The 144,179-nt window shown below is 38.9% G+C and overlaps 9 protein-coding genes across 10 annotated transcripts; 4 read left to right on the top strand and 5 right to left on the bottom strand.

Annotated features, from left to right (window-relative positions):
* Positions 1 to 16,166: 16,166 nt before the first annotated feature.
* Positions 16,167 to 24,191, bottom strand: snap47 (synaptosome associated protein 47). The gene is made up of 5 exons (XM_083928851.1): positions 23,962 to 24,191; positions 23,316 to 23,837; positions 22,625 to 23,127; positions 22,225 to 22,349; positions 16,167 to 18,668 (listed from the first exon to the last, which is right to left on the bottom strand). The coding sequence occupies exons 2-5, from the start codon at positions 23,810 to 23,812 to the stop codon at positions 18,522 to 18,524; spliced, it is 1,272 nt and encodes a 423-aa protein (XP_083784977.1). The 5' UTR covers positions 23,813 to 23,837; positions 23,962 to 24,191; the 3' UTR covers positions 16,167 to 18,521.
* Positions 24,192 to 24,283: 92 nt separating this feature from the next.
* On the top strand, positions 24,284 to 26,794 carry jmjd4 (jumonji domain containing 4). 2 transcript variants are annotated; one of them, XM_083929168.1, is made up of 6 exons: positions 24,284 to 24,886; positions 25,207 to 25,372; positions 25,477 to 25,602; positions 25,720 to 25,951; positions 26,058 to 26,204; positions 26,311 to 26,794. In XM_083929168.1, exons 1-6 carry the CDS (start codon positions 24,634 to 24,636, stop codon positions 26,644 to 26,646), a joined length of 1,260 nt encoding a protein of 419 aa, XP_083785294.1. In that variant the 5' UTR covers positions 24,284 to 24,633; the 3' UTR covers positions 26,647 to 26,794. The 2 variants fall into 2 exon arrangements, with proteins under 2 accessions (XP_083785294.1, XP_083785293.1); XM_083929167.1 differs by having other exon boundaries at positions 25,684 to 25,951.
* A 166-nt stretch (positions 26,795 to 26,960) lies between these two features.
* Positions 26,961 to 31,342, bottom strand: iba57 (iron-sulfur cluster assembly factor IBA57). Its single transcript, XM_083929175.1, has 3 exons — positions 30,969 to 31,342; positions 27,692 to 28,041; positions 26,961 to 27,561 (listed from the first exon to the last, which is right to left on the bottom strand). The coding sequence occupies exons 1-3, from the start codon at positions 31,289 to 31,291 to the stop codon at positions 27,170 to 27,172; spliced, it is 1,065 nt and encodes a 354-aa protein (XP_083785301.1). The 5' UTR covers positions 31,292 to 31,342; the 3' UTR covers positions 26,961 to 27,169.
* A 3,565-nt stretch (positions 31,343 to 34,907) lies between these two features.
* On the bottom strand, positions 34,908 to 36,164 carry gjc2 (gap junction protein gamma 2; the record flags this gene model as incomplete). The annotated part of the gene is made up of 1 exon (XM_083927895.1): positions 34,908 to 36,164. The coding sequence occupies one exon, from the start codon at positions 36,162 to 36,164 to the stop codon at positions 34,908 to 34,910; it is 1,257 nt and encodes a 418-aa protein (XP_083784021.1).
* Positions 36,165 to 50,629: 14,465 nt separating this feature from the next.
* Positions 50,630 to 52,889, bottom strand: LOC310957535 (5-beta-cholestane-3-alpha,7-alpha-diol 12-alpha-hydroxylase-like). Its single transcript, XM_083928137.1, has one exon. The coding sequence runs from the start codon at positions 52,872 to 52,874 to the stop codon at positions 51,339 to 51,341; it is 1,536 nt and encodes a 511-aa protein (XP_083784263.1). The 5' UTR covers positions 52,875 to 52,889; the 3' UTR covers positions 50,630 to 51,338.
* A 5,134-nt stretch (positions 52,890 to 58,023) lies between these two features.
* On the top strand, positions 58,024 to 60,660 carry higd1a (HIG1 hypoxia inducible domain family, member 1A). The gene is made up of 4 exons (XM_083927798.1): positions 58,024 to 58,108; positions 58,626 to 58,700; positions 59,583 to 59,717; positions 59,878 to 60,660. Exons 2-4 carry the CDS (start codon positions 58,631 to 58,633, stop codon positions 59,946 to 59,948), a joined length of 276 nt encoding a protein of 91 aa, XP_083783924.1. The 5' UTR covers positions 58,024 to 58,108; positions 58,626 to 58,630; the 3' UTR covers positions 59,949 to 60,660.
* Positions 60,661 to 64,128: 3,468 nt separating this feature from the next.
* Positions 64,129 to 69,097, top strand: ccdc13 (coiled-coil domain containing 13; the record flags this gene model as incomplete). The annotated part of the gene is made up of 13 exons (XM_083928611.1): positions 64,129 to 64,313; positions 64,514 to 64,662; positions 64,744 to 64,886; positions 65,011 to 65,094; positions 65,201 to 65,317; positions 65,415 to 65,519; positions 65,788 to 65,958; positions 66,034 to 66,210; positions 66,771 to 66,962; positions 67,048 to 67,151; positions 67,381 to 67,443; positions 67,561 to 67,686; positions 68,989 to 69,097. 13 exons carry the CDS (start codon positions 64,129 to 64,131, stop codon positions 69,095 to 69,097), a joined length of 1,725 nt encoding a protein of 574 aa, XP_083784737.1.
* Positions 69,098 to 78,600: 9,503 nt separating this feature from the next.
* On the top strand, positions 78,601 to 90,346 carry tmie (transmembrane inner ear; the record flags this gene model as incomplete). Its single annotated transcript, XM_083928124.1, has 4 exons — positions 78,601 to 78,711; positions 81,904 to 82,021; positions 82,381 to 82,530; positions 90,042 to 90,346. 4 exons carry the CDS (start codon positions 78,601 to 78,603, stop codon positions 90,344 to 90,346), a joined length of 684 nt encoding a protein of 227 aa, XP_083784250.1.
* A 216-nt stretch (positions 90,347 to 90,562) lies between these two features.
* Positions 90,563 to 141,884, bottom strand: pth1r (parathyroid hormone 1 receptor). Its single transcript, XM_083928495.1, has 13 exons — positions 141,061 to 141,884; positions 115,852 to 115,954; positions 109,337 to 109,447; positions 108,961 to 109,082; positions 103,990 to 104,084; positions 101,803 to 101,989; positions 100,158 to 100,311; positions 99,698 to 99,758; positions 97,833 to 97,899; positions 97,608 to 97,702; positions 97,068 to 97,209; positions 96,005 to 96,046; positions 90,563 to 95,917 (listed from the first exon to the last, which is right to left on the bottom strand). Exons 1-13 carry the CDS (start codon positions 141,127 to 141,129, stop codon positions 95,555 to 95,557), a joined length of 1,611 nt encoding a protein of 536 aa, XP_083784621.1. The 5' UTR covers positions 141,130 to 141,884; the 3' UTR covers positions 90,563 to 95,554.
* Positions 141,885 to 144,179: the final 2,295 nt, after the last annotated feature.

Below are 144,179 nucleotides of genomic sequence, written 5' to 3'. Positions count from 1 at the left end.
CTTTGGCAAAGGTTGTGGACATTGTTTACTGTTGTTATTCAAGGTCAAAAACACCCAGCTATAAGCATCCGGTTTCTATATCTGAGTGTCTCTCAACAAGCACAGCACATGCCTTCACCCCTGACCGACTTCTCGGTTTTTACTCCAGCCACCCATTAGGGCACCCATCTGCTTCATTATCTTTATTAATGATGTTCCTTCCCTCTCTGTCACATCAAAGGTTTTCACTTATGGTTCTGGTGATACTGTGGGTCATTAGGACAACTCAAAGTGTGGGATCCCATCTGGAGTGTCTCACACAAAGGACTGTAAGGCCATAGGGGCTGCTGAGGCTCCAGCAAACTTTCAACAGTTGTCTCAACCAGGTCCCCGTGTTGTGGAATATAAGTCTCTTAGTGAGACAGAAAGTCTGTGGGTTCTAATTCTCCAAACGGGTGGCTCACAGGAAAAAGTGCTCATATTATTTGGAAAAGCCTTGAAGGGGAAAATTAATGAATATTAAGAGTGGATGTAGGGGACAAAGGCCAGTGTAGAGATTCATTACAATGGAATGAGCTTCTCATCTCAGCAGAGGAAGAATTCCCGAAGCATGATAAAATTGTACATGTCCTTCCAGTTTTGAATCATTTAGACATATCAAATAGCAAATTGTTGAAAAAAGGGGAATAAAAAACCCAGTTGTTTCTGATTAGCATAAATAAATGAGAAGTAAATGTTAGCATTAGGAGCCTTGACAGTGATGGAGGGCTGCAAAATTTCCATTTGCACTCACGCACAATAATGTCATCGCTGCAAGGGAATTTCGGCCCCCCTGCAAATTAACAATCCCAGAAAGCTTTGCAGAGCAGGTTCAAGCACCTGACGTCACGTGCTGGGGTGGGAGTATAGGGTCTTTAATTTAGAGTGGCAAGGGTGTGGTGCTCTGAGCTCGGGGACCATTAAACTGTCACCACTCTATTTCTGTGGCAGGACTACAGAGGGATTTCTCTCGTCCCCTGCAGCACTGGTAATGATGAGATTTGAGGTTAGTCAGCCACTTTGCTGTGTGTTTAATCAAAACTCAAGATTGCATTCGCAGCTACTGTTGAGCTGCAGCAAGTATGTGCATGCGGAGCTGGTGCGAGCAAATGTTGCTCATATGTATCCTTGTGTGCCGGATGAGGTCAAAGAGGGCAAAAGCATGGCGCATACAGTAACCTAACAGAGCAGCAAAAGTTGTGTGTGTAAATCAACAACTCTTTAATAAAGCAGAATTATAGTCCTTCACAAAGAACAATTGAAACTGATTAAATATAATTGGCAAGTATGTCTACACCATAACACAGGCATCTGTATTTCGCAGTTCGCTGATCGGTTACTATAGTAGCAAATGTTTTTGTGGTAATCACTGACAACTCACAGTTTACAGCTTATTTATATCAAGGGTCTCACTACAAAATGCAGTTTTGCCCTTATTGCCATCTTATTTTAAAAGCGACGTGTTGTTAAATAACCTTTCATTTTGTCACATGGAAGGAAATATCAGTTTCATTATGAAACAATTTCCATGCTATGTTTTTATGAGAGAAATCCTTGAGGTGGGTGGGGATCAAAGATAATTGAGTCAACTATGAAAAAAATATGTAGCTGTAACTTTTGGGAATGCATCACCCCTCAGGCAGTGAAGTCTGAGTACAGGATGACGCTCTTAATCATTCTCAATTTACGGGAAGTCAATTTGGAAACGGAGATTATAAAACAGTCCTGACCTTAAACACGTGGCCTTTACCCCGTGTGCCTGCTACTGCCCTGAACAGGAAGATACAGTAGCACCACCTTGTGTTGTGGCACAGTCAAAGGTTAAAAGGTCCCCAAAAATAATTTTTTAAAAATCGTTAGCAAAATTTCAACAGGGAAAATAATAGTCACTACAGTTTGGGACATAAAAGACCGACATCAAAACATCAAAGAACAAAAAGACTGCAAATGCATCACATTCTCACTTATGAATACATTTCAGCACAAGGCAACTTTTGCTCTTTTCACACAGTCCATGACGAAACTGGGCGGTATGAGGGCATCCCCTTGGCCTTTACGTCTTACGCACAGAGAAAAGTAGAATGGCTTGTGTTGGCTATTCCTCTAGCCAAATGCAGCCAGACACTGAGTTGTTCTGGCATAATTAGAACCTGCTGCAGATGTCTGAAGTATTACCTCACTGCAAAGAACACGGCTTCCCCAGCTAACAGCCCCAGCTGGCTGGATCTGGATTCTGTTCCACTACTGATCAATGGGGAGCTCCCTGCACTTACAGCCACCCACTGGTGCTGTATATTGTCCGAATCGAACAGGAGGAGGGGTGCTGGGGGGTAAGATCTGCTCCTCCATAGACTCCTTTGCTGAGTGGAAGCCAGTATTCCCTGTATGATACTAGCTGTTGCATTTATAAGCGCCTCGCACTGATGGTCATCCAAATGAGATGGTTTCCTCAACACAAACATTATTTGACGGGAAGATCGTGCGCTCCTCCTTGTTGGTGGACGTTTCTCTACTGTCCCAGGGTTAAAAATGTGCGTGTGCAGACACCGGGGGAGCCAGTAAAGTGAGTGCATGCTCCGTAGTATGAGAAATGAAAACTGTATTTTTCCACTGCCATTCAGTAAGTACAGAACACATTAATAAATGAATTATTACAGCACTTATATCATATAAGGCCTTGTGCTATCATTGCACAGGCACTATAATTTCTATGCGCACTTCCCTAGTGGCAAAGTATAAGCAGAGTCTCAAAGTATAAGCATATGAGGGACAGCCTGGGGACAAGGCTGTCTCCAAGGTCTCCTAACTGCCTGAATCTAAACTTAAGGTCATTCCTCTGCTGCTCGACCAATTACCCGTGCACGCAGCTCTGCGGAGTCTCAGCCAGACGCTCTGGCTGAATTGTTCCAGGACATCCTCCTGTGGGTTTACATTGGAAATATGGGCTGCCATCGACTGACCTTTTTTCATCAACTAACCAATACACAGAGGACCTGGGGGATAGGTTTTGTACATGCCAGTTGCAGTAAGTGTCTGGTAAATATAGATTTGCATTGGGGTGAAAATGATCTGTTAATTTCTTTTCTTTTCTGTCCTTTCTAATCACTAAAGGGGCATTCAGCGACACATCATGTCAAATACACATTTTAATAATTTTCGTATCTCAAAGGAAATGTGTAATTGCTCCCTGATATTTTCTCAGGGATGTGAATGCTTTTAGTTTCCGAGACATCGTGTCATTGACATCAGGCACATATTTGCAGACGCCGTTTGGTGGGATGTGCATGTCATGACTTGTCTGTATGTGTGTTCCATAACCTCTGGTCCCTGCAGAGAATCTCATTACAAGGAAAATGGTGGTGATTGTTTTTTTGTGATGAGAGGAGGATTCTAGATATGTCAAAGCTCAGATGAACACCGTGTCGGAAAGTTTGCGGAAAGGAAAGTAATATTAATGGCCAGACATAACCAAAAAGACTGCTGTGGTAATAGTGACGTCAATCCAGCTCAGTAATCAAAAGGTGTGTTTCTGAATTGTCAAATACATGGTCAGACCTCTTATCTGTTAGGTAAATGGAACTAATCTGTCATGTTAGCATGTGAAAAAACTTTGAATAACTTAACATGGAAAGTGAGCAGTGTTGGAGACATCCATGCTGTATAAAGTGGTGAACATCAATCACAACAAGACCTGAAACCTCTTCGTTTAAAACTCACATGCATCCGTTGGTTCTTGAAATTCTGAAAACTACTATAATCCATATTCTTATCAGAAAATAAATCAATGGATTATGTGTAATGTGAAAGCGATCACTCGGAGTGACAAATCTACACTTATTACTCATCTCTGCAGACCTCTACAAATCGTTTCAGCATCTTTAAAACATATTGTTTTGGTTTCATGGCCTGTAAATGTATCATTAGTATTTTTAAGCATAAAAGCTCTAAAAGCCTACTCTGTACTACCTGCGTAGCACCAAATGGCTGACAGACAAAGTTAGCCACTAGCTAACAAGCTAAAGAAGTCAAAGAGACATTTGCCTCAAGAGATGGTGGAGACGCCCCAGATAGTTTGCCACACAGAACCATCTGAGGAGCCGTAATTGGAAGATGTTTGAAAAAAGGCAGGTGATTGGATGAACCATCTGTCTATCGAACTCTTGACAAAGTCAGTTGTGAGAAGAGTGGAAACATCTTATCCATCATGAAAAACCTTTGGTGCTGTTCTTTGCTCTTTTTTCAGAGCAGCTCCCAGTAGCTCTTCAGGATCCTGACTGGCAAGGCAGCTCGGACACTAACACATTACAGTACTTGAAGCCTGTTGACATGGATTTGTGCGAATTTGTGATCCTGTGATTCGCAAGTGATCAGAAACAAAACAGACCAAAATGGAGCTGAAAGTGACAATTTGTCGTAGGCGTGTTTACAGCTTGGTGTGCTCTTGCAAGCTGCTAAAATCAATCAATAAGTACATATTTGCACAGCACCTACTTTGTTAAAGATCAACATACAATTGGTATCTATTTTCTAGCTATTATTCCTCTTTCTGCACAAGTTTGAACCAGCAATCTCTTGTATTCTCCGCTGTACTAAAGCATTCAGTGAAATATTCGACAATCAGTTTTTAATAAAAAAATAAATAAAGTAATCATACATACTGTGTGGTATGTTTATGTGTAAGAGCGAGTTCACTGCAGCACACAAAAAGTTAATTTTATCCTCTTTTCATTTTAAAAACGAACATGCTCAGTTCCTATTGAAAGCCCCCAGACAGAGCATGTCCGTTTTGATTTATGGAGAGGAAATAGTTGCGTTCTCCTTGCGGGTGGGCCTGTAAAACCCATGTCCCCCCCTCACGCTGGTGTGGCGGCCTTGTGTAAGCTGCAGCGTAAGCCCAAATCACAAGAGGTCACCATCTCCAATAGTCAGTTGCAAGTCTTAAATTACAACTTGGTCACTTTAGAGAAATATTCCCAGATGTAGTTTTAGCTTGAGAGAAGATACTTGATCAACCAAAACACTCTACGGAGGAAGGGTTGCTCCTTAAGAGCACAGAATGAAGTGAATCCCTCGATCATTGAGAAGGAAGAGAAACTGGCAATGAGTGGAGCAGGAAAAACTATCTGAAGAGTAAATCTGATGCATAGCAGTTACTTTAAATGATGTGCAAGACAATAAGTGCAGAGTACTCACTTGTTATGAGGGAGTAATGTGTTAACTGACATATGAGGGTAATAATAAAACCAGACATTGTGTCATAGTTGAGCACTCATTTACTGCTTCTTTGGTTCTCACTACCTTTTCAATGGACTGTAACAAAGCAGGATGTGTCCCATGAATTCATATAATCGATGATGGTTATTACCTCCCCAAAGACCTCAAGGAGAATGTATCAAGAGCAGGTGTGCACATATAAAAACCATAACAAAATCACAACATATGACTTTGCAAAATGAAGAGATTAAACAAATGGTAATAATACTGCGCACTGGGCAAATAAAACTAAAACAATAATTCAAGAGGGTTAATAGGGGTCTATAGCCATGAAAAGAAATATTATCGCTAAGCGTTCCAAAACCGTTCAGATGTCGTGCGAGTCTACAACAAAGGAAGTAATTTTCTTGAGGATGGTCAGGTCCAATTCACTGCTTACGCAAAACTGTGACATCTTTGTTGGCCCGCTTGTTGAGGAGACATGATGTAATTGCGATTAGGTGGTTGGTTTTGGTATCGCCTCAGCATGATGTTCTCATGTCGTCATTGAGTGATGTGTTCCTGTGCTCCGAGGATTGTATACCCCGATGGCCCTAGCTACTTCATAACTTTATGAAATGATTTAACGAACACAAAATTTACTTTTGGTCCTCTCTCTGAGGTCCGTCATTTCCTATCTGGAAAATAAATTGTCAGCACCAAAGTTAAGAAACTTGACAACAATGGGTGTGAGCAAGGAAGTGACCCAAAACTCTGGTCTTTCGCTTAAGAATGAATTAAAGCACAGTGCATGCAATTCATTTTCTTCTGTAATACAATGTGAGCAAAGTGGATGTTTAAACTGAATTTTTTTGTGTTAATATGATAATCTAATATTTCTGGTTTGATTCAAGATTTAAGATGGTTTATTTGTCATATGCACAACAATTAAGTAGGCAGTCGTTGGCAATAGAATTGAGTCCCAGGCTCCTTCAACAATGCAATATAAAAAGAAAAAGTATAAGGGATATAAAAGTAAAGAGAGACCTGAATAAACGTTTACCACTTTTTTAAATGACAGTAATGAAATTATAAATTCAGTAATGCCATGAATAGACCTGTGCAACCACATTATGTTATATTTCAACAGACTCATATTTTCAAGACAAGAAATGTCTGATATTAAATTCTTAAATTGTCTGAACGCTAATGGCTTGGAAATCAGAAAGATTGTAACATACAGTACTTTTACTTAAAGTAAAGTTTTTTCTAGCGGCATCTTTGGCGGTAAGATGTAATTGCTGGCGAGCCTGTTCTTTTGGATGCTCTTTATCTTGTCATGTTCATGGTTACTATGTGTGTTGGAATTTTTTTTTTTTTGTACACATGTTCCTATTACACACCCCTTCCTACAAGTCTGACTCAAGAGTGGGAAGTTCACGATTTCCGATTACAGGAGAACGCAGCATAACATTAGTGACGATCTAGGCCAACAAATCAACCGCTGTCAGCAGCTGCATGGTAGCTTATTTAGCCCATAAATGTCGCCACATATATTGGACAGATATTGGAATACTCAGCAAAAAGGCACGTATAAGCTTATTATTGGATCATATGAGCAATCACCATTGTTTTAACTCTTTGATCGATAGTCACTTAAAAAACAATTGAGTACATCTTTAATGATCCATCTGAAATCAGGATCAGGATTATTTCATGTTTTTTTGTGTGTGTCAAAATTTAGTTTACTAGGCTGATTATGGCTACCATTTTATTATAATAATCCCCTTGACAGATTATGTAACGGGTCATACATACATAGCCGTGTGGAGTGGTCAAACCTAATGTGGTTATACAATTGGCTTATTCTGAACCAAAGTACCTTACTGCATAATGGAAGTCCTTAACATAATGTTTACTCCCAAATGTACACTTTAAACCAATATTTATAATCAAAGAGTTGGATGAATGCCTTTTATGTATAAATGACAAAACTAATGCTGTCAATATCAGAACACTCATGTCAAGTCACTTAGCAGCCAGTTTACCACATGAACATGTCAGCCAGCTGTGGTATTAAAAGGGAAACTCATCATCTGTGTTCTTGTTTGCGGATGAAAGCAATATTTAATGATTTACCCCTCTAATTTGGAGATTAAAGCCCACCACTAATGACAGAACACCGCAGAAACTTATAGATCTCCCTCAGGTTTTGAAAACCACAGAGGAAGAGAGGAGGGCAGGGAGTGACGCACTTTTATATATTTATATATATATATATAAATATATATATATATATATATATACACAGTGGTTTCACCTCTCTCACCAGAACCGAAAGAATGTCTTGATATATCCACCCCACACACACAGAAACATAGCACCAACTTGAAAACTGGAAATGAATGTGCAGCCATCCTTGTAAATATAATGCTTATTAAATTACCTTTTTAATTAACCCCATTACTATCCAACGGCAGGCTGTCTTTCAGAGGCTGTAGTGGGCTCTATATTAAGTTGGAGTGAAGATGCTGGTATAATATGAAGCTAGACGACCTAAGTAAAAAAACACTAATCCTAAGTAACGCACAAACTGGCACGGCCATTTTCAAAGGGACCCCTTGACCTCTGACCTCAAGATACCTGAAAGAAATGGGTTCTATGGGTACTCATGAGTCTCGCCTTTACAGACATGCCCACTTTGAAATACTCAATTTAGAATGCCCCAAACATGGGATTATCACAATGTCTCTGCAATCTGGGGTCCATAAACAGTCACATTGGGTATGACTGGAAAGCTTATGATGTTAGTCCCCACAGAAGCCATTTCATTGTAATAAGAGCATGTTTTAAAACTTAAGTTCACTGTATAAAATGAGCTGTTGTGAACTTTAACATAAAAAGCCGCAGAAAACTTTATAACCATAAACTAGAGACTTAGGGCATTCAGTGGATGGATGGCTTTCTTTCAAAGTTTCAAAAGGTTTTGTTACCAAATCACAGGATGGGTTTTCTATGGTGTTCCCCAAGGTCCTAATGTCGCTAATTTGGAGGGCTTTCTAAAAAAAACTGCATGTGTACAGATTTGATGTTTGCTCTATAGGCTCTGACCCTGTCACTCCCTGCAAGCAAAATGCAACATCAGCATGACAGACATGACAATAATAACTTCACTAACTAACTTCACTAACTTCCAACAACAAACACTAAAAAAAAAGAGCCAAGACATCGACTCAAGCACATCTGAACAAGCACAAACTACTGCAGTGATTTTCATCCTTTGAGTAGAGTCGGACAGGACTGTCATGATCCAAAGCGGTCACAGCACAAACTCTGGCTTCAAGCTTGAGGCGGACTGTGAGCTGACGAAGAAACGATCAGTCTTCAAAGGCTGGCAGCACCAGGAGCAGCGGGGAACATAGTGCAAACAAGATTTCCTTCACAAAGCCTGAAGCAACGCAATAATCGACTGTTAGCCGGCTGCAGCAAGAAGTCCACTTTATTGTGAAGGGCGTCTTGGATTTAGTCACGTATATAATGTGAGTGTGGTAGTGCAAGACTTCACTCCATTAGCACAATGACATAATACAGGATGTGTCAATGAGGTTGATGCATGCTGCAAAAACAATGATGTAATACATGTTAACACTCAATTCTGACAGGGGATGGTCTAATCATGTACATGACATGACTATTAATTATTACCACCAGTGTAACACCTCCGATGTGATCTTTTACATTCACTAAGATCTGAAGTGTGTGGAATCAAAGAGTGTGGTATCAAAGTTTGTTATTCTTGTTTTCGATGGTAAGTGAATGGTTGAATGGTTTGTAAATGGTCATGATGACTGACAAATTATCCTGCACTATGAAGTGCAAAGCCTGAAAACTCAACCACTGTGTGACCGTATTGTTCCAGACATTCTTACACATCAGATCCAGTCTGGAATTGTTTTTGGGATAAAGTCGGGCTCCTTCTCACAAGAAAAGAACGCAAATATTCAATGTTTCTGACTCTCAAAACATTGGTCTACCACAGGTGCAAGTTTTCCATACCAATTAGCAAGTGCTCCACCCACAAATTTTCCATCAAAATAAACTGGGAGCACATAAAAAATTCACATTAAAATGGGAGTGATTGTCTTTGATATTCAATGCTTTAATTGAAACCAGGCAGCAGAATTACTGAGCCCTGTTTTGACGGCTCCATGGTTTCCATCAGTAAAAAGGGGATTCCTGAGTGATATCCTGAGGAACACTAGATTTCCTTTTAGAGGAAAACCAAACATGGTAACACGTCATTGTTTTGCGTTGGCTTCATGGTCAATCGGCATCGCAGTTTTTTTCTATACCTGTAATGGACACTGGGTCAAAGGTTCACACTCCTTCTGTCTGCCACTCACACATTTTGCACATAAGTTCAGTAACCACCTCACATATGGCAGGGCTGGGTAAACATCTGGTAATCTTTGTTTCTGCTTCTCAATAGCTCACCAGGCTATGGTCTCTCTGTGTGTACTCAATCTTCTCCAATTACATAGTTGCTGGCTGCTCCCCTGAGGTTACGTGGACAAACCGTTTGGGATTGCGGAAGGAGTTTCCACAAAATAGGTGTTGTCCAAAAATTCCTTGCAGTTATGGAAATAAACCCACAAAAAGAGAAAGCGATATAGAGACTCAGAAAAAGTCGAGAGCATGAGCTTATGGGCATGTCTTTGGGTTCATTTTTTTCTTTTGTTTTTAACTTTTCATCTCCAAAATCTGCGTTGAAGTGAAGGAATTTAAAAGGAAAAATCTTTCAACAGACATTCAAGTAAAAACAGACAAAGATTTGAAAGGTTTGTTTTTAGTTGCCCCAAAGAAGATGTGTTTGAATTGCTGGACTGAGAGCATTACAGAAGTTTCATTTTATTTCAAAATTAAACCCATTCTTAGACTAAAGATGGTTACAATTATTCTTTCCGTTTGTGGTTGTATTGACTTCAAAAGTCCCAGCCCATGGTATTCGGCTGGCGGCTTCCTTTTGGAAGTTCTTTAAAGGACACGTCATGATAGTTCCAACCTGAACTTGATGGTCCACACCCTCATAACATGGCATGCCTTTACCCAATTTGTCAAATATGCTCTTTGCCTTATGTTGATGCAAAGATATAACCAGCGTTGTCCATTCATTCATTTGCATTCATACACGGGTGCATCTGGACAATGATTTCACAGGTCCCACTGTCAAGGCTGCTCTTACCATGCTGGCTGGGAGCCAGACTAGACTGCTGGCCCAGGCTCCTTTTCCCAAGTTCCACCCAGACGCTGCGTGCGCCGTCATCCTGCTGAAATGTAAACCCCAAATTCAGCTGTGTTTGTTATGGTTGCGCCGGCTCTCGGTGAACACACAACGCTGTCAAAACGTAGCTATAACAGCGGGGCGATATTTCAACAACAATCTATTTGGTCAGCTGCAATTACATCACTAGGTGGTCAAACACTTTAGGTTGCTGGAATGATAATTAGGATTATTTCACAGGGCAGTCTTAGCAAGGGTCCTAGACGCTGCTCTTATTTCCTAACATACCTCGACATTTAATACAGAAGTTTAAGTCAAGTGCTTTTAAGTATGTTTTCACAGTGTCTGAACTTGACCCGCACTGGCCTGTGTTCATAGGAGCACCATCATTACTGTTTTTTTTTTTCTGGGGATGCTCTATTTGACAGCAGGGCTTGCTATACCCTGTTGTCTCTTTGAACGGTCCCGCTTCAGTGTAAACAATAGTTTAGACTGATCACTAGTGTTGCCCTTGAGATCACTGGCCTGCTGCGCTAATTGCTATTTACTTTCAACGGAAAATAAGTAACCAGGAAAGTCTATTTTTATCCTGAAATGACCCCAGTGTCAACCCTGCCCAGGCGAGGGGGGTGGACACATCCTTAACTTTAATCAAACCGCCAGCCCTGCAGGCTGCACGCTGGTGCAACAACCTTCGCGTGATTGAAGTTTTTTTTTCCTGTGCTCTTGTCAGCTCATGTGACACAAAGTCTCTATAACATTAGTAGATTCCAAGAGGATTTAATGTTCAAATATAAATCCATAGTCTGCCCGCGACTAGCTCGGGGTCTATGCAGTGTGGCATCAGTCGGGTGGGTAATTTATTGTGGAAGCCAAGTGTTTCCATTTGCAGTAAGAGCCACTAAAAACAGACTCGCTGAAGTTTTCTGGGGGGCCTGCTTGTAAAAGTACTGATGCAGCGTGAGCTGGCTCATGGCCTGACAACCTGTTTGGGGAGTTGTATAGATGGGGTTTTAATGAATACATAATCCAGTCATTACAAAAAGGACTACTCACACGCCAAAGTTGCAACTTTGGACTGTTTTGTTCTATTTCATCTTGTGCAGAGAAGTGGGATGCATTTTTAAAAGAGGTTTCCCTAAGAAAAGGAACAAGACCTGCAAAGATGACCTGTCTGTTGATATATATATATGATATATATATATATGTATGTATGTATGTATGTATGTATGTCAAAACAGCCATATATATATATATATATATATATATATACATACATACATGGCTGGGAGCCAAACGAAATGCAAGTTAAACTCACTGATGCCTAGTGAGATACTATAATACTGTCCTCACAAAGTGCATTGATATTTTGTAGTTTAAAAAATTAAACTCACCACCAGCAACTCACTTATGCCCTCTACTGAATCCACACACATAAATCATTTTGTTAAAATAATATTTTTTTATGGGATACTTTATCACCTCATAGGCAGCAGGATGATTAAGTTAACCCTGTGTGTTGTTGGGTGTGGGTGATGGGGTGTCTTTAAGTCCTTTCCACACCCTTACAGTACAATGTTTCACACAAAAGGCGAGCACTTCTGCAAAGTTCAGGTAGGTTGTAATATGGGATTTCACCTGGAGTTGATTTGAGACTGATACTACTGTCTAAAACCACAGCCAAGTTTGGTTTGGCTCCCTAGCTGTTAACTCTGTCGCGCAGAAATGAGAAAAGTTTGTGAAACAAAAGCCAGAAAACCAAAGTGCGCCTCAAAGACCAAGGAAAACATAACAATAAGTGCAAGAGCACATGATATCATCGTGCTGCTCAGCATCTGGGAAAGTACCATATTAATAGCCATGCTGACCACATTTATGGTTTGACTAACCCCCCCCAAAAAAGGTCCAAATCCAAACAATGTGCAAAGAATGTATGTTCACATAAAATGGAGTCAAATGTATATCCATGAGGCCTGTAGAGTAATGTTTGTGTAAAACAGAAGAGAAAATGTGCATGGTGATAGACAGAGACGCGATGATGATGTGGACGTCGAGTGTCATATCGCTTTCTGTTGTAGACTATACATACACACCCCCTGGAAGGTCTCAAGCACCGTCCTTCCAGGAGCGTTTTCTCCCAGTTCTGACATTAACCAACAGGCCTTATTTCCTGAAACCAGAAACTCCCTCAGCAAAAGGAAACCCAGCAACACCTGCACTAGCGAGAGGCTGGCCAGGACGTGAGTCAAATATCAGGCCATTAGACTGAGACATAGTCTAATAGTGTACTGGATGTGACAGTTCTCTAGCATTTTGTTAATATATTCTAGGTCTGCTCAACATCAACGATTACTCATACATTTCTAAGTGGAATTCATAACAAATACTATGCATTGCTAAAACAAATTATCTAAATGAAAGCATAAGACTCAAAATTATTTATCTAGGTATTTCAACGTTGCCAAATAAAATTTAAAAAAAAGGAGTGAAGGGCTGTAAATTTACAAATATGATGCAAAGAGACACTGAAAAACATATTCCTGTGGATGACGACGCCAGTCTATTTGTACTGCAGTCACATGGCTCCATATTTTGGAGCTCACTGCAACCCACATGTGCCCTCTTAGCCCACAAACTCGGGCTACTTTTTTCCCAGCAAGAGTTGATTGATTGGCCATCAATGGAGACATGCTCCTCGAACGAGAGCGCTCGCCACAGAACTATCGAGTAAACAGACTTGGAAGTCAAGGCCAACAAAATCCCTCGTGTCTCCATACCATCCGCTAGGAAGGCAAAGCCGGATCTCATGTATCTGTGGTCAGACAAGACCGCCACCACTTCCTCGTATTGCAAGGCTGCTTCAAAACCACGCCAGTGTGTGCTCTATTTCCCCAACCTTTTTTTTCTTTTTTTAAAGGTTTGGAATTCACATAACCATGTGGTGTGCTTCTGGAGTTTGGGACTACCAGAATCTCACTGTTTATCACTCAAATCAACAAAAATAAACAGTCAAAGGGGGAAAACATTTTCAACTGTGCTGGAAGAACTTTTCTTAATGTCATAACTAGGCATCCCGTTAGTGTTACCATGTGCTTGCGCTTTCAGTCTCACATCTTTCATGGTGGGCTTTTGTTTAATAGAAGTGATAAGTTCATGCTAACTGGTACCAGACTGTTGAGTGAGGCTGTCAGTCTTCTTTCAAGCCCCTTTGCGTAAGGCGTCTTCCTGATTCATAATTGAGTGTTCAGCCACTTGCCAAATCAAATGTAGTCCGCTGTTGACATGAAGTAACCCCCCTTTTGGTCCAACAGGGGTGGTCAGCTGATGCCAACAGTCTTGGTGCCAACAGGATGTTATAATAGTGTATTAAGTGACTTCCACACAACAGCATGCACAGCTGCTGAAACATTAATTAACATCCGTTTCCAGTTTTGCTATCGTCTGTCGCAATTTGTCACATGGGAGCCAACTACGAGGGGCGTTGCCTGTTGTGACTCCTTTGTTAAGGAATAAAGCCTGGTTAGAATTCAGGAGGCACATTTCACAGGCACGCTTTTCATCCAAAAAAACTAAATCTAATTTGCTTTCCAGATAATAAATTATGTTGTTTCTTTGCCTTTAATGGTCATTTTGTGCCAGGATACTTGACTCAAATGTTCTCCTTATTTCTGTCAATTGGTCGTTCAAAACCCATCAGCCTGTAAAAATATTTCCGAGGCACTCATCTTGAACTGGTGTTAAAAAGGTGATAAAACTTCTTACATTGTTCGCAAGAGCGGAACATACTCAGCTAGTGAGATCCTTGCAGTGCAGTCAGACTCCTTCACTTTTCATGAGTAATCCCCATCCATCATTTACACTCAATATCCTATAATGACTAAGCAAAAACAATAATTTAGACATTTTTCCTATTTAAAAAAACCAACCCCATTACATTTAAGTATTCAGACCCTTAACTCAGTGCTTTGTTGAAGCGCCTTTGGCAGCCATTACAGCCTCAAGGCTCTGAGGTTATAACTTGTGACGCAATAAGCTTTGCACACATAGATTTGGGGATTTCCTGCTATTCTCCGCAGATCCTCGCAAGCTCTGTCAGGTTGAATGAGGACCGGTGGTGGACAGCAATTTTCAGAGATGTTCGTCTGGTTTTTAATAGGGCTCTGGCTGGGCCACTAAACTACATCCGTAGAGTTGTGCCTAAGCCAGTCCTGCAAACCAGTCTGAGGTCCTATACCCTCTGGACCAGGTTTTTCATTAAAGATATCTCTGTACTTTGATTAGTTTAGTTTTCCCCTCAACCCCGACCAGTCCCAGTCCTTAGTGTGTGTTTTTGCAAACTGCAAGCGGGCCTTCATGTGTCTTTCACTGAAAAGAGGCTTTCATCTGGTGAGTCTCTGGAGTGATCTCTGGGACTCTTACCAAGGCCCTTCTCCTTTGATTGCTCAGTTCGACTGGTCAGCTCTAGGAAGAGTCCTGATTGTTTCAAATGTCTTCCATTTAAAGCTATAATCTGTTAGATTTGATCTAGTTTACTGTCTGTTAAGTTACTATCTATCAGGTCTGGTCTGGTAAGAACTTTGAGCTGTGAGACCTTATATAGACAGGTATGGGCCTTTCTAAATCATGTCCAATCAATTGAATTTGCCACAGCTGACTTCATTTAGAATCATCCCAGAGATGATCAAGAGAAACGGGAGACACGTGTCATAACAAAGAGTCTGACTACTACTGTGATTTACAGTGTTTCAGGGGTGTTTTTAAATGTTTAATAATAATTCCAAAATCCTGTTTGCTTTGTCATCATGGGGTATTGAGTGTAGATTGATGATGGGAAAGAAATATTGAAATGATTTTAGCATAAGGCGGCAATAAGGCAATCAAGAGGTGAAAAAGGTGAAAAGGTCTGAATACTTTGTGCATGCCCTGTTTTATGTTTTATGACGACGATTTATCGTCGGAAACATGTTGGCAACAGTTAAAACTGAGGGTGAAATCAGCACGTATTTTACAATGTCTTGTAGAAGAAAGATTGTTAAGCATTGTTTCCTTTAGTTCTTAATTATGGAAACACTTTATAAGGTTGCTGCCAATGATTTACTCAAAACTGTTTACTGCTTAGCCCTTAGGTTTAGGAGATAAATATTCTCCTTACAATAGTTTACATATTATAGCGGAGTGGTTACAAACTGGACTTTTTTTTTAAATGTCATTAATTTTAAGACCCAATTAATTTGTTAAATATTCACTGTTATTTTAGCTCAGTTTGTCTCTCCACCAACTCCTGAGTGAAATATCTGTTTTTTTAGCCGGTAAATGCTCCTCTATGTTCACCAACTAGTCACTAACTTTGCCTGTATGCCGTTTGCTGAGCAGGTTGCATAGAGAAGCATTTTTTTTCCAAAAACCTGCTGCAGCATAAAAGGCTCATGAAAGTGCTGTGTGAACCAAAACAATGGGCTCAAAGAAGGTAAAAATGTCGTGCAGACCTGAAGGGAACTGTAGAATAAAATGTGAGTTCCTCATGACGGCCAACACATTTCTAATGCACATGACCCATTGTTCGTAGAAAAACATCAGTTTAAACCAACAGAAGAAAGACTAAACTACTGATTTTATTTTATTTGAGTCTTCATTTTATTGCAAATGCTATTCTGTTAGACTTTCAATGGTGACGACTTCCTAGCTAAATTCAGGAAAAGTAATTCAGTCCGATACGATGCTAGTTGTGTTGCTTCATTTATGAATTTGTTTGCTATAGGAGAGAGGCAGATACTTTTCTCATTTATATTTAAAGTTAATTGTTAAGTTGTGTCTGGTGTCAGGATTCATTTGGTATCATTAGCAAAAATAAGTTTCCATACAGCACTGAAATAAATCATTATTTCAAAAACATGGTACATATATTTCACGTTCAACTCTCATAATCACAAGTTGACAGTGATAACAGACAACAATGAAACCACAGAATCACAGTACACGTGTCAGTCATTTACAGATTCAGACTTAGAATAGTATTAATATTTAGCAAGACATATACAGTAGATGTGGACCTTGATGTTGAGTATTTTGTGTATAATATTTAAAAACAGAGGAACGGTTTTCAGTTCTTTTTTCAAGAGTCCCAGAACATGGTTGCATATTTACAGTCTTCACCTATTTATTGGTAATAATGGGACATTTTCACTCAATATAATAAAATATTGCAGCAATATTGAGACATGCAACATTAAGCCCCAAGTAAACCGTGTCCAGTGGGATTAGAGACATGATAGGACCTGAGAAAGACAAGTCATTAGGACAAATTGTTAAAAAAAAAGGATGAATGGAAAGAACATCATCAGAAATACAGATACTACCTTGATGACAATGGAAAACTTTATCTGCCAGTCTGTCATTTGCTAATCATTTTATTGGGAGACCCAGCTTACGTCAACTTCACTCGATTCTGTTATTTCACTACATTGCAATGACAACAACATGCTGTTTGTCATAAATCATTTTGTACGGAGATGATAAATAGGCTAGTTATTTTCAGATGTCCACTTTGCCCTTCACTGTCTTCATCCTTCAACCGCATCTCCTTTTGAGGTAAACATTTTTTTTTACCCGCATTACAAATGGCCAGAGTTTCAGACACGTGGTTAACATTGTGAATTTGTGAATTGACAATGACAATTCACAAAAAAACTACTTTGTTAGGTTTAGGAACAGATCATGGTTTGCGTTAAATAAGTTAAATTAGTGTGTGCGTTTATATAAATAACGTTACGTACGCAAGTTAAAATTAGTCATTGTTGACTAAGGATTCAAGCTATTGCCCCAAATCCGACTCAGGTGCCACAACCGTTCTGTAAGTCACTAGCGCACCGGTGAGGATGTGATTCCTCACCAGCTTTCCCCCAACAACATAGCCATAAGGGTTCAATAGGCTGAACCTCATGCTGGGTGCCCATTTTGGTTATCCTGGCCAAGACTTCCTGTTCCAAGTGGCAGTCATTGTTTTTTACGGTTCGATTAGAAACCTGTGATGTCGAGAATGGAGCCGGAGTGTAGAGAAAGCTTCTCTATGAACAGATATCTGCATATGAATGCGGATAAATAACAAATAACTAATGAAAAAATCATCGTCACACAATTGCTTGTGGGTTCTGTGACGGCCAATGTGGCACCTCTTTTGTTTTTCACACGGACTGTTTATCTGCGTGCTATGAAAGCCTGCTCAATATTGATTGATTGGTACGGTAAATACTACTCGAACTACAATAAAAAAAATCAGACCGCTTCCACCACCCAAATCTTGCCCTGCTGACTACAGACTCTATATTCCTATGCAGAATCTGTTTATAGAGATTAGCTATATGGCAACTCCAAAAATTAAGAAATTTGAAACGTGTTTTGAAAATGACAGTTGTGCAGCCGATAGCTTCCAAGCCAAATGTAATGCTAACAATACTAGCTACAGCTGCTAAGTGGTGCATGACGCACATTCAGAAGACTCCTTCATACAGTCACGTTTGAATTGTTTCAAATAAAATAATTCAGTAAAAAGCTAAAGACAAATTTATTTTTGCACAAAGTGCAGAGCCATAATCTCACTCCTCGGATGTAGACTATTTGGATGAAGCCATTGTTCACCTTTTTCAGCTGGCATTTTCTTCCCCTTCAGCTATATATTGATGCATCCGTGTCTTAACGCTGCCCAAGAACTTTTTTCCCTATACAGGAATGTTAACTTGGTCGGACAGACTTTTCTCCAGCACTGATACTGTGCTGTGGAGGTTCAGGGAGTATGGTGGACATCTTTAGTGTTAAGCAAACATTGCTGCACTTCTCAGAAATCACAGACACTTGAACCCATGTAATGTACTGTATGTGATTATATGCAACATAAATCCTATGAAGTATTTTGAGTATATGTATGTTCCTACTGCTGTATTCCACATTTTTCACATTGCACCAATCATGTGAGGACAATGAGGAAGCTTACTGCGCATTTCTCACATGGTGACCGCGTGTGTCTGTGTAAGAGCTATAGCAGTCGTTTCATGCGGCAGGTGTGCTTCTCTATGTGCATGGTGGATCGGTCAGTGGAGCTGGTCAGGTCATCAAGAACATCATCCTGCCGTTCCAGCTCTGTCTCTGCCTCCAAGGCCAGGTTCTTTAGCTGCATCAGCATCTGTGACACGCACGCACGCGCACACACATGCGCGCACACACACACACACGCACACACGCACACGTTATTAATTACACACCAGCCCCCAGTGAGCGTGGACAACTGAGTAAGACGCAAGACACAAATAAAAGAAGATTAAATACTGGAAACCTGGAGAAAATTGGTGAGCAGTTGCAGGGTGGAACATGTGGACCATATGTGGAGAGGTGTAAAGATAGGGTCAGTGAGTTAGTAAGCGAGTGTGTTTGTGAAGTAGATGAGAGTGAAATTTGGATTCAGTTAATTCCATTATTTTATTCAACTATTGGGGAAAAAAAACAAAAAAACAATGATCTGCTGATTAAAGGAATACTTCACCCTCATAACGACCATTTCCATATCAATTACTCACCAAGTGTTGCCTTGACTTCTTGAAGGAAACTTTCTTTTTGTTCCATGCCACCACAGTGAACAGAGAATTCAAAAACAAAATAAAACCTTGATTCAATGAAGTGATAGGAGGCCACATTCAACAACAGCAAAATTATACCAAAACATCCATTTACAAACTTGTGAAGTATAATCCAAGTCTCATGTATCTAGTCGCATTCTCAGTATTTCCCAAACACATGCGTTTTCACTAAAACTTTGCTACTTACAATAATTAAAATCTCCCGCTGCCTATGCAAGCTTCTCAGTAGCGTAAGTGCCGTAGAACATAGTAAGGTAGCAACAACTCGTGTTTGGGAAGTACTGAATGACACTTGGATGATACTGCAATACTGAGTGTGATTAAACTGATGTTTTGATATAATTCTGCTGTTAAACATGGACCCCTTTTTCTTCAATGCCTAAATACTTTTCTCCGTTTTTGGATTCCTCGTTCACCGTGGAGGCATGCGACAAAAACGTTTTCTTCACAAATTCACGACACTCCGTGAGTTACTGATATATTTTGAGGGTGAAGTATTTCTTTGACCACAGATGAGAGACACTTTACAATTCAACGCCAACCATGATGCAAAACTTACGTGGCTGATAATAATGATAATATTTTCTATATTGTAGTAAATGAAGTTTGAGATGATATTCAGAGAGCAGTCTTGGCTTATCTCCTGGGATCACTGATATCATACAGTACTGTTTGTTTTCAGCTCTCAGTGGTTTGATGAATACTGTGACTACATTTCCATGGTCCAACAACTGTGTATGTTATGGTTGATGGAACAACTTAAATATAAAGTGATGTGCCAAGCAAAACCTAATAAACACTACTCCAAACCCTACCACCATGGTTTCTAAACCAATATTATGTTATGCTACACATGCTCTCACACACCCACCGACGTTATGTCAGTTTTTCGCTGGCCGGTACACACGGACATTGCAACTGAGCGCAGAAACAAGTTCCAGACAGCAGTTTGAAAAACAGATAGTATGTCAATACACACCGAGGAACGACTGTCTACGCTCACTCAGGTCTGTGACTTCACTGTTTCAACAGGGAGTACATGACTGAATCCCACCTTGCAGTTAACATTCTCATGAGTTTTGGTGTGTCATAGAAAAACACAGAAAATGAATATTTTTAGCTGCTGCTTATACAATGGCTAGAAGACTTAAGTCATGTAGAAAGCCCTAAAATTAAACATTTAGGCTAGAACTGATAGAAAAACATATGAGCTAAAATGCTACCTTTGTGCATGAGCGGGATCATTTCAGAACTGTGAATTAATAGATACAATAAAAACACAGTACATTAAAATGAGGGAGCCAGTTTGTGCTGTTAGCAAGGTAGGAATTTCCAACCTCAAACAATAATACTGGTATAAAATGCTGAGACAAAGGGGAATATTTGCTAAAGCACTTACAGGACTGTGGGACATCTGACTGAGTGACCCTCTGTACAAGTTGCCCCAGTGTAGATTCTAATCTTGACATGAATTACATTAAGAGTAGGGTGTGTACAGAAGCATAACATTAAGTCCAAATTGGCAGCCTTTGAAGTTTGAACCATTATCAGCTGTAGACAATATGCCATTTATTAACACAATAGACAAGCCAACCTGTATGACTGTCATTGCTACAATAAATGAGTTTTAAAAATGATTATATAGACAAAGACAACAGTGAAACATTGTAAATTGTTATTATGTACAATAATTAACTAAATGGTAGGTTTAAAGTGTTGCCTTGTTAGAGATAAGATCTATGCAGTGGGTCAACAAAATAATGTAATATCAAATAAGGATGTTAAGTGAATAAATCACAATGGAAAAAGTGGGTCATATAAGACTGAAAGGAAATGTCCAGTACATGTCAGCCCCAATATTCTATGTCAATTGTGACTGCTATTTCTCTTTTGTCAGGGAATTAGCAAATCTAGTATTTATTTGTTTTGTCTGCTCTACTTGACAAATTAAGTAATTTACCAATTTTAAATCAATGTGCCTGTACAGTGCGCAAAAAGTCTCATGTTGCTTACATAATTGATATATTAAGTTGCTGATGGGTGAATAAATAATAAATACTGCATACCGACTGATGAGTTGGCTTGGTCAATATATATATATATATATATATATATATATATATACACATATATATATATACACATATATATATCCAGTATATATCAGCTGTTATTAGTTTATTTCCTATATATTGGTTACTGCACACATGTTGGCCAATAAGCAACAATAAATGGTATAACAGAAACGGCAAGTTAACTTTGAAGCTTAGAATACTTTGTCAACCACAGAGCACTGACAAGTTTATTTTCTTAACTGTAAATTGGTACATATTTTGATCACCACTCTTTAAAAAACTAATTTGAGGAATTCCTATCAACAATGTTTTTTACGTTATGAGTTTATGTAAAAACAAAGAAAAAGGAGATCGGCAAATACATCAATATCAGATATTTGATAACTTTCAAATATGTATCTTTATTGGCCTAAGAATCATGCTAACTATTGGGCCATGGTTTTGCTACTTCTGTGTTGGAGGTGTCTACATTATTTCATACATCAAGTAAGCTTTAATATTATCTTGGCACAGGTAGTAGACCCTTGGTGTCAGCTCATGAAGTTTACATTAATTCATCTAAATACCCTAAGTGATGTGTTAGAAGAATGATGTAACAAATGAAAGTAGTAGTTGAATATCTTATTCTAAGCTACGTGGAATAGTGTGTCACACAAAAAAAAATGGTTTGAATCATAGGTCTGAATTTGCGTCACTGTGTAGGTCTTGCCACCACAGACCAGTTCTGTAACATTTCTCAGTGTTGTGAGGTTCTGAATGGAAAGATATTGTCTGACCAAATGACTGAACAGGATTCTTTGCTTCTCTTAAAACAAGGATGGAACTGGGTTTGCGGTCTCACTGAATAACTTTTTAATCATACAGGATATAAAAATAAAAATCATTATACTGAATTGTAGGTTGGAAACTATGAAAATAAATGTCACTAAAAGCATAGGGCTGTTTACTATAATACATATAAATATACAAATGTGAAAAATCTAAATGTCACAATAATGCAAGTCATACTGTATATTCACACAGGTCTCACCTGTTTGAGTTCCTGGGCCTCAGCCTGACTGACAGATGGCTGGAGGACATTCACCTGCAACTGGGAAAGCTCTCCTGCTGGGACCTCCAGTGGGAGCTCTGTCTCTTGGCACCTCTGCAGCAAACCTGACTCCGTGGGATGGTGAAAAAGTGCAGAGTGCATACAGTATGTTGTTTATGAGGAAACCAGACAGTAAACTCAAAGTAACTGAGGCAATCAGGATGGAGTGACTCATCAAAACACATTTCTGTCCATGGATGAAATGTTTTTACATGTGGCTACACACCTATAAATATACAGAAGTGGAAACATAGACCTTTACTGCCACTTAGTGGCCAATTTCATACTAGACACAGAAACAGGGAAATAGCTTTTTTTTAATATATTACCCATGCTTTACCTTCATTCCAGTTTGGCACCTCTGTGTCACACGGAGATGTAGCTGGAGTTGCTTTGAAAGCAGTGTATTCACGAGTGAACTCCACTTTCTTTTTGTACTGAATCTCTAACACTGACAGAGCCTCTGGCATTTTGGCAGACAGGAACCTGTAGCATATATCAGGCTTCCCAATAAATCGCTGTCTAACAGTGATCTCATACGGACTGTGCACCCTGACTTCGTCCACTTCATTTCGTTCGAAGCGGTGTAGGAGTTGGCAGTTTGTGTCTCGCACCTCCAGTGAGGAAACCAGCACCAACAAGCATCCTGGTTTTAAATCAGAGTCCCTGCCTTTGGTCACTACAGCTGGGATGCTTGTGATCACCTTATTTCTACCGGACCCTCTGCCAGCTGCAGAAGCAGCTGCAGCTCTTGCAGCATCCTCAGCCTTAGCTTCCTGCTGAGTTTTCCAGGGGAGTTTACCAAAAGGCCACCAGGAGGGAGACTCCAGCTCTGACAAAAGTCTGCAAGTAAAAAGGGAAAGGAAGAATTAATAAGAATCTATGACTTGTTTCACTATTATATTAGGCCTGTTTTTGTATGGCAACTACTTAGTTATAGCAGTCAACAGCATAAGAATACAAGACGAAAAAGACTTCCAAATACAATAAGGGCATAATATCATTGAGTCAGGAAATATTAAGATAATCACTTATCAGCCACGCCCAGATCAGAGTCAATCTTCTCCAATCCCTGCATCATATTGTCAAACTGCTCTCCTTGGTGACTAAGGACGATGCCGGTGTCCTCCAGTCTTCTCTGGGCCCCTGCCACCAGGTTGATCAGCTCTCTGCCTTTAGAGGGTTGACGTTCGCCCCCTTGGGCCTCTGAGCTGGGGGACAGAAGGCGTTCTCTCCAGAAATGCTCCAACACATTATAAACCACTACCCTGTTGGGCTTTAGGGAGCCAAACCAGTGTTTCACGTTGCCCTCTTCAAGCACTGTGAGAGTGCTGAAGATGAAACTGGACGATTCCATCTTGATCTCCATGATCCTGGAGAGGCGGAAGCCGGCAAGACTCTCCTTACTCTGGTTAGAGACAAAGCGCACCATGGTCCTGGTAAGGGAGAGGGTGCCATTTTCCCACCTCTTCTCACTGTTGATGTAATAGGAGCCGGGCCAGCTGTGGATAGGAACGTCTCGGCTCATTTTGGAAGGAGATACACTGATTCACCTAGAAGGACATCTGAGCTTTAATATTACATAATCATCATACACATATGCACTGTTGCAGTTGCAGTTAATAACATCATAATGACATTTTACGAGTGATGTCTCCGTCCTGATAGTGAACGTACTTTCTTCACTGTAATAAGGGATCCAAGCAGCAAATGAGCTCAGCTGAGGCGTTCACCCCTGGCAGCTTCAGCTTTCTAGCCAACTAACCGCATTACGAGTGCGTCATTATAACGTTATAAACCCTCTTGGCATGCATCACTTCCTCTTGGTTCAATCATATTCGTCCCACACCACATTTATCGACATCATTACCTTGTTGAGCTGCTGAGCACTACGTTACCCTATACTCTTCTCAGTATTCATGATGTTTATTACGGAAGTGACGTCGCACAGGAGTGCGACCGTATTTACTGTCCGACTCGAATAAACTGCTGTCACAAGTCTGTCGCGACAACGTTTTGGAAAAAAATATTAATGCTAGCTAGAAGGACGGGTTTTGTATCAGCTAATATGATTTTAAATACATTGCAACGGTAATATAAACAGTAGTGGAAATGAATACAAAGCGACGGTATTGTATTTGCGTCGTGCAGGAACCATAACCTAAATAATACGTAAAGGAATACGTCTTTAGCATAATGTTAACGTTAGCTCTCTAGCCTAACCTAGCCTAGATTTGACAGCAAACGTAATGTCGAAGCAAACGACTCTCTAGCTTTTCCTTTTACCGTTTCTTGGTGTCCAAACAGTGCCAGCGTGCTAACTGGCTACCTGACGTCTTGTTTACCATTATGGACAGGGAGGCGTACCGTAACTGCTGCAGCCTCGTCAAAATACCAAGACAGTCTTATGAACAGTTTTGGTCTTCGCATTTTCTCGACTACATCGACAGGGAGCTCAGCTATTCTAAGTTTTTCAAGAAATACTTGCTTCCCAATCACCCGTGCATGTTTTCAAGAAGGTTCACAGAGGAATGGAAGTGTAGAAAACAGTGGGTGTCTGAGGAGGGGAAGCCTAATTTCCAGAAACTGCTCCAAGAGTTTGGTAAATGAATCAATTTATTACTGTTTATCTGTTTACTATCACTGTATATCCTACAGTGATGGTGCAATTAATCCCTCAGTGCAGTGTTCCTCTTAAACATGCTCTATTTTATTCCCTTTTTTATTTTTTTATACTTATATTTCATATTTACTTTAGTTATTTTGTGTTCTTTTCTCTCTGTTTTAACTTGGCATCTCAGATTTATTATACTTTTATACTTGTTTGTTGTGACAAATAAAGTTTATATCTATCAATCATAATGCAGTTGCTGCAATGACTGTTGACATGTACTGTATGCTAATCTATTTGTTTGTTCGCAGATGAGACCCCTGTCCCTGTTGCAAATTGCAATGCAAAGGAGTACAATGCAAATCCTAAACAAGTTATGCCTTTTAAAGAATTTATACACTACTGGAAGGAATACATCCAGAATGGCCACTCATCACCTAAAGGATGTCTCTATCTTAAAGACTGGCACATGTCAAGGTATCTACTAATATGGATTGAACGAAACCTTTTTTATAAAGCACAGAGTACAATATGTTAAATATGTAGGTGCCCATGATTAATTTAATATTATTGTTCTACAGGGACTTTCCAGAGCATAATGTTTACACCACACCAGTCTTCTTTTCTTCTGACTGGCTTAATGAATACTGGGATACACTTGAAGTGGATGACTACCGGTTTGTCTACATGGGACCTAAAGGCTCATGGTATGAAACATTTAACATTGTTATTTTCATTGTCAACACATAAATGACATCTATCAATCAGATGCACTTTCTTGTCAATAGGACCCCGTTCCACGCCGATGTGTTCCGCTCCTACAGTTGGTCTGCCAACATCTGTGGCAGGAAGAAATGGCTCCTTTATCCCCCAGGTCAGGAGGAGTTTTTACGAGACACTCACGGCAACCTCCCTTATGATGTAACATCATCTGAGCTTCGAGACAGAGGCCTTTATCCTCATTCTGAAGAAGCCTGTCAACCTCTTGAAATTATTCAAGAGGCAGGTGAAATCATTTTTGTGCCAAGTGGCTGGCACCATCAAGTTTATAATCTGGTAAGAGCTGCAAAGGCAACACAATCTAGGCGGTTAATTGGGGTAAAGATATTAACCAAATAACATCTCTTACATTATGGTCTTTTATCCAATGTTTGTATTACAGGAGGACACCATCTCTATTAATCATAACTGGTTGAATGGCTGCAACATAGACATTATGTGGCAGTTCCTTCAGAATGAGCTATCGTCTGTTCAAAAAGAAATAGATGAGTGGAGAAACACGATGGACTCATGGCATCAGCACTGCCAGGTACTTCAGAGACAAGATTGTTCAGGCTATTTGCTTTCTAGAAACATGTTGCTGCATAAATGTTTGTTATATTAACTTTAAGTGATTGATGTTGGTTATTTTTCAGGTCATTATGAAGGCCTGCTCTGGTATTAACTTTGCAGAATTTGCTTCGTTCCTGAAAATCATTGCCGACAACAGAATGGCTTTCCTGAATGCTTGTCCCCCGGGGGATTCCTCCGATTACCCACGCCATCTCTCAGAGACCCTCGCCACACTTGGACCTTACCATGCTGCTTTTGACCTACAAAGAGTGGCTCACATAATTGAATGCCTACTCTGCAATGAAGACTTTAAGAGGCTCGATCATTCAACTTCAACTTTGCAGCCAGAAACCATGTTACAGCAAATTCGGGACACCATACAATCCACAAGAGGGCAGCATCTCCTTTATCAGGAATAAAATTTGGTGTCTCAACAATATTATCGCCTGGAAATGGCTTGAATGAAAAGTGCCAATTTGTACAGTGCGAAAAAGATGATGATTAAGGTGTTACTACAACTTTGCTTTGAGATGAATTACAATGTCAAAGGTGAATGTTAGGAATAAGTTTTACACTGAAAGAATAAAAATGGATAAATAAATAAAAAATATACACTAACAGTATTTGTATTGCTTTTTTGCACATTTATTCAACAACCACTAAATCCATATCACTGGTGGTATATCTGTTGTATATTGCTACAACAGATCAGTTAAATAGCAAAATTCTGTGGTAAATAATACTTTACAATTCAGGAAAACTATACTTGACACTCTACAAGTATATTTTATTGCAAATAAAACAAAAACACTCGCAAATATGGATATGTGCCACAACACTGTTAAGCAATGCCAGGGTAACATACTGTACTTCAGGGTTCTGTGTATGAGTCTGTCAGATGTGATGTATGTCACATTTGAGGGAACTAAATTATCCTCCTCTTCAGTTGATTTTCGCGTCTTTAGGCCACCAGTCTGGCACAGAGGCCTCAAGTGTCACTACGGTGTCATCAGAAGATTGGAGTGTCAACGCCTCTTTGGCATGAGCCATGCGGATAAGGCTTAGACCTAGCTCTCCAACCCCTGCTCTGTGCTTCCCAGCTGGCTTCCCCGACTGCGTTTGCAGCACATCTCCTTGCTCAAGGTCTTGGACTGGAGCTGACAAGCGTACTGGCATCAGGCGTTTCCGAACCACCCCTGTGTGATGAGTCCTGGCTGTGAGCTCCTGGCCAATGTAACAGCCCTTGCTAAAGCTGATACCCTGCATGTAGACAAGATTTGACTCTAGTGGAAGTGCCACCCCAGGGGGAAGGTCCTTCACCCCCTCGGGAAGACCTAGAAACAATGACAGAAAAGGATACAAACAAAAAGTGTTGAGAGCACATTTGCAAACAAATCCTTACACCTCATCCTGTTTCTGTTTTAATACAAACTGCAAGGGCTCTAACTTACTAACTGGCCTTACCTATTGCATAGCGATGTCTGTGATATTCCTCCGTGTCACCTTTCTGACATGATGCAATGATATCCAGGGGGTCAGCTAGACTGTCCAACACCAATCTCCAGCCCATTTCCTGAGTTCGCGGATCAGTCTCCCATACCAAAGCTTTGTCTGGGGAGGTGAGCTCAGGTTTACTGGCCTCTTGATCTGCATTCTTTTGCTTGGAAAGCACTGCCCACACAGAGAGCTCTGGACAAGGGTTTATGTTGACTTTTCTGCGAAGCTTGTATACCTTCAGATGTTTCAAGATTGAGTCCATAATTGTGCTGTCACACTCCAGGAAAACACCTTGTCCTGCATCAGCTTCTTTCAGACTGAAGGGAAATACAGCAAGTTTAGTACCTCGTTGAAAAAAAACATAAAAACTACACAATCAGTTAATTACAGCATACTCTTATGATGAACAAATGTTTTTTTCCTAATCTGCCTGATTTACCTGATTTAATGATTTTGTTTTTTTTCAGAGAGACTTTTAAGAAGCACCAAAAGATGTGCATATCAACATGTAGTCTTGCGAAATCTGACATCTGTCACTTTTTTTAACAAAGGTCAACAATATTTGCTACAAATCTATCAAAGTTTTACAAACTGGATAACATAAATAAACTGAATTCACAAATCTATAGCTGGATTAGAGGTCAGGCTTACCAGGCACATCACACATTTGGCATCAGTCGCATACTGGTATCTACTAAGTTGCTACTAGGCTTGTCTCCATATTTCTCCAAACCCACAATTCAATTGGACTTTAAGGTCACGGACCGTTAAATAAAATGTTCGATTTTAACCTTTTTTTTTAAGCACAGACAGCTATGAGATTGTCAAGACTATCAGGTCTTGATTGTCGAAGATCAACAGATCACTGATGTTATTTACATATTCACATTTTTCTTTAAAAATGGTATCAAATGTGATACAACCTCCATTTTGTTTGCGCTGCACGAAGGCCATATGGTCAAATATTAATCATTTATTTAAATCGCAGATCGTGATTTCGATTATTTTACTTTTGATTGATAATTGAAATTGAAAGCTCATTTCCACTGATTTTTTATTTATAATTGAAATTGAGACACCCCTTGTTGCTAACTTGCCACTATAAACTACTACCTATTGCAATTGTTAAACAAACTTCACTGTCAACTACAATTTGTAGACATGTCCGCCAAAATGTTCACCAGGCATTTCCTGACAGGTTGGGTTAAAATATGTCATGTTCTGTGTATTGCCATCTATCCATCAAAATTGAGTTTCACTGAATTACTTAAGTCAATTATGCCTTTTCTGTCATATCACAGATGCTCACAACAACAACCCTCTTATGCTGAAGCTATTAGTACACTTAGAGCCACCCAACAGATATGTTAGGATGCTCTTTGTGGACGTCAACCCCGCATTTATTACGGTAATTCCCTCCAAACTGGTTGACAAGCTGAACACTCAAGGCCTAGGTTCTGTGCTGTGCTCATGGATTTTGAACGTTCTCACAGACAGACCACAACAGGTGAGAACAGGCAACTGCACCTCCTCCACACTCATCTTGAACACAGGATCCCTGCAGGGTTGCGTGCTGTTGTCCTTTTTACATTATTCACCCATGACTGCACCATCATCCACAATTCAAATTATACTACAGTGGTAGAACCAATCTCAGACAATGACAAAACAGCGTACAGGCATGAGGTAAAAATATCTGAATGAGTGGTGTGGGGACAACAACCCGGTCCTTAAACTGTAATTCCGGCGTAAAATCATCCCATGGTCTTTTTCGGCACAAATAAGCCATCAAGGAAGTTTATTTCTTGTATAAACTATTAACAGAGATATCCCAGAGAGTCGCTAACAGTCGCTAACAGCCGGACGTGGCTAACACTGATTAGCTCAGGGCATTACGGTAAAGGCATTGAAAGGGTTTTTTTAACCACTTATACTGCTCAAAATAACACAAAACCTCCGCAGTAGCATGATTAGAGTCCCTACACATGTAACAAAGCACCAACAATGTAGTTAGCAAACGGGGAGTTTATAAAAGCGCTTTGAAAAACTTACCAACTGGCCCTGGTACCAGCTCCTCTTGTAGTAATGTCCATTCAAGTGTATTATCAAATGCAATCCAAAAGGAAGGAGCCAATTGAAGATTTATTCCAGCAAAACATGTAAACGTTGTGGTTTGTGGTAGTTTGGTGAAATATAAATTGATAATAGATGTAAAAGGTTTGGAAAAGTCCCAGACAGCAACTTTCCCTGCAGCACCGCAATATCACGATGGCTTATTTGATGAATGTAATAGCTGAACAAGACCATGGGATGATTTTGCGCCGTAATTACACTTTTACACCTTTAAGACAAAATAGGTGATTATTGACTTCAGGAGGACAAAAAAAATGTAACACGTCTATGGAACACCTCATGCTGATGCTCAAATTTCAGAGGTTGGTCATTAAGAGCATCCAACCGCATAACTGTGTGGTATGACAGCTGCACAACAGGCCTTACCTATCCCTGTCCCTATCCTTATCCTTATCAGATACCTCTGTGACACATGTTTATACTTATGTCAAGTAGAATAATTGTGGAATTCATGAATGAATTGATTACTCTAAGAATTGCCCTTAGGTGTGAATGGTTGTCTGTCTCTATGTGCCCTGCGATAGACTGGCGTCCTGTCCAGGGTGTACCCCGCCTCACGCCCGATGTCAGCTGGGATCGGCTTCAGCCCCCCCGCGACCCCAACCCCGGGAAAAGCAGTTGAAGATGAATAAATGACTGTAAGAAGACAGTTCATGACAATATGAAGGACGGTCCTGTTAAAGGAACTGTATAAAATAAAACAATCTGATAATGCCTGGAGAAACAATGGTTGAGATTAAAGAGTATGATACAAACAATAGGAAATACAGTTGAATGAGTACTAGCCCAGACTGAGCTACAGTAATATGTTATAGTGGCATCCTCAGACTTCTTCAGAATATTAAAAAAGAATCAAGACAAAACAGGGTTTTTTTTGTTTTAGGTCCCTATTTTGAAAAGTGAAGGTCTTTTTCCATTTCACTGAGTTTCACTGATTGAAGTACTTTAATAATCAAGCTACTAGCTTACTACACCCCAGTACTGGCTTCATTCCAGCCCTTAGATCTGCTTCTAGGCTAGTACCAACGCCAGTAACTGCATTTAAAGATAAGTAGCAACACCCTCGTGTTTACAGGAAACATGTATAAGTGTTTGATGAAGTATACTGTACCTGTACAACATGATGTCGTAGAGTGTTCTTCCTTGTACATTTAGCATGTGTGAGTACATAGCTGTGAGTCCAGGCACCTTGAGGAGCCCCATGTCATTGGTTATAATGCCCTGAAGAAACGGGCTCGTCTCTTGTCCCTGAATTTTAAGTAAGCTCCTGTGAGGTAGGTGATAGCAGACAAACTGTCCGCGGACGTCTCCCTGGACGGTCGACTGGCTGTACGGTTTGACACGGATACCGGAGAGAGATGTCAGGCACAAATACCGACCTGTGTATCTTCTAGTGGACGTGAACGCTCCCCTGGCGAAACACAAAACCCCCATGTTGTTCACTGTCACAGGAGTGTATCACGTTTTTAAAATGAAGTGTCTAGTCCACCGAGAAACAACAGCGGACGGCTACATAACACACCAGTGCATCACAGTCGACTCCATTTTGAATCCCACAATGCATTGCTCGACAATAACAGAAGACATCTGCGCCGTGATCTGCTCGCCTGTAAACTGCTATATCATACATTTCTGTAACTATTTGCGATAAGTGCCCTGAGTAAAAGTGGTGTGAATGCTCAATGGTTGTCATGGGGACGGAGGAGTTGCTGCTCAGTAACTTTTTACAAGTGTTTAAAGGTTTAATATGGAGACGGAGCACAACAGCGTCATCTAGTGCCTCAAGATCGTAGTCACAACAACAAAAAATACTTCCAGCAGTTAGGTTGCCAGGTTAGTTGAGTAGCCTGAATACAGGTTAATGACTAAATTTGATTCATTTTACAACAGTATTTAACGTTAGCCAGTCTTCAACTGAAAGTCTTTCTTTGAGTGGTGTGTAATCGATTAGCTAGCTAGCTCTCAACTCAAAATGATTCCTTGTTTCTGAAGCCGAACAACAGACAACCCTGGCAACCCGCAATGCAGGCCGCTATTGGCTGTTAGGCTACAATGTAAACAGACTGTGACAGAAAGTCATTGTCAAACCCGTCAAATTTTTTAAAGAAATATTAATTGAGAATAAATATATTTTTTTAAGGAAAAGCAGCTGGGAGGAGGCCTCGGGGAAGACCCAGGACTAGGTGGAGAGATTATATCTCCACACTGGCCTGGGAACGCCTCGGGATCCCCCAGTCAGAGCTGGTTAATGTGGCCCGGGAAAGGGAAGTTTGGGGTCCACTGATAAAGCTGCTGCCCCCGCGACCTGACCCCGGATAAGCGGATGAAGATGAGATGATGAGATGAGATGAAAACTTTCATTCTGTAGCCCTCAAAACGCCCCGTGGAAACGAACCAGACTTTAGCCGCCAAACGTGCTTGGGCACGGTACGGATGGACAGTGTGAGTGCGCCCTAAGAGAACTGGATACAGCGTTTGAGGCAGAGCCCCTTTAATTCCTGTTAAAGCTGCTCAGTGTTACATGAAGCCAAAAGAGATCAACTACCGCGTCTAAAAATAATACTACTACTAGTATGCCACTACTTCCACCATTCTTCCACACTGTTGGGCCCATAAAGCAGGCACACAAGAGACTACTCCAAGCAGAGCACTCTGGCTAACTTGAATGGGAATTGATGATCATGTGGCTCTTGTTATCAGACCAAGGAATCCAATTCTGATATTAACACAAGTCATTTTGCGGTGGTTGTGACACTAGAAAAAATGTATCCACGGATTACAGATCTCTCTTTTGACCAAGTCAATGGGAAAACGTTTTTTGATAGCATTATGTGTCACACAAAAGTTGTAATTCCACTGTTTGGCGACTATTGTCAAATTAGCTATATTTCTTGGGGGCCTAGCTTTCGAGCAGCCAGTGGATATGTATACGGGCCAAGACTTACTCTTTCGTCATTGTTTATGGTCTGATTAGCAACTTGAGATGTGATAATGGAGTTCGAGTAGAGAGACGGTGTCTCTATAAACAGATATCTGCATATGAATGCAGATTAAATAATAAGAAAAAGCTAATGAAAAGCTAAATCATCCTCAGACAATAGCCTGTTGGTTCTGTGACTGCATGATGGCCAATGCACTCCACCTCATTTGCTGTCCACCTGTACTGTTAACCTGTATACAACCAAAGCCTGCTCAAACTTTGGAATAATATTGGTTAATACTATTCTTAATGCTTCCGCTACCCAAATCTGGCCCCACTACAGATTCTGCCTTCACATGCAGAATCTATTTATAGAGCTTACTACAATGTAGGTAAGGTTTCCTTGTTCTAGTGGCAATCCACACCTGATACTACTTAAGAATGGGTGTTTGTCTCCATAAGTCAATCTTTTTAAACATACAAGCATTGTTTAATAATAAATGTATGTTGTTTTTAAAAAAAAAAGTTTTTTATTGCTGCAGGTAATTCTGGAAACTAGCTGCTTTTCCCTTTTTATGGTATTTTCCGATGTTTAAGATGGTAAAATGCTGTGTGATTTTGTAGGTTGTAAAATTATATGCTCCTCCTGCACCAACGCTCTATAAGCACCATTCTTACAGTTTATGGCTGCATACAAACTTCTTCTTAGAGTATACTTAACACAAATTTGCTTTGGCCAGCAACAGGGTGATCTCAACATGAAATAAAACCATTCTGTGTAAATTAGTCAGTTGTAATCTTAACTACAATAGACTTTGATTGGATTTGTTTTCTTGTTACAACAAATGAGACTCTCTTGCTATAATAACATACTTGGTAACAATAAAACTTTATTGCAAGCTTCTAACAGAGCGGCAGATGTGCAGTACAAAGCAAGACATTAGAGGTTTCAAAGAAGTTTATTTCTCCATGAATAAAATATGAGAACAGTCTTTAAAAGTTTGAGGCACTTTGAAATATGACAACAGTGAAGGCAGGATTAAATATTACTCAGAAACCAATTTTAGAAACATAGCCTACTGCTTCAATGACTGAAACAGTCATCTTCAGGACCTAACATGCCTAAACATAAGATAAATGAGGAGCTAATTGAATAGCTAAGGATGGGGTTTCTACTGTAGCCTACGTGTATACTGAATGTTCCCAGTTGTAAAGCATGCATCATCTGCTTCATATCGCAGAAAATCAGTATTTAGTTTAGAAAATAATCAGATTTTCTATTCACTTACCTCTCCCCCTTTAAATATGACACTGCAAGGCTTTGAAAATATAGATAAAGGCTTTGCACGCAATGACTGACGGTCATCACACTGAGCAGATGTTTACCAGAAGAGCCTACAGTGACAAAGCCCTGTTTCATTATCTTTATCAAAATATTTTACATTTAATCTGCTTCCAGCAACACCAACAACATACTACATCCAAAAATACTTCCCCAAATATCAAACATGTAGCTCTCCAACAATAATCGTCGTTCTTCAGAAATGAGTCATGTGCATTTGTACAGCGTTTCTCACTGTGTTTTCCAATTTGGATCGAGGGTACACACATTTCTTCAGATTAATCCAGTTCAGCAGCAGTCAAGGGCATCAGATAAATAGCTCAAAGCAGTGTTTATACTTTGACATTTTAGCTGGAGTTAGAGATGTTTGACTAAGTAAGCACATATTAACCATGTCCAGAAGCTATGGCAAGCACACACTAACACACTAGAGTAACAAAGACTTGTGATACTGTTTTTTGATATTTTTTTCACATGGGTTTTCTTTTAAATTTCAAAAAAACTGTGTATTCTACTCTTTCAGCAAGAGTGATTGAAATTCTCAATTGTTATTGTCCAAAGTTGCCTCTCTCTCTCTCTCTCTCTCTCTCTCTCTCTCTCTCACACACACACACACACACACACACACACACTCTCTCTCTCTCACACACACACACACACACACACACACACACACACACACACACACACACACACACACACACACATAGACATCCTCCAGCTGAGTCACATTGCAGTCCTGGAGTCCTAAAAGTTTTTAGTGTTAATTTACCTAATTAGATTTATTTCTAGATCCAAACGGAGGTCTTTCCATTTTTTACAATGGTTGCACCCTTCTCTGTGGCTGACTTCGGCCTCGCTCCTTGTTTCTCCTGGACCATATTCACTCGATTTTGTTCTGCCATAGTGCCCCCAGATACAGGGCTGCTGGTTCTGGAGGTTTGCTGGTTGTTTTTGGTTTGATATGTTTGAAAGGCCATATCGAGCTGTTCCTGGGCAACTCGTAGGTGCCGGTGTAGACTTGCCAAATCAGAAGGGATGTTCTCATCTGGGCTGGTGCACTGCTGCTCCTGGGCCACATTTGCCATGTTCTGCTCGTGGGTGATCAGGCTGTTGGGGATCCTGCTAGGTTTATCTGTCTTCATTACAAGGTTGTACCCCGGCGGGGAGGCTGGGATGTTTCGTGAAAATGGGTAGCCGTAGGACGTCCGACGGCCCCGGTTCCTCTTCATGCGAAGGGTGTCCCGAAAAGTGCCAATTCCCAAGTGAAGCATTTCACACACATTTAGCACTAGACAAAGACAGCTTACCACATACATGATGAGGAGGAAGATTGTTTTCTCTGTGGGCCTGGAGATGAAACAGTCCACTCTGTGTGGACAGGGGATCCTGTTGCATACATATGAAGGACTTACTTTAAAACCATAGAGGGCATACTGTCCTGCAAGGAAAGCAATTTCAAAAATAGCCCGTGACATGAGCTGAAGAACATAGATTCTCATCAGGCCCTCTTGCATAATTCTTCGACGGCCATCGTGTTTCGGTGGGTCTTTGCTAGTGCTGCTCAATGGTTCAGGCTTGGCCTCCTGCACCTCCAGTGTATCCTCGTAGATCATGGGCTCAGCATCATCATCTTCATCCTCCTCTAACACATCCTCCAGATGGTGGCTTTCTCTCCATCTCGATTGAGGGGGAGGCTTTTTACGCAACCTGTGGTGCTTCCTGCGATCCAACTCTGTAGTTCGGGCTATCTTGTGGATGGCGTAACCCATGTACATGATAGAAGGAGTTGAGATCATGATGATCTGGAAGACCCAGAAGCGGACGTGCGAGAGAGGGGCAAAGGCATCGTAGCATACGTTGTCACAACCTGGCTGCTTGGTGTTGCAGATGAACTTGGTCTGCTCGTCCGAGTAGATGGACTCGCCTCCAACCGCTGTGAGGACAATGCGGAAGATGATAAGCACGGTAAGCCACACTTTCCCCACAAAAGTGGAGTGGTTGTGGATCTCTTCCAGGAGACGAGTGAGAAAGCTCCAGCTCATGTTGCTCTAACAAGCTTTTCAACTAGAATCTGTAAAGAGAGAATAAAGAATTTATTAAAATCTAAGTAGGGACCTATTAAAGAGACAAGTTGAACTTGAGAGCTCGCAAGCTAATGTTTAAGTAAACTGTATATCTGGATGAGGAATATCTTTTTATTATGTTGTAAGTGTACTTCTTACACTTACACAAGCAAATCCAGAGGCTACAACCAACAGTTATTTTATTAATTAATCTGCAGATTATTTTCTCGGCAATAAAATGTCCCAGAGCCCAATCTTCAAATGTCTTACTGTATTTGACCGCTACTCCCAAATATATTCAGTTTACTATGGCAGAAGACTAATAAAACGAGCAAATAAACCCATTTGAAAAGATGGAACTTTATAATTCTTGTCATTTTTAAATGATTAATCATTTCGGCTATAATCCAGTGTGGACCTACACAAGAAAATGTAACTGTAGTCATCTGCGCAGTCAGATGTAGAGGATGCATTCATGTTTAATTGCTTGCATAGCCAAACACAAGACAATAGCTTGTTTTGATCCATGTCAGCGTGTAGGATGATGTCATCTAGACACACATCATTCAGTATTTCTAATATCCCATTCAGATTTAAATAGTTTATGAAAGGGTTGAAATGGTTGACCTAGCATAGAGAAGATTAAAAAAAACCCACACACACCGAAAAAAAACCCACACACGTCAATTACAACAACCATTTAGATCCAGCTGTGACCAGAGAACATTTTGAACACTACAAGAGAGTGAAACTATCAGAGCTCTAAATATAAGAAAAGACCTATTTTGGTACAAGAGTGCGCTCCACTAAGAGAGACACTTCAGAAATGTACTGTACTGTGCGTTTTAACCCATCATGCCAAGGGACACGCACAGAATAACAGATGACATGAAAACTCACAGTGTCATACTCTTGACTCTGTGAGGTGAATAAAGCTGTGATGAGGAGACAGCATAGCGCTTCTGTCCCCTTCATTCATGGGGCAGAGCTGTGGAGTTCTTGTTGATCTCATGAGCGCGGCACTGCGTTCCATGGCGTGGGATGTGCCATCTCCCCTGCCATCTGAGCGAACAGGAGAGGCTTGTTGCTCTGCCACGAGGCCTCCCCTCCAGATCCAGCACTGCTGACGCTGGGGAGGGGTACAGCCACACGGAGACAGATGGCACCTATGGTGGTCTGCCCCAGGATGGCATGACAGGAGGGCCGCCACACTGAGGGTTGTTAAGTTTGAACGAATCTGTTGTGTATTGTAGCATCACCATCATACCCTAACGTTGAAATGATTTTGAGCTATCCGCCTGCTGTTTTTGTGTTTTACAGCTTATTATGTTGATTATTTGCTGCCTTTTCTGTATTTAATTTTCAGTGCTGTTGCCATTTTAATGAGGTCTCCCCTGAAAAGAGATTTCTTATCAAAGTGGGACTTGTTTTTATACGTTTGTGGTTGTAGACATTATACATTTATAATATTTTTATTTAGGGAAAAACATAATTTTAGGATTTTAATGTTTCAGAAATACATCTCATCATATAATATTGGCTACAGGGGTATTGTAGTAATAGGAACTATTATAATTGAATATGTAAATTCCCTCATGATATTTAAATTCCACAAAATACAGCCACTTTTTAAATAAAGTTGTAATAAGGTTTAATAAATTAGATAGTTAAGAACATACTGTATGTCTAAGACATATTAGGTATTTCATCATAAATGCTGATGCAGGCCCAGTATATTTTACATAATTAAACATGCAATGTATTTTCTTGGGCGAATAGTTTTTTTAGTTCAATTACTTTGTCTTTATAGTAGAATTTTCATGTTTAAAAGACTACTGCCATGGCATGAAATGATCTTTTAGCAGTATGAATTCAGACACAAGACCTCACAAACAGTCCACAATTTCACCGTTGTAAATTGTGTATTTACAATATGACGATTGTGATAATTGCACAGAAACTCTTATACTGTTTCTCTAGGGGTGGAAACAAAAACTGAAATAACCCACCTGGAAAAGTTGAACATGCATTTCCCATCCTGAAGGTCTCCCGTGCCCTCTCTAGATATCCCCTGCACAGTCTGAACCATGGAATACCACCTCCATCCTAATGTCCTAGCCTTCTCCGTCTTATTGATAACTTCCAGAATAGCGAAAACGAAAAAAAAAAAGAGAATGCCGGAACTCATCTAGAGTAGACTTCCTATTTATTCCCTTTTCCCACTCTGTGAAGAAGTGAGGTCTCGCCGCTGTGAATGCCTCACATTCTGGCTTGTGTCTGGTTTCTATTACACCAGCCTTCTGCCCAAGAAGGAAGTATAAAAAACAGAGAGGAAGAAAAAAAAATCCTCCTCTGGCAAGTGACCCTCATCCAAGGGTTCAGACTTGAGGATATCGCACTGCAGATTGAAATGAACACCCAGCTGAGGGAGCGTGTTAATCGCAACACAGTCAACCTCCCTCCTAATGCTCATGTACAACATTTGTAACACAGATGATGGAAGGTCTCTCTCTCTCTTGCTCTCTCTCTCTCTCTCTCCCTCTGTTTTCTCTTACTTTGTCCCTTTCTCTCTTTACATCCCCATCCATCTATGTGTCTCGGCCTCTTGTCTACATGCCCTCCAACCGTTTATACAGCAACAGCTCACTCTGAGAAAAGGGGTGATGTATAGAATCGTGGCACACTTCACACATTTGTAAAAATGCAAAAGGTCATTTAGAACATCCACACCTCTTCCTCTCTCTCTTTCCTCACGCAAACATATCAACCACACCTCAATATATATGTGTGTATATGTATGTTATCTGTCAATTACATAACAGTTTACAGTGGGTGACAGTTATGAAAGAACAACTTCGGGGAGAAAAAGACAGGGACTTTGAGGACAGAAGTGTCAAAAAGACAAAAGCCACCTTGCCTCAGTGCAGATCCGCTAGAATGTAACCAGCAGGTACGCTCAGTCATATCAAGTGTCATAATATTTAGATCCTCCGTCCAGGCAGATGGCCAAATAACTGAGCAGTGGACAGGTCGCATACTGCACTCCTGCTACACGTCTCTTCCGACTTGATGTTTACACTTTCAAGCTTTCACTTCAGCCTATGGAGCGCAGTAGCACACATTGTTACTTGAGGCATGAAATGGACTTTTTCACACGACGTCGAGAGCGGCTGTATGTGTACAGAAGTCTCTCTCTCACACAAACTTCCTTACATTTTTTAAAGTCTGAAAAAAACACTACAAAGTACAGATGAGGAGGTGATTCATGCAGGATTAAAATTAGAAAGGAATTTCTTCATTTCTTTTTATTGTATGTGCCAGAACTTGCTGTGAAGTATGGGAAGGGATCTCAAGTTAACTACTTTTAATAGAGGACAGATAAATGGCTTAGTGTCTGGCTTGCATTGATGAAAAGTGTCTGGTCAGTGTCAAAATGACCATATTATTATAATGTTACTTTAACACAGCCCTCAATAACCCTTAATTATTACCTGTATACAGCTATAAAACCAAGAATAACGTTCAACAACATCACTAAGAGCACCATCAATCAGATCACACTTTCATCTCAGTTTTTAAAGTTGATCTATTAGGCTTTCTCTTATTTTCTGTCATATATATATTGTTCTAATGTCGGATGATCATGCTAAACATACCCAAAGTTTCAAATAATGAGGTAAATATGTGTTTGGGTAACCAGTCTAACCCCCCATGAGCCGATCTGCTCAGGATTGAGACTGCGGTCAACGCCTCCTTTCAGACAGCTTTTTCTACTTTTTCGGCAGTCTGCATCAAGCCTTTGCTGATTTTCAAATAAGGTCATCTATTCCAGGAAATGCACACCCAAGAAGTACAGCGAAACCAAGCTCCGGTAGAACGAGCTGCTGTTTACTACGTGTAGCTACATGTGGTGGACATAGCTGTAATATTCATCGCTTGTGTTTTTCATTGTGCCATTATTTCGTATCACAATCCTGCTGCTTTATTCCTCCACATTCCACTGCCAATGACATGTAGCTACATGCTAATGGCAGACAAAGCTGTAATATTGGTCGTTTGCGTTGTTCATTGCTCCCTTATTTCGAATCACACTCCTGCTGGAAAATGTCAGATTGCGTAGTGTTTGGTTTAGAAAGGCTTTATTTGTGACTTTTGACGGTAGAAAATTCCACTGAACACTCAGTTGCAGTCAGTCCTCTGCAGTAGTAAGGCAAGGGAAAAGTGGAGCAGAGACCAGGAAATGCTGACCAATCAGAGCAGACTGGGCTTTTCGAGAAGGGGGCATAAAAGAGACAGGCTCTGCAACAGAGCATCTCAGACAGAGGGTGCAACCATGAACGTTATGAGAAAAATAAAGTGCTTTTTGAACATTAAAGCATGTAAACATGTTCTAGCAGAAACACAAAACATATTTATAAACCTAAAAAAGAGTATAATAGGTCCCCTTTAAATGATGATGAAAAATTCTTAATTTCCTATGTCTTAATATATTGTAAGGATATTAGACTGTCTTTAGTTAGACAGCAACTGCGGAGATATGCCAAGAATCAGATCATACAAGCACATGAGAAGTCTTTGCATTTGGATGTCATTCTGTTTGAGTAGTTTGTGTCTCTCTCTGCTCTCTGCGCTCTGCTCTCTGCTCTGAGAGACAGCCATCTGGGCCTCCAGGACCCATCCTCCTAAGGCCTCACCTTCAGGGCTCCCCTCTCCATCTGAGTGAAGAAATGTGGTGGAGTTAGCACCCAGGGTGCAGCACTGAAGATAAAAAGACAGGGGGATGCTGCTGGAGTGACTCGAGCATTTGGGGTTTAGACATGTGCTATCCCTAAGGGACAGATAAGCACGTGTTTTGAAGTTGCAGTGCATTCCTCACTATCCTAAATCTGCCCCAACCAAAAGAAACAGATGGTCCAGTGGAGACAGTTGTTAAGTGAACATTCAACTAAAAGTCAATTAGAGTTTATGTTAGTAAACCTTCTCACACTCACTGAGGTTCCACTATGCTCTACTCTAATTAATACTTATATACTGGTCATAGGCTATGTCTTTTAGAGTGTGTTTTATTAATTCATTTCTGTTTAATATGTATTAGGTTAGTTATATTTAGTGATAGATCTAGGGTGGACATGGATTACCATTAATAATTAACTAAACACTGGGCAGTTAATTTCACTGTTCTTTGATGATAGAGCAGCATTTTGGCAAAAAGGGAATTGCCCTTTTTCAAAAATGAATTAGTCTTTGAAACTGCATTAAAACATTTTTAATTGCTCACAGTTACAGTCAAACCAATGACTGTCTGGTTTGAATGTGTTGTCCCTGTGTCCTCGAACAATTCAGGCTGTTCTAGCTTTGGGAAACTGTGGTTCATGTTGATAAATATTGATTGGACCGCCCAGAGCCAGGACAAATATTACAGTATTCCCCTGTAAGACATTGTTTGACATTGCTGTTGTCACAAGGACTGGCATCATGTGACAGCCAAATGAGAATGTTTAATATTCATTAAGAGCCGGTTATATTTAGTCTAAAATGTAAAATAGAGCAGTTTTTTTTCAGCTGTGGTAGCATCTGCGAGATGTGGACAACTTTCGAAAAAATCTAACATGACAGCTGACACAGAGACAAACTTATCTTTAAGACAATATGGATTGAAATAATCATAAAGCAAAATTGCTGTGGCCCCCTTGCTGTATGAATCATTTTTATTTCATTTTTAAAAGAAAGTATACTTTTAATCACAAACACATTCAAACGGAGTGATTTTGTTATTCCCAGACAGTTTCTCCTTTAAGAGGTCACTGGGAGCTGTGAGGGTTTGCAGTTTAGCCGAGTGTTGAAGTGATGCAACACAGAGGAGTTGAACATCTCGACAACTCTCCTTGGCCGCAGCCAATGTCATCACAAGAGTTTCATCCACATGTATTTACTGAACAAAGTTGATGCGAGCAGACTGGGGGCTGTGGGGGTCTGCGTTTATGTAACAGATCAAGCTCTACCATGTGACTTAGGTGCCCCCACCCTCCCACCCCCAGAGAAAAGAGTGACACAAGACACCAGAGCAAAAACATGCAACTTGGTGCTTAGACTCCTCCTCTCTCCCATCTCTCCTGCTGTTATCATTAAACTGCTCTTACCAGGCTGTGGGGGGCTGTCCTGTGGGCAGCCTGAGAGTGGTGGCAGTCCCATCTCATTTGTTCATTTTTCTCCCAGTTTCTCAGCCGAGCCTATCCTACCCCCGGGGTGAGCGCGTCCCGTGCCAGTTTTACTAAGGCTGGACTCCACTGAAGCGACGGAGTTGAAAAGCCTTAAGGTGGATGCCAACAACTTCCCTCAGTCAGGGCTCTGCGTCTCCCACATGAGCAAAGCAACTGAACTCAACAATTGAAAAATAGCCTGTACACTACTGTACAGACAAAACTTATTTGGTTAATACTTTTGATTCTGTAAAGAGAAAAAAAAAAACATATATTCACCATAACAGGTGAATCCCTAATTTTCATTCCATACTATACATCTAGACTCACTTAAAATGCAAACTGGAGAAAATTAGGATGTATAGCAATATTTTGATAGCCTTAAAAGTAGATTAGGTTCCATTGGAATAGGCCTGTTTCCTGTCCCGGAAGATTACATTTATATCACTGCCCTGAAATGCCTCAATCATTCCAGTCGTTAATAAATACTCATTCTAAATGTAGATGCTTTACGTGAGTTATCAGGCTGACCTATAGACTTGACATCAAGAGCTCAAAATCGTTTATTCATATTTATATGTTTACGAGAAGGAAGTAATAAAGCATTTAATCAGTGTTCAGTTCCCATCAGTGTGCCAGTTATGATGGACAGTAAGCCATCATGTTTGGTTATCTTGCTGGCAAACTATCAGCATAGTTGAAGAAAAGTGATTAAATGGAGGCAATGACGGAATGAAAATACTTTTGTGATAATGTTTGGGAAAAAATACAGTAGGTTTACATACCCTACGATAGATCATGAGCATATCACTTATATAGGTTAGCTTGACAGGCCTCAGACCATAGGGAACTCTAACATTACTAACAGAAAAAAAAATGAAAACAAGGCTATTGATAATGTGTATAGTTAATAATCTATATTTAAAACCAGGGTCATACATTTGACAATACAGCATATATTATAATTGAACACTCAAGTGAATCAATAAAATAGTATTCAGTCCACAAGATGTTTGTATTTCTTATTAAGTCTTCCATTAGGGCCGTAAAATCCAACACTACCCATCCAAATAAACAAAATAACAGCGCTTTTGCTTGCAGATCTGGGGGGCCTTAATCCTTGACATTATCTTGTCTTAACTGGCTATGTCATGGGCTGATCTGGGGCAAGCCCAAAGGAGCAGCAGACCTAGTCAGGGTCATTTGGACTACCAGAGATATGTTTATTGCAACTCCTTCCTTCCAGATGCCTTAGTGCCATTGCTCTTCTCCAACCCAGTGAACTCCTGGAAGCAACGCTGCAGGATTACACTGATAACAGCCATACACCCTCTCTCTTTGGCGCACAATTACGCAACAAAAGCTCATAAGCTCCGATCGGAAACAGTTTATGTTCTGTATGACGTTATAACTTAAAAGCTCAGCTATTAAGTCAGTGATAAGTAGAGGCAATCTGCCGAGCAAAAGGCACTGGCAATCAGATTGGGCAAAATATTAACTTTCAAGGTTAAAGATGTGCAGAGTATTTTCTGCATTTCATTATATAGAAAAAGAATATTAATATTGCTATTGAATACAATTTATCAGTATAGTTAAATGTATGTTTTCTTTGAGTGTTGCCATCCAGACAAGCATATTATGTAGCGTATGTACCTTTCTATACTTTTGTCATTGGATTCTTTTATCCACTAGATGGCAATCATGTAATCAATTAACCCAGACTCCAGGAGAATATTCACGTCTGGGAAATGTGTGTCTCTGCAAGTCACGCTCTGATGTCAATGACCTGACTACACTGTTCAAGCAATAACCCAGTTAATAGGTGGAGCATTAGGTGGAAATCAAACATGTATAATGACTACACAAACATCACAGCTGAATATTTTACAGACTTTAAAGTTGAGTTACAATATTTTGAGGCATTTAATGGATCTTATTATGATAGCTGAGTATTGTAAAAAAAAATACCACCAACAACAGTTCCCATGGAGGCTACATCAAAACAGGAAGAAGGGCTGTTATATGTACTGTAGTCTCATTGTTTCAGGCTTTGGTAGGGCTTTCCTGTTAATCTGCTCACATGTCTGTATCACTGAAATAGGTTATTTTTTCCTTTTTTGATTTGGAGAACCTCCTACTTAATGTTTTATTTTTTTATTTTATTTTTAAAAACAGTATTATCCAAATTTACAGGTCAAGAAGTAATAACTTGCTTTAGTGTTTAATGGTTAACTAGAACCTCTACATCAATTTGAGCTTCATTAGCTCGAATCATTCATCATTTTTTTCATGAGACAACAGATAATAAAGTCAGCTGGATTTTCTAAAAACACAGAACACCATGCGAGGAAACAACACAATGTCAGATAATGGCATCAAAACTAAACCTTTCAGCATGTTGTTAAGTCCCTCTTGGGGTCTCTTTACCCCCCCCCCCCCCTCCTTTATTAGATTAAATAGAAAATACTTAGATCAGGTTTAGCCAAAAATGTAGCAAGTGCACCTACTTATTTTCAGCCACTTCAAGTTGTATGAACTTCTATTTCTCCAGTTGAATTGAAATTATGCTAAAAAAAGCCTTTGTTCACACATATAAAGACAACAACAGTGTACTATGAGCGGCATAATCCACAGCACCACAGTGCAAAAAAGAATAATAAAGGCTCTACCTACCATCCTGGGCGGGCATCCAGAGGCATCGTTTCACTGCCGTCTCAGAAGCAGGATGAGAGAGACAATGGGTCATTTTTCCTCAAAACCCCTCACCACCAAGTACAGGCACGACACTCAGGAGACCAGCATCCTGCCAAAGGCTCCATTGTTCCCCAGCCCGTCCGCCTCCATTGCCATGACCACTGACTGTTTATTTAATTCAGGATGACTCCTATAGCCCATTCATTCACCCAGAAATTAACAGTGACGTAGCTCTGGACCTCCAAAACCCTGCTTTTCTCAATTAAGCTGTGTGCCCGCATGACTAGTGAGATTACTACCAAGTTCAACACTGGCTATCCCCATTAATTCCAATGGAATTCTTTTAGGGGTTTAGCCAACCTTCAGTGCCTTTCTGGGTGGTCTACACATTTTATTACTACTATCACTTCTACTTAAACCTTTCTTGTGTCGAAGAAGATTTGAATGGGTTGTCTTTGCCATTTTCAAAGGTTATTTTCAAGGCCAAGAAAAAGACTTTTCCTCAGCTGGTTTCAGAGGTCTGTTTGCTTTATTGTCAAGTGACATAAATATGGCATGACAACTCCTTTTCCTGATGCGCCATGGCATGCCAAAAACATAAAAACATGATGACTTTCTTCTCTTTTTTTGGCATTATGTTTGACCTCTTGTCTGCTTTCTGGATCAGAAATATAGTGCTGTTGAAGTTGATCTTACATATAGTGAAAGTACAGCTTACTGTGTAAAACAATAACAAGCAAGGAGTCGTAGCAAATGTTTGAACAGGTTTCACCATCATCCTGACAGGAGTACTGTGTCTATTGGAAAATAAAATTTCTCATATCCAACACGATACATATTAATATCATCATGTGTGACTCACATTTCGACATGGACAGTAATGTGTTAGAAACAGCAATACTACTTGCCCAATTTGGACAATGAGCTCCAGTGTTTACTGTCCCAAACATGGCTTTCTACAGGCAAAGTCTGCAACTTTACAAGGTCGAACATGCCCTTGTTTACATGTATAATGTGTATGAAGTTGTCGAAGTGGACAAACAGTTACATTTAGAAAACAAAAGGTGACGGTCAGGTTTAGGCATCAAAACTACCGTTAAGTGACTGATCAAGTTTAGGTCAGGATTAGAAAAAAAGGTTGCTGTTTGGCTTAGTACTTCTGGGACACAAACAACACTGGAGCATGAACTCTGGTCCTCCAGGTGAATGTACTGTGTTTTATTTCCAAGAATTGAGTTTAAATGAGTTTGAAACAACATTGTATTGCCACCACAAGGTTCAATTAATTAGTTTAACACTTCAGTTCATGACCAAATAACTGCAAAACTAGTGAAAATGGATATAGCGGACACATTTTAAAGAGCGTGACTCTGCGACTGACTGGCTTTAAAAACCACCCGCCATTAAACTCTGCAACAGAAATGCTGGAAGCGATGGTGGATGATACGCTGATGCAAAGTTGTACTGAATCTGATGAACATGTTAGCATGCAAACATTAGCATTTAGTTCCAAGCAGAATAGCTCAAAATAGGCTACATTGTCACAGGGCGGGCAGTAGACTTTTAGTCTTACTAACAAACACTTGCCCATGTCCTTTGTTAAGAAACACACTATATTTGTCAATGCCGTGTGTCCAAGGCCACCAGCAGAATGGCAATCTGCTCAAATTAAATTATCTAAACCGATCTGTTTGGATGTGTTGTTAATAAAACATGATAGTTGCTCTGAAATCCTAAAGTCATCTATTGCAAATCAATAACCAACTTCAAAGATAATAATCGGAAATGGCATTTCAGATAAAACCATGCAAATCATTTCTGCATGTAGATGTACTTAATTAATGAGTAACATTTCCAAGTATAGTGCCAGCTTTATCTTTGAAGAGGCGTGGTGTTATGGAGCAATATCCAACTTACCTGGCAGAGATCCACATGCTCTGTCCAAACCAATTTGGAATTAGACTTACCCACGGAAATACTGTTCGAAACATGATATTAAAATCATTTAATCATTAGGTAAGGGCAACATGATCAGTGAAATATTTGTTCATTTTAAAATGGCCTTTGAGAAAACCTGCTGTGATTCATTAAAAATGTTTCACGGTGCATAAACACCAATGACAAGTGAAAAGGTGCTTCTGACTTTTTTGTCCCACTGTTCTTGAAAATGAAAGTGAAAATATATGAGATACACATTTTAAAATAACTTTATCCAATACAAGTCCGCAAACATAAAGCCCTCAAACATGACAATAGGGGTAAAAGGGAAAGGTAGTTGATTACCAAAGGTAGGCTTATCACTAGGTTTTTGGTTTTCCCAGTCACTTATTGTTTTGATATAAACAAAACACCTTAGAATCTTAATGTTTGAGTTCAGTGGACAATTCAGGGGTGAAGATGCAACATTGTTGCATTTTTTCATTTATTTGGTTTTCTTTCACTCTGCACTTTTTCTTTAACCGGACCAAACATGACACTGTTGATAAGGCTGCGTACGTTCCGTAATCTAGCAACATGCTTGTTAGCTAAAAAGGTGAAAAATGGCGACATTTATTATTATGATTTTTCTTAAATGTAGCAGTGGCGCCTCCGTTGTTTAGTGTATAGTGTTGGGCATGAAGAAGAATACACACACCTTCTTCTCACACACGCTCTTCACCACGAGTGATGGCTCCATTTACTTTTTTTTTGTCTTTTTGCAAAGTGTTGGTGTGAACCCAGGCCTCTGTTCTTGTTTGTATACTTATGAGAGATAGTGCCGTGAAGACCTGGTTTAGTATATTTATTATAATAAGAGTGCCGTGCAGATATCTCACATGTTGCTAGTCGAGCCATTTAGCTAACCGAAGCTATCAACATGCTGGTCATTACCCTCTGTTCTTTGGTTCACTGTCTATATTTGGTCCGATTTGCTTTCACACCTCAAACGAACTGCACCAGGATTTACTTGCAAGCACCAGAGTTAGTTTGAGCTTTCACACTGAAATCAACCTGACTTTCCATGGAAAACGAACTAGGATTCGTTTAAAGCAAACAGGTCAGGTGTGAAAGTGACCTAATATTGGTCAGCTGCTCAATAGGATGGGGCTAAACAAAGCAACCAATTTGATTGCTTTTTAAAAGTTTCTTCCATGTTTTCACATGAAGGAGATGATGTAGGAGTACAACATATGCCACGCATTAGTACCAGATGTGTGCACAAGTTTTCCGTGTGTGTGGGCCGGCCACTCACCCACCCATAACAATAAACAGTACTAAATGTATCAAAGCAGCAGTTTTGAGGGTGTTCACTCTTTCAGTTATACCGATCAGATTTGGTCACAACCTCTGTTAACCATCTGTCGTTTGATTCCACCTAACAAGTATAAAGTAAACAAAGAGACAATTGACAAGTGTGTACTAAAAGGTGCTTCTAATATTTTGTCCCATTATTCCAAATGTAGGTGATAGGTTTTTGGTTTTCCTAGTCACTTATTTTTGGGCTAGATGAAGCAACCCATTGTATTGTTTTTGTCAAGTTTCCTCCATGTTTTATCTGTTTTTGGAAATGACGCAGAAGCACAGCATATGGCACGTATTAGTGCCTGAGATGTGTACAAGTTTTCTGTGTGTACAGGCATGTCACTCACCCACCCATAGCAATAAACAATCGTGAAAGTATCAAGTTTTGCGATCTTCGCTGTCACATGCTGGGGCAGTGGGCTGAAGGTCGCAGACACCAACAGACTGAACAAACTAATCAGGAGGGCCGGTAATGTCGCGGGGGAGGAGCTGGACACCCTGAAGACCGTGGCAGAGAGGTGGATACTCTGGTCTATCCTGGACAATGTCTCCCACCCTCTCTACGACACAGTGGCCCATCAGAGGAGCACCTTCAGCAGAAGACTCCTCACACCCAGATGCACCATAGAGCACCACAGGAAATCTTTCCTGCCTGTGGTCATCAAATTATACAATGCATCCCTTGGAGTTTGTCACGTCCTCTCTGTGATTTAAACTTAAATATAGACAATCTGTTCTATTGCACATTAGTCTGTTATTTATTAGTCTGTTATTTATTAGTCTATTTTTATTTATTAGTGAGTTTTTTATAATATATGTTTTTGTCTGTATAATATATGTTGTTTGTTCACTGGACTTTAGTATAATTTCCCCCTGGGATTATTAAAGTATTTCTGATTTTGATTCTGATTTTAAGTTGGTTGTGAAAGTAATTCATGAGTTTGAATGAGAAGATATGACCTCAGTACATTTATCTATACCGAAATCATTATGTATTGCACTTATTTGAATCATGTAAAGGCTATACTGATTCAATATGTTACAGACTTCCTTGTGCATGCATGATTCTGTATTTCAAAGAGAATTGTAATTTTTGAACCTATTTTCATGTTCAATTAATTTTACCTTCCATCTATGTAAGAGCAAGTGAATAGATATTAGAGCCAGATTCATTTTAAATACAATGCCCATCACTGTCAAACTCCACAAAATTACACATTCTAAGTTTCAAAGGTAGTATTTACTTCAGGCTTAGCACATTTCTTTTATTTCTAGCCAATCATCAAACGTTTAAAGATTGAAAGTCTTTATAATTGACAGCTGCTAAATATAAGCAGGGGAAAGAAAACACCCCATTTCTGTAGAATGTCTTTTTAAAGTTTCCTCCATGTTTGAACAGATGCTGGAGATGACGCACATGGCATGCAGTACCAATTATTTAATTGTATTAATCGTTCATCCAATCTCTTTTATGTAAACAAGTGAATGGAAATTAAACCCCATAATACACAGACGTCACAGACAACACTTTCCACAGAGATTGTTTTAGTAAACCCTTAGTGTGACTATTTCCCAAAAATGTCAGCTCTTTTTTCTTAAGTGTTTTGTTGGTTCTCAAAGTGATTTTAAAGCATGCACTGTGTTCACAATCATTCTCAACTGATAGTTGAGCATATGTTGTAGCTATTTTTCCATATAACCACATAATGTAGTTTCATAAAGTCAATATGAAAATCGGTGTGTGACCCTGAATCATATTTTGAATTGCAAATAGCATTTCTTGTTAAAATTGACAGAGAACCTGCAATATTACATAATAAAAAATTCGCTCTTTTGAGAGAAATCTATCTATTTATAGAATTATTACTCTATAGGTTAACATTATATTTGTATCCTTTCTGTGATAGTGTATCTGGGATGCAGTAATCACCACAACACCCCATGTCTTCCACAACAAGTTGAAGAAATGTGCACTGTTTTAAGAATATTGGGTAACAATATAGCATCTGAGATCTTTATAACCAACCATATCTATATCACACTTGCAATAAAAGAAAGGTATTTAGGTCATCAGGTTAAATAACTGACACATATAAAGAGTAATCATGTTATTTTATTTATTCTGGAGGTGTGAATTCCAAGATAAAAGCTGTTAGTATGATGATAGGATGATAGGATAATCAAATAATGATACCTAACAATCTTGAGCTTTTTTTTTTTATTATAAACAAAAGTAAATGTAACAAGTACTGTCAACTAATCTTCGACTTTGTCTTGCTTAACGTAAGACATTGACATTCACACGACATCCCCTGCTGGAAATTATATCCTTCTGAAAAACAGCTGTGTAAGGAAGCAGTCCCAATATTCGGTTAAAAAATTGTTTAGACAAAGATTACTGAATTAGTGTAACTGGATTTAACTTCTCTCTGATTTATGATTTACAAGCAATACAGGCACAAAGTTACATTCATGATAAACTGTTAAAAACATAAAATATAGTAGTATATATAGTAGTGCATTTGTGTATACTACACTTGGTGGGAATGGACCAGAGTTCTTATTTAGAATATAGCTAATAATATAATTATACCCTAAAATGTTAAAACACATTAAGTTTTGAAGCTCCATGCATAATGCGCTTATTAAGTCATTGGCATAATAATAAAAAATAAAAAAACAATACTTCATTGTGGAATCTCATAACTGTCCATGTACAGAGATGATCAACATCAGAGAACATTTTATTTGAAAAATCGAAATGACTGATTGGTTTAAAGGTGCTCTACTCAACATACATCCCAGTAAGTGAAATAACGTTTTTTTCACGGTCGCTTGTAACATATCACAACAAACAACAGAAGAAGGATTACAACACACACAGGGAGAGTGACTTCATTCTCTACTTAGTTCGCCATTACTCCACCATACATTTACCATTGCTTTATTAATGCTCTGAGCATCGAGTGCAGCCCCTTTAATATCTGAGCCTGTATCGAAACTGAACGTCACTGACAGGTTGCATCGATCCAAAGCCCCATCGCCTGAAATCAATTTCAGGTATCTTCTCATCAGGATTCTTCAGCTCAAACTCAAAATAAACCAACATGAGGAAAACAAACTGTTTCAGCTCATTGGTGGCAAAGAACCGCCCAGGGCACATGGAGACCCCGGCACCCCAGGGCATGTTATAATACTTCACCTTCTTCCCTGCTTTGTAAAAATCAGTTTTCTTGCTTCCGTCTGGATTTAGAAAGCGGTCAAATTTGAATGAATTTGGGTCGGGGTGGATTTCTGGGTCAATCTGAACGGCAATGTAAGGAAATGTTGCCATTCTGTCGCCCTTGCGGATGACGTATTCGCGCCCATCAGCCATCTTGAGGTTCATATCTTGAAGCACTGCCCTGGTGAGAAGGGGCGCAGCAGTGAGTCGGAGGGTTTCTTCTACAGCACTGTCCAGGATCGGTGTTTTCATCAGCATTTCACGGGTCAGGTTGATTAAAGGGCCGCCACGTTGGACTTCTTGCCCGAATTCCTTTAGAACCTTGTCTACCTCATTCTTCACTGCTGTCATGGCTTCTGGGTGTTTCATGAGGAAGAGGAGCAGCCAAAATGAAGAAGGCCCTGTGTTACCCTGAGAAGCCCAAAGAAGCACAAAATTGTACCTAGTTATCATTGACTCGTCCAAACCCATCTCCTCTTTGGTCTGCTGCATGTCCCACACCCAGCCACTGATGTTGTCCTTGGACTTCAGCTTCTCCACTGACAGAGTTTCCCAGAAGTATCCCATCAGCCTGTCCGCTTTTAACTTTTCCCTTGGGGGCAGGACCCCGTAAGCCAGGTTGGGAAACAGTTGGTCATATTGACGAAACTTGTGAAATAAGGCTTCTGATTCAGCTCTGTCTTTCGCTTTGGCTTTCTCCTCACCTCCTTCTGACTTGTGTGGCACATTGCCATACAGAGCTAAGTAGCCAGCCCTAAAAACAATATTGTAGCAATACATAAACAGTCCATCATCCATCCAGGTTCTTTGGTCTGCAGCTGAGCCGATATTGTGCAACATCAGGTTCTGCAAATTACTCATCATGGCTTGTGTCATTACCTCCAGACCATCTCCCTTAAGGTGCTTGTTGCTGGATAAGTGGAGAATGTGGTGATCATTCTCTATGGCTGTGTAACCGAAAACTCTGCGCACCAAATGTTGAGCAAACTTGCTGAAGTCCAGTTTTTCTCGACTCTCCTTGACAAGTGACCCAAACGAGAAAGGATCCTGAAGGAACGTAATATAAAACCCTCCAAGCTGTATTGTAAACACATCACCGTGCTTCTGCTTCATCCTCTCTAGGAACTTTGCTGTGTTCCTGCGAAACTCTAAGACATGACCAAGCCAGGGGAGGAGCCCCTTGTCCAAAGGGGGTTCTCCTGTTCGCCGTTGTCGAAACACCCCGAGAAGGTACAGCCCCCCAATGAGAGCGGCAAGAAAGCCAAGAAAGACAGGCAGCAGCAGACCCATGACCGATTTCTCTGACAGCCACACAGTGATATGGAGATAAGGTCCACATCCTGCGTGATATACAGACCTTTGCTCCTCCCTTTAGTTGTGGGAAGAGTTTCAACATTCCTGAAACTGCTAAGTCAATATGTTTCCATTTAAGCAGGAAACAGTGAAACAGTTAAAGAGAAGAGAAGAAACATGAGACATCGCTTTTACTGTGTAACAGAAACCAACCAGGCGAATAGTTTTCTGAAATAAAACAATTAAATCAGGAATTTTACAAACATGTACACAAAACAGATCATATAATAACAATAATAATAATGTTTACACAATAAAGAAAAGTAAAGATAAACTTGTTTTTCAAAAAAAAAGTACACCCATGGCCGTACGCGCTATTGCGGTTATTTTTCCCCGAGGTATGTAAGAAAAGTTCTGAAAGGGTATCTGATCGTCTAAAAATAACTTTCCTCAATTTGTCAAAGATATGGTATAACCGCCGAGATGACCGACTCTCATCCGATCGCATTCAATCTGTACATTCTGATGTCATGTGGCAAAAGGTTATATGGTAAGATGAGACCAAAATTGAACTTTTGGGCTGAACTCTAAGTGCTATGTTTGGAAAAAACCAAACATAGCATACCACCCAAATCACACCATACCTACAGTGAAGCATGGAGGTGGCTGCATTATGTTGTGGGCTTGATCTCTTCAGCGGGGACTGGGCAATCGGTCAGGATTGAAGAGAAAATGGATGCTGCCAAGAACACCCAAATTCTTGAGGAAAACCTGCAGCCCTTTGCTAGACACTTGAAAATGGGGCAGGTGGTTCACCTTCCAGCATGACAACGACCCAAAACACACCGCCATAAAAACAACACAGTGGCTAAAGGACAGGAAGGTGAATGTCCTAGAGTGGCCTAGTCATAGCCCTGACCGCAGCTTTTGGACCTTGGTATTTTTAAAAACCCTGCCTTAATGGCCTTGAGAACACAGGGCAAACTGAACAAGCTATAAATCTTACAGTTCTGCTGCTTACAGTGCATGGAGTCAGAACAGAAAAGAACAGAAATGCCCAGGGTGTGTTTAACTTTGTCTGTAGAGTGGAACATCATGCAAAACAAACTCAATGTGACATCTGACTAACAAATAAGTCTTTAATTTCTTCACTTTACTTTTTTGTGCATAGAGCTGGAAAGTGCTGTGCTACATTATGTTCATTTATTTATTTTTTGAAACCTCAATATTCTCAATTTTCGAATGAATTCCCATATCTAACGGAACAATTTTAGTCTGTTTGTTTTTTTAAATGATTGAATTGTCACAAACACCCGTTGCATGTTATAGATGTCAGAGTAATGTTGGAGGCACTGCCTACAATCTGTTGGAGGGGTAGTGGCAGATAACACCAAAAGTGATTGATTGTGAGTATAACCTTGCCCCTGATAATTGTTGTGATCATTGCGTTAATCACTTATATATTATAATTGCTGGATAAATCTTAGTATACAAGATCAAGAAAAATACAGCATATTGTAAAGGCACATTATGTCATAATTAGGAGGTTGGTTATAATACGTACAAAATCTAGGGTATCCCCGATGAGACCTTGAAACTTCTAGTGAAACTTGACAGATAACAAATTCATGCACAGTTGTGAAACAGAAGCTACTAAAGATAACACTTGCCATATCTGATTACAGGGTTTACACAAGTCACAGAAATACAAGTAAAGTTTTAACAAGATAACAGCCTTTTTTTTGCTTTATTCTGCCTTTCTCCACATTAACCTTTCATTTCCTTCAAGAGTTGACGTTTTACAAGCGAAAGTACACAAAAAATGAAACAAACTATTTGGATTGAATAAGGAACAACGAATATGAAAAAGTACTTAGAGAGTAGAGCAATATTTGTATCGATCTTTTGAAAAGTACAAAAAGATGCAAAATATTTTCACAAAATGTAGTTGAACATAGATGTCAACAGGGCCACATTAAGGTGGTCATGGGCCCCTAGGCTACTCTTTGTGTGGGGCCCCCTTAAGACCCTTTTAAAACCCTTTCCAGACATTTTAAGACCTCATCACCACATCAAGTTATAAACGGAAACATCAATGACACACTTTAACTTACATTTACTACATACTGGTGATAAGGGACCCTTGTTTAGGGACCACCGTCAGTCGGTGGGTCAGTGCGCTAATGGTTGTTCTTTTCAGATAACGTCAAATCCACCAGGATCACATAAAAAAACTACACAAAATCCCACTACACACCCACTCAATGATTACATTTCTGCAAACTTTAGTGTACAACCTCCTTGGAAAAATAGAGCTATTAATGCTACAAAATGTCATAGCTCACAAAATGGGGTTTAAGGCTTTTTTATTAATTATTATTATTAATTATTAATTATTAATTATTGCTCAATTGATTAATCAACGTTTTAATACTTTTGAAGACCCTGCAGACACCCTGGTTAATCCAAGTCCAAATGTCAAGAGTCTGATTTCCAAAATATGCCCTGTGTGGCTTCTAGACTACATAAATGAACATGTAGCACCATCTGCTGGACTGTTTATCTTATTGAAAAGAGATATAGAAAAGGGTAAAAAGCAGCAGCTGCAGGTTGTTCACTGTCCATGTTTGAAACCTAGCTTTGTTCATTCAAGATATATTTAATTGTGGTTTGTACTGAGTTAAACTGATCCAATGCTTTGGCTAAAGGTGTAGATTTACATTATGATTCATGAGAAGAAGATAGTTATATTGAATGTAAACAGGCCTATTTTTATAGGCTACACTGTGGGCTACACAAAATGATTCAAACTCTAAAAATATTCTACAATTTTTCTTGGTCTACCACATTTTATAGAGGCCCATTAATTACTTATCTCAAAATGTGTATTTATTTCACTATTTGTGGATTAATTAGAGCTTTACTTGTGTCAGCCGATTCAAGACATCTTGTCAGAGCTTTCTTACAGCCATGACACATTTGTTTTACCATCCTCCAGTAGTCCTTTACCGTGTGAATGTTGTCCCACTCTGTCAATCACGTCACTCAACACAATCTAAGGCGATCTAAGGTGATATGCATTTGTATGTATTTATAACCTTTAATTAACAGTTTAGCTCACACAAAAAAAATGGGGTAAATCAGCACAAACAGAATTTTCAAACAAGCGAGAGCTGCAACCTAAGCGAAACAGACTGCTGATACAGGACAGAATAGATCATAATTCTTATTACTTCTTGTGATATTGTTTTCTTCTTGTAAACATAGAGGAATTATTGGGTAAAGATGTTAAATGGGACTTGAAAGAATATTCTTTCCTTGAGCCCCAAAAAGACTAGTGATGGCTCTGACAGTAAACTTATTCTGACAGACGTCACAAACAGGAGATTTGGTCAGGGCCAACCAGGCTGAGCTGGAACTCCCCCGAGTGTGTGTTCAGACTCAGCTTCACTGGAGTTTGAACTGCACAGGAAATGAGCAATGCCCATTTTTTATTTATGCAGGAACAGTTTACTAAAGGTTATGTTATATTACTTTTAAAATATCCCATTGTTTGTGTTCCTGGGAACTGCACAAATGGGGGGTTACGTTATAACCTGTAAAAGACTAAAATTTAATTTTAATCTATGAATGAAAAGCTTGAATGAAGCAGAAAGTACAGTATGAGGCATGGCAAATAGGCTCAACATTATACAATATAGAAATTAATATGGAATGGAAATAAATATGAAATGCATATATTCAGTTCTGTTCTTAGGAGGTTATCTGGAAGACGGTTGTCTGCAGCACTCCTCCCTGTATCCGTCCACTTTGATCTATGGTGCACATCAGGGACTTTATGACCCATTATTGCAAAAAGAAAAAGCCACAGACACATTAGGGCTTCAAAGACGGCTTTCATCTTTTTATTCTCAAGAAGGAACCAACTGGAAAAGCTCTGGCAAAAACATGGCATGTTGCTATTGTTAGGATACAAAAGATGAATTCAGCTTTAGATTTATAAAATCTTTACATTAGTTTAATGATGGTCACATTGGTTTCAGTTGACCCTGTCACCCCAGAATTACAATTGTTTCCAAGAAGTACAACTACATTAATTAGCTTAGCGAATGATCACTTAGGTTGTTTTTACTATTTCAAGACAGATTTAGTTGTTAGATTTATGAAAGAAACATTTCTCCGTTAAAATTACAAGATTTTGGAAGATGCTCCAAATGCTCACGTTTCGACCGTATACCACACACACAAACACACACAGACCACAATTTAACAACTAGATGTATTCATTGTTATTAACATTACAATAATTATAATAATACACATACTTTACTAATATGACTACAAACGTAGACTTGTTTAAAAGTGCGTTATCCACCTAAATGTGGGCCATAAACTCGGATTATTATTAAGTAACCTTTCGTAATAGTTTATTGTAACAATGTTATGGACCGGGTAACGCAGCACGTTGCAGAAACGTGCAGCAACGAGCTATCAAGTCATGAGTCCGCAGTTACATCAGTCCAGAGAGCAATATGTGAAGCAAGAGGACTCACTTCCACCAACTTCCCCCTTCGTTCAAATAGGCTAGTGGTAAGGCAGTTAAGGTGAGACGGATGAACCCGTGCGGTGGCCTATTACAGGGACATATTCGGTTGATCACAATGACTATTCAAGATCGACTAGATTGTGATCTTCGCAGTTGAATTTATAGTTTGATCAGCTGACAGTGTGAAAGTGTTTTTGTGTTATTTCATAATAGACGACACGCCTATTGGGTCTAGCCGTATCATCTCACACTCGTTTCGTCTTTGATTTTGCAATGTGTTTTACAACTGATGCTGCGTTCACACAAATCGGATTTACCAGTACTATTGATCTGTTGCACTGTAACCTGAGTGAAATCCAGCGAATGTGTTGTGCTGTCAGAGGGAACATTATGTCGTGTCATGTTCAGACAACTTGAATAATGCACAGCCCTACATAGAAATATTAAACTTTATTTACAACTTGAAAACATTTCCAAGGCGCAATCTATCTCTACCATTTCCTCATTCGACGTGAATATAACACTCGTGATAACCTTCTGACGTCAGACCTGCGTGCGATGGGAGTTACATCACGGTTGCCGGCACACTACTTCCGCCATAGTTACATTACGTGCTCAAAGACTCCTAGGACATCTTTGGATAGTTTTTGTAGGCGATTCCAATAGCGACACACTTCTCAAACAGGTAAGACTACTTCAGCCTACTTTGGCGCAGTGGAGGTTTGCTCTGACGTTAAAACTGCAGTCCTTGCTATCGATGATGTTATGTTATTATCTGGGGTGATTCTGCTACTGGACACTGTTCGTGGCTTTCGATCAAAATGCCTTTAAAAACGATTATTACGTAACATTACACAATGGTGACCGTGTTTTACAATACGCTGAATAAGTAGAGTGATTTAGGCCTGTACATGGGTGTCTTCTCTCTGCCCTTCATGTGTAACCTCTGAGCTGTCCATGTGGTATTAACAATAGATTTGAACAGTGGGTCCATGGTACACATTTAAACAGTATTTAATTGTGTAGGCTAAAGCATTAAGCTTATCCATAACTATAATTTAGCTGTACAATGAGAGTTCAACGTCGATCTAACAATGAATGGATCTCCCGATACTGAATGGGCTAGGATGATTCGTGCTTCATGTTTTGGAATAACATCGAATTTACACCAATACCTAACTTTACTTTACTTTTCTGTCTAGTCAAGATGTCTGATTTTGAAGAGAATGAGTCCAAGTTCATGCGAAAAGCAAAGGAGAATCCATTCGTCCCAGTGGGTGAGTATGCCTACAGAACATCTTGAGCCCTACAGGTTTCAACATGACAAAAAAGTGAAACTAGAGACTATCTTGCAATAGGATGACACCAGCCAGATCGGGCCAGGGGAAGTGCTGGGGGGATGCCCCCTAACCTGAATTCCTACCATGGATCCATAAAGAGAACTGGACACAGTGTTTGAGGCTGGGGCCTGTTCATTCCCATGAAAGTTGGCCAATGGTGCATGGAGTCAAAAAAGCTCAACTATCGCTTATGAATTTACCTGTGTCATCAGCACTGATTCTGTATTATGGGGCCCATAGAGCAGGCGTAATAGAGACTTACGTGACGGAGTGGACTACTAGACTCTCCAAATGTTATCATACCCAATTAATCAAATTATGATAGTGAAACGAGTCATTTCACAGAGGTTAAAAAAAAAAAGTATTGACATATCTTTCAGCATGTAAGTCGATGTGGAAAAGTCTTTTGGGCCCCCATGGCGTCACAAGGTGGACGCAGTAGTTGCAAATCCACTGTCTGGCCACTACGTGAAATTGGCTTAAAAAACTGGTGCACTTCCCCCTCTACTCTGCTGCCCTTCCTCGGACCACACCCATCTTAAACTCAGCAATCACTTTGTGGTGACAAAATCTGTCCCTAGACTGACAAACACCTGGGGAGATTTAGACAACAAAACTACTTGGTTAGGGTTAGAAAAAAGAGTGTGAATAGCATTATTTGCTACCGACATCTGGGTACAAATAGCATACATTGATATTTACACCCGCGTGTAAATAGCCTTTGCCAAACAATACTGGCATTGCTGTTGTGGTTGGAAATTCATTAACATGATGTTTTATTGAGTAATATGTCAATTGATGTCTTTTTGCTCCTTGCAGGAATGGCTGGATTCTTTGCCATTGTGGGTTACAGACTGCTGAAAATGAAAAATCGGGGAGACATAAAAATGTCAGTTCACCTGATCCACATGCGTGTAGCTGCACAAGGCTTTGTGGTTGGAGCCATGACTATTGGTATGTAGCTTGGTTCTTTAGGTTTCTAATTAGAGTAAATCTAAATCACATTTTTTTCAGTTTGTTTAAAAATGCTTTGATTTTTGTTCTGTTACTCAGTGACATGTTTTTACTCCTGGTTATTGCAAGGGTAAATAATACCTCTGTTTATGTGTTTTAGGGGTCCTGTATTCAATGTACAATGACTACATTGTAAAACCCAGAACACAGAAAGCAGTGGAAGAAAAGTGAACATGGACTCCGTCAACTGACATTTTATGTCCCTTAATATTACCTCATATTAAGGTGTTTAGAAAGTTTATTTTTTCAAACGTGTCACTCTTTTCGTATGCACCTATCCCTTCAACAGCTGACTTCTACTGTAAATACGTATAAGTATTGATTACACTTCCTATCATCTAGTATACCTGAAGGTCAAACTGTCACTTCTGTACAGAAAAGGACTGTGGAACTGAGTGTGAGAGAAATATCAAAAACTAGTACATGTAGCAAATTATTTTTGTCAGTTTGACTAGGCTAAGCCTACATTTGAAAATGTTGTGTTTATTTAATTGTCTTACACCGGCTATATTAGTTTATGTACTAATGTAAGGATTTTTGCCAAATGGAAAATGTTTGCACCTTGGCCCACATTTTTTAATGGGCATCCCAGTGCATTTAAGATAAGTTATGGAAGGCTTTGACGCCTATGTTTGTATTATTTAAACAACAAGGACACAATTGGTTTGTGATTTACTTAGTATCAGATTATTACACAAAACAAAAATGGCATATAAGGAAATCACATTTATACAAAGTGATTGTAATGGCCAAGTTCATTTTTCATATTTGTATCATGTTGTGATGCACAGGGGTCCAATGGTTCATTAAAGTACCTGAGGTACACACGCAGACTGTGCAGTTACCTATAAAATATCATCATATATTGTGATATACTTCAATAGATGCCTTGTTAAGTTATTGATAAAGATGTGTTTTTAATGGTGTGTGTGAATACACATACTATTCATTTTGAAAGTTTCTGTTTTGCTTTTTCTGGAAATAAAAATGACCAGTCTTGTTATTCTGAAATTCTGTTGTATGTTTTGAAGTCCTCCAAAATGCACTAAAAATATCTTCTGACTGTTGTAGCTTATTCATAACAGTGCCAAAATGTTTATTATGTACACCTAGCCAAAACTAATACAGTCTTAGTCTGTGTCAGAAACACCTCTACACCTAAAGAATTTCTGATTTTGATTCTAAAGCCTCAAAATTAACTTTTAAATCTCTAAAACAGCTGCCACATAAGGTGAACATAAACATTCATGAAGGTGCACCTAACATAGTGTCCATTAGTGTTCAGTTTATCTCAAATTACTGTATTGTAGGTTGGCTCAACTTTCTTACTTGAAAATCTTGGGAAATGTTTAGTGCTCACTTTATTGTTCACCGGCTGGTGTCCAAAACTTCTCACCAATAAAACCATTACACAGTTTTTAACATTAACCTACTTCCCATCATATAAAACTGCAATTTAAGGTGGCATGGTGCTCTAAAATGCTGTGTCATTGTGACTCTGTGCCTCCCGTGAGTTCGATGATGTAGCTGCCAGTGATCAGGTTACACCACCATTAAAATGCAGGAGAGTGCGGATGTCACGTACCTTTGGTTTGTTAACTTTCATCACTCTATACATTGTGCACACAAACACACCGAATCAGCATCCTTTCAGATTTTCCTTACCTCCAAACATTGGTTGAGGGATGAGGTATTTGGAAAGCTTCTTTTTCAGTCACTATAAAATGAGAAATAGCATTTCACTTTTTTTGTTTCTAGAGTTAAATATAGCTAAGAACCATAATGGATCAGTGTTTTAAACATGGATTGGATTCAGCCAATATCTCCCATCCCGACAAAACAAAATGAATGTGCTATTGTGTATTTAAATGTATTACTTTAAAAAAGTAATGAGTTTATTACTCACTACTTGTTCCAAAAAGTAACTGAGTTAGTAACTGAATTACTCTATAATAAAAGTAACTAGTTACCAAGAAGGTAGCTATTTGCATTGCTGTTAAAAAAGTTAGAGTGTCAAAGAATTTTTCTGAGCAGTTTTCACAAGACAGTTAAAATATATAGGCTACTGTATTTCAAGTATTAGCTACATTAAAAACAGTTTAACAACATGGAGTGCTTTTAAAGGTTGACCTGTAGCTCCAAGATATTCATCTACCCACCCATACACTCCTTTCAAAACATTCATATAGTCATGTACCCGGCTAACCCATGTAGCCAAACCACCCTACCCTTCAAACAACTGCTTGTATCTAAGAAGCAGCAGCATTTCAGACCTCTTGTCAGACAGCCTGTTTCTCTTTGGGGGGTGAAGGTATCGGTGTTTCTGTAGATGCTTCACTACATTAGAGTCGCTTACAACAGATGTCGACAAAGTCTTCGCTCCTGGACATAATGTACACTTTACATGCACGTTCTTGCCTATGACCTCAATACAACTGAAGTGGTGCTTATATCTCCACTTTAAAAAATGTCAACTTTTCATCTGATTGCTCAGGGCTCGCCATTTCTGGGGCTTCTTTGATTCTTGTGTGTGTGTGTATGTGTGTGTGTGTGTGTGTCTGTGTGTGTGTGTGAGTGTGTGTGTGTGTGTGTGTGTGTGTGTGTGTGTGTGTGTGTCTGCGCGCGCGCGTGTGTGCGCATGTCCTGGCTTTACTGTAAAAACACTGGCTCTGATTGGCTATCATGAAACATGACTCTGCCTTAGCCAATCGCTTATGTGGTTGTTAACCCACCCGGTCTCCCCGCTTGCGTTTTGTGTGTGGAGCATGGAGCCAGGGTTGCGTTCGGACTTGATTCAATCAATTCATAGTAACGCACCGCATTTAACGCTCAGTAACGGTAACGGCGTTGTAACGGGGGGAAACAGTAATCAGTTGCATTACCCCGTTACTGAAAAAATATCTGCGTTAGTAACGTTTAAGTAAACGCCGTTACTCGCAACACTGATTGGGCGTGATAGGAACGGCGAGTCCAGAGTCTCCTCCAAATAATAATTTAAAAAAAGGTCACATACTTCCCCAGAGTCAGGTATTAATAAATGCCTTAAAACAGACCTTTTTATGTACTTGGAGTGGTCTGCAGTTTTGTTGAACATCAATATTAGGCTATCTTGGCTCAATTGTTGAGTGTCTATGGGATCGAATAACATAATCATGATCGCATCAAGGAAATGAGTGAAACTAAGCAAGTAAACAAAGAGGAGGTGCAGTTGCGCATTGTTCCTTTGAGGGTTGGTCCACAAAAACCTGCCCCACTCTGTTTACCTTTGGCATTTTGGCAAAAGCTGGTTTGTAGAGTGTGTCGCCCTCCTGTTGTCATGTAAGACATTGCTCATAAAGGCATGACTCTATTTGTATTCCTAAAGGAGAAATTGGCAGCTATTACTCACACTTTACCACTGAAAAGCTGTACGCATTAATTTGGTAAAGTTTAGCCAGGGATGATTCGTTTGCACCCGTTACTGTACTCACTTCCTGCCCTCTTTAACCATTCAAAACAATACAACATACAGCACACTCACAGGTCGTATTCTTCAATTTAAATAATTAACAGTGACAAACTTAAACATTTTTAACTAAAGTTACAGACCTGTGAATTAATGATGGAGCAGCCATAGATCAATATACAGCATATAGAGGGTAGCAGCCAGCAGCGCCCTCTAGTTCCATGCATACATGTGTCGTTCCCATGACTACATTCTTACTCCCGCGAGATCCTGTCTTTAAAGTCTCTGGAGTGCCGTTGCTATAGTTACAGTAGCGTCGCAATCAACGAGGAAGCAGCTACCGTATAAAACGATTCAGTGAAATAATCAGCCTCTAGTTCGTTTACAAAAGCGGTACTTGGTTACCTGACAGGTGAGATATTTTCTCGTAATACAACCTTAACTTGTATGTGCTTAATGCTATCTCATACCGGTAATTGCTCATCACGTTATTTAGCAAATATGTTTTCCTTTTCAGTCAGTTTTCAGTCATAACTTGCCAAATGTAGGTCAGTGAGGTCATTTGTAATAACTTTATGCCTGACAGACATGGATTCCGCAAAACAAGATAGAAGGCACTTGAGCCATCCTGTGCCCTCTTGAGGAGCTACGGACAGAATGTCTCATGTTGTGCTGCTACTTTCACAAGGATGAGCAAACATTTGAAGCATTTATTTAAATAAAACTTGGTCTTCTACAACAAAATATAATGATGGAGCTAAGGTTGCCAAATCCAGAGAAATGTAGACCTATAAGTATCCATTTTAGGTCAACCACACATTTCTTTTTCTGATAGTATCAATTTTCTCTGTCGTTTTCCATGTTTATAAGTTGATTATTTTCCACTTATGCTATAAATCATAGAGCATGGAGCATGATGATGATGAACTGAGTGACTTGCGGCTTCAGTTCCAAGCACTACAAAAGCAGCAGGAGAAAAGAAAACTCGACAGGAAAAAGCAGAAAGAACCAGATCAACTTAATGTTAGTGTCACCCAGGAGGATTTGGATCTATCCAAGCAAGGTATTCAGGCAGACAATCTGGAACACAGGTGAGTCAAAGGCTAAAATAGTTGTCTTCCTCAGTGTCAGCTTAAATTGTTTTGATACTTTATTGATTAAACAAAAAATATAAGCAGACATCAGAATTATTCATTGGAAACACTAATAAGTCAATGTGAAGAATTACGTTTTTAACTTGCAATTAATTGCTCTCATCTTCTCAGTGTTCATTTTAATCACCTCCCTATAGACTGCTACAGAATGAGAATCAAAATTTGCTGGACCAGCTGAGGGAACTTAAGGATGAAAATGGACGGCTCTTCAAACTTCTGAGTGAGAAGGATTTTGAAATTAAACACCTGAAGAAGAAAAGAGAAGAAGAACGACAGGCTTTAACAGGTATAATGCTGTAACTTTGCACAGCAGTAACGTTATAGATACATCACAGCTTCCTCATGACATATTCACTCATCCATTTAGGCACATCGGGCTTGGCGGGGGATGTCGCGGCCACTAAGATTGTTGAGCTGTCCAAGAAGAACAGAGAGTTAACTGCTGAAATTGAGCGAGAAAAGACTAAATCCAAGCAAAACAGCAACAGAATGAAAGAGCTCGAGAAAGAGGTACAATTTAATTTGATATGCGGATGGATGTTCATCATTTCATTTCAACATTTGTAAAACTATATGATTTATTACAAAGGGAATAAATGAATGAATAAGCGTAATGTTGTGCTCCCTTCTATAGCTGCAGGCGGCTTTGGTGCACTCTCCACCTGGGCAAAAGATTGATACAAAGTCACAGGATAAGAGGTCATCTGAAGACTGTGAGGTCATTATTGATTAGAAAATTCACATTCACAAAAAGGATATTTTTTGTCTTCCTAACTTTCATGATGGCAACTTAATCTGAATCACGTATCACCCGTTCACAATAGCAGGAAAATCCAGTGGTGAAATCTCTGCAGGAAAAATTAGCTGCTGCCCAGCTGAAAGTGACTGAGTATCGCAACCAGGTTCAATCTACCAAACAGGAGTTGAAAGTAGCACAGAAGGTACTATATATATATATATATATATATATATATATTTATATATATGATTATCAATATCCTCTGTATTCCAAAATGTCAACTTCTGCTATCGTTATAGGTTTTGATCAGTGAGGTTGGGGAAGAGGTCAACTTTCAGCAATTATTAAGCAGCCCTGGGAGCTTTAGAGGTCGCTCTCAGCAGATACTGGCTCTTCAGACAAGGGTGAGCTAAAAGTCATGATGTGTTTCTCAAATCAAAGTTATCAATTTCTTTACAGACTTAATGAAGTTTTTTTTCAAAGTCACTGATTTAAAATATCAGACATATGTGTAATTTTGTTTAGTTTGTTTCTATATTGTGTGTTTGTCTTTTATATCTGGACCTTGAGTCTGTCAAATGAAGATAAGCATAAAGATTATAATACTACTACTAATAATATAAAACAAATAACCTGAATTCAATATTAACAACACTGGGTATTGTGCAACAGTTGCGGGACCTGGAGCAGCAGCTGAACCAGTCGACTCAACGAAGACAGCCAAGTGTCCTGAGTGTAGAGGAAGAGTTTCTGGGCATAGGGGTCCTTCAGAAAACCTCTCCTCAAGACAGGAACCTCAGCTACATTCGCACCATCGAGAAGGAGAAGAGAGAGGCGTTTGAGGTATGTATACAATAACTGTAATTGAAATACATGAATTTGTTGGTGAGGCCCTGTTCTCCTTTCACAACTGTACAGAGGATCTCAATGGACTACGAGGCCCTCCTGAAAGACCACGAGGATGTGAAGCAAAAGCTGGATGCCTGTAAAGCCAGGAACAAATCTCTGTCTGCCGAAATGAAAACTCTGAAGGTCCAGATCTCCACCCTCCTGGAGAAGGGCAAACATGATGATGAACTTGTAGATGCTCTGCTGGTAAGGCCTTAAGAGAAAAGTTATATCTACTTTTATGTATAAACTGGTGTATCTTCTATTATGTGTTAACACACAAATTGTGTTTCTTACAATTTTACAGCAGTGAGAGGTAGACATGTTTTCAGGTTGACCACTGTGCAATTAGTTTTGTTTTGTATTTTTAAAGGTTTTTACAGGTTCTCATGAGCCCAAATGAATGGGATTTTGTCAACACCAGAAATGTCATATTCAGAGTGTTAAAACTCGAGTTCGGTGTTTATGTAAGAGGAATATATTTAATATTTCAGCTCTGTTAGTGGCATAAATATGCCTAACGTGATTTAAGGCCATCTGATAACTGGTGGTTTAGCCGCAAGTTCTCCATGAACTACATGGCATGTTTAATAAATGTAATGGTTAATTAACTACACAATGCAGTTCTTGTTACACAGACCAAATAACAACAAATGATCAGGGATTTCACATCACATAATTACGTGTTATAAGCCATGGACTGCAGACAGAAGCCCATGCTTCGCTACATTGTTCTTAACAATAACTGCTCCTTTCACCTCTGGCAGAAGCAGCAGACTCAGATGCAGGAGGTGCTGAGACGGCTCGACCCACAGAAGAACGTACAGAGCAAGAAGACCCAGCGGTGCAGTGAGCCTTCAGACCACTACGCCTCCATCCAGGAGCATAAGCAGGCGGTTGCTGAGAGAGAGGCCAGGATTAAAGAACTAGAGAGGGAAATCCAGAAGCTTTCCATCAAGGTAAAGAAACAAAAAAAGAGGCAAAATCATGGAAATTACCTATAAACTCACCTCATCAAAACGTATGTTGTATTTCACTTATTAGAAGGAAGAGGACATGGAAAGAGAATCCAGCCTCAAGGCAAAAATATGCAGTTCTGGATTTCCCCCTGAAGAGGGAGACATTAACAAGAGAATATCATCTTCAGGGTAATCACACTAAATTATCGTTGGATAGAAATGAGTCACAGATAGATCTTATATTTACATCTTAAACTAATCTCCTCTGTTAACTGTTGCAGTATGGGTTGTAAGCAACTTGTCTGGTAAATGAAAGGTTCATAATTCACTCTGGATAATGGGGAAGTTTATGTAATCAGGTTATTGATTTTGTCTCATGCCAGAGTGTTAATATGAGTGTCTGTCAACCTTTTTCCAGTTCAGTTTCTAAATTCGGTCATAAACTGGTTCTGCCTGCTGTGGGAAGTTGTATAGAATTCAAGTAAGTGGACATAAAGCTACACTTGTTTTTAATACATTGCCTGGTTTCCAATTGTATTGATCGACCAACAGCAAACAATATGTTTTAATGATTGATGTTGTATGTTTTTGTTCTCAGGGACCCAAGGTCTTTAAAATGTCCACAATGTTCAGCTGATGTGAGCGCTCTGATGACCCATGAAAATAAAAACCTCTGCATGGAGAAGGACCGACTCGTTGAGATGGTTAACGTCCTACATTCAAAGTAATATACAATGTAGACACTATTTTTTTCCCCTCAAATTTATCGCTCTCAATTCTTCTGTCAGTTATGTTAGCTGCTTGTGAAAAACTCCTGCAACAAACGCAAAACAGCAGCATGAATCCTGGTTCCAGAGGTGGCAGAAAGGTCTCTTAAATAGTCCACATGAGGAGCCCTGAATCTTTGAGAGGATATTTTATTTTCATTTGGCAATTTTTATGTTTTTGTGCATCACAGACATCAAAATAATTAATTAATATAGCACCTTTCATACAAGAAATGCAGCAAAAAAGTGCTTTGCAATAAGGCTGCGTTACATGTATATAATACATACATGACATAAAAAGAGCATAAAAACAGAAAATTAACTTTTCTGAAGAGATGTATCGGACTGCTGTAACGACAGCCACTAAAATATTCCCATTTCAAGGGCACCGACACTAATTGATGCTTTCTTATTGATTATTGCAGCGTTCTTCCCACTAGGTCTTTGAGTTCTTTTTATTGACTTTATTCAGTCAAAAATGACTGAATAAAATCAATAAAGTGGCAGACTGAAACCAAAGGTTGTACAGCTCCTTTGACAGCCTTCAGGCTAAATCAACATTAGAATATTTTTACTTTTTGCTAAAATGCTGAGCTAAGCATGTAAGCCAGACCCAAATGCAAGACACAGACAGCATGAACTGGGGTCCAGGGGTATAAAGTTAGATGAGGGCGAAAGTCCGGCTCACGGAGGCTGGTGAAGCATGGCGGAGCAGGTGAGATGGCTGGATGTAAGCATGGCTGAGCAACAGGAAGGCAGTGAACCCTGGGGCACAGAGAGAGACACAGGATCAGAGCAAACACACGTGATAACTTGAATACACAATTTAAGAAGCCTGAAGCGTTATCTGCTTTGGCTGAAACGTGAATGGATGAAGCCTGGGGTTGATATTGAGTTGATGAGTATATGGATTTCAGGTGTGTAGGCTGAATAGCAATCAGGGAGCAGGAGAGTATGAAGGTCGTCACGCCTACGTCACAGACACACAGGAGATTAAAGCAAAGGAACTTAATTCAATTCCCTCTACCTTCACTATAATCACATTACTTAATCTAACAAATGCATTATGTCATAATTAAATAATTATAAAAGTTATGTTCTGAAGTCATTTATTGTAGAAATTGTATTATTATAATAAGTAGCCAAAGTAAATCCATCTGAAGTTTCATTAGTCCATTTCTGCGGTCAGCATCAAGAGGAAGAATAGCATTGTTTGTAACTGATTTCTAACTATCATGAACCTTGCTTTAATCTCCCAGGGAGCAAGAGATGAACCAGAGGTTTTTGGAGACAGAACAGAAGTACGAGAAGGAGCGCTGCAGGACAGTGATCCTGGAGCAGCAGCTGCAGAGGACAAAATTAGACTGAAAGTGAGGACTGTGCGAGCAGGAAGGGGAGGTAGAATAGGTATGTGTGCCAAGGTGACAGTGTGATGTGACCCTCAATCAGATTTTATCTATTTCTTTTTCTCAGCTCTGACTCTATTTCTCCCATGTCTGTCTCGCTTCTGATTATCCTAACTCTGTCCCTCAGGAGCAGTGTCCCTCAGCACCAGAATGGCAGGAGTTGCTGAGCAACAAGATCTCGGTTGTAAACACTTTATTTCTAACTCTGATGACGCTGTAGATGTCTGGGACTGGGTCTGAAAACAAGCATGATTCTTGTTTTTCCAACTTAAAGATATAGACAAGACGACAGAAATGGTGCATGGCAACGGATAGTGCTCATTCTAACTCGTGTTTGTACTGCACAGAGATGTTCATGTTCTCTCTCATTGCGTCCTGGCTGGTCATTTAGCTGGAGGAAATGGAGGCGCTCAGGGCATTGCTAAAGAGCACTCTCCACCATGACCTGCAGCTCTACAGTGACGTGATGAGACAAGCCAAGCATGTTTTCCTGCAGCCTCTGTGACAGACTAGACACTAAACAGGGGAACTGGCTGGTCCCTGCTCAACCTCACGTCCAGCTGAGCCCTACCTTCTCCTGTCACATGTGACAAAGAGCAGCCTGCAGGAAACAGACTCTCCTCTTCTGCCGCACACACATCATACAGATCTAGGTCTTTTTCTCCATTTGAATCCTCAAAGACAGTTTCTGTTTCTTTGTGCATCTGGTGACCTCAATTTAACCACTTGAGTAGCAGAGCTTTCAGCTTAGCCCCGATGGCATCAGACAAGTGTTCCTACTGAATGTTTGATGTTTATTCTATCTGCTTACTGTCTTATAAATGTCACTGTCACATTTTATTAAATTTGTGTTTTCTTCCGCTGGTAACCTAAGTGCATTACAGGTTTTAAAATTAACAAGGTCTTTTTTTAAATTATTTTTCTAAGCTAATTGGACATCCGATTTAATCAATCAAAGAGGAACCAAATCTTCACCAAATGTTTTTAATACATTGTTTACATTCATGGCTATGACCTTCCTAGAGTTGTTAGTTGTTTTTGGCTCCAGATGGTTGTACATAAATGTGTGTCAGGCCAAGCCAAATAGTAAACACCCCATTTAAGTTCCCCAAAACTTCAATATTCCTTTTAAATTGTACTGCTAATCATTTCTGACTTGAAACCAGCTGTTTGGGAATAGTGGTTGAAAATTAATGCAGGCTCAAGCTACACAAACTCCCACTGTAGTCCTCCATACACTCCCCAGAGCATGTCACACGCATGTACAGTATGTGATCTTAGCTCCTCCACAGGTTGTCAGGATATGCGTAGCCTGGTAGGAGTGCCCTCTACCTCCATACTTACATTCATACTAACATCCGAGTTATTTTCTTCCGATGTAGCCAAAAGGATTTCAGCAGAAACCCCCCCGCTCCTCCGTCTCCTCTCCCTCCACATCACGCTTAATTTAAAACCGTGGCTGAGTTAGTGTGCTGCTTCAAATACTGCACTATTTCTTCCAGAACCCAGTGGGAGATTGGCAGGTCCCCATTGGACTGAGCGAGAAAGTGCCACAAGACAAAAATATCAGAGTTTTAGACGTGATGAAGAAAGCCTTTATGCCGGAGTAACAAAAAACACCTTGTATGTATACCTCCTGGATAGAAAACGAGGTACCCTTTTATGTAGTAGAGTGAGATGTGTCATTAAAGGAATACATGAGATACCATAAGCTGCATGACTACATGCCCTGCAGGATTGCCAAATATGCATCAAATGTAGCAATGTGCGTCAGAGAGGGTGTTGATGGAGAAAATACTTGTCATGGTCCCTAACTACATCCGATTCCAGGGAAAATGTTTAGCTTAATAATTTTTTGTTTGGTTGTTTTTTTTGTTTTTTTAAATCTGCCATAACATAACTTCATAAAAATGTAGTCAGTGTTTCGCGTGCATGTAGAATTCTTTCTCAAAAGTGTAATCTGAAGCTTTTATTCTGTTGTAGTTGATAGTGAGAAGGCCAATGTTCCCAGAAATTGGATTGTAAATGAAGTTCCTGCTGTCCAGTACTCATTTTACTGTGTAACTTCAGTTAAAAACCAATGTTGTCAGAGACTAATGTGACTACTCTTGTTGACTTCAGTCATTAAAGAGTGTCATCACTTCCAAATAAATTACACTCCACCAAACAATTTTAATATTGTTTTATGTTGCTGCATTACGCAGAAAGGTGTAGATTTATTCCGAAATGCCCAATAACCCACCAAACCAAACACAAACTTATGTAAACACAGCATACGTAAACAGCCTCACCTATTTGTCATTCCAGGTTTGAATGACTCCTTTCTCCATCCTTCTCCTCAGAGGTATTCCCTCGTTCTGGACCAATGCTTCCTGCAGACCATTGACTGCATCCAGAAACTAAAGTAAATAGTAGCGCTGTGAACGCAGAGGTTAAAGTTAGCCATCAGTATATGAGGGATCTGTGAACTTTACTCAGGCCAGAAAACGGTTTGTGCCTCTATGAGTCCATTCATCTCCTAGTGCCTCTCATTTACATGTAATGGAAAGAAAATAAACAGCGGTGTCCTAATGTGCTCATTTACAGTAAGTAGAAATAAAGTAATGAGCTGCTATCTTTACTAAGACAGTGTCGAAGCAGGGATAAGCACATTGTGGTTTTTTTTTACGAGTACGTGCTGATCAAAGGCATGAGTAAAATTGTTGCTGACATTGATATCCAAAATGTTTCATGGAGGCATTTACTAGTCATCCATAATTCATAGCGATGTCTTCATGAAACTAGTTCTGTCAGCAGGTGATCCTGAGTTTGATCTGTGCCTCCTGCTCGCTTTTTTTCAAACTTTTGAGGTTATGTTTGCTTTTTTTTTTTTTTTTGGTTGGTTGCAGTTCGTCAATAGATACAGGCGGGTGCACTGAGGTATCAATACTTCATGTTCCCTTTTTGTCATGTCGATGGCATCACTAGATGGCAGTGTGGTCGGTCATACTGCATATCAATCACTTCTGATGTGTTTCTCTGACAGTCAGTAGCTTGTTTAATGTCCTGCAATAATGCGGTCTGAAGCTCAAAATTGACAATTAAACATATGCAGTATGCTTAATCTTTACACCACGATGCTGTTTTATTCAATACAGTGCATTTTAATTGCCATTATGATGGCCTAGTTGTGAATCAATCAATAGACTGTAAATAGAAGTATAATCTTCCTGCTTGTGGTAGCGATATTGTAAACGAAAGAGGAAAAAAACATGATTAATACAATAATAACCTAGTAGTAATGTTCTTGTAAAGACTGTACATAAATACAGGAATGAATTGTTGTGGTGACATTTAGTAGATTCTGACTCTGAAAGTGGGAAAAACAGTAAAATTCCCCCAAACTATTGTATCTCTTTAATTAAATCACACACACATTTGTGCTATTCCATGTTATTTTATTTTGATAACTAATTTATATGAACTACTTTTATTAATTGAGCCTCCCCTGAAACTGTTTGGATAACTAACTAACTAATAAGGTAAAACATTTATTTTTTGCTGCATTTTGCTGAACTCTCACTTCCCTTTATTCAGCATGGCTTTCTCGCCCTCAAAATAGTTGAATGAAGCCTTAAAGTTTATCTACCCTACGTTTGTATGAGATAGATTTTTTTTTCACCTTGCCTTTCTGGACTTCCGTAGTCTAACTTGGAAATGATTAATTTACTCGGGAAACCCTCCACCTCACATCTGATGACAATCCTGGCAAAAAAAGGGATAAAGCTGCTTTGTTTTAACTCAGTAATATTCGTCAACCGACATTTTTATGTAAAACCTCTGTCAAAGAAGAAAGAAGTGTGTACATTTAGACATTTATTTTTAGCCAAACTACCAGAGCTGGATGTTTGAATCATTGGCTGTGTCATCTGTGTCCATCATCACTGGTGTGGATATCCTTGTTTTTCAACCCTTGTGAGGACAAATCCCTTTATAAACACAGTTGTTTAACAAGCTCCTTAAGTTCTGCAGACCCAATGGCTTTGAAATTTTGCTCATAAATGCGATCACTGCCAGTGGCATCTGCTGCCTCCTGGAGATGTGTGCATGAGCCCCGCTGATCACAGGCTCCTGATTTTAGTTTTACTTTATCTGATATTTCGCAGTAAAGAGAGAGAGAAATAATTGGAGAGGTAAAATGGGATGGCATGCCAGCTGAGCTACCTTAGTGCCCCAGGGGGCTGACGGAGAAATACTGTGTGTTATGCTTTATGAATATGAACCTGTGAAGCTTTGTTCTGACACAATAATCACATCCAATGATTAATATTTAAAGGGGAATTTTGGTATTGTTCAACGTGGATTCTATGTCTCCAAGTATTTCATTGTAAGTGACTCATGGCAACAACTTTTTCTGAAAATGGTCCAATATTCAGAGTGAGTGCTACAGCCAGGCTGCTGTGAACCAAGCTACAATGTAATCAAACGGGGAATCATACATTGATCTGGAAAATGTCTGGATCAATGTGCACTTCATCCACCCAAAGTGTTGTTTTTGACACTGACTACATTGTTGAAAGATTGAGAAGTTTTCGTTGTCCTGATATGCTTTGGCATGTAGCTACTGATGCAGGTCAACACAGTAACTTTAGCCAATAGCATTAGCCTACATCTACTCTGTCTGTAGCTCTCCACTATTGGAACAACATTTTTCTTCAGCAAAATGAAAATGTGCTTAGGCAGGTTTTCTTCTCCTCTTTGGCCGGCAGTGGTGTCCCGGTCAAACTGCAGAACCGATGCTCTGGCACAGTGTATCCGGAGTGTTACGATCCATTTGTAGCTCCATGTTTTAGAAATGTGATTACAAGAACCATTGTTTTATTAAAAATCTTTTTGATAACACAAAGCTGCACTTCACAGCATCTTTTCCTGCCAGCCATCCTTTTTTCTGAAGTTCAATCATGTATTCCCTCAACAAGTCATCTCACGAGATTTCAGATGAGATTTCACCATCTTTCTATAATGTAGTCAGACGCTTCTAGTAACACAAATTTTGGTGGACATACATTGACCGTGTGTAGCCGCCCCATTCCATTATATTGCAGCCTGGTTCACAGGCAGGTTGCAGCGCTTGCGCTCAATACTTGACCAATTTTAAAAAACGTTGATGCAATGAGTCACTTAACAGAAAACATTGGGAAATAGGGTCCAAAGTGAAAAATACTGAAATTCCCCTTCAATGGCTCCTCACGATGTCTGCAGAGGTTCATATACCATCTAGATGTAAATGGATATGTATAGGTGGTATGCAATATTATCGGACCCATTAAAGAACAAATAAGATGCTTAGATATTTCAAGATGTTTTGAAGCTTTCCAGACAATCCTAAATGAGTAATATTTCTGAGTTCCACTCAATTAAAAAAAGTCTCTGTCTATTTCTTTCAGCTTCTGCATCCTGAATATGCTGTCAGCTGTTCTTGTTTTTATTTCTTATGTAACTGATTCCCAACACCAACACTAAAGAAAACCCCCCAAAAAACAAAAGCAGACATGTTTGTTAAAAACAACACATCTCTAAGCTCTACTACCTTAATTGTCCTCTACCCACTAATACCATGCATGACTGTCCCCAAGCATGTTTTTTTCTATCACACAGAATCTAGCTCATCAGATGGCCATAGGACAAAAATGTCAAACACTCACTCTTTGTCCCACTGGAGGAGGCCTTTGACTCCCTGTATTACAATCAGACAAGTGATGTGACCTTCAGCTGTTAGATGCTTGAAGATGGAACTTTTCCTCCTTAAACCTTTTTTGACCGGCACATAATTTATTTTTGTTTTGTCTATGTTTTCTTAATTTGCAGTATGTCGAGTTCTCTTGGACACCATACATTTCCCTAAACAGAAGAAATCATAAGTGCAGTGTTGGTGATGGTGATAGATTAAACAAGATGATGCACTCACTTAAATATCTGAATTATTTATTGGGATGCTTCACATCTAAAATATTCCAGTTATCCAAGCCAGTGTTTCCGAAAACTTTTTCCTGATGACCCGCTTTTTTAAAATGACAAACCACAAGTCACAATAAGCCTTTTCTGTGAACAGCGAATTTGTGCTTAACTGAATGTAACTGAATATATATATATTTTTACTGCTGTTTCCTTATCTTGAAAACAGCCATTTGGAAGTGATATACATTTCCTCAATTACAACTTCGTTATGTGCATGTGTTATTGAAAACATAGCATATTACATGTTAAACACTTAGAGAGTTAACAGGCTCTCATTCTTATTTCCTCTCATCAGTCAAGCAATATAAGCAAACATTCACCATAAGTTAATCATGGTGAATTTCCATTATCAGGATAACCATGAATATTGCAAAAATACTCTCACGAGTGACCTGGGTGGCAAATTGACTGTAGTTTACAACTGTAACATTATTTTGGCCACAGCACATAAGAAACACTTCAAATTAAGTAGTGAAATGTTAATTGCATGTAAAATGAAAGTACATGTGTATTTATTAATCATAAAGTAAAAGACTATTTCAATTCTACAAATGTATCTGAAAACTTAAATAAAATATCCCCGGAATGACTGATCTAAGCAATAATGCATCATTCTGAATACTTTGAACTTGATAAAAAAAACAACTTCTGATGACCATAATATCAGGACAAATATTATTATCACTAAATGTTATTTCCTGATTGAAATAGAAAGCCAAGCCATAGATAGGAGCAAACAAGACAAAATATCAATAATATAACAACCCAGTTGGCTCTTTTATACTCTACCAGTCAGACTTGATCTAACTGATGTAGCTCTGGTGGTTGCTTTCAACACTGGTATGATGATTGCTTCCAACACCTCTGACAAAAGCCAATCACTGGTAGCAATTTAGTTGAATGCACAGGTTCTCATGATCACCAACATTCTGTGGATGGGTCTGCATTTACTATTACATGATTATTATCAGGAAGATTCAAGTGTGCTACATACTGAATGGAAATGCTTGCTCCTCTATCAGCACATAGAGGATAGTGTCCCAGTTTCTATGTTTATTATTGGGTGAGTCAAAGTGTATTTTTCTGGAAAGGAAGACCAATTGTCACTGATAATGGAAGATTTATCCTCTGAGTAGATTTTCTTATGAATGACCTTCCCTGGGATATGAGGATGATGCTTAAGTCCATGTGAATAGCATCTCTCATGGTGCGTCACCCGGTCTGTAATTGAACTGCCTTTATATCACTTGTAAACTAAGTATAATGTCTGTAACTACAGTATAATGGCTATTATCAGTGGTTGTAGAAATTGGATGTTACATTAAATATAGTAAGAGATTGGATGAAGTTGGATAACTGAAGCTAAAGGCCATGCTGGCAATATGTTCTGTTTAAATGAAAATAAAACACAATAAAAAATACTGATGCTGGAAACATCTAGTTGTAGAAAGTAACCATGTATAACTAAGTATAATCCATATTTTCATATTAAAGTAACAGTTTGATATTTTGGGAAATAGGATTTTTCACTTTCTTGCTGCTGAGATGAGAAGATTGATATCACTGTCATGTTAGGAGTAATGTTGTGAAGTGGTGGTAAAAAAATTTAATATTTCCTGTCTCTGTCACAAATAGAATGCAGCAATCAGGAACCGGGTTACTAGTATTTATCATGTATACAAGGAATACGAATAACTTGTTTTCTCTGTGCACATCTTAACACCAAATTCCAAATATGACCATAACTGGGATATGCCTCATAAACAGGATATTCATGTCCATGTAAATGCACTCAATAATGCAGCGCTGTAGGCATAGTTTAACCACCAACAGTATTGTATGAATTAGTTAGCCCCTGCTGCATAACCTCGACCATTAACATAAGATCACAGATTTACAATCAACTGGTCTGGTTTACAAGTTGTAGCGTGCTGGGATATGTCCGCTGGATGTCAGGCCACCTGCTATTGATTTTGCAAGGGCACTATCTTCTTAGCTCTGCCCCCAGACAAGTGTGATTGGTTTTAAGTGACAAAATGCAACTTTTCAACAATGAATTCAATCAGCCTGACTGGATTGATCAGTTACTTGTTCATATAGCGTTATCATTAGCAACATGGCTATCGCTAGTAGCCTGGCTACTGTCCAAAGCATAGAATGTATATACAGTCTATGATCCAAAGCAAGAAACAACCGTAAGAGTCCCAGTTTAGACCAGAAACCAATCACATTACTATGATAAAGTCAGAGTAAAACACACTATAGTAATAATAAGTAGGCACGTTTTGTCATTTACTGGTCTAGATTAGTAGAAATAATGGTTCTTATCCTGTCCTATTTTATTTTGCTAGGTAACATTAGAGTTTACACAGTTACTCCAGATGTTCCACTGTTCGTCATTTACGCTACCTAGGAATTAGCTACTGTAAGATATTTTGTTGATTTGACTCTTAGTGAAATGCTCTCTCTTAAGCAGTGATGCGGTGAACAGCTACATCGAGTGGTACTTAAATCTGCAATGAATAACGAAGTAAAAAAGCGGATTAAGAGTATGCCCGTGCCCATAGTGTAAAAGCAATATAGAGTATAGATATTATACTAATCTTAATCAAGGATGAGGACTATTTCATTATACATGATGCATCATAGCTGTTTGCGTGCTGGTGGAGCCCCATGTTGTGCAGAATTGCCCTCTTTATTATTCGCTCCGGCCCTTCAAATCACTGCATTGTGATATTGTTTTTTATATTTAAAGACTATAACACAGGAAACAGATTAGGAGCAGACACATACTGTAATATATCCTACAAAAACAAACACAAAACTTAAAAAGATATTCATTTTCCTGAGTTGAACACAAATGACTCCAACAAAAGCAATCTGACTTCTATTTCTTTGCTCCTTCCTTAGGCATGTTCATATTAAAAACACCAGAGTCCACACAGTCTTCACATTCTGCCAAACTGAAGGGACGAAGCTGTGGGCATTTCTGCAATCCAGATTCTGAGGCAATGAACATGATGACGTTCACAGCCATTTTCTTCACTGTCCTGTGCAGGCCAACCCCACGGTGATCTGTACTGCCCATCCCCCCCACACTGCATTACCAGCAGGATGAGCTGGTTGTAAACCACACCAGGTCTATTAATTAATTAATGTACCTTAACTGCAGGGTTGGCTCACTGCATTGTAGCAGTTTTGAGGTGCTTGCAGTGGTAACTGCCCGTGTGTCTTTGGTGTTTATGCAGTGTTGTGGGAGAAAGGCGAGAGACAGAAGAGAAGAGCAGCAGACAACTGTAGATGGAAGGAAGCCGTCAGCAAAATAGTCACCATTAATCACCGAGGGCCATTGTGGTCCTGTCCTCTATACGGCGCCAGTGCAGGCAGGCAGGCAGACACAGAGAAAGAAGAAGAGAGGAAGAGTGAGAGAGGGGGCTGGGAGGCTGCAGGGAGAAAGAGGGGGAGAGAATGGTTGGGGATCAGCCTGTATGTCCATCTCAGTTCCTACTGCGGGGCTGGGGAGCAGTGCTGCTGTCTCAGTGCTTGTCCTCCGTGTTCTCCCAGATCCCGGATCCTGAGGTAAGAGCCTGATACCACCATGTCCTCCACAAGTTCCTTTCAGAAATATCCTGAATAGGTGCAGGTGTTCTGCTGTTTACAGGGTATCTTTGTGTGATTCCTACACATTGTATGGTCGCCAGAGTTGTTGCTTATGTTACTTGTTGACAAGTAAAGGAATATAGGGTGAAACCTGATACATCTTACAAGAATAGCCAAGCCACATGTGTTTATATGGGTGCAAACAGGAGGATGAGTATGACGACTCCTGGTATGATGTGGTATGAAGTTGTTGTTGTGGTTTTAAGCTGAAGAGAAATGGATTAAATATGACAACTACAATCATCTGACTACAAACTTCTAACTTGTATTAAAATAATTCTGCTTCTGAAAAATAGCTAATTCATTGGCTTTCTATACAGGGCACTGTGTAAACATGACTGAAAGGACACAATGCATTAATCAATGACAAAACGGTCCTTTATTAAAATAATGTGAATCAGTAGCTGAAACAAAGTAGCCATGACATAACAATAAATTATATGTTGAACATGGATTGTATGATTTAAAAATGTGCGGAAAATGCATTCTGAGTAATCCCATAGACTTAATTCTTGGATACAGTTATAAAGAGGCAACAGATAATAGATAATATTTATATTGATTGATATATATATACAAATAACCCATTTTGCCATGTGACATCTTGTTCTTATTATAGAAAGCACATGAAACTTCTAGAAACAGCCTCCCTCTGGATGTGCGTGTGAGGTATTCTAAGCTTCAAAAACTTAGAAAAAAGCTAGAGTTGGTAGCTGAAGATGCCTAATGAGCAAAAATAATGTTTATCCTGTAAATAAAAAAGGCTAGCTCAACAGTCTCAGGTGACAGATAGTGAATGTTTTACTTTCATGTGCATGTAGTGCAAACATCAGGAAATATAATCGAAATACCATGGGCACTGGCACACAACTGCAAATATATATATACATATATATATGTATATATATGTGGCATAACTAAACCTGTACCCCATTGCTGATTTTCTTGTTTTTAGAATTTGATCCTTCATTCTATGATGCTAATCTTCCTCAATTAGTCCCTAAAAGATCTTCTTACATAAACCAAAAAAATTATTTTAGGAAGAAAATCCAAACATGCCATTGAATATTTTACAATCAAACTAACCATCCAACCATCCAACAAACCACCATTTGTCATACATTTGGGTATATACAGTAATGATTAACATGAGGTAACTTGAGGCCAGTAATCTTCTGAGTTTCTTTTGTTTGTTACACCAAGAGAAAACTTGAGGCTTATAGCCACTAATCTCGCCCCATGAAATGCCCCAGAGGAAGCGACTTAGCATTATATAATCACTCTTGAAACAAACATTGTTATAATTTAGGAGCATCGCTAAATATCCCCCATCAAAGCTAATCCCTCTGGGAGTTGCACAAGCACAAGTGTAAACTGATTCAACCAAATGTCGATTTTCAGATTTTTCTTTGCAGCTTATTTGTCCACAGTCCAATTTGTGTTCTCCTCAGACAAACACTATAGAGGCCCCCGAAGACAGTTAGTACTGTCACATGTTGCCTCTTAGAAGCCTTTCAGGTCTGACAAACAGCAAAAACACTGGGTTGTTTTGCCCGGGTACGGAGAGTCTCACATGGCATAAAGGAGTAAGCACATGGAGATTTTAAATATCTAAGTTAATCATAACACCTGCTGATTTATTTAGTGATTTCCACATTAACTGCTCTCTATCCTTCATTGTGTGTTTAACATTAACCTGGAAACTGTTACTTGTCATATGTTCTTTTTCTTTCTTTTTATTTAAACGAAAAAGAACGTCGAAAAATTTAGTATTTCAGTTAGTTTCTACCGATGCAAAATGATTCCCATTCATGTCTTATCCTCTGCAGAGCCTCAGTCCTGTAGTGCTTACATCATCGTCTCTACTTATTCCTGTTACATTTTTCCATTTCACCACATAATGCTGTTATCAGTATAGGCAGCAAATGTAATAAGTGTCCATTTTCTGATCCATCTCTTCTTGGGTTATGGTCAAAAGTATAGGGTTTCCAAAACAACCTTGCATCATCCAATCAAGCAATCAATACACAGTAGACAAGAAGAAATCCTCACAATGATTCTATCAGGCAACTGTCGCTCTGCTGGCTTTAGCTAAGTAGTGATCCAAGCCATCACACATAGTATGTATACTACTGTATATATATGTATATATATATATATATGTATATATGATAACTCACACATTTTTTACTGTGTAGGCCTACTTATTGTTCCCCAATCACCAGGTCTGGAGAAAGGTGTTGTGAAACTTAAAAAACAAAAAACAAATTGTAGATTTGGACATTATTGAATGAACTTGGGGCATCAGAGAGACCATATAGGGAACGAAAGTGCAGGAAAAGTCTAAAAATAAGAGTCAGGCTTTGTTTGTAGACCTCAGCATTTGTTTGTGTCGAGTAAATATAGATTCATGTGGATCGTTTTTTCTTATTTAAGTATTTATGTTAGGAACTGTATGTCAGTTCAGTGAAATGTCATACATGTAAGTAATAAGATAAAGAATACATGGAATTAATATATCAAATGAATTGACCTTCACAAAGTTCAGGGTGCAAGGTGGATGTGGACAGATAACTCTGAAAGCAGACTGAAATGATTGGCCATGTGACACACAGGTAATTGGTAAATAAGAAATCAGTGCCTTCACACTGTACAAAGGATATTTGCTATTGTGTGACTTCTTGATATTTGAAAACACGTTTTAATGCATAAACATTGAAGTAAAACTGATGTCACTCAAGCATTCTCTGATACCTGCACAGATTGAAATTATTGAGCTTTCCTTTATTATAAGATGACATCAAACTCTTTCTTTATTTCTATATTTGTTTAATGAATGAATCTAATATGTAGATTCCAACAGAGTGTATCATTAATTCTGCTTTACTTGAAATCAGAAAGATAGAGGAGAGGCTGAAAAATCTTACTCCACTTATTGTACTGACACACTACATTGCCTGGAGATAATGAAGAGAGGATGTTAAACTTCAGATGCTCTAAGATCTTGTGTACTCCTCAGGGTTTGCTCTCTGCTGTGGTAACTGTTTGTGAAGGTTTATTTGTGGTGTGCAGATACTTAAAAAAGTCCATGTCTCTTTTTTCCCCCCACAGCTATTGCCTACAGATCCCCCAAAGAAGCCAGACCCCATCACCTCAGAGTCTGTTGTTTTCTGGGGGCTGCGGTTATGGCAAGTCATCGCCATCTTCTCAGTCTTTATTTTGGCAGTTGGTCAGTATAGCCCATGAAATCCCTTTTTTGACACCTCCAAAAAACGTTTTTCATATGAACTGTAATTTTGAGAAATAACAGTAGGCCAAAGATGATGTATTCAATCACGCATCCACATTCTGATTATCAAGCACACAGTGTGATTAGTAATATAACAATAATAATAATCCAGAAAAAGGCAGGATCACATCTGTGTTTCCAGAAGTGAGTCATACTGTAGAACAAGGACAAAGAAATCAACAATATATATATATATATATATATACACCTGTATAAATAATTACAATGTTGCAATTATTCAATGTGTTATTTAAAACTCATTGTGTCCCTGTCTTTGCCCCACTGCCCCTCTCCTTCAGTTATCACTCTATGTTGTATATTCAAATGCCGTATCCCGAGAACCAAAAAGGAAATAGAAGCCCGGCACGCACAAAGACAAGCTGCCAAGAAATACGCCAACACATTAGAGACAGTGCCACCACTGAACGAGCTGACTGAGATCCCAGGATGTAAGTACCTCCCTCTTGTATCTTTCCAATGTTAATGTGACTGTATTAAATTGGTAATATTATCAATACAGCTCTTTTTTTGAATGGTTTTCTAGTGTTCTCGCACACAGCAACTTCAACTGGTTTTGGCTGCAAATGACAAAATGTGAGATAAAACTGTGAACTCTATAGTACGACATTGATGAACAACAGAGTGTAGGGTGTAAAAGCACACCCTAGAGATCTGAAAAGCAGGACAAATGGCTTTCTGTGGGAAGAGCTTCAGTTGTAGTGGGTTGTAGTACCACTTTACAACGACAGCTGTCTTTTTACATAGTGTCTTTCTAGGAGCCTATCATTTCTTACATTTTTAATGTCTCTGCTTTCCATCTGACAACATTTCCTACACTTCTGCTCTGTTTTATACTAAATTTCCTCGTCTCTTCTCTTCTCTTCTCTTCTCTTCTTTTCTCTGCCATTCTCTTCCTGCTTTTCTTCCAGCTGCTCCAGATCCTTCTGCAGTACTGACAGTCTCTGAGCAGGTCCAAACGCAAATTGCTAATAACAGCCCGGTCTCAGCAGATAGGGTCAGCGAGGAGCAACATAGCTCCCTCACCTTGCCGGAGACGGGCTGATTTTTTCCTCTTCTTTCCTCCTGCTTTTTAACTTCTTTCAGACACTCTTATTGACTCAGCGACTTTAAAATACAGTGTATACACTGGTAGCCACGCTTTAAGTCCTCTCCATGCAGCACACATCTACTTGGTCTTTCTAAATGGTATTTAAGCAAATAAAAATGTGAATTTGAGTGCTTACCACATCACTTTTGAAAAAAATGTTTCCAAATGTTACTTTTGTGGTGGACAAGTGCATCAGTAACTATGTGAAGTAGAAAATAAGACTTAATAAGATGTTTACTGTGTCTTAAAATACAAATTATAATGCTTTGGCAAATTTGCAAAGATGTTTTTCATTTAGATAATATTTTGCTTCATGCATATGACTGATGATGAAAGTACTGTAAGCAATTACAATGATAATGCATGCAGCATGCTGTTTGTGCTCTGTTTGTCTGTTTCCCTACTATCCTGCTTTCCAAGGTTAGCTTTGAATAAAGCAAATCATTGACACTATTTCCCGTTAATGGTTAATTAAATATGATCATTGAAGTCAATACCACTGGTGTCTTTTGTAGCTAATTAAATGTTCTGGTCTTTAATCTCTCCATCTCTCTGGAATTTGGTGGAATGGAAATGGAGATCAAAATTAGAGAAACAAATTAGAAATACTTGATACTAGATATTGAGAAATGTGGCTATACAACTGCTGTATAACCAAGGCACTTCAACAAAAACGTTTTCTTAGGGATTTAGGATTAAAAAATGAATAGGAAGTGTAGAGGCCCTTGCTTTGAATGACTTCAGCACATCTGCGCTCACAGGACATAACTAGTTTCTCACTCTGCTCTGGTTTGATCTTGGTCCATTCTTCTTCAGTTTCTTCCACAGTTCTGTAACTGTAGTGGGTTTCTTAGACATTACTTTGTTGCCAAGGATTTTCCAGAGATTCTCTATGGGGTTTTTTATCTGGACTCTGGGCTGGCCATTTCATGGTTTCAATATTCTTAGCTTTAAGGAACTGCTTCACCCGTTTTGCAGTGTCACAGGGGGAATTGTCCTACATGAAAATTGCGGGCTGAGTCGGAGACAACTGCAGTGATGGTATTGCATGTTGCTGAAGGAGGTTCACATAAATATTAGCATTTACCCTGCCATGTAGCTGTACAAGAGGCCCAACTCCTGCTTCAGAAACCATCCACCAAACCATCCACCAGACACTTCATCCTCCGAATTTAACTGACTTCTTTACACACTTTGGGTTCAGTCTTTCCCCAGTCCTATGCCGAACATAATGTTTCTCATCAGATCCAAATAAATTAAATGTACTCTCATGAAGTGCACTCTGGACCAGTTCTCCTATGTCGACACAACATGCTCCTCAGCAAAGGCAAGTGTAGCGGGGTTGAGGGGTGATCATATGATAAACAGACTGTTACGAGAGCATGCACATCTCTTTAATCTCGAGTGGAGTCTAGAGAGTTGATCTAGGATGCACTGGAGTAAATCCTATTTCGTGACTATATAACTAGTCAACCGTGGCTTTGGGAGAAGGGCTGAGGGGAAGTTACACAGACTCCAGCCCTAATCAAGAGTAAGGATGGACATATTTATTAGCTGCTCTCAACCATGAGCTCCAAACAAACCCTGCTGTAATGTTTTTTTCAACAACTTAATTATTAGTTAACTTGCAAAAAACAAACATAATACATACTCAAAGTGTACAAAATGAAACCTGGAAATTACCATGAAGCTAAATTAAACTGAGGCATAATAACATAAAACAAAAGAAAAACCGAAACATCACAGTGTGCACAGCAAGCTACCACCTTCTTGTTTTCTTTAACATCTCAGCCTCACCTAATTGGAACCTACCATCTGCCCATGAAAGTATAGGGTGAACTGTGAAACATTTAACACTGAAACATTATATATATATATATATATATATATATATATATATATATATATATATATATATATATATATATATATATATATATAATACAAAAAAATATATAATATAATATATAATGTTTAAGTGTACTTTTATTACCATATATCTATATCTATAGATATATGGTAATAATAGTAATAATAAGCACCCCACATATGATAAATATTGAATTTATTGCAGATCTATTCTCCTACACCTTAAGAGTACCCAGCACCTCCCTGCTGAGAGGACCTAATCAGGCAAACCTGCCTGCACTCTCCTTGATTGAGCTGGTGAGCAGCTGATCTACCCCCACATCACAGGCAGAACCAGAATAAAAAAAACTATGAACCCACAACCAACACATCAATTGATAATGTATTGAATAAACTGAAACATTATACTTAAATTTAGAATTAAGCAGACACAAAACACTGTTAATGTTGGGAACATTTTCCTAGTGAAAAGAGAGAAAGGCAGCCTTTTCACAATATATAAAAGCCATTTTTTTTAAAAAAGAATACACAATTTAATGGACAGTCTCTTGATTGCACACACAAATAACGTGATTTTTTATTCATTATTTAGGAACATTCATACATTTATTTTATTTAAGGAAATAAATAAGAATAGATCCATCTCCTTTTGCAATATTTTCTCCAGTGATTATGTCACATTTAGGCTACACTGAAATGGCAAACCACATGACTGAGAATATAGAGTAAATGTTGTGTCGTTGATTATAATGTACTAACTGTCTTAATATGAAATGAAGTTCATTTTTTGATGAGGGCTTGATTATGCAAAGCAACAGTTCACTTAGGAAATCCAGAGCAATCAGGGAGAACAACACACAATATGACTTAGCAGTCAAGTAAATGTTACAAATGAGGCTCAAGGAATGACCTCTCTTAAAGAGATGTGTGCATGAATACATTTTTCATAAAATCTGTGTAGCTGTTTACAGGAAAAGAATATCCTTTGTTTCTACACCAATTGAGATGTCTGACATTTTCCATTGAGAATGTATCTGTGCCTCTGTTTGCACATTCTTACCGAGCTGTTAAAAGCATGTTGGGGAAAAATATGATAAACAAAAAGCTTTCCAATTTCCAATCACAGCCAATATATGTCACAGCACATTGAGAAGAAAGAGGAAGGGCGACCACAGGCTTAGGCCCTGTTTAGACGAAGACGATCTAAAAGTTCTCGCTTTTTATTCCCTGTTTAGACGAGCGTATTTGGGGGGAAATCTGCGTGCATACGGTGATACAAAAGTAGACCTATGTAAAATTTGATGTGGTATGCACGTCAGGTGGCTAGGTGGTGCTGTGAAGCACGGCCACACAACACCACCCAGAGCTCGTGTATGCATAGAAACTTCCTTCTGCATCAGTCCCTAATAGCTGAGAAGCAGGACGCCGTACAGTGGGACAGAGATCTGCAGCAGGGTCTGCAGCCTCCCACCCAGGAAACTTGAATGTCCGACTGATGGAAATAGTCCTACATGTTTGTTGTTGTTTACCTGTACTCTGCACATGAATGTTACCTAAACATGTACGCCACATGAGCCAGCGTGAGCAGATCAGAGCACACTTTTGCGTTTTTTCCCCTTTACAAGGAAACACAACGGTGAAGAGTTATTGAGATTTCCACTTTGGAGGGTGGTTTCATTTTTTTGCTTTTGTAAGCCCCCAAAACACTGTCGCCGTCTAAATGAAAGGCACATCTGATAAAGTTTATTGTCGTTTTCATCCGTGAGCGTTGTTGTGTAAATAGGGCCTCAGTCTCTATCTTTCAGCCCTTCCTCTCACACAAGCAAGCACTCACACAAAAATTCAATAAAATATAGGGACTGAAAAGACCGAGCTGTGGATCAATTCCTCCCATTTGCCACCTTCACTTATTTGCCATCAATCCAACCTGCTGCTTCTACAGTACCAAGTGCATGATTTCAAGAATCTGAAAAATGGATGGTCTCAGTGTCACGAATAACGCAAACACATTTCTCACGCATCTGTCTACTTAAAGCTCTGAATGGGCGTCAAGGGAAAAGGTCGTCTAAGGTTCACAACGCGCGGACTGATGAGTGACGGACTTGTAAAGAGGAAATTTGGTCTGGTTAGAAGTCACGTTTTGTTCCTCAGTAGGAAGAACTTATCTAACCAAATTAAAACTGGCATTGTTTGTGATATCAGTAAGGCAGTTTTTTTGCATCACTTCTGAGAAAACATACAGTTTTGTCAGTCAGACTGAACTGGGATTTCTTTGAAATGTCACAATGTCAGAAAGCCCTGTGCCCTCAAGTTTGATCAAAAATTCTACTAGCTGTATCGGAGCTGAACTTTTGACATTTACTAGTAATGTGACCGACATAGCCTTTTGTAGAGGGCAATATTAACCTTTAATTATTCCACTACCATACGCAGTATGTAAACAACAGGACTCATGGTAGTACCACTCCAATTTTTACCAAAATTACAACAATGTGCAACACATCCTGGTTTCTAATTCTGACATTTAATAAAGCCCTTCATTTAGACGCCACTAACCTAAGCATTAACTCTTTATACTGATGTATCATCTCTCAAGGTGTTGTTTAAATCCGACTTGTAAAGAAGAAAAAAAAAAACCTTCTCCAACCAGCAAAGTTGTCTTTTACATCCATGTCTGTCCAGACTTAAATAATGCATGTAGTGAAGACTTTGAAGGAATTTAATAAAAAGGCATGAAGTGTATTTTTTGACAAAAAATAGATGCCTCACACACATTTTCAACCCTTTTGAGAAATCATAACAATCACCACAATTTTAATATTAGTGTCACCAATTCAGCATCCAATGAAATAAAATGGATGCTGAATGAAAAATGAAGTCACAATGAAGTTGACCTTTGACCTTTGAATATAAAATGTCACTGCTTCATCATTTTATCCTATTAGACATTAATGTGAAATGTTGCCAGCGCGGAGGCAATTAAAAAATTCAAAGTATACTTAAAAGGAGCTGAAGTGAAGGAGAAATGCAAAAGGATAAGAAAGGAAGGCAGTTTCGGAATTCAGTCAAAACACAAAGAAATCTATTCACAAACACTGTGATGGTTGGTTGATTACTTTAAGTCAGCAGGATTAACCCAGCACAGTAAAACACAGGTAGGAAATCATTTCAGGTTTACTTTGACCCCCTCCGGCAACTTGTGACATTTGGTGTGTGTTTTTCATTTGGTTTCTTGGCCTTTGTTTGTGTATCAAGTTTCTCTGCATAGAGCATCGGGGAAATGTTTGCTCAGCTATTGGAATAAACAACAACAAAGAAGCTCCGTTTAGCCCTAACCGGAGTCTGTCCTTTGAGCAATTTTCACAGTTTTTAAACAATAGTTGCTGTAGTGTAAAATCACACCAATGTTTCTTGTTGATCTATATCATGTAATTTTCAAACTCTTGCCTGGAGCCGTTACATGCATATTTAGGAGGACCATGTTAGCGTAATGTGAGCTTTATTAGGGCCGGGTGCATCTTTCATGTGGAAAAACAGTCTGTCAAATGTGATTTCTGAAAGAAAATGTTGTTGGCTCAACTGTTCCAAGAAATTAACTGAAAATTCCTTTTTACTTTTTATTTTTTCTGCAATTAAAGGTACCATTGGAAACCTTTGATTTTATTCTCAAAGACTAGTTTTAGTTTGTATGTGTCCTATTTTGTCTTTGTATGAATGTCCTTTGTGTGGCATTGCTGTTGTGTCTTGACCAGGTCTTTCTTGAGAATGAGACCCCCTGTCTCAATAGAGATTACCTGCGTATATAAACATTCACATGGAGGCCACCTGTTTTAACATCATCTTTGCATACAGGCTAATTTTAGGGAGACTAAATAATGTCTACAGAGAGCATATAGGCTAGTGTCATGGAGAGTTTTAAGCAATAGTTTTGATATTTCAGGAAATACACTTTATAGTTTTCTGTGTAACTGCAGCCACCAGTCAGTTAGCTTAGCTTCGCATAAAGACTGGAAACAGGCAAACAGTTAGCCTTGCTCTGTCTGAATGTAACAAAATCCACCTAGCAGCATCTGAAAAGCTTCGTAACTGTGGCTCTTTCATTTAAAAGTATAAAGTATATAAAATCACAAATTGCAGTTTTACAGGAAGCAGCACTATTTCTTGTAGTCACTGTCCACTAGTCTGCTATAATCGACCTTGAAACTGCAACTTGCGTTGGCTTTTGTACGAATATAAAAAACACAATATAACATGTTAATAAGCCTTAGAGGTGTTGGTAGACAGATATTACCTCTGGACAGAGCTAGGTTAGCTGTTTTTCATCTTTATGCGAAACTACGCTAATCTAACGGACCCCCAGCAATAGAATACCATACAGACATGAGAGTGGTAACTTTGAAACTGCAACTTGCGTCGGCTTTTGTACGAATATAGAAAACACAATATAAGATGTTAATAAGCCTTAGAGGTGTTGGTAGACAGATATTACCTCTGGACAGAGCTAGGTTAGCTGTTTTTCATCTTAATGCTAAACTACGCTTATCTAACGGACCCCCAGCAGTAGAATACCATACAGACATGAGAGTGGTAACTTTCTCCTCATGTAACTCTCAGCAAGAAAGCAATGAATATCAAGCTATTCTTTTTAGTCTGTTAGCTGTGTACATCTTCATTGTGTCACTTCTTGAATAATAAGAAAAACTTTATCTGTAAACTCCCACAAAGCTGACTATAAATCTGTGTTCTCTATTCCTCACCCAAACAGCACATGAAACAATCCAATTAAAAAAATAAATAGACCATGCTTATTAGTACAGATAGAAACAGATGTGCCTTCATTACGTGCAACCTACTTAGCCCGACATTCTGTTGTATTACATAAATTCTCCCTTCCAATAAGCATTACAGGCAAGACCCTGGTGATACCTGATGTTGCCATCGCCATGAAGCCTTTGACCTTTTCTTCTCTTGTTTTTCCTGCAGCTGCAAAAGCAGAAGTAAAAGAGGAAGTGACAACAGTCTCTGGAAAAGTGGATGCTGAAAAGGCAGAGAAGAAGACCAAGGAGGGCAAGAAAGAGGGCAAGGGTGCCAAAGAAGGGAAAGGAGATGAAAAGGATGCGTCAACAAAAAAGGGGGAAAAAGGTGAAAAGAGAGCATCCAAGAAAGAAGCTGATGAAGGGAAAGGGAAGAAATCTGGAGAGAAGGGAGACAAAGGGGAGAAAGGAGGCAAAGGAGAAAAAGGAGGCAAAGGAGGGGCTAAAGGGGGAGCCAAGAAATCTCAGAAGTGAACTTTTGCCTTTGCCAAGCATTTTGCACATTATTTTTCTAAAACGGAATTTGTATGATATTATATTTAAAATAAACAAAAATTTGAAAAATGCGTCATTTATCTACTTCAAAGTTACAGATGTATTGTTTTATTCACAATTCACTGATTAGAACATTAGAGACAAGAAAACATTTTTATTTTATTCCAAGTTTACACTGATATCTAAAACGTGCCTAAATCACTACAGAGTGATGAGAAGGTGAGATGCGTCTTAGAAAACACCGCTCACATATTGTTACTAAAGCATGAAGACAAATGCTGACTCCACTGAGTACATTTCGGCACAACATAAATAAAAGACAACCACACACATTTTATACTTCCATGAGAGGTATTTGAAAACAATGATTTACAACATTAGCTCTATTATTATTGGCCTTATTTTACACTTGATTCCAAACACAATCATTTGACATGATACAATCAGAACACAATACTGTATTATAGGATATTAAAGTGCTCAAATATAACTTTCCACATTTTTTTGTAAAAGATTTTCATGTTCCGATACCAGCCACCTTTTCAATGAAACCATAATGTTTACTTGTTAATGGAAAGCCAGACTGAATTTGAAAAACTACCTCAGTCAAATGCAAATGAATGAATTAAATTCAATGTACACCTGAACTGTACTGAAAAGGGTGCACATTCAGAATTAAGTTTCCAGAGTTGTGAGCTAAAATTAGTCAGATAAACATGAAAAAAATCTTTAAAGACTTTAAAATCTTGTATTATCAACAGTTTCCCTCCACCTCAGTATTTTCCTGTTTACATTACTGTAGTCTGCAGTAACCTGTAATTGTTAGTCTTCTATTCAATACACTCAACCACAAGCCAATCGACCGAGCCAATCAGCATTGGTTTTGAGGCGGCTAGAAGTGTGACGCAACGAGAAGCGACTGTTCAGTGTGCTTTTTTTCTCTGGGATCCTTCTGTTGGAATATGGACCGGGCAAATTGAGCCTTTTATTTGTAAATTTGCGTTACACAAACGGCAAATATCCTTTACCGACATGTTGTTTACTTTGCCTGAATCCTTTGTTAGTACATCATACGCTTCGTTGACCTGGTTGGTTGATTTTGCCTGTCTATCACAAGCACAGGTGGTGATAGACAGATGATTTATCCAATCACCAACTGTTATTTCCGCCCCTTCCCAAAAGATCTCCAACCGAGAGTTCCCAGATGGATATGTAGAGCAAATGCGAATTATGCGAATCAATCCATCTGGCGGAGTTCAGGTTAGTACTCTATAAGAATTGAGATACGTTGTTTCTAGTGGCTTTTTTGGCGGTAAAATGTAATTGCAGGCGAGCCTGTTCTTTCAGTGCTCTTCATATTGTCATGTTCACGGTCACTATGTGTGTTGACTATTTTTTCCCCCCATTTTTAAATCCATACACGTACACACATGTTCCTATTACACTCCTGCCCTTACTACAAGCCTGACTCAGAAGTTGAAAGTTCCCGATTTTCAATTACAAGTGAACGCAGCATAACCGTTAGTGACATGTTCGGCTGGCGGACCAACCACTGTCAGCATCACTAGCATGGCTGTGTATTTACATCTAGCCCGGGAATGTCGCCACAGACACGGATATTGGAATAATCAGCAAAAAGGCAAGTAGAAGTGCTTTCGTTAGTGGGTCATATGATCAATCACCATTGTTTTAACTCACTCTTTGATAGATAGTAACTTAAAAGGCAGTTAAATAGATGAAAATCTTACAGAGTACAACTTTAAACGTGAATAATGGTTAGACGACGTGTTTGTGCGTCGTCTAACTAGTATGCAAAGTGAGGCGCAAGGTACAAAGTGTTTGTATTAGGTCTTCATTAATCAAGGGTGTGTTTTGGTCGTCCTATGAATGAAACCAACAAAACAGGAGCATTGCTATTTCTTTTGTGGGTTTATGAAATTAGAGAAGCCAGCTGTTTTCTGCTGAGGAAACAAATCTGTTTGTACAACAAGCTGCAAACCCTTCACTGTCTCACAGTCCTCTGTCCCATCAACAAAATCATTTGAATGCATATGAGCAAATACACTGAAAACCTATTTAACTGAGGAGGAGCACTACTAAGCGTGATGCTCGGAGCAGCTCTGATGCCATAGTATGTTCTTGTATGCTTAAATCATTTATCTGTGGATAAAGCTGCAGTCTGTGCATCACTAGCCTTATTATCTCAATAATCCATTCTTTAAATATGGGGAAAATACCGTTCCTTTGACTTTAGACCAGGTTTTTGGTGGTCAATCGCTTTATGCTGCCTCAAGATAGCAATGTGCCAACACTGCCCCTGATTACACTACATTTAACACACCCATGGGTGCACAGATGGATGCAAGCACATCAGCTATCAACACAATGTGGGGGCTGGGCATCAAAACAACTGTGTTGGTCTGAAACTAGCAATGACACTGCAGGGTGTTTTGGTATTTCCAAAGGATTTCTTGACAATAAGAAACATGTAGTATATTAACAGACTCATCCTTTAAACTGAGCAAATATTAGTTTTGGTCACATGTTGGTGGATGTTAGGTAAAACTTCATTAGATGTATTGACTTATTTAGTGCTATGGACCAAGTTAAGTCCATAATCCAAGCAGAGCAACACAACTTCCTGTAATATTAAAGAAACTTCAATCTGAGATGCTCCATTTCAACACTTTTATCTTGACATTTTTCTACACAAAATACCAGTAGCAAATACCTTTTTTTAGAGAGGACTTGCAACTTTAAGACCTTTTGTTCACTGAGAACGAGATGGTAGATGAAAAAAAGAAAGAAATACTGTAAAATAGCCTTTTCTCTTTGGTATGACAGATAATGTCACCTGCAATCCATGCAGGTTAAGTGTGGTAAATTACAAGTACGAGGTTTAAGATATCTTGTGAAATGCTTAATTAAATGCTAGTTTGAATGCCCTCTGTCATCTGTAAATATATTCACCAGTTTTGTTTTGAACTATATACATGATCAAATGACGCAAACATTTTGTAAACAAACATGTAAAAAAAAACATTGAAACATAGCTTTATAACATATAATATCCATACACATGAACACTATAAGCTCACAATTAGAACGTATTTCTGATCTTTGTAAACATTGTGACTTGTATATATACATCAAAAAGCAGCAACACTGGACCATCTGCAAAAATGACTGGGATTTCTGGGTTTTCCTTCCTTCCACCAAAAATGTCACTCCTTTTCTTGGAATCCTCATTTAATTAACATTCCACTGGAATATATAACCATTTCCTTCACCTTGTGTGTTTAAATTGGGTCTCTCCCTTTGAAAACTGTGTGGGGGACACATGATACTGTTCGTTTTTACCTAGACACTGAACCCAGAGAGAGCAATAGTCTTCAAAGAGATATTCTTACTTTGGCATCATGTTGTGTGTGTGTGTGTGTGTATGTGTGTGTGTTTGTGTGTGTGTGTGTGTGTGTAAGTAAGAGAGAGAGAGTATTTTTGGAGAAAATTTGAATGAGAAACATTCATTTGAACTCTTTGAAATCCGTTGTAATTAGGGGGAGGAATACTGGGTTATTCTAAACAGGGGAAGCTATAATATTTTGAAAAAAGGAAAATGAACACAGCCTTATATTACATACCAACACCCTCAGAGAAATGCTTACTATACTAAAACACCACTTTGAAAGTATAAAAATAGGTGTGCAACAACAGAGGACTTCAATTACCTGAGTACCTTCCTTTTTACACTGAAGTGGATTTAAGTCAATGCAGACCAGATAATATACCACACCAGAAAGCATGAAGAGATATCCCCAAAATAGAAGCATTTACATGTTTTTTTTTAAGCTGAGCCTACACTATAGCCCCTTTCACACAGAGATACTGCCGCATTGAAGGTTCGCTGTTATGCCGGCTGTCCTACTACACACTGAATCAAGCAAGGGCGGCATAATGCTGCCAGCATGTGATTTCACATATTATTCTGGCATTTTAGAAGCAAATGAGGAGTGCGTGCCACTACAACATTGGTGTGAGCCAATCCACAATGTTAATTACCCACCCAAACCTGACATGACCCACAAACTACAGCACAGCGGTCAGTACAGAGAAGGACAAAACGTGTGTGTGTGTGTGTGTGTGTGTGTGTGTGTGTGTGTGTGTTTGAGAGAGAGAGAAGGGGGGAAGAGAAGGTGGACAATGCATTTGTTTCTGTAAGTTATTAATAACTCAGGCCACTCAGACACCTGATCGAGATGTTATCGCTCCATTGAATGGGTGTTATCAGTAGTCATCAGCCTCAAAGACAATACAATGCCCAATACAATTCTATTCACATGGTAACAGTCGCTGTTAGCTTGGTCTCTTTTTCACTCTCTGGGAGTCCTGTTGTTAATTCAAAGAGAACAACCTTACTTGGTTATGTTTAGTTTGTCATGTGATACAGCTTACCAGTAGAATAAATGATAATGGCTACTAGTTGCCTACTAATACCTACTAGTTGGTAGAGGCTGACTCAGAATGCTGCTGGGTCAACTCGGGCACCACTACTGCATGTAGTCCCGCATTTGGCTCTGTCACAACCTCTGCTGCTGGCTTAAAGGTGCAACAACTCTGCCCTCCCCCCATTGCATCTTCTTACATTTTCATACTGACGACAGGGCAGAAAAAGGCGCAACAGTGTGAAAAGGGGCTTAAGTCTACTCACGCTGACTTAATCCGAAAACCCGCTGATGAAATTGCCCACACATGCAGTGTACTCATACTCCACCTGGCTTTACAGAGGTGATTAAGGCTGTTCCCGGCAACTACTGTAACTAACCCCAGTTTATGCACAAAAAGCTGAGCACAAAAAAGCAAACAGAAAACAAAATAACAACAGTTGTGGCAGTGGAAAAGAAAGAGGAAACAGCAGTCTGTTTTCATCCTTTTACACATTCACTTTGGCAGGCGGTTGGAGACAGAGTTGAGAGTGTTTTGCCACTCATCTCTCGACTAAAGGCTCACAAAGTAATGCATCCTTTTTTTTGCTTTGAACCACATCTGTTGGCAATGCTCTGGCTTCGTTCACAGGAGAAAAAACTGGCAGTGTTGATGCATTCAGCCGTCCCCTTCAGACCATCCTGAGACTGTTTCATTATTATTCTTTTTTTTCAGTTTTCATCCCTTCACACAATGGCCTGAAGGTCACATGACTGTCTCCCTCTCTTCCTCCACCACAGGTGAGGGCTTCTCGTTCTCACAGGGTCGTGTATGAGCTGAATGCTCTTCATCAGGAATGTGAAGCTCCTGTCCCGATGAGGGTATAGAGTTCTCAGAGACAGAGCCATTCTTCACGTACCCAGGGAGGTTCCTGTGCCCGTTCACAGGCACCGGTCCCAGCCTTGTGGTGAGGTGGAGGGCCAACGGTCCTCTGGCAGTGACGTTGGTAACACTGGTGTGTGATACCATAGGTCCATAGCTGTAAGTGTTGCTGCCACTCCGAGCTTTTCTTTTGAAGTCCAGGGCAAGAGTCCTCCTGCTCCAGGACTTTTTGATCTCAGCTTGCACCTTGGGAGAGAATAAGTTGTTTAGCCACGTGAGAGCTTAGATATCATGCAGGAGTTTTTGGTGTAAAATGCCAAACGGAGTTCTTACCTCCCCGTTGCAAAAGCAATATATAATTGCAACTAAGAATCCCTGAAAAAGAGTAGAAAAGGATTTCATTAATTTCCAGGCCAGCTGTCTTTAGTGTGAACCTAACATAACATTTTAGCTGTATACATTGATATCTAGTTTGTTATTTGAAATTATCAGCCACCCTTATCTTTACCCTACACTGCAGCTAAATTCTCTTTATTACACAAGATCATGTGAGAATAGAGTTCACATGTCACACGGAAATCCATCTTGTCAGGCTCCAAGTAATGCATTTGTGTTTCAGCTAAAAGAGAGCCGACCGCTCGTTCAAAACTACAATGGTAGCTCCTAAAGACGTTTGCTTAGATGCTGCAATGGCATAAGTTACGTGTATCAGAACTGGAGATGTTCTCTTCATTGAGAGAAGAGAGTGGCAGTGAAAGCTTGATGGAAAATATGTTTTCTCTCTTCTCCTGACTGACACTGGCGAGAGTATGATAGACAGATAGTTCATCCATTCACCTGCCAGAGGTAAGTAGAAGCTCTTTCATTAGTGTTTTGAAAGTGCCTGCTCTTTCCCAATCAGTTTCGAATGAGGCTTTCTCAGATGGTTCCATGTAAAAAAAACATCTAACGACTCAGGTTACACCTCTTTTCCTTTTTTATCCTAATTCAGATCTATCAATGGGTGTGTATCATGAGCAGTAACTGATACTGCAATATGACTACAATATTGGAGGGAATGATGATTTTGCATAAATATTCTCATTTAAGTTGAAATATATGTTAAAATGATCATGTTGCGATTTTTGCGAGGCTCTGTACCAAACATCAGTAGCACCACAATAATTAATTTAGAACAGTATTTTAACACATATCATGCCTTTAACAGATGTGCCTCCACTGACTTTGATATTGCGATAGTCAATATTGCAATTTGGATTTTCAATTCGGAGTCTTTTTGGTGATAAAGACACATTAACCCAGAGAACTTACGGATCATCATATTTGTACATAAATATTCACTGGGAGCCTCAGAGCTAAATTAGCATCTCTGATATTTCCTCTAAAGCAGCTTTACCTGGAAGGAGTTGAACAGCATCTCATAGTGCATCTGTATCAGCCAGGGAACTCCAGACACCTCTGTATATGGCATGGCATGGAATATGATGTAGTGGACACCAAAGAGTGGCATCAGCACCAAAGTGGACTTCAACAGTTTTCTGTAAAGTAACACAGACTAGCATTTTATAATCTTAACAAAATGCTACACAGTGATTTGCCAAAACTTCTGCACATTATAGAGCTAAATGGTGACTTGAAAACAACAATTTTGAGTTGTTTGAAAGAAGGTTTGAGTAATGAATTCAGCTTTTTCAATATGCAATTTGATACTTTTCTCTGTTTTTAACTTTGGTCTCTTAGTCGGATGAAACGAAAACAATATCTGACTGACAAATCTTTAATAATAATTAGAATAATCAAAAGTTACAGCCCTGCAACCTGTGTTAATATGTAAATGCAATCAGAGGAAATACGGAAGTGATGTGAGTTACATATAAGTCATATGATGAATTAATCAGCGGGGCATGAAGATCAAAATAAGAATTTTGCACAGTACCTGTACTGCTGTCTTGTATCACACCTTCCAGCATTAGTTTCTCGTAGTTTAGTCGCCAAGACTCTGATAATGTTCAGAAATAACATAAAATTAACCTGAAGAAAAAAATAGAAACATAATGATATCATTAAGGGTAATTGAAAACATAACTAACAACTATAATATGACAGGTGCAATGAATTACTGTTATTTCCCACACAGCGGGGGAAAGCTGCATGTACTCACCACTATAGCCGCCAGAATAGGCACTTGATATATCCATTTCAAATTACCGGCACTTAAGTCCCAACACCTGCAGCAGTAGATAAACAACAGAGTAACAGGTAGAGTTAAATAAGGAATCGGGCGTCTAAAATTGGTGTGATGATCCAGGATCCCTCAGTCCTTTGAGAATACTTTTTCAGTTTGCATCAAGGCATTGAAATAATTAAATATGTGCCTCTTTTTAATTGGAAGGAAAAAAAAAAAAGTTCTCTGAGCCTTAACTGTCACATGTCAATAACTAGAGCTGTACTGTAGTCAAGTCAAGAGATCTTTATTGTCCCCGTGGGGCAATTTGCGGTGCAGCCAGCAGCAAAAAAACAACAACATGGGTGTCATGGGACAACGACACAAAAACAAAACAATTAAAATCAATTCAACAACAAACAAACAAAGTGCAACAGTGCCTCACTGGATAAAGATAAGGAGTTAAAGTGACCACAGTGCTATTAATTGCTAAGAAGACCAATAGCCAATGGAACCCAGGAATTTTTAAATCTGTCAGTCCTGCATCTGGCCACATTAAATCTGCGTCTTGATGGAAGCAGTTTAAATTCAGATGCTAAGGGATGGCTCGGGTCAGACAGGACAAGTCTGGCTTTGTTCAGGGCCCTGGTTTTGTACAAGATGTCCTTGAGTGGAGTACCGATAATTTTACTGCACACTCTAACAATGCCCTGAAGCCTGTTGCGGTAGTTTTTGGCAGTTTTTCCAAGCGTTTTTATTACAGAGAGATATGAAATGGGGTGAGAGAGAGGGGGAGACATGCAGCAGAGGGCCGCAGGTCAGAGTCGAACCCACGGCCGCTGCCTCGAAGACCTTAAGCCTCTTTACATGGGGCGACTGCTCTAACCACTGTGCCACCGGCCGCCCCTATAGATTTGATTATTAACCAGATGCCTACCACTACTATTTACTGCTGAATGAACATGCCTAGCTGTATTTTTTGGTCTTGCCCATAAAAAGGCGCAGAAGGGATCTGCTTTCCTGCTGACTGAGAAGTGAGACGTGTGGTGTAGTTCCACTGGACAGCTGCTGGATACCAGCTTAGCCGTAAGCTCTCAGCTTCAATGTTCGAGTGTTGTGCAGGACCACTGTGGAGTTGGTTTTAGGCAGTTTTCTTTGGAAATGAATCCACTTTAATTCTTCTAAGCTTTCATACCTGTCCATAAGTATTAATACACAAGTTTATGGCATGTTTGGTAAATAGGAAGTGTGAGGAACAATATCTTTAGACTTTTTCCCTCAAGGTCCGTGTGAAATACTGCTGATGTTACATGGATACATGTATTTATATTTGCAGAAAGGAGACTTGCCAAAGATACAGTACCACATCTGATCAGCAAAATCAAACTGATGCATAAAGTACTTTACTCTATTCAAAATGTTTCATATTGTGAAAAGTGAGATTTCCATGCCTTTTTCTTTATTGTATAGCAGGTTGAGGTGCTCTAAAAACACCAAAACACTCAATCCACAAAGAAATACGCACAGCCCGTAGTCAGAAACTGTGCCTTGAGACGAGCCCTGAGGACGTCTGTATGGTTATGTCACAACTATTATTTACTGAAACGCTGGCCTGGAAGGGGGGTTTCTTAAATGGGAGAAACATGACAGGCACTAAAATGCAGCGGTTCAGTCAGAGGGTGAATACTGGTGAATACTATTCAGACAGACAGTATAAGGAAATGGTTTTTGAGTATTAATGCATTTACTGTAAACATGTTCTAATAGCATCCCAAAATACATATGAATCGTAAAATTACTATGATATGTCTCCTTTGAGTATAGCAAGAATAGTTTGTATATTATTGACGCAGATCACTTACTCTGTGTCTGCAAACGTGGCTCTCATAGTTGCCCAAACCGTTACAACCATAGCTGGTACTCCTGAAAAACACAAGAAAACCCATTCAAATTACAGCCCACCACTATGAGAAAATACTGATTCTGTAAGAAGTTCGTAATTTTTTGCTCATATGGGTAGAACCTGGGTAGCACAGCATCCACATTGTATGCGCTGTGCTTGTGTAACTTATACGCACAGTGTGTACAATGCAGGAACCGTAAAGCCCATATTCAAGCAGTGTTTTTACACCGACAGGAGAATCTTTTTTCGATTGTTCTCACCTACTTATTAATACCATATCAGGGATTTGACAGGCTCTATAATGACTAATCAAAACACATGTAAAAAGAAAGACCTTACATATTGAATGATTTAATTTGCCTACTAATCATATTGCAATCATGTACCTGCAAGAAGAATGTAAATGAAGCAGAACTCACCCCATCCAATCAGAGTAAATCCCCATAGATATTTTCTGTCTGAGAAGAAGGTCATAAAGATGAGGCTGTGGAGGTACAGACCCTCAACAAGGATCCAGTAGTAGTTGGTCGCCAGAAAGTACAAGAACAAGGTCACAACCACCTTGCAGCCAATCTGCGCACAAACAACAGACAAGGAGATTTGATTTAATGAGTACAATAGCTCTACAATATAGCCTCTATAAATCCTGTATGAATGCTTTTTGGTCCGTGTGAATTTCCCCTGTGCCCTGCTGACTTGTATTAGAGAGCGATGAAAGCTGAGACGCACATCACACAAGTCACTGGCTGAATGAAGTTGAAACAAACAACAACAAATAGAACGAATTAAGCAATGAATTAATCCCCAGGTTTGAAATGAGTATCCCGGAACTGTGCCTTTAATATACATTACAAGTGGCATTTTGTTTTGATCTTTTTAAAGATGACTTCTGTTCGTACAGAGGTTAAATCTAGTCATGGTAATTATATTTATATAGCCCGAAATCCACAATCTCTCTGTTCCTAGACCCTCACTTGGATGGGGAACCCCCCCCCAACAAAAAGTAATATTGGCTGTTGTATTGACACAATGTGTGGAAGTCCCAGGAGCCTACACTGATTTAGTCAGCCATCGATTCTGCTCCGCTTAACCTCCACACTGCTTTATTGCCACACCATGGTTATTAGAAGCCAATCCCTCTCAGTGCTCCTTTCCTCCACAGTGATTACCATTCTTATAATTGTCACCTCTATCTGTTCTCATCAGTTTCTATTTTAAAAAGCATTGCTGGGCTACAGCAGGGGTTTTGCCATGGGGACATTTGGATATTTTTGTTTTCTATGAACATTCTTTTTTTCTTTATTCTGGAACAAAATTGGATTCATTCAGCGTTGTTGCAAAGACAGATTAGTAGGAATCGGACAGCTTAAACAAATAATAATGAATATGTGAATGTGTAGTAATGAAATGTGATAATGAAAGCACCAAACAGTTTTTACAATATAATCTGTAAAAACAATTGTTGTGTCTAGTGTTCTAGATTTACAAAGACTTTACATTTGTAAATGGGATATCTAGGATAAAGCCCAACATTTAAACATTTCCATTTTCACCAGGACACCAGTTATTATTTACGACAGCGTGCACAAGCACAGGCATGTATGTTCCTTCATTGTGTCCATAAGTCACCTACAAATAGTTTGTTTGCATATTGAAGCATGCATGAAAAGTGCTCAGTCTTTACCCATTTTTTAAACTTGACTCTGAATGGGATTGCCAAGTACAGAAATAGTAAAAGCTTGGCATGGTGAGAAACAGTGCAGTTAATTTGCTCCAGCACTGGAAAAGCAGGTGAGATTTTGTAAAATAAACTACATGTCAAACTATATGTGCATGTAATGTAATCAAACTAGGAGGATTGCTGTTATGACTTTATTTATATATATATATATATATATATATATATAACATTATTGGCTATATTGTGTATTATATACCATAGTTCTACAATAAATACTGTATGTTACATAACATAACTACTATGTGTGTGTTGTTGCTTGTTATAGCATATGCATTTAAAAATCAGCAAGGACACAGTGTGGTATGTTTGTGTACGCTACTTACAAACTGTGTTTTGTTGGCTGGTGGAGCCTCGGTGATGGACTTGAGGTCTTCCACCGTGACTCTTTCCATGTTTTCTAAGGCCGATCCAGAGTAGAGCACAACATCTTTCACAAAAATACTGACAGCTCTTAGCATGTAGGAAACAAATAGGTGCATATGGATGTAGTTCCTAGTGCAGTGCAATCGCCTAGAGAGGAAAGAAACAAGAGCAGCAAGGTCAAAGGATAGATATGTTTAAGATTGTGTCACACACGCACGGTCACACGCTCACACACTTAAACGCTCACACACGCTCACACACGCTCACACACGCTCACACACACACACACACACCCACGCACGCACGCACACACACACACACACACACACACACACACACACACACACACACACACACACACACACACACACACACACACACACACACACACACACACACACACACACACACACACACACACACGCACACACACAAACATAACAATACCCATCCTAATTAAAGCCAGCTGAATTTCACGCTGGCTATAACACATTCTTGAGATTTAGGGGCTTGAAACGGACAAAAAAATCGAATTGCTCGCCTTTAAGTGAGCTGTAAAAACAAAATTGCAAGCATGTGTTGAAAGCATGCAAATTTTCTTCCAGACAAGCACGAGTTTATCTGTCAAAAGTTCTTGAAAACATCCTGTCTGAGCCTTTACTGTTGAATGGGCCTATTAGATGATGCTCCAGTGTTGAAATCAGGTTGCTGGCTTAATAGGTGTGAATGTTATGTCAGTACAAAGTCAAATCATTTCAATCAATGATAATATTACTGAATGTTCAGTAATGTTTTAATAAATTACAAAAAACGTCTTTAACTAGCATACTCTGAAGTCTAAAGTACAACAAATCTGAATACTAAAATTATCCAGCTGCTATCCGTTATTAACAATTTTCCTTCTAAAGCCGCATTAATGTGCTGAAAATGTGACAAGCTACCCTTAGAGAACTGTTGATTTGAAACAAAACAAATCTAGCATACATTTCCCCTGGTGAAGACTCTGGACACAACTGCTAATGTGAAATATCCCCTTTCTCTCCCTGGAATACATTTATGAGCTCTCCTGTCTAAAAGGTGACATGTTGAAGGGGAGATATAGCTGGAGTTCTCCAGAGCACAGAGCCAGAATGTCAGATCTTATTAAACTCATTTGGCCCATAGATTTCCTGGTGCCAGTTTGGAGGATTCCTAAAGCCATCTGAGTGCCTGCCTGTATGGTAAGTCATGCAGGAGCATTGGTAAACAGCGGCTGCACATCGATTCTTGATACACTCCATGCGCAACAAAATAAGCAAATAATGACAATTGTGCCCTGCATTAATAAGCTATGAAGTAAAAACTGTTTCTGCAGAAAAAAAAAAGAAAAAAAAGAATTCAACCTATGTAGTATTTTCCTTCAGTAAAGGCAGTGCTCCCATGAAGGCAAGATGTGTAAAATAAGGCTGATATACGTACAGAATCTACGGTAAATCCTTTCATCTCTTTAATTATATTGAAAGTATTAAACTCTCAATTCTTCACATATCTTATGATCTTTTATCTTTTTTATATGTATGTTTTAGTGAGGATAAGGGAAAAGCACACACTTTTTGGCTTAAGTACTGCAATCTTTGTAAGCTTAGTAGATTAACAAAATCAATATCTCCGCTTTGGTTGTTTTCATCAAAATCTTAAATCAGCATGGATGTAAGAAAACCTAAATGTCAGACAATGGAGCATGTATGCGTTACTGCAAAGCCTTCAGGCAGACTCCTCCTTAAAGGTGGACATATTATATTCTGTTAAAAGTCAAGTAAAAGCCAAAGGTAATGTTTGATTCAGTTTGCACGCTCATGTTGTTGCCGTGACTGAAAAATATATTCCATTGCATGCTTATAAAGCTATGACCAATTGCATGATTTCATGATAAAGCCATTATGCCATCAGGGAATTAAAATTGCTTTCCGCTACACTGTATGTTTGCGGCTGACAACACTGAAAGAAATTGGTCCTCATTGTACCATCATGTCAGTAAAGGCTCCATTTTGATCCCTGCTGAGAGTGCTCTAACCGTAATTTCCAACCCTTTCTCTGAATTTTACTCTTCGGAGCATCTGTAGCTAAATTGATTGACTGAAAAATTTCCAGTGACAGCATCAACTCACCGGAAATATCCCAAAATGACAACAGCCACCATGAGTGATCCCAGAGAGATGGAGTATCCAACTGTGTAGATGAGATACAGGCGATGAAAGACGTCCTGTTGGAAGAGGGTAATTTGTTAGAATGTCAACAGGGCAGCAAAATGGATAAAAAGACTAAGACTGTGAAGACTACTGCATATCCTCTCTTTATTGTTGTGCTATGTACCAGATAATTATTGTTTTATCTTTTCTTTTTATCCACCAGATGAAAAATATTCCAGAAAGAAAAGCATAAAAAAAATATTTTGACATTTGAAATTGCAGTAATAAGCAGGAAGGGTGGACTACAGGAAGTGTCAACTACAAAAACACTGTAAAATAGACCGATACAAAAAATATTTTTTTTCGTATGTTTGCACGTAACTAAAAATAAATCATGTGCATTTGTTTTTTAAAGTAAAGAAACACAGTATATTGTTTATGAAGGTATAAGGTTCTCATATATACAGTATGTGAAGACATGGCTAGTGCTATTATATACAACCGTGAGCACCAAACTGTGGAAAAACACATAATAACCTATATTTGTATACATAATATAATCGGTTTTTTTTTAAAACGCACTTAAAAACACAACACACATATTTGTCTTGGTTGAACTCACTTAAGCTTCAGGGTTTTTCTGCTTAGCCACATTAAAACTTTCAGATTTGAGACAGCATTACTTCAGGCAAGTGGTTTTATTACAAAGAGCATGTTTTCACAACATTCACAGTACAATGGCATTTACCCCCCAAATCAACATAACTTCAAATTGTGTTGACTCTAGTGTGCTTAAATATGTGACGGAAATGTCTCAAGCGCCCAGAAGTTACTGATGGAAACATCATTTGACATGGGTGGCAGAGCTGAAAAAGGCTGGGTGGGGCAGTTTAATCTTCCAACAGTGAACTGGCAGCCAGAGGACACTGTAAGTAGAGCCACTAACCAGACCTTCTGTGTGTCAACATGTTGAAAGGGGCCAAGAGCCCTGTGTGATGTAACCAGATACTCCACTGCTGTTATCATTTAGCATCAGGATCTTGTGCCAAAGAAACGGTTGTCTTAAGTTGTGGCAGTGGTCTGCGGTATGGCAGTTGTGCTGTAATTCGTGCATATGTATTTGTCATTAAGTGCTGCAACCGCTCCCTTGGGAGCCCATCGACATAAACATCTGAAGTCAGAAAGAAACTAAAAGGCGCCATGATGACGTTATGCCCACATCCTTTACACCTCATTTCAAACAGGGAAGAGGAAAATGCATGTGGAACAGATGATGTTTATATCGTTTCATAGCAAAAAACCTGCACAAATCAATGTTTTTTATCAATGAGATACTGATTACTCTATTCCTCTCTAAGAGCTTTACAACCACAAGTACCGTAATTTCCGGACTATAAGCCGCTACTTTTTTCCCTCGTTCTGGTCCCTGAGGCTTATACAACGGTGCGGCTTTTCTACGGCTTACGGTAACCAGGGGCGCGCACTACCGAGGATGCGCGAGACCGAGGCAGACATCTGGCGCCAGGTAACGAGAGCAAAACAAAGAGTAGGAGAGCTTCAGCGACAGTTTGCGCGAAGGAAGTGTTCATGCAAACACCCTCAACATGGAAAACAAACGGAGAAGTGCATATGATGCTGCTTTTAAGTTAAAGGCAATCGATCTGGCTGTCAAAGAAGGAAATAGAGCTGCTGCACGTACCCTTGACATCAATGAATGGCTGGTTATTTTGATAACGTAAACGGCCGCGGGACTGCACTTTTACTGCCGTGTTACAGGCGAGCACTTTGTATTACTTTGCACCGTTGTATTATTTGTATTCTGCACGAATGCTGTTCGCCATGTCAAAGATGTGAAAGTTTGATTGAATGATTGAAAGATTTATTGTTAATAAATGGGACGCTTTGCGTTCCCAAACAGTCATCTCTGTCCCGACAATACCCTCCGTGGTAGCAGGAACCCCTATATACTACGGTAATTACACATCAAAACGCCTGCGGTTTATAGTCGGGTGCGGCTAATATATGGAGCAATCTGTATTTTCCCCTAAATTTAGCTGGTGAGGCTTATAGTCAGGTGCGCTTTATAGTCCGGAAATTACGGTACTTTCCCCAGGTACTAAGGAGCTTTTAAAGGAACAGGTTCCAGGGCCATTTAACCGACCCAAAAGTACCTACTGTGAAGGGTAGTACTAAGTATTATTATGTGTTTTGAGACAAATGGATGAGTGTATAGATGGCGCCCTAGAGACTTCTGCCTGCTGAGCCAACTACTTCCGGTTTAGTGCTCTCTAAACTAATGGATCAAATTCAGAATAATTTCGCAGGGGCTGTGACGCTCAAATTAATTCATCCACTGAATTACAGATGTCGCTTTTTGTGAATTTCGTCAATTTCGTTAAGACAATGGTGAAAAGTATTTTTGGGCTAGAGGGCATCGCATGACAGACACAAGTTGCAATTTCACCGTTTGGCCACTATGTCAAATTGGCTTCAAAGCCAACTCCAGCGCAGATTACTGGGGGCCTGGAGCCATTGATTGCACTGAACTGCAGCCTACTGTGTGTGTGTGTGTGTGTGTGTGTGTGTGTGTGTGCGTGTGTGTGTGTGTGTGTGTGAGTGTGAGAGAGAATGACAGAGAGATAGAGACACACACACACACACACACACAAACACACACACACAAACAGGGGAAATGGTGAAATGAAGTAGAGAAGTAAAATGTTATTTTCTGATTGTTTCACAGTGGTTACGTTCTAAAGCACAAATAAATAGCCATCAAAGACTGAACAGATGATTTACTTGGAAGACGGATGCGCTCAGTTTCATCTTCCTCCTCTGCATTTCATTCATTACATCCAGTATGCAGCAGTAAATCTTGTTGCAATGAGGCAAAACCTACGGTTTCTTTTATTCTTTTAAGTCTGTGAATGTTCTCATTCGTCCAGGTCATCGTTATCCTCAAAGCATTTTCAGTCAAAAGCAACTGGACTGGTTGTTTGTTTCACGACCCAGTCCCAGCCTGGTCAGATGCGTACATGAACTGATGAAGCCTCATGGATGAGAGGTGAAACGTCTTCCTAGACAAACAACCAGTCCAGTTGCTTTTGACTGAAATTGCTTGGAGGATTTTTTTGAGGAAGTGTTTCTCAAATAAAACGGGCAGGAACACACACTGAACTGCTGGCTGTCATGTTGCTTTTTTTATACATTAGAGGACTAATTCCCCTTACCTTCATAGTGCTTTAGACTGCAGTTGACACACAGACGACAACGGGCTGAAGTACCCAAATAGTTCTTACTGAGGACCTTTGGTAGAAAAAGCAGCTCATGTCCCTTATTGGCAAAGTGCAAAATGTTTTGTAACCGTAGCAACACTACAAACTGCAGAGCCACTTAACACCAGCCTCTAATATAGTAATAACACCTCCTTTATTTAAAGGCTATAGAATACCTTATATGTGAGATCAAGAAAGTGCTTCCAGACCATAAATGATAAAAAAAGAAGCCTGGTCAGCATCATTACTGCACATAAAGGAGTTTGACTTGTCCATATATACAGAATAATGGCTGATGAGTAAGCGCTGTTTTTCCATTTATAGCCATGTTTTAACTGTTTTCCACCCTTCTTACAATACCCAGTAGTCCTGTTCACTGCCAGTGTTATGTTCCAACCCTCATGAAGTGATAGAGAAACAAACAGTAAGAGCAACTGTAATCAGGGCCACGTCTACCTTTGTCAGTCACATGGGGATGACAGTAGTAGTAAAAAAAAGAAATATGGTCAAAAGGCAGCGAGAAGCGACTTTTTGTAGTATGATTACATCATTACTAGGAGAACAACAGGACATCAGTAAATGGGGTCCTTGGGTCTTTAGTTGGTGTGATGGTTCCTGTGAGGTTTAGTCATAATAATTGAGTTCTTAGATTACCCTGAATGGGATGCTTTCTGGGAAGTTGCTATTAAGACTAATGTGACACTGCTTTCAGTTTATATTTGACATTTAGCTAAATACAGCCTAGTATTATCAAAACCATATTATACCAGTAGATCAGATCACACAATCTGATTGGTCAACTAGAAAGTGCTAAAATTAAAAATAAATTAATAGAAAAAAATGTTCTCCTTTTCCGAAGTAACTTAGACAATAATATGGAAAGCTGATAAACAAAAATACACCTAAAATAAAGGGGTGGTTTGGATATCTTATGAAGCAGCAAATTATTCAACCATTCTCATGAAAGTACACACAGGATGTGATTTACAACAAGGAGCTGGGGGATGTTTTTGAAACATTTTAATTTATGAAAATAAATCATGAACCACAGTGTAGGTGCTTGAACTTAATATGTGTGGTAGTTATTCACAATCTCTATAATGCTAAAGTTCAGAGACTTGTTTTGTCATGTTTCCATAGCAACATAGATACTACTAGCAAAAAGTGCTTTTTTGAGAGTGAATTGCCCCACAATATGAATACATTTGGATTATATATTTAATTTTGTTGGTAACTTGTATGTATACAGTAATACAGCATGGCTAGGGCACCACTGTTGTGTCATCATGGTAAAGCACACCCTCTTGTGTAATTTTGTTTAATTGCCATCTTGCCATTATCACAACATTTCACTGAATATATATAATATTTCATTTGCACTTTACACTAAGAAGGCATGTCGATAATGGATTGTAATTGCAGGGTCAAATTGTGCAATAGTTGTCTAAAAGGCTGCAATTTCTAGTCGGACAGTTTAGACAACTTGATGCTTTCACAAAGTCTATGGTGGAGGAAGGCACTGTAGCAATGACAATGAACATGTTAATGAAAATAATTCAATAATTATTTTAATGTGTATTTCCCACAGTAAAGCCTCCTGGAGAACTTAGAGAAAAGCACCAGCTATAGTAGTCTGATGTAGAATTATTATTGTTATTATTAAGACAGATCTCACCTTTTCATGGCTGTGGTTGTAATGGTAGAGGAATTTTGCACATTCGTTATAATTGGCCCATGTCTTGTTGGCTGTGGCCAGCTCCCACGTTCCATTGTTGTCACACCGACGGTATGCTAGTCCTAGACACCAAAGAGAAAAGGCTATTTTTAATGACATATTTTGACAGTTGTTTTTCTAACAAAGTCAATTATTCATTCTCAGCTTGTTTTTCTAATTGCACCTTCATAATTGTAGAAGTTGCAGAAGATGTTTCAAAAGGAGCCCATGTTATGATTGTAGAGTATACAGTATCACCCAAAGCCTGGCGCTCTTTCACCAGCTTAAAATGAGCTACTGGGTTTCAACTGCTGACTGTATCCAGGGCCAGTCTTACCTTTATGGTTGAAGTCATGGATATACTCTGGGCAGGCAGTGGATATAAGCGTTCCTGGAGGCCCTTCAGGCCAACAAACAATGCCGTCCCATTCTGGTGAGCAGAAACCATCTGCAGAGACAAAAGCAGCGGCATTTAAAAATAGAGCCACAGAGTGTTGTTCTCTCTCGACTCCAGCATTACAAGGCTGTAGACCTTTACAAGATTAGATGTGCTGAAGGTTTTCAAGGATTCTGTTGTCCTTTCAAAAGTAGGCCAGGTGCATGAACTTTACACAGCAAATTAGCACTGCAGAGCAGCCTTGTAATTTGTGGTAAGCCTGACTAAATGAGACCTTTTTAGTTTGTGTTTAAGGAAAACATGCGTTACCCAGATAACAAACTCCCCATCTATTGTTATATAATTAGAACTTGCAGTCATCCAGATAACAATGTGTCTATTGGCTCGAGTGTGTGCTCATTAAGGCTTGTTTGTTAGCTGCAGCAGATTATATATATACTCTAAGACTGCAAGGGAAACTCAGCGTCCCCCAACCCCCCCCCCACACACACACACACACACACACACACACACGCGCTACTTATCACAGGTAACCGGCGCAACTTCCTTCTCATTCTTCCAAAGCACTTTACACAGTCAGACACTCAGCTTCTACTGAATTCAATGGGGAAGCGTAGAGCAGGTTGTTCCACTGCAGAGAAACTAGACGGTCATTGGATAAATGCCGGGCTTAGTCCTGCCCATCGGATGCTCAGCGTCTCTGGGGGTCTATGGGACAGTGGGCTGGCCCGGACGTTTGGCTTCGGCATGATGATTGGATGAGCTGTCTGAGACGGAATAATTTTTTGAGTGACAGCTAAATGAGTGAATCAGCGATCTTGAAGAATAAACATCCAACGGAGCATTTTCCAAGTTTTTCATTCCGATGTTCTGAACTGATCTGGAGACTTAACCAATACCTAGCGACATTGTCTTTGTTAAAAACGTCTAGCGTTGTGTCTGGCGACTCTGTTCTGTCACTCTGCGGTTTCTTTCCCAAACGAGCAGAAGCAGCTGCGGAGCTTCTCCCGCCGTCACTCACACTCACAGTCGGTCACACTTCACAGTAGCCTGGCACCGCAGCTCCAGCTGGGCCAAGGCCGTTTAAGCAGCATAGCTCTGCTGGCCATTGAGAGGACACTGGTCAAGTTGGTCTAGTTGGTACGACAAGGTCGCAGATCATTTTCTGGAAAAGGAACGAAGGGTAGAATTTACAAACACGTTTATGATGTAGGCCGGAAAAATTTGCTTCCCCTCCTTGAAAGACCAGCAGCCACCACTGAATATATATATATATGAATATATAATTATTATATATATATATATAATTATTGCTCAAATTATTTTTGTGCCGGGCCATAAGCATGTTTATCTCTGCTTTAAAGTTAGGCATCATTGGCAACATGGGGCTTTACGGGGATTGACTTGCTTTTGAAGCCAGCCTCAAGTGGTCATCCGAGGAACTGCAGTTTATTGCTCTTCCGCATTGGCTTTATATTTCAGCACCGGAGACTGCCGCTTGGTAGAGCCCCTTGATTGTCAGCTAAACCGTGGAAATCAGCCCTTCGATAGTGGGAGCAAACTAAGTCCCTTTCCCCACAGATTCCTGGCAGAAGCCACTCTTATGGCTTGGCATTATGTTGTAGTATTGAAAACATCTGCCCCACTTTGACCACTAATAAGTAGCTAAGGATAAAACTAAAACTATCCTCTCTTTGCAGTTGATCCATTATTTTCTCATTCCTGTAATCAAACTTATGAAGAAACATCTGAAGCAATGACGACATGCTTTTTATTTGCCTGTCACGTGAAGCGCAACATTAAAGAGCAGACTGAGTGGAGCTGACTGATTGCTACAGATCTCTTGTGGGAGAAAAAACAGCATTTCGTTTTCAAAATCACACTGACCACACATCCTAAGAGCAAAAGTAGAATTGCTGTTAACTTTTGCCATAGGTTTTTATAACCATAGGACCACCTACTAACAAGCTCAAATTAAACACAGAACACACACACATATATCATTTCCTGTAAATTTCTTGACCACGACTTAAATATAAACGTGACTATGGGGGGACTTTGGTATTTGTGATGTCACTGGGGTTTTGAATATGGTTTTCTTTCCCCCCAACTCATCTGATTCTGGCCTGCAGATGTCAAAACACATATTGCATTTTCTCCTGATACATGCAACCTTTTATAATGATTGCTGATGTTATTTTACTTCCAGACCACAAGCTTGGAGGCTGAGCTATTTTCACACTGCAAGGTCTGGGGCATTGAACCCACATCCCTCCACTGTCCTCTCCAGGCAAACCTCAGTGTTTCCCTCAGTGAAAACCTAGTCTCACTCACGTAATGGAAACTTTGGTGTATTTAAAGCACAAATGAGAAATAAAAACATATAAATAAATATTAAAATATAACCAATAACGAGGTTTTAGCATGCATCAATTTATTACTCAGAGCAAATCCTACATTTCACACTTGCTTTTTTAAAATAGTCCTCACTCCACATCTCCTATAATAGTTCCAAAAACCACTAGTTTACGGTGCCCAAAAAAAAAATCTGCAGGTGGTCAGGCAGGACACAGGCAGGACAAACACAGATGTAAAGCCAACAAGTCGTAAAGAATACATGCTAGCTGCTGTTCTCTGCGTTTACCTCAACCCACAGATTCAAGGTCACACCAATGTACAAGAAGAAAAAAATATATGTTTTAAAAAATTACAAGAGGGTCACCAGAAATCTCAAATCTCGACAGCTTCCTAAGTTTCAGCATCACAGACAAGCCACTACCCAGATTGTAAAGGATTTCCAGGTTACATAATTACAGAAAAACAACCAGATGAGACACTTAAGTTAACATTAGGGTCAAATGAAGTGAAGTCACAGCTATTCATGTGCCATTAAGTAAGAAAAATCTCAAATCAAGCATGTTAAATTAGTGCATATATGTGCTTATCGGGGCATATGGCAATCACATCAGGGACACTTCTTTTTCTTTATTAAGGTAATATGTTTATTTTCATTTTCCTTCAACTGTCAGGTGATTGAACACACATGTGCAACGTTCCAAAAGAGGTCAGATAAACAGCCTCCACATACAGGATGAGTCAAATCCGTTGTGTGCCAGAAGCACATGCAGGTCAGCTCTGATTTGCAAATATACCCCCAAAACAGCACCTCAAGCATTTCACAATTCCCAGTCAGACATTCCTGATGGGCTTGTAAGAGTGCCGATTAGGTGTAGACATCTTCCCTGATTTAGAATGAGAAAGATGCAGATGAAAGAGTAAACAGTGCACATAGGGCTGCAACTCACAATTATTTACAGATTCAGCTGATAATTATTTAACACATACAAAATGTAAGTTCAAGTTCAATATGGTGTCTTAAATTGCTCTTTTTATCCGACCAATAGTTCAAAAACCACAATTTATTTAATTAAGTAATAATTACATTTTCAACCATGAAAAGGAGCATATACTCACTTTGAGTAGCTGTAAAGCCGTTATGCAAAGCAAAGCTAATCAGCTGCCAGCTGATTGATTAACAAGATTGCTATCAATCTTCTCATCTTACTCTCTGCAAGAAAGCACATTTCCCAATATACCAAACTATTCTACAGTAATTCAGATATTTGACACATGTGCTCTTCATAAGTCTAGTTAAAATTGTGTGACATTTCTATAATTTGGTTAATTTATGATATTATGTAAATGGAAAGACAGCTGCAAATGTACTTAGAGGTTGATGGTGAAGTGCGACACCAGGCTTGCCAGTCACTTCAATATGTCAGGACAGATTATCCATGATGGTGGTCAGATGGGCAGCACAGAGTCTCATCTGAGTGAGGGCTAATTTGTGACTGACTGCTCTGCTCAGCATTAGGATTTATGGCCATCCTGTTACATACGCTTTGAGAAAAAAGCACAACGTTGTTATATAAGCCCAGGGCATCTTACACAAGCTGCTCTTTGGCGCCTACTGTTCTCAATAGTAGCAATTCTGTCATATTATTTTAAATCAAATTTGGACATTTATCAAAACCATGAAAATACCACACAGGGCAATGTACTGTAACTAGTGGGAACAGTCAACAAAAGCTTTTGTGTTCTCAGTCTGGAAGAAAACATCTTTAATTATGTGTTTCATTTACAAAGGGGTACCATTTTGAGGGTCGAAGAATTCAGTTCGACCACAATGCACTGGGGTTAAAGAGAAAATAATGCTATTGGTTTGGCTGAGGAATCCAAAATTCTCCTCTGAACAATCAACAAGGAAAATGACAGTAACCACAATGAGATACAGTAGATGCTGCGGTCTGCTAGGAAAAAAAGTCCTGTGAAGACACCCATAAATACACAGATGCAACCCTGTTTCAGCCTTTCCTTTAACCCCAGCCTCTGGAAAGCTGCGTGGAGTACAAAGGAAACAGCTTCTCATAATGTAACCATCAACTTACACTACACAGTTAACTGCCGGGAAACCTCTCCACAAAAGGTATTTGATTTGAACGCATCAGGAAAAAAACGAAAAATCTTCATTTATCTAGATAAAAAAAAAAAAATGATGCATAAAGGTGCTTCTTGTAGAGCGTTGAAGTGTGCACCTCATCAGCTGATTAAAATAAGTAATTATCGTCATCAATCACATTTGAACAAATTACCAATCTTGTTCAATCATGTTCAACCAGGCACTCTTTACAGTCTCTCTCCCTTTCAATGTCATCAGCATGGGTCTGCTGCTGGATACGCTGTTTACTTTTAAAGTTCCTGGTGAACTTTTGCGTTGATTGATCTCTTCCTCCATCACTCCAGCTTTTTCCTCCTCCTACATGATATTGGCTTCCCCTGCCTCGTGTATTATTTGTATTTCAAGACGGCGTCCATGGGGTTCTGCTCTGTTTAGCTGCTGGGGAATTCATTGCACTCCCCACTGATCCCCTCACTCCAGCTGGAATTCATCGGGGGAGCTCCCTCAATAGCAGAGCCAATTTTGACAAATGAAACCGTTTTGCTACAATAAATGCCCCTTTGGCATTCTCTGACTCTGAGAAACTCTTTGCAGCTTGTTGTAAATCAAACTATTTGAGACCTTATCAAGACCAATGAAATGGGACGCTGCAATTTTTTTTCACTGTCTCTAAGCAAGATATTTTGGTCACTATACACAAACCATCATAGAAAGGCTTATGGAGTTTTATCTGTAATCTTTTCAATAATCAAACATCAACACTGTAATCCCTTAGTCATTCTACTATGGCATGACATCACAATCTGGTAAAAAGAGCAAAGGATCAGGCTAAATTTACCAGCCCTTGAGTGATTATAGATGTCTTTGCAGCAAAATAAAGTCAGATCAGCTGCAAAAATTCAATTGTACAACAGGATTAAGGATCTGTGATATTGTCTCACTTTCTTGCAATTCTTTAACCATGCTCAGTTACAGAATAGCGGCCTACTAATTTAAATTGCATGGTTTGCCGTGACATTTTCTACAGACCTTCATGGTCCCTTGAGGATGAATCCTATTGATTTGATCCTCTGACTTTTCCTCTAGTGCCATAACGAGAATGATGTTTGAGATTAATTGGCTGGCTTGTTGTGAAAATGGGTACAGACATTCAAGTCCCCCTCAAGATTAATTGTAATAACTCTGATCACCTGACCTCTATCAACGTCATCAGGTCAAATTGTTAATTTGTCCAACACACTGGTTTATAGCTAAATATGGCCGACAAATCTAATAACATTTTTATGTACTTTGTCTTTACTGCTAAGGAACAAATGTTCGGACACTAGAAATAGAATGAATATAAAGAACATTGAACTGTTTTCGATGATCAAATGATGACTAGTTAGTGGCCGTTAAGTGTAAAGCAGACACAGCTCTGGAGATGAGGCAGGAAATGAGACGGCAGTGCCGTTGCTGCTGATGGGTTCATTTTCTGTAACCAACGCAGCATTAAAGCACAGCGAAGTCAGCCAGCCATCGGTCCACTGGCAAGCTTGCTAACTGCCCTCTGACAACAGTCAAAGAAAACAATACAGATAACGATAACAGATAATTCCACTCATCTAGCGATAGCAATGTATTTTCATACGCTGTGACAGTGTGTGGATGAAGCATTAGGCTGTTGGCTCTTTACGATACTACTCCACTGCTGGTTGTTTCTGCAAAATTCCCCCTCAGTCCGCAACATTCCGCAAGTCAGTAAATATGAATGTTTAGGTTAGTTTACAGAAGTGAGCCACATGAAAGAGGCTGCCACTCTGACCATTCTGCTATGTTGATTTGAATGAGAATGTCCTTTTGTCTCACTCCATTTCTTTGGTTAGCATGCCAACATGCTTAACTAAGATGGGGATCATTAGGAAACATTATACCTGCTAAATCAGCATGTTAGCATTGCCATTGCCAACATGTTACCACTCTGACATTAGCATTATCATCTTGTTTCTCTACTTACCAGGAACCTTGTGCTTTGACTTGATGTTCCCCTCACACTTCTGCTTGGCTCTGACCAACAGCCCTATCTGTTCATCTTTCGTAAGCACATCATCTGCATGAGCCTGCAAAATTAGAAAATGGCATGGAGTTAATAAAGGGAAATCGTCAAGTGTAAACGCCAGTGATGTTACATGTTCTAAACGCCAAGCTCCACCACCAAACAACATCATCAAGCAATATGACTTTTTTTTAAACAGTCCAAAGAGGCTACTTTTACCAGATAGGGTGTTTTGAACTAAACATTTGTGGTCCCATCTGGATCTGTAGCAAAGGTTCTGACCTTTCTTTGAGAATAAAAAGGAGCATGGGATGCATCTGAAATATAGCACTCCCAGATGACTCTGAATCAACACTGACTCACCCATTATGTAAAATAGTTTGAGTTTTAGTTGATTTTGATATATTGAAACAATGTGACATTGCAGTTATTAACCACAGGAAACCAGCCGTTTTCATGACAATTTCTTTATTCAAACAACATTGATACATGATAATATTGTTCTCCAGAAAATGTTTGCTTGCATTAAAAGAAAAACTAAAAGTTGCTAAATCCTGTTTACCCATGTTTATCCACAAACGTATTTATGTAGAATATTTATAAAACTATACTTAGAGATTAAATATATCAAGTGCAATATAATATCAAAGCAAAATTTAAATCGCTATTGTAAAGACAGCAAGAAAATGGCACTGATTAAAAATGCTTACTATGATCAAATCTACAGGACATTTAAAGATAACTTGTCTGCAGCTTACATGCATTTGTTATTGTTTATAGAATATTGGCCTGATCCCTGCAAAATCACTGTCAGTTATTACTATTAACTAAAGAATATATATATATACTGATGTAAAAATGAAGTATGGAGAATAAAAATTGTAGAAGTTATAGCAGGCTGTAGATATTTTTATTCCTGCTGTTGAGTCCCCCACTCAACCCAACTCAAGTCTAGGCCTTGCATCCAATACACACTTATGTAAAAAGCTGAGAAGGGCATTTTTCCCCAGGCTCAAAGAAGGCTAAATATTTCAAAAATGTTTGTGGAATTTAAAAGTTGAAAAAAAAACCTAAAGTATTTGAAAAATGAGGAATGTTTTAGAGTTTGAATGGTGATTCTATGCGGATGTATGAATGAATAGTTAGCTTGATTGAAGATTCCATCCATTGACTTCAATGTTAAAAAATGGCAGAAAACGCTAAATATTTTTAAAGGTATGAATGGTATGAATAAGAAAAAACATACTCATACTTCATTGTTGAAAACATGACCCAATCCAATGTGGATTCAGGGGTATTTTTTTTAAAACATTTTTATTGTGACTGCTGTAGAAATATTGATTTTAAATTTAAACCTTTCTGTCACTTCTTCTATCTCCAGACTTGATTTCCTCTTCACAGCTGCTTCACTTTCTGCATCCCTGGTCACGGCGCTGCAGGCAGCAAATTCTTAATCTGGTTTCCTCCTGTGAAATATTCCTGAAAATTTACACTGCTGACATTTTGTCAAATGGAATATGAGGGCAAAGCAACAGGGTGGCCTGGATGTTAGACAGCCTGGTCTGTATCTGGAAGGTCAAATCAGATTGTATTTTGACCGCATCAGTCAACCTGTCAAATGTTCATAAGAAAAATGGCATATTTATTTCTGTTTTAACTGCAAAAAAGGTTGTAGAAAAGTGAGTATTTGTCCTTGGATAAACAGTCTCAGTTTCACTTGTCGTTTATAGTCCCAGCTTGTATTCCTGTGGTTATATCCACTGTGTGGCCACTAATCGGACATGACAACATTATAGCACGTACAAAAACGACTTTCATTCCCAACAATATTTTACACCTTAAATGTTCTCAGCTTTTGAACATTGTGTTTTAAGAGTGGCGTGTTACCTCAGGTGTGGTTTTCCAGTCATGGAAACATTTTCCATTCTAATAGGTCACACTGACTGGCTCGCTGTTTGACCGTGGATCACTTTTGGGCAGTGACAAATGTGACTGTACTGAAAATTACCACATTCATTTTTAACAGCGTGACAAGAAAAGTGGAAATGAAAACATAGAAATTCAAGCCTGCACTTTAAAACTGAAGTACAGATCAGCACACAAATCATCAGGATTTTCTACACTGTCATATTGGGGTTTTCATGGTGCTTTGAACCCATACTTCAGGAAAATGCAATGCATGTATCTGCACAATGAAACAGAAACTAACTTGTATGCCATACAGTGTGCCTGGAGGCGCAGCTTAAAAACTCTTATCCTTTTGGTTCAGTGATGCAGAGCAAACAGTACAAATTAAAGACAGACAGACGTTTGCTCAGAGCAGCTGACTCCCTGGCTGCAGTTGTGCTGTATTTGTCAGTTTTAGACACAAATTACCCATATGTTAAGAAATCAAATTCTTCGCTCAGGTTTACATATTAGAAGGAAAATAACTTGTCAAGAGGCAATTGGAGAGACTCCATGTCTCCCTTGTAAATGAGATTTGAATCTGTACACCATTATTCATTTGTTATATTTGCACATTTTGTAGAGACAGCCTACAGTAGTATTATTCCTGTGTGCATGAAGCTTATGATCCTACATTTGCATAAAAAGTCATGCAACAATGTAAAGATAGTCTTTTACAAGAGAGTGGAAAAGTATAATGCAACATAATGGACTTTTGGAGTTATATCAGACACTCTACAATGTATGGCACATTACAAGCTGCAGCAAAGGAATGAAGCAGTAAACATTTCCAGTCTTAAAGGTCTTAAATAAAGTACATTTTCTCCAAATATGACTGTCTGAAAAATGTCAGAATGTGCACAAGATATGTGGCTTGTAAAAAATGGCTCTAATATCCAGAATCAAAACAGTGAGGAACTGCAGCAAGTCCCCTTAAGGGACAGGGCAGTGATGAAACAAAGTGACACAGATACAGGATATTGAGGGTTACACATTTTAGTATAGGATTATCATCTCTGTGTTCAAAGCATTCAAGGTGGAATAGTCAGATACATTTATTAGAATAAAAAGTACAAGTTATCCCTCTAAAATGCAGTGACGAAGTAAAACACAAGTACTTACAATAAGTACATAACCTGAATAAATGTACTTGGTTAATTTTCGACCCCATTGTAGTAGATGTACTGCACACCAAGCAGTGTGTATAGTTCTGTAGCTGTCCGCTACTAATACGATGAGAACTATCTATTGTGGCAAAGCTTACTTTTACTTTCTTCCAGACTTTTTAAGCCCTCTTTGGTGCTTGATTATTATCTCAAATAGAAGCAGTTAAATAACGTCTAAATATGCATGCGGGAAAAAAAGTAATTTGGGCACAAAGATGTATTTGAGACATTGTATCTGATGCAAGTGCATCATTTCAAAATCTTAAAATGAAACTGTAAATACCGAGCTGTCGTGGATTTGCTGCACACAAAACCATATTACCTCAATCCATCAATATTTTCACTACTTTCAGCCCTGAAATAAGGATGTCCAGTCTGAGAGCTGAATAAGGTTATAGAATGAAGACGTTTATGGCTTTGCACAGTAAACAACCACAGATGGAACAACATTAGACCGCAGGCGAACAAGGATAGATACTACCTGTTTACTGTACTAACTATGCCAATATAGAATATTCCACTGAATGCTCCTGAGACATTTACACTATTTTCATCTGAATAACTGGCTGGTGTGACTTTAGGTGAAAGCTGGAGCAACAAGAAAACAGAAAGAGTGCATTTGGATGGTAACTGCTCTGAAAGGACAAGGGCCATTATCATCCCAGCAGGGTAAAGTATAGTTTCGTGGTTCAGCAGTTTTGTAATTGTGCATTTTCAGTTTAAATGCATATCAATCAACAAGCATTATTACATGTTATGAATCTACTTTATATTATATGTTGCATTTATTTTGTCATCATGGTCATTTTCACTAGAAAGTGGAGGGAAATGTCAGACAATTTACTACACTTCAGTTACAATTTGGTTCTTACCTCAGTGTTTTGTCTGTTTTCTAAAAGTCAGGTAATTGAAGCTGCCATTCCGGCACACTGAGAACAACTATCTTAACCTTTACAGCACAGTTTGATTCCCTTTGAAATATTAAACTAAGACAGGCATGCAGTTAAGGGGTATATTTTCTTTCTGAAAAACTTGGGAAATATCTTGCTTCATCTACAGATGCCAGCTCAGGAACATTGAAAAGTATTATTTACCATTTTAAGAAGAGAATCCTGGGTAATAAGTGTGCCCCCTGATTATTTCTGAAAACTATTCCTCCTCCACTGGCCAGAGTCCAAACCTCCAAAGTAAACACAAATCTCACAGGGAGAAACATGGACATTCTTATTTACTGCATTTCATTCAAAACACAGTCATCTTTTTGTTAAATGCTTTTTGCGTGTGTGCCAAAGTCAAAATCAGAAAAATACACACCATATAAATACGTGCTTTTTCATCACAGGTTGCTAGAATACAAACTCCACTTGAATAAACCACAAGTTTCTATTTGTCTTCGCAAACTGCGGCTTGATGACTTAAACTGCAGCTCTCTGCAAGGATATAAGACCAATATTGATAGAACTGTTTTTAGGCTGGTGTGTCAAGACGGTGAACCACTATGACTAAATACTGAAGGTACATTTACAGTTTCACATCTAATTCCAACATATGGTTTCTATATTATTTCAGTAACTCAATGCAAAGTTATATTTAGTTATAAAGGTTTAGCTTGTCTGGTACTGTAGATGTCTTCAGTGTTCATTTGTTGATTTTTGTATATTTTGTAGGCAAAGGATAGTAATTAAAAATGAAAATATTTCAATAAGAGAAGAAAAAAATTGCATACATTAAGTTGAGACACTGGGTTTCCGGTACATTACCAACAGTCTTGATTTTGGACAGCACTTTTTCTTTTTTCAAGAAAGCTGTGGTTGACCAAAGTCATTTCCTGAAATGCCCTACAGTAAGAGAGTGAAATGCTGCAGCTTGTGAGGTAGACTTTCATTAGAAAATACAAAGCAAAAAACCCCGGTATCCATAAAGCTTAAATGATCCGCAAAAATGCCCCTGAATTCAAAGGCCTGTAATTATCTAGTATGTCAACAATGAAATGCAGCCCAATTATAAAATTAATAGTATCTCAGACCATAAAAAAGTGGTTTAAATACCAAAAATCTACATGACTGAACAAAACTCCCAAGTTCAAAGAACACAACTAATATTCAACCAGATGTTCTAACAACCATGGCAGCAGAGACTCATTTATTTCTGAATAAAATGCTTCAGATATTTTAAAATGCAGCCCAATAAACAAATACCTTGTGTTACAGTAGTTTTCCTACATATACACTGGAGATCAAAATTAGAGAACAAAGTATTAATACTTTATTCATTCTGAAATACTGTTATCTTTTATTGCGAGCAAAATTAGAGAACAGTAACCACTGTGTCAGAAGAGAAGATTTAAACAATGTTTTCTTAAGGCTGTATGATTTACAGTCCCTGCAGTTTGGTAACTTTAGTGGGTATCTTAGCCATGACTTTGTTGCTAGGATTTTCCAGAGATTATCTATGGTGTTACATAGCCCTATATATTAGAATGAATAAAGTTCAATGCAATTAATATAAACTGGCAATTTTATGGGCTGTTTTAGGCCACGGCGATCGTTCAATATGATAATTTATCATCTTTGGTGTCAGAACTGTGTCATAATGAAGTAATAAATCGCAATATTGTGAAATGAATAAGTTGATAATAACGTACTACATACTAACAAATTTCTCAAAAAAATCTGATGTGAAAAACATTTTGAGGGAATATTATTTGAAAATTGCTGTTTTAGTTTTACATCACACTATTTGTGTGGATGCATGAAATCACTTTAAAGCTGGGCATGTTTTTTAGGATTTAAACTAAAATTACAGCTTGTGGTTGTATGCCTCCGCCAACCAGTTAAGTTGCATTTTATTAAGAAGTAATTTAATATAAAGTATTAAGTGTATTTATTTTTAGTGAAGTTGGATGCTTCCCACACATCTTCAACCTGGAAGCATCTTTGCTGCCAGGTTGAAGATGTGTCTCCCCTTGTTCCTGAGTTAAGGCATTGAATAATGGACAGATGCATTATGATGTCACACTGAAATCGACCTTTTAGGTGTAAAATATCATCACTTCATAATTTTTTTTCCCTTTTAGACATTTTATGAAATGTTGTCATAATTAGCATAGGAATGCTTGAGTTATGGTCAATGTGTTTTGCGTGGTGCCCTTGACCTTTGACCTCCAAAATCTAATCAGGTCATCCTTGGGTCCAAGTAAAAATGTATGCCAAATCTGAAGACATTGATGGTGTCACTAAAGTACCACTTAAAGTCCAAAAGATCTCCTCAGTCCGATAACGGTTGAGAGTCGAAACAACAGTTGGAATTTAAATGCAGAAAATCTGAGGTGTGGTGCACCTGACAAATATAACTGAAGAGTAAAAAAAAAAAAATTATGTTTAACTTGTCTTAATACCATAGACAGATTTCGATGTTATAGTACACTGCCTGTCACCTTTACAAATCATCTAACTATCAAACTATAAAGCAAGGAATCTGTCCGTCAATCAGTTTGTCCTATATCTTTAGAAGCATTCACCTGACCTTCTTCACACCTGGCAGCTGTATTGCTGGGTACCCAAAGACGTGTCTTATCAAATGTGATGAAATTTAGCCAGAGGATGGAAATATAAAACAAAAACTATGTTTTGAGCATCTCAGAATTTTTTCTTTTTAAGTCTTTCCACATAAGCCATGCCCATTTGCAGAGGTGGCTAGTAATGAGTTAAATTTACTTGATTGCATGTACTACGTTACATATACTTAAGTAACTTTTTGGAGAAAATTGTACTTGCCAGAGTTGTTTTAATACAGCATACGTTTTACTCTTACTACTACTTTTATTGATTTCTTCATGATCCAAGAGGTCAGCTGCCACACCTCCAACTCTGCACGGTCCAAACTACAGCAGCAGTTGACTACATTAACGATACAGCTTTAAAATAGTGCTAGCAGAGGAATTAGTCAGTTTAAAAACACAGTGTATCATGTTTCAAGCTAACGGTGTGCATTTACAAGTCATTCTCATGTAGCCTGACGAAGAGAGACAGAAAAGTTGAGACCAAATTAAAAATAACGGCATAACTTTTTGCAGTAACGAGTAATCTAATTGATTAGTCTTCACATCATTACAACGCCGTTACGTTACTGCCAAAATGCAGCGCGTTACTATAATTATAAGCTCATTGAAGCTGTTTTATTCAGACCAACTAGCTCTCCAAGCCAGGAAGCAAAAATCTTTTTACTGTTCTTTCTTGGTGAAGGGGGACGACACAACCGTGCAAATGAAGAGGATTGGCTGAGGCAGAGTAAAATTTCATGGTCAGCCAATCAAAGTAGAGTTGTGCAGGTGCACCCATGGTTGCACACACAACGACAAAAGTGAGTCAAAGAGCAATAATAGGAATAGCGAGCCCAGTAGCCTTCTTGAACTAGAAGTAGAGCCATTACTTTTCCTTACATGAAATTAAAGGAACGAATGTAGACGTGATATTCAAATCATGCCCTGGACAAAAGTGCTTCTCCACGTCAGTGTCAAGCAATTCCAATGAGACTTCTCTCCATATGATATAATAAATATAAAAAGCCCCAAAACATCTAGCGTGTTATTTGTATTGATGCACAATATAAACACAGTAACAATAATATCTACAATAATACTTGAAATTTGTCTCACTTTGTCCCACAGCAACATTAAAAAATTGTGTACACTGTACTGAGTGTCCATTTCATTATAATATTCAGATTTATCATAAATAATTCAACATGCACATGTATTTTAAGTTCCGTTAAGGAGGGGTGGAGTCAGTAGTTACTTTCCATAGTAAATGCTTAATTTATTATTTGTAACTCAGTAACTAATCAAGTAATTAAGTTACTTTTTGGTGGAAGTAACTGCTTTACTTTTACCTGAGCTAGATGTTGAGCTGTTGTCCTTTCCTAATGATCACGTGTTTTTAACCCATGTATGATCATGTGTTTTATTAATTTGCACTGTCCCCTTTGCAATTCCCCCAGAATTGAATTGGATTGAATCGAATTGAAATTAATTGAATTGAATTGAATTGAATGATCTGGGGTTGAAATAATCCCCAGTCATATCCATATGTGGTCTTGAATATTTAACTCTGGTATTTCTTTTTCTTTTTTTTTATTATTTACAGACATTAACAGTGATTTACAGTATCTGGGAATGTGTCTGCCAACATTCTCATTCATTCAGGGTTAATTTCACATGATGACAAAAGTAGCATTCCATCAACTATTATATTGTTTTGTTATATGCAGATGCACATACTCTGTGTTATAACTCAGTGTTTTGATTGTCAACATAAAACCTCTGATTAGAACTCTCTTACTATTTTATCTGAATAAACAAACCATATTCATTTTCTCTCTCCCTTAAGAGTCACCCAATAATGCCTCTCTCTGTTAGCTTACCCTTCGGTGAGGATGAGATTTTTGGGTAAATAGTCGTTTAAAGTGAGACTTTACTTTCTAGATCACACTTGGTCATATGGATGATAAATAATATACAGAAAATATTTACTCTACTAACTGTAAAGAACCTCTATTATGGGAATACAGTGGAATGTTTGTTTTATGTACTTGTTTTGGTCATTTGCCATTCTTTACACCATAGGCTAACATTCACTTCCTTGTTGTTGGCATGTATTCAAAATTTGATCCCAGGGGCTTTTGGACTTTCCTGTATGTTTTTTTCCCCCACAAAATATAGGGGTCTAGAAAATTATAACTCTGCTGAATCTTGTTTTTAATGGCCTGTCCACTATCTGGAAAAAAACATGAATATGTTACTTCTGACATATTGCACCGCATGAATGTTTTAGCGGATGAGGTTCCTGGATATTATAAACTCTATGAGTCAGTGCCACTCCTCTTCAACTGTGCAATTTGCATTTGATGATAAAAACCACAAACCACAAGACTGGTTGTCCTTTGGAAATGCTTGCAGACCACATTCTGACTTAAAGCAGCATTTAGTTCCTAATTATACCCTGCTCTGGTCGTAAGCTTGAAGAACAGTACTTTTGTCCTTGATGGAAACATTGTGTGTGCTCTGGGAGTCAGCGTGAATCACATGAAGCCCAGATAGCTGTGATTGTGTTGTTCTTCAAAATTAAAAAGGACTATTTTTTGCGTTACATGCTGTAAATGATTCAATACACAAAGTCTGAGCCGTTCCTCCAATAAACCAATGCAAAACAGGTATTTTAATTTTCATCAAAAGCTTAACTAACGCTTACGCAACAATAAAATGCAATGGACAATATCTTAATGGATGTCAAAAAAGTGTCAACTAATAATACTTGTGACTGTCTGCTCAGAAAACATGTAAACCTAGTCGTTTTTATATATAGATTATGAGGATTATAGGTTAAATATATATATTTTAGTGGATTTATAATCCATAGGCCTTTTTTTTTCTCTCCGATGTAAATTATTGTGTAAGTGATTGTGCAGTTTCACTACACACGCAGCATTAACGGCATACGATACACTCTCAGTCGCAGCTCAGTCACAGCGTGGTAACCTCAGCAGTAATCCTCTAAATCACATCGGCTAAAACAGGATAAAACATCAGATCATGTGATGATATTTCATATTAGCATTCAAAAAGCATCATTCATTCAGGTTGATTGTCATTCGAGAGAAACATTGTGTCACCTCATAAACAATACATTCCCACATTGTACGTTGGGACATAGGCCATACCAAATTGATTACATAGGCGTTCTGTTTGTCATTATCAGCTGTAATAATGAACGAAATGTCAAGTTTGTGGGTCAATCTTATTACATACCTGCATATCGCATTGACCAACAGTACTTGTGAGGTCGCAGAAAGCAGGGTTATGCAATATTTATTAGGATTGACGACAGGTTTCTAATGGACTCATACATTTTTAATGAAACTTTCACCAAAATACATACTGATGCAAGAAAAAAACCATAGGATAAGCCTTAAAAATGTCTGAAAGCTTTCCAAAGGTAATTTATTTTTATACACAAAAGGTTTCATAAATTAATAATGACAGTGAATTGTTACTGCTAGGTGGACCTAATGGTTCAGGTAGAGTATCGAGTGTGCAAAGGTTTATTTCTGTTCATTCACACTGCCACAAATGTTTTTCCGCCTTTAAATGATATCAAATCCTCTGCAAGACCTTATTCCAGAATTGGAGCTCTCTCACTTTCATTATTATAAGTGGCTGCCTGCAGAATTTTTTTTTTCAATTCATATACCACTTTCTTTGACATTACAAAGCCGATGTGGCACTATTACAGAGAAACGCTTTCACAAGACTAAATGGATGTTGAGTCATCGTCAGTATTCTCGACATTCAGATCACTTTGCTCACACAGTTTCAACAATTATGTCATTTTACCCTTATTTTAGAGGGGCAAATTTACGATATAATTCTGACAATGTGTCAAAAAATATAAGTGTGGTGGTTGATGGTTCTGCTCCTGGAGAGCTACTGCCCTAAATGTTTTAGATTTCTCCCAACTCGAACAAACCTGATTCCAATGATTATCAAACCCCTGACGAGCTTCAGCTGCCTGATAAGGACCACATCATTAGAATCAGGTTTGTTGGAGTTGGGAGAAATCTGAAACATGCAGGAGCACGGTTGGCCACCCCTGTTTTAAAAGCATCAGTTTTTGCAGGGAGTAAGTTCAGCCTGAAATGCAAACAAGCAAGTTTTAACACATCACCATATTTAAATGTGTGCATTTACTCAGTCATAGGATTATTTAAGAGTTATCGCAACCTGGTGAAACAGTAAATACTAGCTACTAAAAAAACAACAAAAAAGACAATCACTATCAATAATAGATGCACAATATGACTATATGTATTGTTAGACATATGAGAAAAAAAGGTTTGTTTTGAGTTTGCTTTATTTGCTCTGTTTGTATTAGGCCATTGGTTGAGTTGCAATAATGTTGCATATTGACGTATTTAATTCACTGAATCAGCCAAAAAAAAAAAAAAAAACAGTATTGGCCAACAAAATGTACAATTTTACAATAACTATGGATATACTACATTCAATATGTGATACTGTTTTAATAACATATAATGTCCGAAATTATATTTCTTATCGCTCACCCCAACTGTTTAGAGTTGAAATTGACAGCCAGTATTTTGGTAACCAAATATAAAAATATTGATGAAAATTTGAATTTGCAGCTTTCCTTTGTCTCATGAAGGGAATATTTTTTCGCTTTTGGAGGTGGTCGGAAACAAACAATTCAAAGATGTTCCCTTAGGCTTTAGGAAATTGCCACAGGCCTTTTTCACAATTTTGACATTTTAAACATATGATTAACTAGTTCATTGAGAAATAATCTGCATATTCATCAATAATGTAAATGTTGAACAACTAAATTCAATGAAACATAAATCTGAAAATGCATGTCCAAGACACTGGGAGAATTTGACCAGTTTGACCCGTAAGACTGAGCACAGTGAAACCCAGAACCCAGAAACCAATTTGATGCTGCTTCTCACTCTACTTTATATCACTCTGATAATCATAGCTTCTGCAGCTAGTAGGTTGTGTGTCTTTACCAGCAATAACGGAGCACAGTAGAGCAATCAGTGCTGTGGACGTATGGTTTAACAACTGGGTAAAGAAGGAGCTGAGTACAAAAATGTGAGACATGTAAAGGGCAACACTCCAAGCCCTCAGTCCCCTTTCCACTGCTAACCACATTGGCACCAATCAGCCTGCTTAGAACTAGGGCAAGGACAGAATATTTCTACAAGAACCTCAATTGTTAGTGATTTCCTAATATAGCCTCTAAATTGCAGACAAATTAGGAACCAATTAATCACGCCAAGTTGTCTCCCATCGCCTGCTTATATTCCATCCTTTTAAACTGCTTATTGAGGAGGCTGCTGAGAGTAAACCTTGGCAGTTGGTCTCACCTTGATTAAGGTCCCTTTCAGAGGACCCATTCTGGCACAAACCCACTTTAAAATCCTGAAGCAAGGACAAAGTCATGCCACAAATTTTCATGATACGTAAAAAATGACAAGATGTGATAGTAACATTACTATGACATTCAAAATTATATTTTAAATGTGCATGTATTGCGTCTTTCCCTAAAGCAATACTGTAAGGGTTAACATAAATAACACGCACCACAATTTCCAGTGTTACTTCCAGTAAAAAGCCTTCACAAGACATACAGTAAGTCAATTTGAAACACAAGATATTAAGGGAGATTATACAAATAACATTGTGGACGTTGTTGTGCATTCTACAACACTTAAAATATAGGTAAAAAAATCTTACCAAACAAGCGAACAGGGGCCCTTTAACTTTGTTTCATCACTGGCTAATATATTGTCATTTTTTTAAAATATTATTGTCAAATGCTTCTCACAGACCTGCTGACTATAAAAAGCAGTTCTTCCATATCTGCTTCTATAAATTCACTAAATGATATGCAGAGCTATTAATGGATTAACTTCAGAGATAAAAATATACATCACATTATGACTGCATTTAAAGGATTTAGTACTAGTCTAGTAAGTGAAGAATATGTAAGCACACATGGGCATGTTCATGTTTTACATTGTTCATGGTGTGCTCAACTGAGAGGCCTGCAACTAGCCTGTCAGCATGGGCTTTCTACATTCCCCTTGCTAGAGGGTCACTGGTTTTAAGTCTTTGAGCCGTGTCTATATTTGACTGAAAATGGCTTGAACTAAGAAAAGGCTGATTCTGTAGCAAAAGGCAACAAGTGTGCACGGATGAGAACAGTGCAAGTCAGTATCACAGATTCAGTGCACTGAAACACAACGGTAACACAGTTAAAATGAATTTGCTTTGCATATTGCAGCCACTAAAAACACAAAACCAATGGTTTGCTTGTTGTTATTTTTTACCATATATTGTAGGATGCTGGGGGTTTTCACTGTTGCCTAATTATAACAGGACGTTCCTGGGTTTACATTTTTTATTAGATAATAAACTGTGAATTCATCTTTAAAGCAATTGTGAACTGAATTTGAACTGATCCTTGGAATATCATAGGATCATAAAGTACCAAGGTTTATGAGCTTTCCCTCATTTGCATTATTTAGTAATCCCTTTGAAATTGACCCCAGGGAACACAAAATCTAACCTGATATGCCAGATGGTTAATTACATTGCACCCTCTGAAAAGCCATCATTGGAAACATGTTTGGAAAAAGGGCAGGCACTTGACAACACACTTGGCAAGTGATTGGATGAACCATCTGTCTATCAAACTCTTGCCGAAGCCCGATTAGGAAAAACATATTTTCCATCGAGAAAAGCCTTCAGTACCTTACGCTGTTCTTCTTTCAATGAAGAAATACTTTACAGTTCTGATATAACTGATACTATTGCAGCATCTATGCTAACCTCTATACATTGTTGTTTTGGTCCAAACCGCTGGTGTTTCCGACACAAATGCATTACTTGACCCTAACAAGATGGAGTTTCATGTGAACTTGTGATATTGAAAGAATCCATTTGCTGTGCAAGGTAACACAACATCTGCCTCTTCATACAAACTGAAGCCAGATAACTCTGCCTTGCAGATTGCAGATTAAAATAAAATTGACGTCAATTGAGGCACACTTGACTGAAATCCCTTTTATCTATTCATCAGATTTTGCGCAGCTCCTTCTGGAGCCAGAAAAGGTTTCTTATAACCTTTTTCACATAAGCAGTAGTGCTCCCCAAGACTTTGATTGAAGTAGAGTTTCATTTTTAAGTTTTCATTGAAGTAGGGCTGGACTATATGACCAAAATAGTCTATCCTGTAATAAATCATTTCATATCTCGCTAATGATATATCACAATTATTAGTATAAAAGAATCACATGGTTAAGCCTATGTTTGTATACTCATGTGTGTATTTTGTCATTTTATTAAGAACTTTAGTGCAAAATATAGACCCAAATATTTTATATTTTGGCTTTTACAGTCCTTTCTTTAGCCCTGATGCCAATTATATTTGAAAAACCTAATCAATAATAACACATCAATAATAACACATCAATAATAACATTTCCAGTAAACATATTCCACACAAAGGCCTGGATTGTCCACAAGTGTTCATGGCACATTACATCACCCATAAAAATAGAAATAAGCCACAAATTCTAAGTGATTTTCGCTTTAGACTCATATGGTAATTCTGAAATTAAAACATTTAAAATTAAATTATGAAACATAATTCTAAAACACTACAAGCTACTACATAGTAAATACAGCAGCAAATCCAGGGGCTACTTTTCATACAAGGTATCTGTGTAATGCACATTTGTACACACATGAACGCAGACATTGTGCAAGTTGAAGTAACGCCATGCACCCATAACACCATATGTTTGGTGCAATGCACTGATGCACTAGCATTATTTTGCTGTTGGACTTTAAAACATTTATTTTAATTGATAAAACATGAAATTAGCAAATCCCCCCCAAAAACCTGCAAAAACATTTACACAGAGAGCTATAATATAATCAAACAAAATGTTGTGTTCTTTTAATTAGCTCGCTCATTCACTCGCTCACAAGTCTGGAGCCTGTCCCAACAAAAACGTCACCAGTCTACCAAGGAAAGACACAGTGAATTTCGACCAATGAGCAAAATAAATTTAAATTAAATAATTAAATAATGATTAAAGTATTTTTGGTTCTGATTCTGAAAATCGCCTAATGTTGGAGGAACAACTCCTGCAAAAACATTTGCGAAAACACTTTGAATTATCCATCTATCTGCCCTTTGATACACAATTAACATTTGATTAAACTTATAAATCTCATTCCTAAACATTTCTTCAAAATTTGATATTAGTATAGAACTTTAACTTCAGATCTGCTATGAATTGAACGCTAACTTTGCAACCACATTCAGAGTGTGTGCTCTCACAGGCTCATGTGTTAAATGCCATGGAGCTAACACAGTAAAGTCTGGCCAAACTTCACAGTGTTATCTGAATTTAAATTGGCTGAGTGTCCCCCTGTACTGCAGTGTGAGGATTTCTTACTTATTGCTGGAAAATCTGGCGCTGTGAACTGCATACAAACCCATAAGCCCAAGAGTTTTGCAATGAAACTAATAAAGGTCCTTTTAAGAAATCTGGCCTCCTCTCAGCCATAAGTCATGTGCCAGGGGAGTATTCCTGCCCAAGATTTGAGCTGCTTCCAAATCACGTAAACAACTGGATCAGATGTGTGAAATCCTACTCCTCCTGCTTGTGATCATTTGTGGAATTGACTTGGAATTGTCTACAAACTCGATTTGTGTTGCATTTAGGTTGTTAGAATGGGTCTGGGAACTTCTGTATATTTGAAACTCAATCCTTTAAAAAACGATGGGGGTAGGGCTGAGCAGAACCGTGGGTCAACGGCAAAGGCATCTACATAGCTGAGAATTTTCACATGTCAACTCAACTGAGGTATTCTGGGATTCCAAGCACATTGCATGCAAGGAAGCCTGCATCACGTTATTGATACAGCAGGTAACCGCATAACTGGAAAATCACAGTTCTGACAATCAATCAGTGTGGCTTTCACTTTTAGCATTTATTAGTGCAATGCTTGGGTGAAAACTATGCTGATACTGAACATGCTCAGCTCAACACTAATTGAGTGGAAGATAGAAACCAGAGCACCTTATCAAAGACTGACAGAGGAGAGGCAGTCTATCACTCTGAAATGTATCAAATGTTATACAGATGGATGTGGATTTAACGCCTCAAGAGATACGCATCACAACACACAGCATGTCTCCGGGTATTCAGCCATGAAGTAGTCCTGGTTAAGATAATAAAAAGTATACAAAAAAATATAAAAAAGATTATGTTGCCACTCAAGCCAAGTGTACAGAGCCAAACGACATATCTTTATGAATGCAGCAGGTTCATAGAACAGAGGCACATCATTAAAATATCTATTAGAAGTGTAACTTTTCCAGTGAGGTGTAAAAGTGGCATTGAGTTACACATGCTCTGCCATTTTTCAAGTGGAAAAGCTTAGAAAAAAAAGAAGCAGAGGTCACGGTAAGTCAAGAAAACAAGCCCTTTCCTGAGTCAAACACAGCCATGGTATAACCTTACCATGCTGGTGAAACTGAAGACTCTCCTATTAACACACACGTTATGAGTCTGACTCACAGGCCCTCTAAAAACCAAGCAATGTGTCAGTCAATAGACAAAAAAAGATAACAGTGTTACAGGATGTATGCATTTAGGAGAAAGTTCAAGAAATTTGATTATTCAGTTATCTCAGGAATCCTCTCAGCTACTGTAAAGCTCTGCAGTGAAATACAGAGCATAATGATATGTGTGTGAAGGGTATTTTTCCACTACAAGTTGCCTTTGTGAGCTCAATCCCATGCTGATCCCAGGAAAATTCAGGCAAACATGTTAACTGACCGGTGACGACAGCGAGTGACTCACGATCTACAGCGACAAGCCATTTACAGCAGCTGATACAGAGTTTACACCTCCATGCTGCTTAAATCCACATTACGTGCTGTAAAACTAAATTGAAAAACAGGATGTCCCAAATCTGCCAACCACATAATCTCATTTGGATGGAGAAATAGAGTTTAACCAAGGTGGGTATAAATAACACCTGTACACTAGAACACTCCCTCTCAAGTCCTTCAGTTTTATATACTACTGCTGATTTCCAATTCTCCACTGTCCATCACACACAAGTTCATGATACTCTCAAAGCTGATAGCATTGACTCAATGATGTGACATTTCACTTAAAGTGTCTGTGGACCGTCTCCACAGAGCTGCAAGCTTCCTGGGGTCTAAAGCCCTATCCATATAACTGTATCTCAAACACAACTTTAAATTCCCTGACCTGTTGTCACCCCTCATTACTGTCATCCAGCCTGTGGGTAATTTTCTGCGCAGAGTAAGACAATACAGCGGGGGGAAAAAAGCTTTTCACATTTCATCAGAGCTTTTTAAGAGTTAAAAAACAGTCAACATCTGCAGGAAGTTTTCTGATGGCTTGTCGTCATTTTGTGTTGGGTTGATGTGATACTTTGTGTTACTTCATTCTAGAAACTTGTTAAAAACCACTTAGGGTTGACCCGAATGCTTTGCAGCTTCAATCGTTGCCATGGTAATCTACATCCAAATCAATATTTGAATGCTTTGGGGGCTGTTTTTTTTTTTTTTTTTTTTTTAAAGAAATAGCAAATAGCCTGTGAAATAAAGAATGGTTATCCAATATTGTTCATGAAGCATCAACATTAATTATTATGATGGTTTTGTTTGTGCATGTGTAGGTGCGACCTTGTGCCGAATACTTAGACTGTGCCGAATACTTAGACTGTGCACAGATCAATAGACGGACTGACAGAACATCTCACTTAGTTTGGTTTCTTAGCCTACTCGCCTTTCGTGGTTGTAAATAGAACTTAATTCAGAGGGGAAATGACAGAGAAGTGATGGGATAATCATTGAGAGAGAGAGAGAGAGAGAGAGAGGGCGTGGGGGGGGGGGCTGTAAGCTGCAAACAGCTGCTTCTATGCACCTCCTCCTCCTGATTTTCACAGAGAATCGCTCATAAATTCCAAAAATATGTCGGCCTGGCCACATTATGTGTGTAGCTTATGTGAGTGCTCTGTTTAAAGAGAAACTTTGCAGATTTTCAACCATAGTACACATAGTGTACCATGCTGCCTGCGCCTGGAACTCCTCGCTTCAGACAGACATGAACTAATGTTCACAACTGTCAAAATACTGCAAATGTATGCAAAATGAATAAAGTAATATTTCACTGTTATACATTACCAAAGACGGAACTAGTTGTGTAAAACAAAACCCCAAAGCTCCAAGAATCAGTATCTTGCAATAACAATGGGTCAAATGACTATGTGTAATACAAAATGAGTTGCTCATAGTGACAAACACTAAGAGGATTATTACAATAGTGTTTTAGCATCGTTCAGCTTATTGTTTTGGTTGTATGGTGCAAAACTTTACAGGGTTTTTTTTTTGGTTCAGTCCCAATGCCCTCAAACTTTGCAAAGCTCTGAAAACAGATATTCATAGAATGATATTGATGATTGATATTTCTGTATTAGTAGTAGTAGTAGTAGTAGTAATTATTCTACCTTTCTGTACTGTCAAAACAAACATTTTTCTGTGAAATATGTGAAACTAAAGTTAAAAATAGAGATGGGAGGATAGTGGATTACAGCATTTCAGACTCTGTTTTCAGGAATCAGAGGTGTTGGCACATAGGGTGACTCATGTTTGGTGATTTTATGACCGGGGGCATACAACACATTTTGTTGCACCATTGAAAACTGGTTAAAATTTGGAGAGATAAAAGGGCTTTTCACACAGAGATCCCGCAACAGTGCTGTAATGAAGGAACATTAGAACGCTGTATTTTTGGTCATTTACTTAGGACAAGCAAAGGCTGCGTAAAGCTGCCCTAGTTCGGAATCCACGCAGAACCCTGGCATTCTAGAAGCAAAAGAGGCGTTGGCATCTGGTGTGTGTGAACCGATCTGCAGCGTTAATCAACCGCTCGAAGTCGACCCAACCCACAAACTGACAACTTTATACATTATACTGTAGTAGCGCAACCGTCAGTAGAGAGAAGGACGCTGAGTGTTTGAGAGAGGAAGAGAGAAAGAGAAATGAGAGAGGGGAAGCAACAGTGGACTATTGCACGCAATGTTTTTGTTAAGTTATTAATAACTTATAACTTATGCTACTCTGAATGCTGCTTTGTTACTTTTTGACCTGCCTGTGGGTCGACTCGCACATCACTACTGTGAGTCATTCCGCCCTGCCGGCTTTCCCATTCACACATACATCGGCTTGTGACTACATCCCTTGCTGGCTAAGAAGCTCAACAGATCTGTCCCTCTAGTCCGTCTCCATGCCTTTCACACAGACAGACAGGTTATAAAGGCACAACATCCCCATAACAAACAGGCTGTGTGAAAGGGGCTTATGATGGAGGCCTGCATCAGTGATAACCAATCAAACTGCCTCCTTATCTTCCATTCAAATGAATGTGTTTTCTGCACTTTAGTAGCCATGTAATTTTGTTTGAAGTGGTTCCAACAAGACTCCTTTCTATACATGGTTTATTATTTCTTACTGTGTGACTAGGCTACTTGCTACTTTAAAAAAAGTGTATTTGTAATCATCCATACTTAAAACAAACATAAACTTTTACTTCCATTATCATTTAGTGTAGTTATACACAACTATCATTAGGGCCGTAAATGCAAAATTTAATTCATTTCTTTCATTTATTTTGAAAAAATGTAAATATTCAATTTCACATGTGATGGCACATTGTAGCCGGGCTTAAAGTCATAATTTGTAAGATTTGAGATCTAGCAGCCTCTTTGGCATTAAGATGTGATTAAATGCAAGACTAGAGCCCTCCACCTTGTCACATTTGCAGTCGTGTATTGATTTTTTTTTTCTCTTTTGTAAACTTTATTGGCAAACATTCACATCTCTACTTCTAGTTGGTCCCCTACATGTTACCCTCTTAAATCCATACACACACACGTGTTCCTGTTACACTTCTGCCGTTACTACAAGCCTAAATCCTGATAAAGTTCCCGATTTCTGAGTACAAGTGAACACAGCATAACGTGCACCGGCAGACCAACATATTGTAATACTCGGCAAAGAGGCAGGTACAAGTGCTTTCATTAGTGGGTCATATGATCAGTCACTGTTGTTTTAATTCAGCCTTTGATAGATGGTAACTTAAAAGACAATTAAATAGATGAAAATCATACGGACTATAACTTTAAGCACATGGACCAAATGCTCTAATTTTTCTACAAAATACAGTACATGCGAGTGTAGTCACATTTATGCAGCGATAAACACGAATCTGCAGCGAAGAAGGACTTCCATTCTGTTTTTGTCTCATGCAACTAATCAACATACATAACATTTACAACACATTAACACATTTTGGATTAATGACTTTTCTGCATCCAAATATACAGCAATCTTTCAAGTAAGAATCATCTCAAAACCGTTTTTTCGCCCCACTTCTAGCAAAGAGACTGACATTCTCTGATATAGCTCCCTCTCCCAGTCCCATACTTTGACTCAACATAATTATTTAAACATTATTTTCTATTAATTTAGCCAGAGTAATAACCATGAGACATTTAGGACTGACCGCCAGCAATGAAGCGCACATAAACACCATTAAAATTCTCCAAACAACCAGATACTATTATCATCAGTATCAGGGCCCTGCACTTTGGAAAAACCATGAGAATTCGCTGTTGGACAAAAATCATTAACTCTCTTATTAATGCTATAAGAAAAAATGTTTCATCCCTTTCCTGCCTGTAGGATAAGTCAAATAAGTCAACATACAAATATGTCACTACCTTTGGGCTGCTTTCAAGCTTACTGCCTGTTTAGTCCGTGAAGCTGATCAGTGTGGCAGCTATCAAACCAAAGTAATATCCTGAAATAGGAAAGAATTCACTAGACAGAATCAGGGGAAGCAATCACAATATTCTATATAGAAATACCCAAGGCACCTGATACAAACAAAACGGATCTGTACTTGATCCCCTCTAGGCATAGATATATTGACCTTCCCAAAATATGGCCTCTAAAATGCATTAATTCCTGAGTGGCTCTCATAAACAATGCTGGTTGTGAGCCCACATGCTAGATTATCATCAACAACATAACAAATACATTTGTCTGTTCCTTTTTCTAGTGTGGATTCGCATGGCCAGATGGCTCATGCTTTGTTTTGCCCTACAATGCTAAGGGGCTCACATTTGCTCACGCCATGCAACAATTAGCACTCCGCTCCATGGAACCTCAGCTGCTAAAGTTGAACTGGATAAAGTGAAAATAGTCAAATAAATTGCGTCAAGATTGGGGGCTTCCTTACAGTTACTTCATTGTTTTTGTGAGCACTGGGTCAGTGGGCTCTGACTGGTAAATTAACAGGCAACTTACTGCAGTGACCAATGTCAATACGGTAACATCCTCTCTGTGATGTTCAAAATCAGAGTGGAGATAGGTTAAGCCAAGCATAAAGCACATCACTAATGGATTTCTTTTAAAAGAAGCCTAAGCTGTAAAATCTGTTCAATGCTTGGGGGAAAAAAACACAAAAATCTCCTTTTGTATCATATGTATCTCTATATGTATCATTTGAAGGGCTTTGAAAGCAGCCAACAAATCATGGTGATTCTTGCACTAAAACTAAATTCAAATATAATGACCCTCAGAATTCAGACATTAATGATACCTTTTGTGTAATTTGCATATGTCTGGCTTTTTTTTACTTTAATTAAAAATAAATGATAAATGAAACCTACTAGACAGGAAATGACACTGAGATGAGCAAATTGATCCTTACAGGGCTGTGTTGTCCCTCTGTCTTAATGGAGTCTGAGAGGGAGTCTATAGATCTAGGCCGTTTGAATGCCCTGAGTAGATTAATGAAAACATTAAAGGTGGGCTATGGTCAATTAGCTGTTGCTAGACATGACTTAATGAGAGAAAAGTACAAAACTAAAAGCTAAGCATTAGACACGAAATCCTTTTCGTACAAATGATCCAGTTTCGTTGGTCAGAGGTGGCATCTTTTAGGAGAGGTGGCTATTATAAGACGAGTTTTACTTTCATGTCACTTGTAATTTTGTGAAGAGGCAACAATTGTTTTTCAAATGGTAATGAGTCATAATCAAGAGTAATCAGTGTTGCACATTCAATTAAGTAGAACAACTCAACTGTTGTGTGTGGGCTTGAAAGAAAATGAAACATTGCAGTTGGGGGTGAGCAATTATGGCACAATTAATATTACAATAATTATTGCAGCATTAGCACAGCAAATAACAGTATGCAAAATGAAAGCAAAACGGAAAAAAAAATGAACGCCCGTTTCCCATTGAGTCAAATGATTTTTATAAAATCTTGTAAAAAAAATCTCTTTGACTCTATTAAATGTATTAATATGACAATGTTGCCACAATATGTTTACATAGAGAGACAATAAAGGACAATACTGAATATAATAAACTCAAATGACTCAGCCTTACAGAATAGGATCACCATTCGCCATCATGTGTTATCAGAAAACTTTCATGGTGAAAATCTATGAGCTATTCTATGAATATCAGAGTTGAATAACAAAGTATTTCTGAATAACAGAGATGAATAACAAAGCATGTTTAATTAAAAGGGAATCTTCATTTCATGCCAATAACATTGGACACACACATACAAACTCAGACAAAAGTGGAAAAGAATTATCATAAGTCATTCTAGAGATTAGTGAAAAGGGCATGCAAAAATAAATTTCATTATTAAGGGCGGTTTCACAAATGCACCAGCAGCTCAAATGAATTAGAGAAAAGTAATCTGCTGCCCCTAATTACCAGAGACGGATTGAGATGAGATTATCCCACACTCTAATCTGTGTCGTGAAGTTCTATTGAGGGTAATTTCAGATATAATAAAGCTACTCTGAAAGGTTATTCTGAGAGGCACTACGTGCTTTTTTTTAGGACCGTCAACTGTAAAGGTTGTTCAATGATAAACTCAGGGGGAAAGTGATTTAATATCAAAATAATATTTTATGGTACATTTTCTCTCTTGTGTTACATGCATTTTGATGAAACTCTAGACTACAATCCTAGTCCTAGAGATTCAACTTCTTAAACTAGACATTTATGTCACATCAAGGAAACAAGCCACTGTTTCTCTACAAAAGAATAAAACTAAATAAAAAAGTTCTGGGCTTCAGTCGTACAGATATTTTCTGCATACTCAAACTAGGGCTTGGCGATATGGAGAAAATGAAATATCACAATATTTTTGATCAAATGCCTTGATAATGATGTTACCAATACTGTAGGGTTGACTGTTGGTGCTTTCACGAAACATTAACATATTGAGATTTTTGATAACTAATCATCAGTAATGTGGACGTAATGACTAAGTGTGTAAAGGCCTATAACAGAACAGCTAGAGCAGTCTGGTAAATTCATTGAATGATATCCCTTTACTGTACTGCAGCCTTTAAAACCAGGAAAATACAACATTTATATCATGTTACGATATCAAAAATCTAAAAAGAAATCTAATATCATATCCCAATATCAATATAATATTGGTACATCGCCCAGCCCGAGTCAAACGAGTCATAACTACCTTGTTTACTTCAAAAACATGACTGTGTTCACAATGCTGACATAATGCTTGGCTAAAGCAGGCAGATTCAGCTCCCATCCTTCCAGCGGGGATCCAGACACATGCAAGTCATCACGGAGGAAAACACAGTCATGAGGGATAAATTAAATGCTCACTAAGGTTCCTGAAAGAAGTGCTTCTGCTTAATAAATGTAATAACTGAGTAAGTGAGGCAGCCAGTAGTGTTTTGTCTGTGTGCTGTTAATGCAAGTATGCCTGCTGAGGTGTAAAACACATTGGAGATTCCTTATCTGCTCTTGTATAAGCCAATTTCCTTTAGGTAAAATTGTTAGATACATATGACCAACCAGTTAATCTGTATTCATTATACCAGGATATTACCATGATTGATTTGCTAAACCTCTGGAAAGTGTCAGAGTCCTGTAGTTTAACAACTGTATGTCTCAATTTAACATGTATTCTTTCTTTAGACATAGACACACACTTTCCACTCTCTGCATTGGCTTTTCAGTAAAAACGACGTGCCGTTTGGTCACAGTTTGGGGAAAAAAAGACTTTTTTGTGGAGGGGAAGACTAAGCAAACATCAAACCTAAAAACGGGTAAACACCATGCATAGACAGAGCCTTTTAACGACTGAATGTTGAATCAGCTATAAATACACAGCAATGTTATAATTGTTTTCCTCTGCCATCTAAACCAATGAGCCTAGAGGTCCACTGCGGTACAGTGATGGACCACATCACTGGGAAAATGCACTGTACCTCAGAGCCTGGGCGAACTGCCTGTTGAATGCACAACAGCCTCAGCCAAAACACACAGAACAGACTTGGTGTGTTGCTCTGCCTGCACAGTGTGTGTGTGTGTGTGTGTGTGTGTGTGTGTGTGTGTGTGTGTGTGTGTGTGTGTGTGTGTGTGTGTGTGTGTGTGTGTGTGTGTGTGTGTGTGTGTGTGTGTGTGTGTGTGTGTGTGTGTGTGAGTGCATGTGCGGGCGTGTGTGTGTGTGTGTGCTTCAAGCCCGTCGGATACAGCTATGGCAATATTTAAAGGCGCAATTATAAATCACAATGTCTGGCAAAAGTAAATCATTACAGCTGTGAATCTGAGAGGCAAAATTGTTCAGCTGCTACTGAAGTTATGAATGAGATATTGACTCCCATCTTAATGACAAAGACGGTCTTTGGTTCAGTCAGGTGAGAGCTTGAGACATTCTGTAATAAACACAATGCCCTGCCTATTACACAACTAGGTTACCAGGCGCTGGTTTACACAGACACTGTGTTGTTGTCACTGGGGGAAGATGAGTGAACAAGAGTGTGACCCCTAATCACTACTGCTTGTTGTGAGGAGCCCTCCCAGCCCCCGTCAGCCCAGTTCAACAAGTCAATATGTGCCAATACACAGCCCAACCATTTAAACTCACATGATTTATCTTGTGTTCACTTACAGAAGAAGTGTGACACACAGAGACAAAGGTGTCATGGCAATGTGGATATGGCGCATTCAGCCCTCAAACACCTTTCCCTACAACTCAATCCACCCTGCCTTAATCATGATTTGCATGAGATGCGATGAGCACATTTAGTAGAAATCAAAAGCTGAGAGTCAGTTTTGCAGATATGATCATCATGCATGTTTATCTGATTAAAAATCCAGGTCCCATTGCTTTTTTTCTCCTAACGTCTCCTAATGCAAACACATATGTACAGATGCAATAGCAGCTGCTCTCTGACGTGCTGTAAGTGATGTGTGTACAGAGTAGGCACCACTGGACCTTTATACAGTTCACAAATGCAACAGTTTGGTTATTGTCTACATATATATATGTGTTGAAATGAAAAAAAAAAGACTTACCAGGCATAAACTGCTGAGTAGTGAGATGAGAAGAAAGTCCAGATTGTGGAGCAGCAGAGCGGATCCCATCCCTGACCTGAGGCAGCTCTACCTCCAAGAGTCCTTGGCGCGGCTCAAACAGACGCCGATGATGCTCAGATGAAATGATTTAATCTACTTAACTCTCTTCAAAGTGGAGCGAGTTGTGTTTTTTCACTCCATCTGGCCTCTCGATGCTTATGGCGGCTTGTGAAACCATAACTCTGTAATCGCCTCGCTCTGCCCTCGATTTAATTTCCTATAATCTACTATATGCTCATGCTCAGCCCGCTGCCTTTATTTCTCCGCATCTGTCTTTTTTCCTCTTCTGAAATTACATCCACATGTCAGAACTATTTATGTCGCTCTCCCTCTGCGGTGGGAAGTTCAAATGATTCTTTGTAGGGAAGAAACCAACGCTGTATTTTTAGGTCTTTTAAATTTCCCCCTCAGACTAACTTAAACACTTCAGTATGGAGCTGTGCGCCTTATGGCTTATTCCAGCCCTCTCTTCCAAAAATGTTAGATCAGTGTTGGGCACAAATAAGCCCGAAATGTAGCCTATCACTCCATCACCAGTCGCTGTTGGATTTCACAATTTGATTCCCTCTGACACGTGATACCATCAACACAGTTATGTATTTAGAGATAGTATCGTGCTGGCGTCAGTGAAACAGCAGGGGTCTCAGATATGGTTCGATTTAAACATTTAACTATAAAATAAAAAATAAAAAATAATAATAATATGACAGAGCAGAGCGTGCAATTACAAACGTTTCATATACGTCTTATTCCCTACAGTCCCGCACTCCCATTTCCGTCCCAGTTACTCATGAACGCACAACATGGAAAAGTGTCATTTATACAGAAACCGTTCAACTATAACACAATCTCGCGTGGCTATTACACAGCAACTGAATGCATGAAACTCCCTAACGGGCTCTTTTTAACTAAAAAAAAAAAAAAGGCTAAGAGAAAGAGAGAAACGCCAACTTGGCTTCAGGAATCTCTACTTACTATCGCGAGGAAGCCAAAGTCTCCCTGACGAATTGATAGTTCGCAAAAACGCCTGAGTGTTTCTACAAAGTCAAACGCAAAAGTTGAAGTTTCTCGTGTTGGGGAAGCGTCTCCAGATGTGGCAGGCGGCAGGTCGTGTTCAGTAGTGAGTATGTGGATGGAAAAGGGGGGGGGGGGGGGGGGCAGGTAGGGTGGAGCGTAACAGCCTCTCATTGGTGCGCACTCTCTTACGTTGGAATAAACCACGACTCCGAAATGACATATTTTCTCACCCCTCAAACAAACTCTACATTCAACAGATCGCAGGGCTTTTGCCAAACCACTTTTTCCCCCTGCAGTCTCTCAAAAGTTGCATCCAGTAGGATTGGATTACCGAGACATAATGCAGAAGACGTCCGTTTTAATCTCAGGCATCTGCTGCTGTACGGTGATTTACATGATAAGGCTTCAAGGGCATCCAGTTAACACATGTCACATGTTTGGAAATGAAGTTATGGGTGTTTTGGTGTGAACAGTCTCAGGGCAGTTAAAAAAAAAAAACCCTGCTTTCTCCTTATTTTTGACGGTTCTGATCATGACCTGTTTTATTTGACTTGTGTGTTGTTTACATTGGCTTAACTTTCTCATTATGTGAGGTCACCACTGCTGTATGAGTAGTAGTAATAGTAGTAATAATAATGACTGTAATAATTATAATATATTATCTTCTCTTGTGACCTTATTCGATCCAGTATGTAGAAAAGCATTGAGGAAATCAAATGTCCAAAAAGCTTTGTTATTACACCTACTAGCTACTATACTGTAATTCTTTACACTATAGTAATATGTGTGCCAAAAAGTAATATACTGAAAAAGATAAAAAATTCATGATACAGAGGGATGTTACTCATTTTCGGGGTCAAGTATACCCCAGAGAGACTTCTCATGCATGACTCAAACAAGTGTGCTAGTGTGCGTGTGTGTGTGTGTGTGTGTGTGTGTGTGTGTGTGTGTGTGTGTGTGTGTGTGTGTGTGTGTGTGTGTGTGTGTGTGTGTGTGTGTGTGTGTGTGTGTGTGTGTGTGTGTGTGTGCGTGCGTGTGTGTGTGTGTGTGTTATTTGGGATTTGAGAGGAGTAGTGCCGCAAGTGGCATATGCCCTAATTAAGTAGATTTACTCACACACTACTAATACTTAAGACAGTATTTCCATTGTCTTTCACTTTACTCAACAGCATTTCAGAATTAAATATTGTACTTTTTTTCCTGTTACATTTTTCACAGCTATCATAACAAATCCATAACAAGCCATTTTGCATATGTATGAGATGTTAGCAGTTCCACCAAAAGTGATTTCACCTCTAAACTTAGAAGTTGGTTTAATTGAGGTAACTGTTCATGGCCCAAAGAGGTGGAAGTTAAGAGAACAAGTAATTGTCCTTTTGAGGGATAAATCATTTCAACCCCAAATTGAAATGATAATCTGATAATCTGATAATCTTTCTGCACTTTACTTGAGTAGGATTTTGAATGCAGGACTTTCTCATTTAACCAGACACTACTGTCAACACTAATCACATATATAGCTCATATGGAAATCCATCCTTCTGACATTTGTTATCCGTTCAAAATCATGTTCATAAGTAATTTTCCTAAAATAACATTAAGTTGTGAAGTATCAAGTCGATGAAACAATGTTAAATGTGTTTTTTTGAGCATCACAAAACAGAACATCAGAGTAAACATTTAGATTATCATGACTTCTGTCATTATCCAGTGCATGGTATGCTCTTTTTATTTAGCAAAGCAAGTAGCGTTAATGTTTCCATTAAACAACCTTTTCTCGAAAGAGAACACAGTAACATGATCTTAATGAATTCTGCAGATATTGACAATACAATGCTAAAATAGAACTGTGCTAAATCAGTGCTTATTCTCTCTCCATTATACTCTAACAGCTGATGGTACAATAATGTTTTATGCATGTGTGTGTCTTAAAAGTAAACAAGCTCTAAACTGCTGCAAACTTGTTCCATCTATTAAACCATAAAGTGCTGCAGCTTTGATCGCAGAATAATGAGTCAGTGATCACGTCACAGGCTCTGCTG

Source organism: Echiichthys vipera, assembly GCF_963691815.1.
Source record: "Echiichthys vipera genome assembly, chromosome: 15".
NCBI classification, from domain to species: Eukaryota; Metazoa; Chordata; class Actinopteri; order Perciformes; family Trachinidae; genus Echiichthys; species Echiichthys vipera.
The sequence above is the reverse complement of the archived record's forward strand: the minus strand, read 5'-3'. Positions and strand labels throughout refer to the sequence as shown.

Excerpts from the sequence above, each read along its gene's own strand:
- snap47 (XM_083928851.1), bottom strand. The coding sequence starts at position 23,812 with ATGAGCCGAGACGTTCCTATCCACAGCTGGCCCGGCTCCTATTACATC. Across the intron at positions 23,128-23,315 it reads GATCTGGGCGTGGCTGATAA|ACTTTTGTCAGAGCTGGAGT; the intron begins GTGATTATCTTA and ends TTTTACTTGCAG. Across the intron at positions 22,350-22,624 it reads GGTGCCAAACTGGAATGAAG|GTTTGCTGCAGAGGTGCCAA; the intron begins GTAAAGCATGGG and ends CCACGGAGTCAG.
- jmjd4 (XM_083929167.1), top strand. The coding sequence starts at position 24,634 with ATGGACAGGGAGGCGTACCGTAACTGCTGCAGCCTCGTCAAAATACCA. Across the intron at positions 25,373-25,476 it reads AAAGACTGGCACATGTCAAG|GGACTTTCCAGAGCATAATG; the intron begins GTATCTACTAAT and ends ATTGTTCTACAG. Across the intron at positions 25,603-25,683 it reads ATGGGACCTAAAGGCTCATG|GACCCCGTTCCACGCCGATG; the intron begins GTATGAAACATT and ends TCTTGTCAATAG.
- iba57 (XM_083929175.1), bottom strand. The coding sequence starts at position 31,291 with ATGGGGGTTTTGTGTTTCGCCAGGGGAGCGTTCACGTCCACTAGAAGA. Across the intron at positions 28,042-30,968 it reads TACGACATCATGTTGTACAG|TCTGAAAGAAGCTGATGCAG; the intron begins GTACAGTATACT and ends ATTTCCCTTCAG. Across the intron at positions 27,562-27,691 it reads CAGACATCGCTATGCAATAG|GTCTTCCCGAGGGGGTGAAG; the intron begins GTAAGGCCAGTT and ends CATTGTTTCTAG.
- LOC310957535 (XM_083928137.1), bottom strand. The coding sequence starts at position 52,874 with ATGGGTCTGCTGCTGCCTGTCTTTCTTGGCTTTCTTGCCGCTCTCATT.
- higd1a (XM_083927798.1), top strand. The coding sequence starts at position 58,631 with ATGTCTGATTTTGAAGAGAATGAGTCCAAGTTCATGCGAAAAGCAAAG. Across the intron at positions 58,701-59,582 it reads GAATCCATTCGTCCCAGTGG|GAATGGCTGGATTCTTTGCC; the intron begins GTGAGTATGCCT and ends TGCTCCTTGCAG. Across the intron at positions 59,718-59,877 it reads GGTTGGAGCCATGACTATTG|GGGTCCTGTATTCAATGTAC; the intron begins GTATGTAGCTTG and ends TATGTGTTTTAG.
- pth1r (XM_083928495.1), bottom strand. The coding sequence starts at position 141,129 with ATGGGATCCGCTCTGCTGCTCCACAATCTGGACTTTCTTCTCATCTCA. Across the intron at positions 96,047-97,067 it reads TGCTGTTCAACTCCTTCCAG|GGATTCTTAGTTGCAATTAT; the intron begins GTAAAGCTGCTT and ends ACTCTTTTTCAG. Across the intron at positions 95,918-96,004 it reads ATTGCTTTTGCAACGGGGAG|GTGCAAGCTGAGATCAAAAA; the intron begins GTAAGAACTCCG and ends TTCTCTCCCAAG.